Here is a 144179-nt window from a genome sequence, read left to right as displayed (position 1 = left end):
TCGGTCTGGCCATTAGTCTGAGGATGGAAGGCCGAGGAAAAAGATAGGTCAATGCCCATCCTACCACAAAAGGCTCGCCAGAACCTCGAGACAAACTGGGAACCTCTGTCAGAAACAATATTCTCAGGAATGCCATGTAAACGAACCACATGCTGGAAGAACAAAGGCACCAAATCAGAGGAGGAAGGCAATTTAACCAAGGGCACCAGATGGATCATTTTAGAAAAGCGATCACAGACCACCCAAATGACAGACATCTTTTGAGAAACGGGAAGGTCAGAAATGAAATCCATCGAAATATGTGTCCAAGGCCTCTTCGGGACCGGCAAGGGCAAAAGCAACCCACTGGCACGTGAACAGCAGGGCTTAGCCCTAGCACAAATTCCACAGGACTGCACAAAAGCACGCACATCCCGTGACAGAGATGGCCACCAGAAGGATCTAGCAACCAACTCCCTGGTACCAAAGATTCCTGGATGACCGGCCAGCACCGAACAATGAAGTTCAGAGATAACTTTACTAGTCCACCTATCAGGGACGAACAGTTTCTCGGCCGGACAACGATCAGGTTTATTAGCCTGAAATTTCTGCAACACTCTCCGCAAATCAGGGGAGATGGCAGACACAATGACTCCTTCCTTGAGGATACTCGCCGGCTCAGATAACCCCGGAGAGTCGGGCACAAAACTCCTAGACAGAGCATCCGCCTTCACATTTTTAGAGCCCGGAAGGTATGAAATCACAAAATCAAAACGAGCAAAAAATAACGACCAACGGGCCTGTCTAGGATTCAAGCGCTTGGCAGACTCCAGATAAGTAAGGTTCTTATGATCAGTCAAAACCACCACGCGATGCTTAGCACCCTCAAGCCAATGACGCCACTCCTCGAATGCCCACTTCATGGCCAGCAACTCTCGGTTGCCCACATCATAATTACGCTCAGCAGCAGAAAATTTCCTGGAAAAGAAAGCACATGGTTTGAACACTGAGCAACCAGAACCTCTCTGTGACAAAACCGCCCCTGCACCAATCTCAGAAGCATCAACCTCGACCTGGAATGGAAGAGAAACATCAGGTTGACACAACACAGGGGCACAGCAAAAACGACGCTTCAACTCCTGAAAAGCTTCCACGGCAGCAGAAGACCAATTAACCAAATCAGCACCCTTCTTGGTCAAATCGGTCAATGGTCTGGCAATGCTAGAAAAATTACAGATGAAGCGACGATAAAAATTAGCAAAGCCCAGGAATTTCTGCAAACTTTTTAGAGATGTCGGCTGAGTCCAATCCTGGATGGCCTGAACCTTAACCGGATCCATCTCGATAGTAGAAGGGGAAAAGATGAACCCCAAAAATGAAACTTTCTGCACACCGAAGAGACACTTTGATCCCTTCACGAACAAGGAATTAGCACGCAGTACCTGGAAAACCATTCTGACTTGCTTCACATGAGACTCCCAATCATCTGAGAAGATCAAAATGTCATCCAAGTAAACAATCAAGAATTTATCCAGATACTCACGGAAAATGTCATGCATAAAAGACTGAAAAACAGATGGAGCATTGGCAAGTCCAAACGGCATCACCAGATACTCAAAATGACCCTCGGGCGTATTAAATGCCGTTTTCCATTCATCTCCCTGCCTGATTCTCACCAGATTATACGCACCACGAAGATCAATCTTAGTAAACCAACTAGCCCCCTTAATCCGAGCAAACAAGTCAGAAATCAATGGCAAGGGATACTGAAACTTAACAGTGATCTTATTAAGAAGGCGGTAATCAATACACGGTCTTAGCGAACCATCCTTCTTGGCTACAAAAAAGAACCCTGCTCCCAATGGCGACAACGATGGGCGAATATGTCCCTTCTCCAGGGACTCCTTCACATAACTGCGCATAGCGGTGTGTTCAGGTACGGACAAATTAAATAAACGACCCTTAGGGAATTTACTACCAGGAATCAAATCGATAGCACAATCACAATTCCTATGCGGAGGAAGGGCATCAGACTTGGACTCTTCAAATACATCCTGAAAGTCCGACAAGAACTCTGGGATGTCAGAAGGAATGGATGACGAAATAGACAAAAATGGAACATCACCATGTACTCCCTGACAACCCCAGCTGGTTACCGACATAGAGTTCCAATCCAATACTGGATTATGGGTTTGTAGCCATGGCAACCCCAACACGACCACATCATGCAAATTATGCAGTACCAAAAAGCGAATAACTTCCTGATGTGCAGGAGCCATGCACATGGTCAGCTGGGCCCAGTACTGAGGCTTATTCTTGGCCAGAGGTGTAGCATCAATTCCTCTCAACGGAATAGGACACCGCAAAGGCTCCAAGAAAAATCCACAACGTTTAGCATAATCCAAATCCATCAGATTCAGGGCAGCGCCTGAATCCACAAACGCCATGACAGAATATGATGACAAAGAGCACATTAAGGTAATGGACAAAAGGAATTTGGACTGTACAGTACCAATAACGGCAGAGCTATCGAACCGCCTAGTGCGTTTAGGACAATTAGAAATAGCATGAGTAGAATCACCACAATAGAAACACAGTCTGTTCAGACGTCTGTGTTCTTGCCGTTCTACTTTAGTCATAGTCCTGTCGCACTGCATAGGCTCAGGCTTACTCTCAGACAATACCGCCAGATGGTGCACAGATTTACGCTCGCGCAAGCGACGACCGATCTGAATGGCCAAGGACATAGACTCATTCAAACCAGCAAGCATAGGAAATCCCACCATTACATCCTTAAGAGCTTCAGAGAGACCCTTTCTGAACAAAGCCGCTAGTGCAGATTCATTCCACAGAGTGAGTACTGACCATTTTCTAAATTTCTGACAATATACTTCTACATCATCCTGACCCTGGCATAAAGCCAGCAGATTTTTCTCAGCTTGATCCACTGAATTAGGCTCATCGTAAAGCAATCCCAGCGCCTGGAAAAATGCATCAACATTACTCAATGCAGAATCTCCTGGTGCAAGAGAAAACGCCCAGTCCTGTGGGTCGCCGCGCAAAAAAGAAATAATAATCAAAACCTGTTGAATAGGATTACCAGAAGAATGAGGTTTCAAGGCCAAAAATAGCTTACAATTATTTCTGAAGCTCAGGAACTTAGTTCTGTCACCAAAAAACAAATCAGGAATCGGAATTCTTGGTTCTAGCATCGATTTCTGATCAATAGTATCTTGAATCTTTTGTACATTTACAACGAGATTATCCATTGAGGAGCACAGAGCCTGAATATCCATGTCCACAGCTGTGTCCTGAAGCACTCTAATGTCTAGGGGAAAAAAAAGACTGAAGACAGAGCTAAGAAAAAAAAATGATGTCAGGATTTCTTTTTTCCCTCTATTGGAAATCATTGGCCGGCTCCTTGTACTGTTATGGCTGGCAATCAGGCAACACAGCGTGCAGTAATCAGCGCACATACAGAGATCTGGCAATAACCCAAAACAATAGGACGAGCTCTGAGACGTGGAATCTCTGTAGACTGCAGGACCTGATCTATCCTCACACAACTGGAAGCAGCAGTGGATTGCGCCTATCAACTACCTATGCAACTCGGCACTGCCTGAGGAGCTGACTAGCCTGAAGATAGAAATACAAGCCTGACTTACCTCAGAGAAATACCCCAAAGGAATAGGCAGCCCCCACATATAATGACTGTTAGCAAGATGAAAAGACAAACGTAGGAATGAAATAGATTCAGCAAAGTGAGGCCCGATATTCTAGACAGAGCGAGGATAGCAAAGAGAACTATGCAGTCTACAAAAAACCCTAAAACGAAAACCACGCAAAGGGGCAAAAAGACCCACCGTGCCGAACTAACAGCACGGCGGTGCACCCCTTTGCTTCTCAGAGCTTCCAGCAAAAGATAATAACAAGCTGGACAGAAAAAACAGAAAACAAACTAGAAGCACTTATCTAGCAGAGCAGCAGGCCCAAGGAAAGATGCAGTAGCTCAGATCCAACACTGGAACATTGACAAGGAGCAAGGAAGACAGACTCAGGTGGAGCTAAATAGCAAGGCAGCCAACGAGCTCACCAAAACACCTGAGGGAGGAAGCCCAGAGACTGCAATACCACTTGTGACCACAGAAGTGAACTCAGCCACAGAATTCACAACAGAGGAAACTCAGAAGCCGCAGTACCACTTCCCTCCACCAACAGAAGCTCACAGAGAGAACCAGCCGAAGTACCACTTGTGACCACAGGAGGGAGCTCTGCCACAGAATTCACAACAGCCAGGCCCCTTGGCTGAGAAACAGCCCCACAGCATGATGCTGCCACCACCATGCTTGACTGTAGGGATGGTATTCTTGGGGTCGTATGCAGTGCCATCCAGTCTCCAAACGTCACGTGTGTGGTTGGCACCAAAGATCTCGATCTTGGTCTCATCTGACCAGAGAACCTTGAACCAGTCAGTCTGAGTCCTCAAAGTGATCATGAGCAAACTGTAGACGAGCCTTGACATGACGCTTTGAAAGTAAATGTACCTTACGGGCTCGTCTGGAACGGAGACCATTGCGGTGGAGTACGTTACTTATGGTATTGACTGAAACCAATGTCCCCACTGCCATGAGATCTTCCCGGAGCTCCTTCCTTGTTGTCCTTGGGTTAGCCTTGACTCTTCGGACAAGCCTGGCCTCGGCACGGGAGGAAACTTTCAAAGGCTGTCCAGGCCGTGGAAGGCTAACAGTAGTTCCATAAGCCTTCCACTTCCGGGTGATGATGCTCCCAACAGTGGAGACAGGTAGGCCCAACTCCTTGGAAAGGGTTTTGTATCCCTTGCCAGCCTTGTGACCCTCCACGATCTTGTCTCTGATGGCCTTGGAATGCTCTTTTGTCTTTCCCATGTTGACCATGTTTGAGTGCTGTTCACAAGTTTGGGGAGGGTCTTAAATAGTCAGAAAAGGCTGGAAAAAGAGATAATTAATCCAAACATGTGAAGCTCATTGTTCTTTGTGCCTGAACTACTTCTTAATACTTTAGGGGAACCAAACAGAATTCTGGTGGGTTGAGGGGTTGAATAATAAATGACCCTCTGAAAAAACTTTTCCCAATTTTTAAAAAAAATAAACAAAGAAATAACATTCTTTTTTGCTGCAGTGCATTTCACACTTCCAGGCTGATCTACAGTCCAAATGTCACAATGCCAAGTTAATTCCAATTGTGTAAACCTGCTAAATCTGCAGGGGGTTGAATACTACTTGTAGGTACTGTAGTATATACCTGCATGTCATCTTCTATATATAGCATATACCTGTATGTCATCTCCTGTATATAGTATATACCTGTAGGTCATCTGCTCCTGTATATAGTATATACCTGTATGTCATCTGCTCCTGTATATAGTATATACCTGTATGTCATCTCCTCCTCTATATAGTATATACCTGTGTGTCATCTCTCCTGTATATAGTATATACCTGTGTCATCTCCTCCTGTATTAGACCTCGTTCACACGTTATTTGCTCAGTATTTTTACCTCAGTATTTGTAAGCTAAATTGGCAGCCTGATAAATCCCCAGCCAACAGGAAGCCCTCCCCCTGGCAGTATAAATTAGCTCACACATACACATAATAGACAGGTCATGTGACTTATAGCTGCCGCATTTCCTATATGGTACATTTGTTGCTCTTGTAGTTTGTCTGCTTATTAATCAGATTTTTATTTTTGAAGGATAATACCAGACTTGTGTGTGTTTTAGGGCGAGTTTCGTTTGTCAAGTTGTGTGTGTTGAGTTGCGTGTGGCAACATGCGTGTTGCAACTTTTTGTGTGTCGAGTTGCATGTGACAGGTTAGTGTAGCAAGTTGTGTGCAGCAAGTTTTGCGCATGGCAAGTTTTGCGCATGGCGAGTTTTATGTGTGGTGCCTTTTGAGTATGTGCAAGTTTTGTGTGAGGCAACTTTTGCATGTGTTGCAACTTTTGTGCATGTGGCAATTTTTCCGCGTGTGGCGAGTTTTCCATGAGGTGAGTTTTGCACTTGTGGCGAGTTTTGCGTGAGCCTAGTTTTTGCATGTGGCGAGTTTTGCGCGGCGACTTTTGTGTTTCGACTTTTATGTGGCGAGGTTGGTGTATTTGTGGTGAAATGTGTGCTGAGGGTAATATGTGTTCAAGCGCGTGGTAGTGTGTGGCGCATTTTGTGTGTGTGTTCATATCCCCGTGTGTGGTGAGTATCCCATGTCGGGGCCCCACCTTAGCAACTGTACGGTATATACTCTTTGGCGCCATCGCTCTCATTCATTAAATCCCCCTTGTTCACATCTGGCAGCTGTCAATTTGCCTCCTACACTTTTCCTTTCATTTTTTCCCATTATGTAGATAGGGGCAAAATTGTTTGGTAAATTGGAAAGCGCGGGGTTAAAATTTCACCTCACAACATAGCCTATGACGCTCTCAGGGTCCAGACGTGTGACTGTGCAAAATTTTGTGGCTGTAGCTGTGACGCCTCCAACACTTTTCCTTTCACAAATAAACATAAAGAAAAAAAAAAACACAGGAAAAGAAATGTTGTGGGCTCCCGCGCAACTTTCTGCACCAGAGGAGGAAAGCCAATGGCCGGGGGCCAATATTTGTAGCCTGGGAAGGGGGTAATACCCATGACCCCTCCCAGGCTATCAATATCAGCCTGCAGCTGTCTGCGCAGCCTTTACTGGCTATTAAAATAGGGGGACCCCCCAAAAAAAAATGACATGGGGGTCCCCCTTTATTTTATAGCCAGAAAGGCTATGCAGACAGCTGCGGGCTGATATTAATAGCCTAGAGAGGGGCCATGGATATTGGCCCCCCGTCTACAAATACCAGCCCACAGCCGCCCCAGAAACGGCACATCTGTAAGATGCGCCAATTCCGGCACTTAGCCCCTCTTTTCCCACTCCCGAGTAACGGTGGTATATGGGGTAATAAGGGGTTAATGTCACCTTGCTATTGTGAGGTGACATTAAGCCGGGTTAATAATGGAGAGGCGTCAATAAGACGCCTATCCATTATTAATCCTAGAGTAGTGAAAGAGATAAAAACAAAATACACAGCCAGAAAAAAGTATTTTATTATTCTTAATTTAACCATACTTGCCATACTTCAGCGCCTGCAAAAAACGTAAAATAGGAAACCGTATACTCCCTGTCTGACGCAGTCCAATTAATAATGAGTGTCCCACGACGATCTCCCCTAGAATCCAGGAGTAAGATGTCCGTATCATTGGTGGTGCACCACCAATGATACGGACATCTTACTCCTGGATTCTACTTAGAACTGTCCTTGGGGACTCTATGCTCATACCGTCACTTCCTTACCACTCCTCCCATTTAAGTGAGGTTTTGAATAAGACCGTGCCAGGTCGAAACGTTACCATGTTGTCCGCAATCACTTGTTTTTCTCTCTAAAAATTATTTGGTGGTGCCTGTGCACTTGAATAAAAACAAAAAAACTTTCTACGTTGAAACCAAGACTTGAGTGCGGCTGTTTTTTGTATATGTGACGTTGGATGTCCAGCCAGCACCTCTCTCACTGAACTATACAGTGTGCCCATCTTACTCTCTGGATAAACTGGGTTGTGCACAGTTCACATTATACATTTCATCAAACACAATAGGCACCAACTGGTGATATTAACTTGCAGCTTTGTCTTAAACACTTCATTTACGGCTTTGTGTCACAGACACTAAACATGTTGGACCTCTCGCTTCGCCCAGTTACCATGGGTGTCCGTACGCCGTACACTTCACCAATGTCCCAAGTCACATACAGCGCTTATGACACTGGGTCGTGGTCTTTGAACGGATTGAGGTTTGGAGTGTTTAGTCACCGTGGGAGACCACACAGTTCATAGAACATCACAAGCACCAACTGTCTGTATAGGTACCTGACTGGAGCTCCTGCTGACTCCTTGTCAGTCCACTCCTCCAGGAAAGCTGCCTCACAGGGATCACCAACTTGCCTGGGCGGCATATTTTAGTCAGTCCAGACCCACCGAAGGACGGTAGCTTCCCCCACATAGACCATCCAGAATCAGTCTTTCTGTGCGCTATTCAGGGACCGGTCCTACTCCCAGAACCTCCCAACACCCCATCATGTGCTCTTCAGGAAGCCTCCTCCAGGTCTTCCAACACAGGTTGCCCAGTGTGCTAGTCAGGATTCCTACTCCCAGGAAATCCAACACACTGACATCTCCTCCTCACATGAACCGCACATGTGACCTGTCCAGGTGCTATTCAGGACCTCATCCAACACCCCAGGCATATAACCTGTCCAGGTGCTATTCAGGACGTCAGACCAACACCCCAGGCCACTAGCAAGTCCAAAGCCCCACCATGTGCTCTTCAGGACTCCTACTCCCAGGAAATCCAACACACCAGCATGTGACCTGTCCAGGTGCTATTCAGGACCTCTGTCCAACACCCCAGGCCACCAGGTCCAAAGCCCCACCACATGCTCTTCAGGACTCCTACTCCCAAGAAATCCAACACAGGTTGTTCAGTGTGCTATTCAGGGATCTGGTCCTACTCCCAGGACCTCCCAACACTCAGGCTCTCCAGGACCTTCCACTGGAACCACACAGGAACATGTGACCCACACCCTGGCCACATTATATACCCTTAACCACTCCCCTGGGTGGTAGTGTGGATGTGTGGCTAGTTTGTCCCACCCATCTCACACAACTAGCCTAGTAAGTCTCCCTTACAACTACACCATACATATACACACTCTTGAGGGACTACAGGTCCCAGAACAACAACATTGCATCAGACTTACCACGCAGACTCCCTCTGCGACACATATCGGCCATTCACAACACAGCCAGTCACTGTTTCACCACCATTATAACAACAAATATGCCTCCATGCACATCCCAAGGAGCACTCACAGCGCCCCCTAGCTGTCACAGGGGTCACTGCATCACAGTATGTAGCATGTATGTATGTATGTCTTTTTTTTTTTTTACATTCAACACATTAGCCGGATGATGGGACTACTACTGTCCCATCATTGGCTAATGTGTCAATCACTATCATTGTAGCGTCCCATCGGACGATGCCTGCACACATACACAAAGACCCCTGGCAGGCCTGCACGGACCCCCAACGGTCCTGCCCAGCCATGCCATTAGTTAACATGCCTAACAGGATGTGCCCACACTTCTTAGGATCCTCATTGGCTGAATAAAATCAAACTGGCTCATTGCATTATGGGAACTTCCGATTCTGGTATCCGATATTGTAAAATTATCGGAACTCAGTATTGGAACTCCGATACCGCGAATATCGGCCGATATCCGATATTGCAGTATTGGAATGCTCAACACTAGCCATAACGCTAACAGGCTAATTATGGTCTGAAACCTTTGTCAAATTTCTGAGCACACAAATCTATAAAGGTGCTCAAACTGAGCCAATTTTACTTTTTTTTATAATTTTTAAAATGTAAAAAATATTTTTGCTTAACATACAAAGGAAATGTGTCATCTTTAACTTTAGGCCTTTTCGAGATTGTTTCATCTTCAACTTGCTTAACTGTTCACAATAATAGTAATTTTGACCAGGGGTGCTCCAACTTTTACATGTCACTGTATAGATTTCTGTACAGTTTCATCCAGAACTTAAGTTTAGTAAAATCACCAGTCTGGGGCTGCAAACTCTCTTATTAAATAAAAAGAGCAGCCCCGAACTGGTGGTAAGATCTCTTTAAGTTTTGTTTTCATATTACCTCCTGGAAGAAATAAATTCACACTGCACCACAAGTGAATGTGTAAGCCCACAACGACAGTATTAACTTGCATGCACTTTTTTTTTTCTTAATGTCTTTCTACTGAAAAGGGTTGACCACTACTCTGACGACCCCTTCTCAATCCTAGTGTTTGCCCCTTTTAAAAATAACACTTGTGCAGGCGCTCTTCCAGCTGTGTCTGCACTGTCCCTCCCCTTGATCGCGTAAAATTTGACGACACGCTCTTGGAGTGCCCCCAGACACAGGGCCACAGGTTACTCGGTACCGGTCCTCTCTGTCTCAGTTCTGGGGTTGTGACGGTGGCGGGACCCGGTCCGTGACTCTGCTAAGGGGCGTCCAATGAAAGGGTTGATGATAGTTTGTCAAGGGTTTGTTACGCCACCTGTGGTTTTCGGTCAGGGCGTCCGACGCTGCTTCGGGGTCCGCTGGGGTGGTGGAATGGCAGCTAGATGGTATACCTTCCCACAGGTGAAGTGTATCCCCAGGGCTTCCCAGTAGTGTAGGTGGCGATGGTGTGAGGCGCAGTTAATAACGAGGACACAGGGTTGCAGTCTCTTTACAGGATCCTCAATCCGGAGCACTGTTAACAGGGCTGTCTGAGACCGGCCGGTCCGAAGGCACCTCCAGAGTTCCCTTTGCAGGTGGAAATCAGTGCCTACCAACTAGCGCCTGTTTGTAGCAGTCCTTCCCTGCTGAGCATTCGGGATAGTCCTCACAACTGTCGATTCTATTCTGATGTTCTGCTCCGTCCCCCAGTTTATGGCTAGGACGCACCCGTTTGACGGGAAGGCTCGGAGCTATTCTGAGACCCTAGAGACGCCTCTCTCCACGTTTGCCCCCTATGTCTTCTTAGGTGTTGTATGTTAGACAGCCAACCTATAATCAACTGTCCTGCCTCTGTTTGAAGTAATGCTTGGAGTCAGTTACTTCCTTGGCGTTATGGCCACCGGCTACGCGCCTCAGTAGGATGTTGCCGATCTCGGGGCACGGCTACTACTGGTTCTCCTTTGTGCTTTGATCTCGTTTCTCACTTCTCCACAATATACTTCGCTTTGTGTCCTTTCTTTAGATACCGCCGCAAGGTAGTGCAGGCGCGGTTCTGTAACGATCTGTCCTTGTCGCTAAGTCACTGCCAGGTTCCCACGCCTGACAGGGACCCCTCTGAATCTTCCCCGCAACACCCCCTGCCACGGGATGTTGCCTGGACAAAACCCAGCCAGCTTCTAACTAACTTCCTATCCAACCCCCAGTTTTACCAGAGTGTGAGGAGTGGCCTAATAAATAGAACCTTTTTCTCCCCCTAGTGGCCGGAGTGTGAAGTGTAGTGTGTGACTGTGATACCTGGTCAGGTGAACTCCTTTAGAGCCATCAGACGTACCATCACTCCCCTTAGTGGCAGAGCGATATTACTGCAACGACCAGGTCTCTGGGGCGCTGCACTCTCTGCTGCCATCTCTTTTCATCCGGATATAAACTATTTGTCTGAAGGCTGACAGAGAGAAGCGGCCTCTGATTGGCAGCAGGTTTGCATGACATTACACTGTTACGCGATCGCCGTGAGAGACGGTCTGCACCAGAGGTGACTATAAGTGTTATTTTAAGGGCTCATACTCACTTGCACGAGACTCGGATGAGTCCTGCACGGCAATACCCGGCACTGCACCTGGCACAGAGGAGCGGAGTGTGCGGCTGCATGTATTTCTATGCGGCTGCACGCTCTGATCTGAGTGCTGGCAGCAGTGCCCGGTATTGCCATGCGAGACTCATTAGAGTCTCGTGGAAGTGAGTATGAGTCCTAAAAGTGGAAATCGTTGGACTGAGAATGGGTTGTCCGAGTAGTGGACAACCTCTTTAATACTCTATTATGCAAAAGACATACAAAGTGGTGTGTGTGTACAATTGTGTAGTTGGTCTTGGGGTATGTGCACACACTTAGCAGTCTGTAGCAGATTGTTGGCATGAAAACGTTGAGTAAAATACACATGCATTTGCATACACTTTTTATGTGTTTCTACTTGCCCTTTCTGCCCATGATTTCCTTTTGCTGGTTCTGTGAAACTGTGTTGTTTTGTGGTTTTTTTTTTTTTTTTTCGTGTGTGTGGCATCGGCTTACGTGTGGACAAGCCCTTGGCTTTCAAAGTTATTTAGTTGTATCGTGCCTGCTAATCACCACAGCTTCCAGTGTTTAAACAGTTGTTGCAAAATCGGTCATGTCCACAATTTGCTCCAAAAGCCATTTGGCTCCTATAAAAAAGATCCATATAATTGCCTTTTTGGAAGTGCATTTGGACAGCAAGGTGGATTGCTGTTAAGGGAACTAAAGAAAAAAAACAACCTATAAATCTTCAGCATAGCGAGTGTGAGCGAGCTGAGTGTGACCTGAGCGTAAGTGTGAACGGCGGTAAGTGTGACTTGTGATTCAGTGACTTTGGAGTCAGGGAGTTTCCAAGGGAGGAAGTACTGAATTGCTGTGTTTTTCTTTTTTTTTTTTTTATTAATACTTTGTATTTATTTTTATTTAACTTTTCTGTCTGGTGCAATCCCCATTAGGAAATGTGCTCCACTCTTGTTAATGCCATCCAGTGCACATCTTGCCACATGTATGCAGTCCTTGAGCAGCCGATCGAGGGTGCATACTGCTGTGCGAGATGTGAGCACGTTGTGCATTTGGAAAACCAGATTCTGGATCTAAATGTGCAGCTGGCAACACTGAGATCCATAGACAATATGGAGAGGAGTCTTCTGCTCACTGAGCAGACGCTCAATGGGACAGATGAGGTGGGGGATGGTGGGATGGAGCTGCAGGACGATGAAGTAGCAAGCTGGGTGACAGTTAGGAAGCGGGGTAGAGGGAAGAGTGCCAGGGAGGCTAGTCCTGATCTGGAACACCCCAATAAGTTTGCTAAGTTGGCAGATGAGGGGGGTGCCAGTACATGGGTAGCACTGCTGCAGCCAGGCATGTCCTTTGAAAGACGGAGGAGTGACTGCTCCAGTAAGGAGGGAAATAGGAGAGCAGGGCAGGCCAGACAGGTGCTGGTAGTGGGTGACTCAATTATTAGGGGAACAGGGCAATCTGTCACAAAGACAGGGATCGTCGAACGGTGTGCTGCCTTCCTGGCACTCGAGTCCGACACATCGCTGATCGGGTGGACAGATTATTGGGAGGGGCTGGTGAGGACCCAGCGGTCATGGTGCACATTGGCACAAATGACAAAGTTAGAGGTAGGTGGAAGGTCCTTAACCCCTTTACCCCCAAGGGTGGTTTGCACGTTAATGACCGGGCCAATTTTTACAATTCTGACCACTGTCCCTTTATGAGGTTATAACTCTGGAACGCTTTAACGGATCCCAGTGATTCTGACATTGTTTTCTCGTGACATATTGTCCTTCATGACAATGGTAAAAATTCTTTGATAGTACCTGCGTTTATTTGTGAAAAAAATGGAAATTTGGCAAAAATTATGAAAATTTCGCAATTTTCCAACTTTGAATTTTTATGCAATTAAATCACAGAGATATGTCACACAAAATACTTAATAAGTAACATTTCCCACATGTCTACTTTACATCAGCACAATTTTGGAACTAATTTTTTTTTTGTTAGGGAGTTATAAGGGTTAAAAGTTGACCAGCAATTTCTCATTTCTACAACACCATTTTTTTAAGGGACCACATCTCATTTGAAGTCATTTTGAGGGGTCTATATGATAGAAAATACCCAAGTGTGACACCATTCTAAAAACTATACCCCTCAATGTGCTCAAAACCATATTCAAGAAGTTTATTAACCCTTCTGGTGCTTCACAGGAATTTTTTGAATGTTTAAATAAAAATGAACATTTAACTTTTTTTCACAAAAAATGTAATTCAGCTCCAATTTGTTTTATTTTACCAAGGTCAACAGGAGAAAATGGACCCCAAACATTGTTGTACAATTTGTCCTGAGTATGCCAATACCCCACATGTGGGGGTAAACCACTGTTTGGGCGCATGGCAGAGCTCGGAAGGGAAGGAGCGCCGTTTTGACTTTTCAATGCAAAATTGACAGGAATTGAGATGGGACGCCATGTTGCGTTTGGAGAGCCACTGATGTGCCTAAACATTGAAACCCCCCACAAGTAACACCATTTTGGAAAGTAGACCCCCTAAGGAACTTATCTAGAGGTGTGGTGAGCACTTTGACCCACCAAGTGCTTCACAGAAGTTTATAATGCAGAGCCGTAAAAATAAAACAAAATTTTTTTCCCACAAAAATTATTTTTGTAGCCCCCAGTTTCGTATTTTCCCGAGGGTAACAGGAGAAATTGGACCCCAAAATTTGTTGCCCAATTTGTCCTGAGTGCGATGATATACCATATGTGGAGGGAACCACTGTTTGGGCACATGGGAGGGCTCAGAAGGAAAGGAGCTCCATTTGGAATGAGGACTTAGATGGAATGGTCTGCAGGTGTCACATTGCATTTGCAGAGCCCTTAATGTACCTAAACAGTAGAAACCTCCCACAAGTGACACCATTTTGGAAACTAGACCCCCCCAAGGAACTAATCTAGATGTGTTGTGATAGCTTTAAACCCCTAAGTGTTTCACTACAGTTTGTAACGCAGAGCCGTGAAAATTTAAAAAAAAAAATCTTTCCCCCCAAAATTATTTTTTAGCCCCCAGTTTTGTATTTTCCCGAGGGTAAGAGGAGAAATTCGACCCCAAAAGTTGTTGTCCAATTTGTCCTGAGTACGCTGATACCCCATATGTTGGAGGGAACCACCGTTTGAGCGCATGGCAGAGCTCGGAAGGGAAGGAGCGCCATTTGGAATGCAGACTTAGATGGAATGGTCTGCAGGCGTCACATTGCGTTTGCAGAACCCCTAATGTACCTAAACAGTAGAAACCCCCCACAAGTGACCCCATAATGGAAACTAGACCCCCCAGGGAACTAATCTAGATGTGTTGTGAGAACTTTGAACCCCCAACTGTTTCACTACAGTTTATAACGCAGAGCCGTGAAAATAAAAAATCCTTTTTTTTCCCACAAAAAATATGTTTTAGCCCCCAGTTTTGTATTTTCCCAAGGGTAACAGGAGAAATTGGACCCCAAAAGTTGTTGTCCTATTTGTCCTGAGTACGCTAATACCCCATATGTTGGGGTAAACCCCTGTTTGGGCACACGGGAGAGCTCGGAAGGGAAGAAGCACTGTTTTACTTTTTCAACGCAGAATTGGCTGGAATTGAGATCGGACGCCATGTCGCGTTTGGAGAGCCCCTGATGTGCCTAAACAGTGGAAACCCCACAATTATAACTGAAACCCTAATCCAAACACACCCCTAACCCTAATCCCAACAGTAACCCTAACCACACCTCTAACCCTGACACACCCCTAACCCTAATCCCAACCCTATTCCCAACTGTAAATGTAATCTAAACCCTAACCGTAACTTTAGCCCCAACCCTAGCCCTAACCCTAGCCCTAGCCCCAACCCGAACCCTAACTTTAGCTCCAACCCAAACTGTAGCCCTAACCCTAGCCCTAGCCCTAACCCTAGCCCTAACCCTAGCCCTAATGGGAAAATGGAAATAAATACATTTTTTTTAATTTTTCCCTAACTAAGGGAGTGATGAAGGGGGGGTTTGATTTACTTTTATAGCGGGTTATTTAGCGGATTTTTATGATTGGCAGCCGTCACACACTGAAAGACGCTTTTTATTGCAAAAAATATTTTTTGCGTTACCACATTTTGAGAGCTATAATTTTTCCATATTTTGGTCCACAGAGTCATGTGAGGTCTTGTTTTTTGCGGGACGAGTTGACGTTTTTATCGGTAACATTTTCGGGCACAGGACATTTTTTGATCGCTTTTTATTCCGATTTTTGTGATGCAGAATGACCAAAAACCAGCTATTCATGAATTTCTTTTGGGGGAGGCGTTTATACCGTTCCGCGTTTGGTAAAATTGATAAAGCAGTTTTATTCTTTGGGTCAGTACGATTACAGCGACACCTCACTTTTATCATTTTTTTATGTTTTGGCGCTTTTATACAATAAAAACTATTTTATAGAAAAAATAATTATTTTTGCATCGCTTTATTCTCAGGACTATAACTTTTTTATTTTTTTGCTGATGATGCTGTATGGTGGCTCGTTTTTTGCGGGACAAGATGACGTTTTCAGCGGTACCATGGTTATTTATATCTGTTTTTTTGATCGCGTGTTATTCCACTTTTTGTTCGGCGGTATGATATTAAAGCGTTGTTTTTTGCCTCGTTTTTTTTTTTTTTTTCTTTTCTTCTTACGGTGTTTACTGAAGGGGTTAACTAGTGGGCCAGTTTTATAGGTCGGGCCGTTACGGACACGGCGATACTAAATATGTGTACTTTTATTGTTTTTTTTTTTTTTTTTTATTTAGATAAAGAAATGTATTTATGGGAATAATATTTTTTATTTTTTTCATTATTTTGGAATATTTTTTTTTATTTCTTTTTACACATTTGAAAAAATTTTTTTTTACTTTGTCCAAGGGGGGGACATCGCAGATCGGTGATCTGACAGTTTGCACAGCACTCTGTCAGATCACCGATCTGAGAGCAGTGTAGGCTGCTTCACAGTGCCTGCTCTGAGCAGGCTCTGTGAAGCCACCTCCCTCCCTGCAGGACCCGGATCCATGTCTGGAACAGGCAGTGAGGGAGGTAAGACCCTCACAGCAATCACATCGCGTTGCTGCGGGGGGCTCAGGGAGCCCCCTCCCTGCGCGATGCTTCCCTGCACCGCCGGCACATCGCGATCATCTTTGATCGCGGTGTGCCGGGGGTTAATGTGCCGGTGGCGGTCCGTGACCGCTCCTGGCACATAGTGCCGGATGTCAGCTGCGATAGGCAGCTGACACCCGGCCGCGATCGGCGGCGCTCCCCCCGTGAGCGCCGCCGATCGCACTGGACGTACTATCCCGTCCGTGGTCATAGGGGCCCACCCCACCTCGACGGGATAGTACGTCCGATGTCAGAAAGGGGTTAAAGATGATTTCAGGGAATTAGGCCGCAAGCTGAAAGCAAGGACCTCCAACGTGGTATTTTCCGAAATACTGCCTGTACCACGCCAGAGAGGCAACGGGAAATTAGGGAGGTTAATAAGTGGCTCAAGAATTGGTGTAGGAAGGAGCGGTTTGGGTTCCTGCAGAACTGGGCCGACTTCTCAGTTGGCTACAGGCTCTACGCTAGGGACGGGCTGCACCTCAATGGGGAGGGTGCAGCTGTGTTGGGGGAGAAAATGGCTAGAAGGTTGGAGGAGTGTTTAAACTAGGAATTGGGGGGAGGGTATTCATTTTATAGGAGGGGAAGATAGTGCAGATAGAGACCTGGGCACAAATAAGGAAGTTGGGGGTGGCGGTGGCATGGGGGGTGGGGTTAGAACAGTTAATAATTTAAGAAGAATAGAGGTACAGAGAGGAACATCAAGTGCATGTATGCTAATGCCAAAGCCTCGCCAACAAAATGGACGAATTAGAACTAATGTTGTTGGAGCATAATTATGACATGGTGGGGATATCTGAAACATGGCTGGATGAGAGCCATGACTGGGCTGTTAACTTGCAGGGCTGTAGTCTGTTAAGAAATGACTGAATGGATAGGCGAGGGGGAGGGGTGTGTCTATATGTAAAATCGTCCTTAAAACCCATCCTGCGTGATAATATAGGTGAATCTAATGAAAATGTAGAATCCCTGTGGGTGGAGATAAGGGGAGGGGGAAAAAATAATAAATTACTGATAGGGGTTTGTTATAAATCTCCAAAAATAATGGAAGCAATGGAGAATATCCTCGTAAAGCAAATAGATGAAGCTGCGACTCAAGGAGAAGTAATTATTATGGGGGACTTCAACTACCCTGAAATAGATTGGGGAACAGAAACCTGCAGTTCCAGCAAAGGTAATCAGTTTTTGACAACTATGAGAGACAATTACCTTTCACAACTGGTTCAGGACCCAACAAGATGGGGGGCACTGCTAGACCTAATATTAACTAACAAGCCAGACCGCATATCAAATATAAGGGTTGGGGGTCACTTGGGTAATAGCGATCACAAAATAATAAGTTTTCATGTATCCTTTAAAAAGATGTGTAATAGAGGGGTTACAAGGACACTAAACTTCAGGAGGGCAAATTTCCAACGGATGAGAGAGGATCTTGGTGCAATTAACTGGGACGATATCCTGAGACACAAAAATACACAAAGAAAATGGGAGACATTTATTAGCATCCTGGATAGGACCTGTGCACAGTATATACCGTATGGGAATAAACATACTAGAAATAGGAGGAAACCAATATGGCTAAATAGAGCTGTAAGGGGCGCAATAAGTGACAAAAAGAAAGCATTTAGAGAATTAAAGGAATTAGGTAGTGATGAGGCATTAAATAAATACAGAAAATTAAATAAATTCTGTAAAAAGCAAATCAAGGCAGCAAAGATTGCGACAGAGAGACTCATTGCCAGAGAGAGTAAAAATAATCCTAAAATATTCTTTAACTACATAAATAGTAAGAAACTAAAAAATGATAGTGTTGGCCCCCTTAAAAATAGTCTGGGTGAAATGGTGGATGAGGATGAGGAAAAGGTCAATATGCTAAATGACTTGTTTTCATCAGTATTTACACAGGAAAATCCCATGGCAGACAAAATGACTAGTGATAAAAATTCCCCATTAAATGTCACCTGCTTAACCCAGCAGGAATTGCGGCGGCGTCTAAAAATCACTAAAATTGACAAATCTCCGGGCCCGGATGGGATACACCCTCGAGTACTGCAGGAATTAACCCCTTCCCGACCTTTGACGCATACGCTGCGTCATGAAAGTCGGTGCCATTCCGACCCATGACGCAGCGTATGCGTCATGGCGGAATCGCGTTCCTGCAGGCCGGGTGAAAGGGTTAACTGTAATTTCACCCGGCGTGAGGAGGAGTTGTACTTTAGCCCAGGGGGCTTCACCCCCCCGTGGCTACGATCGCTCTGATTGGCTGTTGAAAGTGAAACTGCCAATGAGAGCGATTTGTAATATTTCACCTAAAAAACTGGTGAAATATTACAATCCAGCCATGGCCGATGCTGCAATATCATCGGCCATGGCTGGAAACACTAATGTGCCCCCACCCCACCCACCGATCGCCCCCCCAGCCCTCCGATCTGTGGTCCGCTCCCCTCCGTCCTGTGCTCCGCACCCCCGTCCTCCTGTCCGCTCCCCCGTGCTCCAATCCCACCCCCCGTGCTCCAATCCCACCCCCCTGCACTCCGATCCACCCCCCCGCACTCCGATCCACCCCCCCGCACTCCGATCCACCCCCCCGTGTTACGATCCCTCCCCCATGGTCCGATCCACCCCCCGTGCTCCAACGCCCCCCCCGTGCCCTGATCTCCCCCCCTTATACTTACCTAGCCTCCCGGGGTCCGTCCGTCTTATTTCCTGGGTGCCGCCATCTTCCAAAATGGCGGGCGCATGCGCAGTGCGCCCGCCGAATCTGCCAGCCGGCAGATTCGTTCCAGAGTGAATTTTGATCACTGTGATAAAACCTCACAGTGATCAAAATAAAAAAAACTGTAAATGACCCCCCCCCCTTTGTCATCCTCATAGGTAGGGACAATAATAAAATAAAGAATTTCCCCCCCCCCCCCCCCACTAAGGATGGAGTTAGAACTAGGGTTAGGGTTAGGGGTAGGGTTAGGAATGTGCACACGTATTCTGGTACTCTGCAGATTTTTCCGCAGCGGATTTCATAAATCCGCAGTGCTAAACCGCTGTGGATTTATGGGGGATTTACCGCGGTTTTTCTGCGCATTTCACTGCGGTTTTACAACTGCGATTTTCTATTGGAGCAGTTGTAAAACCGCTGCAGAATCCACAGAAAGAAGTGATATGCTGCGGAATGTAAACCGCTGCATTTCCGTGCAGTTTTTCCGCAGCATGTGTACAGCGATTTTTGTTTCCCATAGGTTTACATTGAACTGTAAACTCATGGGAAACTGCTGCGGATCCGCAGCGTTTTCCGCAGCGTGTGCACATACCTTCAGAATTAGGCTATGTGCACACGGTGCAGATTTGGCTGCGGATCCGCAGCAGTGTTCCATCAGGTTTACAGTACCATGTAAACATATGGAAAACCAAATCCGCTGTGCCCATGGTGCGGAAAATACCACGCGGAAATGCTGCGTTGTATTTTCCGCAGCATGTCAATTCTTTGTGCGGATTCCGCAGCGTTTTACACCTGTTCCTCAATAGGAATCCGCAGGTGAAATCCGCACAAAAAACACTGTCAATCCGCGGTAAATCCGCAGGTAAAACGCAGTGCCTTTTACCCGCGGATTTTTCAAAAATGGTGCTGAAAAATCTCACACGAATCTGCAACGTGGGCACATAGCCTTAGGGTTGGGTTGGAATTAGGGTTGTGGTTAGGGGTGTGTTGGGGTTAGGGTTGTGGTTAGGGGTGTGTTGGGGTTAGGGTTGTGATTAGGGTTACGGCTACAGTTGGGATAAGGGTTAGGGGTGTGTTGGAGTTAGAATTGAGGGGTTTCCACTGTTTAGGCACATCAGGGGGTCTCCAAACGCAACATGGCGCCACCATTGATTCCAGCCAATCTTGTATTCAAAAAGTCAAATGGTGCTCCCTCACTTCCGAGCCCCGACGTGTGCCCAAACAGTGGTTTACCCCCACATATGGGGTACCAGCATACTCAGGACAAACTGCGCAACAATTACTGGGGTCCAATTTCTCCTGTTACCCTTGAGAAAATAAAAAAATTGCTTGCTAAAACATCATTTTTGAGGAAAGAAAAATGATTTTTTATTTTCACGGCTCTGCATTGTAAACGTCTGTGAAGCATTTGGGGGTTCAATGGGCTCACCACATATCTAGATAAGTTCCTTGGGGGGTCTAGTTTCTAAAATGGGGTCTGTTGTGAATTCTGTGGCAGAGCTCCCTCCTGTGGTCACAAGTGGTACTTCGGCTGATTCTCTCTGTGAGCTTCCGTTGGTGGAGGAGAGTGGTACTGCGGCTTCTGAGTTTCCTTCCTCAGGTGATGTGGTGAAGTCGTTAGGTGCTGCTCTATTTAACTCCACCTGGTGCTTTGATCCTGGCCTCCAGTCAATGTTCTAGTATTGGACCTGTTTCCTCCTGGTTCATTCCTGTGGCCTGCTGCTCTGTATAGCTAAGTTCCGCTTTTGCTATTTTGTTTGCTGTTTTTTCTGTCCAGCTTGCTTATTTGTTGTTTCTTGCTTGCTGGAAGCTCTGGGACGCAGAGGGTGTACCTCGGTGCCGTTAGTTCGATACGGAGGGTCTTTTTGCCCCCTTTGCGTGGTTTTTTGTAGGATTTTGTGTTGACCGCAAAGTTACCTTTCCTATCCTCGCTCTGTTCAGAAAGTCGGGCCTCACTTTGCTAAATCTATTTCATCTCTACGTTTGTCTTTTCATCTTAACTCAGTCATTATATGTGGGGGCTGCCTTTTCCATTGGGGTATTTCTCTGAGGCAAGGTAGGCTTATTTTCTATCTTCAGGCTAGCTAGTTTCTCAGGCTGTGCCGAGTTGCATAGGGAGCGTTAGGCGCAATCCACGGCTGCCTCTAGTGTGGTTGGAGAGGATTAGGGATTGCGGTCAGCAGAGTTCCCACGTCTCGGAGCTCGTTCTATGTTTTTGGGTTATTGTCAGATCACTGTATGTGCTCTGACTTCTATGTCCATTGTGGTACTGAATTACCTTATCATAACAGGGGTCACTTGTGGGGGGTTTCTACTGTTTAGGCACACCAGGGGCTCTGCAAACGCAACGTGATGTCCGCAGACCATTCCATCAAAGTCTGCATTTCAAAAGTCACTACTTCCCTTCTGAGCCCCGACGTGTGCCCAAACAGTGGTTTACCCCCACACATGGGGTATCAGCGTACTCAGGAGAAACTGGACAACAACTTTTGGGGTCCAATTTCTCCTGTTACCCTTGGGGAAAATAAAAAATTGCGGGCTAAAAAAATCATTTTTGAGAAAAGAAATTTTTTTTTTTATTTTCATGGCTCTGCGTTATAAACTTCTGTGAAGCACTTGAGGGTTCAAAGTGCTCACCACACATCTAGATTAGTTCCTTTGGGGGTCTAGTTTCCAAAATTGGGTCATTTGTGGGGGATCTCCAATGTTTAGGCACACAGGGGCTCTCCAAACGCGACATGGTGTCCGCTAATAATTGGAACTAATTTTCCATTTAAAAAGCCAAATGGCGTGCCTTCCCTTCTGAGCCCTGCCGTGTGCCCAAACAGTGGTTTACCCCCACATATGGGTTATCTGTGTACTCAGAACAAACTGTACAACAAAATTTGTGGTCCAATTTCTCCTATTACTGTTGGCAAAATAGGAAATTCCAGGCTAAAAAATCATTTTTGAGGAAAGAAAAATTATTTTTTATTTTCATGGCTCTGCGTTATAAACTTCTGTGAAGCACCTGGGGGATTAAAGTGCTCAGTATGTATCTAGATAAGTTCCTTGGGGGGTCTAGTTTCCAAAATGGGGTCACTTGTGGGGGAGCTCCAATGCATAGGCACACAGGGGCTCTCCAAACGCGACATGGTGTCCGCTAACAATTGGAGCTAATTTTCCATTCAAAAAGTCAAAAGGCCATGTGCCCAAACAGTGGTTTACCCCCACATATGAAGTATCGGCGTACTCGGGAGAAATTGCCCAACAAATTTTAGGATCTATTTAATCCTATTGCCCATGTGAAAATGAAAAAATTGAGGCGAAAAGAAATTTTTTGTGAAAAAAAAAAAGTATTTTCATTTTTACGGATCAATTTGTGAAGCACCTGAGGGTTTAAAGTGCTTACTAGGCATCTAGATAAGTTCCTTGGGGGGTCCAGTTTCCAAAATGGGGTCACTTGTGGGGGAGCTCCAATGTTTAGGCACACAGGGTCTCTCCAAACGTGACATGGTGTCCGCTAACGATGGAGATAATTTTTCATTCAAAAAGTCAAATGGCGCTCCTTCCCTCCCGAGCCTTATCATGTGCCCAAACAGTGGTTTACCCCCACATGTGAGGTATTGGTGTACTCAGGAGAAATTGGCCAACAAATTTTAGGATCCATTTTATCCTGTTGCCCATGTGAAAATGAAAAAATTGAGGCTAAAATAATTTTTTTTACGGATCAATTTGTGAAGCACCTGGGGGTTCAAAGTGCTCACTATGCATCTAGATAAGTTCCTTGGGGCGTCTAGTTTCCAAAATGGGGTCACTTGTGGGGGAGCTCCAATTTTTAGGCACACGGGGGCTCTCCAAATGTGACATGGTGTCCGCTAAAGAGTGCAGCCAATTTTTCATTCAAAAAGTCAAATGGCGCTCCTTCCCTTCCAAGCCCTGCCGCGCGCCCAAACAGTGGTTTACCCCCACATATGAGGTATCAGTGTACTCAGGACAAATTGGACAACAACTTTCGTGGTTCAGTTTCTCCTTTTACCATTGGGAAAATAAAAAAATTGTTGCTAAAAGATAATTTTTGTGACTAAAAAGTGAAATGTTCATTTTTTCCTTCCATGTTGCTTCTGCTGCTGTGAAGCACCTGAAGGGTTAATAAACTTCTGGAATATGGTTTTGTGCACCTTGAGGGGTGCATTTTTTAGAATGGTGTAACTTTTGGGTATTTTCAGCCATATAGACCCCTCAAACTGACTTCAAATGTGAGGTGGTCCCTAAAAAAATGGTTTTGTAAATTTCGTTGTAAAAATGAGAAATCGCTGGTCAAATTTTAACCCTTATAACTTCCTAGCAAAAAAAAAATTTTGTTTCCAAAATTGTGCTGATGTAAATTAGATGTGTGGGAAATGTTATTTATTAACTATTTTGTGTCACATAACTCTCTGGTTTAACAGAATAAAAATTCAAAATGTGAAAATTTTCTAAATTTTCACCAAATTTCCGTTTTTATCACAAATAAACACAGAATATATTGACCTAAATTTACCACGAACATGAAGCCCAATATGTCTCGAGAAAACATTCTCAGAATCGCTAGGATCCGTTGAAGCGTTCCCGAGTTATTACCTCATAAAGGGACACTGGTCAGAATTGCAAAAAATGGCAAGGTCTTTAAGGTCAAAATAGGCTGGGTCATGAAGGGGTTAAGTACAGTCATCGATAGACCATTATTTTTAATCTTTAAAGACTCCATAATAACAGGGTCTGTACCACAGGACGGGCGTATAGCAAATGTGGTGCCAATATTCAAAAAGGGGACAAAAACTGAACTCGGAAATTATAGGCCAGTAAGCTTAACCTCTACTGTGGATAAAATCCTGGAGGGCATTCTAAGGGATGCTATACTGGAGTATCTGAAGAGGAATAACCTCATGACCCAGTATCAGCACGGGTTTACTAGGGACCGTTCATGTCAGACTAATTTGATCAGTTTCTATGAAGAGGTAAGTTCTGGATTGGACCAAGGGAACCCAGTGGATGTAGTGTATATGGACTTTTCAAAAGCTTTTGATACGGTGCCACACAAAAGGTTGATACATAAAATGAGAATAATGGGGATAGGGGAAAATATGTGTAAGTGGGTTGAGAGCTGGCTCAGGGATAGGAAACAAAGGGTGTTTATTAATGGAGCACACTCGGACTGGGTAGCGGTTAGCAGTGGGGTACCACAGGGGTCAGTATTGGGCCCTCTTCTTTTTAACATATTTATTAATGACCTTGTAGGGGGCATTCAGAGTAGAATTTCAATATTTGCAGATGACACTAAACTCTGCAGGGTAATCAATACAGAGGAGGACAATATTATATTACAGGATGATTTATGTAAACTAGAAGCTTGGGCTGATAAATGGCAAATGAGCTTTAATGGGGATAAATGTAAGGTCATGCACTTGGGTAGAAGAAATAAGATGTATAATTATGTGCTTAATTCTAAAACTCTGGGCAAAACCGTCAATGAAAAAGACCTGGGTGTATGGGTGGATGACAAACTCATATTCAGTGGCCAGTGTCAGGCAGCTGCTACAAAGGCAAATAAAATAATGGGATGCATTAAAAGAGGCATAGATGCTCATGAGGAGAACATAATTTTACCTCTGTACAAGTCACTAGTTCAACCACACTTAGAATACTGTGCACAGTTCTGGTCTCCGGTGTATAAGAAAGACATAGCTGAACTAGAGCAGGTGCAGAGAAGAGCGACCAAGTTTATTAGAGGTCTGGGGGGTCTGCAATACCAAGATGGGTTATTACACTTGGGGCTATTTAGTTTGGAAAAACGAAAACTAAGGGGTGATCTTATGTTAATGTATAAATATATGAGGGGACAGTACAAATACCTTTCTGATGATCTTTTTAATCATAGACCTGAAAGGGGGCATCCTCTGCGTTTGAAGGAAAAAAGGTTTAAGCATAATAACAGACGTGGATTCTTTACTGTAAGAGCAGTGAGACTATGGAACTCTCTGCCGTATGATGTTGTAATGAGTGATTCATTGCTTAAATTTAAGAGGGGACTGGATACCTTTCTGGAAAAGTATAATGTTACAGGGTATATACACTAGATTCCTTGATAGGGCGTTTATCCAGGGAACTAGTCTGATTGCCGTATGTGGAGTCTGGAAGGAATTTTTTTCCCCAATGTGGAGCTTACTCTTGCCACATGGGTTTTTTTTGCCTTCCTCTGGATCAACATGTTAGGGCATGTTAGGTTAGGCTATGGGTTGAACTAGATGGACTTAGTCTTCCTTCAACCTTAATAACTATGTAACTATGTAAAGATCTGTATTAGTTAGGGGCATTGTTGGGAGACTTTGCATGGTGGCCTACAAGCTTTAAGTTACAACACTGGTCAGTGTGTGAGGTTTTTACCGTCATTGTTTCCCCAGTGGTTTTGTCATGTGCTTAAATAATGGAAAACTACACAAATTACACAATGGTAAACCTTTAGATCACATAGATGGAATCTATTTATTTATTTTTTTAAAAACAACCAACACAAAACATTGGAATGTGAATAGTCCCTTAGCCTAGAATAAGTATTTGCTCTATTGGTGAAAAACATGGAAAGAACTCATGTGAAAAACAAACGAGCCCTACGGTTGATCATTGCAAACCTGAATAGCAAACCGATAAAAAATCCGTGCTTCTGTATGAGGCTTTAGTCTCTCAAGCCCAGATACATTTTGTGCTCCTAACGAGCTATGGTTTTAGTTGCTCCTGTTATATGCTACATCTATTTGTATAACTTGCTGCTGGGATGGAAACTTGGCCTAGCATAGTACATGCCTGGCTAAGGGTAATTTTACATGCTGCAATCACAACATAAATCAGTTATATATGCGTTACAGAATGCCATCAAACAAGTGTGAATCAGTTACAATATACCTCTGCGCCCATTATTTTCCACACAGTACCTATTAATTTTTTTCCCTTTCTCGCCTTTCAAGAGCCGTAACTTTATTTTTCTGCCACAGGTGCGAGCTGTATAACCCTGAGCTTGCCCCTCACATGAAGGGCGCACATCCACTGTTCTGTGGAAGTCGCCAAGTGGTTAAGATCTGCTTTGGAATGTCACTGTCTTAAAATAAATTGTCAGTAGATGAGAACTTGAGCTCTGCCATTTTCCATAATGGCGTTCTTGTTACTATCAGCGTGATAAACCGTACGTAATATGAAAATTTCAATCCATGTTTTGACCGTTCACTTATAAAACCAGATGGGATAATATCACATTCTGAGAGGTATAATAATTATAGGAAAGATTAATATTAAATACGCAGGCCACTACCATTTTATGTCCATAACTACTAAAAACCCTTTATTCTGTAATTATTTTATTTGTGAAAATTGTTTTTAATGTTGGTCCATATTAATGATTACACTTTTTTTTTTGTTATTTAGACCACACGCTTGCATTGCAAAAAAGAAATGCACCTTTTTGACATCTCAGATTAAGAACCCAAGTGCAATAACCAAATTATCAGCTTTTCTTTTAAATATAATGACTGCCTTAAGTTAAATGCACACATAGGGCCTGATTCATTATGACTGGTGTTGTCCATGTTGGTCTTTGAGGGGCCATACTGTGGTCAGACCTTCCTGAGTCATGAAGAGGTGCATGCATGTGGAGCAGCTGATAATTCGCATACACCTCTGTGTGCTACGCCAGAAATCTAACTCCAATCAGCAATTGGAATTAGATTTCTGCTGTATGCAATTTGACAGCTTGTCATGGTTTAGAAGAGCTGTGGTATTGTCAGCAGGTAGCGGGATGCAGTAACGGACAGGAGGCAGGGCAAGAGTTAACAGGTTTATTAACAGGGGTTTACTCCACGCAGGGGGTAAAGGGGGTGTTATTAGCACGATATGAATTTGGGGCGAGGTAACGGAATGAGCAATTGTTCATAGAATGGTTAACTTATCAGTCCGCCGGCTTCCTGGCCGCAGAGTCTTTCAGTTCCAACGGTGGCACCTACGCAACTGGTGATGACTCTGGTTTGGTCCTGTAGAAGCTGGAAGTCCAGTTCACGGTAATGGCGATGAGTCCTTGTTGTTCCTAGTGGGGTCCTGGATCCACGGTTCGTCGTATGGGGTGCAGCACAGTTCGTTACACCACCAGAGCGTGGCTCAGCTCGGCGGAGGAATGCAGGTGAGCAATGACACAGTTCTGGTTGAGTCACCTGGTTTGTCTTAGGCGGGATGCGCACAGTAACCCCCGACCTGGAGCGTCTGTAACTAGCGGTTACAGGGGACAATGGGCACCCGGCTGAAGTCTGCCTGCAGTCAGTGTATCTGGACACAGAAAATCTACATTGCGGGCCTGCACTCACATGCTGCTCAGGGAACAAAGCACCAACCTTCCCCTTCTGCGCGCTCTGACTTCCCGCCAAGTCTCCTCTCTCTTTCCCACGCGCAGAGCCTTTTATAGTCCTCCCCCTGCTGTCAAGTGCAAAGGTCGGTCCAAGTTGGAAAGCTTTCCCCCCCCCGACAACAATGGTGACAGCCCCGACAGTTCCACAACCGGTGCAAGAGAGGTCTGGTCTATCTTCTTTCAGCATCACCCCCCCACCCCCCACTCCCCCCATTTTGGTCTAGTTGGGAGACACTGGAATAGAAACGCCAAAGGTAGCAAAATTTAAACTCCATTCCGAGTTGTGCCTCCATTTTGTGACATTTCAATACTTTTACAATAGGATTCTGGCGTGAGAGCTTTGATAAATTGGGTCCATAGTCTTTTACAGCAGTGTCCTCTCCTAAAACAGCCTGAAACAGCTCTAAAAGAAATGCTCAAATGAACAAATGCACCTTGATGTATAAATGACTTGCTGTTCATATGTTAAAGGGGTATTCCCATCTCCAAGATCCTATCCCAATATGTAGTAGGTGTAGTAGCAATAATAATAATTATTTGTAAATACCTCCAATTAGAAATGTAGTATAGTTTTTCTTATTCGCTACATTTTTCCTTATGTGCAGGCATGGCAGGACCTTGGTTTATCCATGGTTTCGACCACTGATACAGTGACAGTTAGCTAGTTGCTAGAGGTCGTAAATATGGATACCTAGGGCTCTGCACATGCGGAAAGAGACATGGCGAAACAGAAAAACTATACTATATTTCTACTTGGAGGTATTTACTAATATTAATATTATTGCACCTGCTACATATTGGGATAGGATCTTGGGGATAGTAATACTGCTTTTTAAGTTTTTTAACTGCCTCAGGTTTCCAAAGATTACTGGAGTTTAAAAGAAGTGACCTGACCATGCGTTTTCTACTCAGAAGACACCCAGGCGACTTTTAAAGTGTTTTGCAAGTGTTTTTTGCTTCAAAAACCACTACAGGGTCCTTTTCGTTCAATGGAGTTTAAAACAAAAAAAAAACACGCCTTGCACAAAAATTGAGAAACACATATACATAAAAAACCCTGCTGGTGGTCAAAAACGTCAAAAAGCACTCTTGAAATCTACCCTCTCACACAAAAATAAAGAGGCTTTTAGGAAACAGCTAGTATTTCTTGAAGTGTCTTCTGCTTGAAAAACTCAATGGGTTCACGTGCTTGTAAAAAGGATGTAGTATGTACATAGCCTTAGGCGAAAAAAAATAAGTAAGGGCCATTATAACAGAGATCCCTGTTGTCTGTGTCCTTCAAGGGCTCCAGTAATATGTCAGGATGAGAAGTAAAGGACCTGTATGACAATGACAACACTTGCTGGGGTCTATCACCGCCTGTACGTTCTTTGGCAGAAAGTGTCTTCGTGACCGGAGACTGAATAACTTATACAATTTCAAACCTGCAGAAGAAAAGAGGACGCGTGGTAAAGGAGAAGATGACATCTGCTACTTTTCAGTTTCCTAGCTTCAGATTCAGGTTTGTGAGGTCAGCCTGTTTTTACCCATGTAGCTAATGGCATTTGCATTGCCCATTTATAGCTCCCAGTAAACTGAGATGTCTATAGCCTCAGGCATTCCCATACATAGCTACTGAGCTCACTGCCCACTCAGCCATTCCAAGCTTCCTAGAGAACAAGAGGCCCTCTCCGTAAATGGCTGTCCAAGTTTTACCTATCAGATCAGACGGGGCATTTTTCATACTTTTCTCTAATGTCACTTTCAAATCATTCACCAAAAGTTCTGTAAAAACCAGAAATCGTAAACTAAAAATCAATGAAATGTAGGAGTTTTTGCACATTTAGTGTAACCTGCTTATTATACTGTCAGGGCGTCAGCAGCAAGGAACATGTAAGACACTGTTCAAATCTATAAGTTTTATGTACTATCTGGTCATGGGAATGAGTAATAGTGTGTATTGTAGCGTGTGATTATTTTTTTACTCTGGCTTAAGGTACCTTCACACTGAGTGACTTTAGAACGATAACAATAGCGATCCGTGACGTTGCAGCGTCCTGGATAGCGATATCGTTGTGTTTGACACACAGCAGCGATCAGGATCCAGCTGTGAAATCACTGGTCGGAGCTAGAAGGCCAGTACTTTATTTCGTCGCTGGATCACCCGCTGACATTGCTGAATCGGCGTGTGTGACGCCGATTCAGCAATGTCTTCACTTGTAACCAGTGTAAACATCGGGTTACTAAGAGCAGGGCCGCGCTTAGTAACCCGATATTTACCCTGGTTACCATTGTAAATGTAAAAAAAAACACTACATACTTACATTCCGTGAAACCAGAACACATGAGCTGCGCGCACAGTGAACAAGCCCGTAGAGACATGTTCACACCACCAAGAGACTTGAAAACACAAAAAAGCACAGTAAAACCAAAAACACACTGTTGCAAAAAAAAATCACAGTGGACAGCAAGTGCTAGTAAAAAGATGGAAAAAACAGGGTATTTGGTTACATAGTAACATAGTAACATAGTTAGTAAGGCCGAAAAAAGACATTTGTCCATCCAGTTCAGCCTATATTCCATCATAATAAATCCCCAGATCTATGTCCTTCTACAGAACCTAATTGTATGATACGATATTGTTCTGATCCAGGAAGACATCCAGGCCTCTCTTGAACCCCTCGACTGAGTTCGCCATCACAACCTCCTCAGGCATGCAATTCCAGATTCTCACTGCCCTAACAGTAAAGAATCCTATTCTATGTTGGTGGAAAAACCTCTCCTCCAGACGCAAAGAATGCCCCCTTGTGCCCGTCACCTTCCTTGGTATAAACAGATCCTCAGCGAGATATTTGTATTGTCCCCTTTATATACTTATACATGGTTATTAGATCGCCCCTCAGTCATCTTTTTTTCTAGACTAAATAATCCTAATTTCGCTAATCTATCTGGGTATTGTAGTTCTCCCATCCCCTTTATTAATTTTGTTGCCCTCCTTTGTACTCTCTCTAGTTCCATTATATCCTTCCTGAGCACCGGTGCCCAAAACTGGACACAGTACTCCATGTGCGGTCTAACTAGGGATTTGTACAGAGGCAGTATAATGCTCTCATCATGTGTATCCAGACCTCTTTTAATGCACCCCATGATCCTGTTTGCCTTGGCAGCTGCTGCCTGGCACTGGCTGCTCCAGGTAAGTTTATCATTAACTAGGATCCCCAAGTCCTTCTCCCTGTCAGATTTACCCAGTGGTTTCCCGTTCAGTGTGTAATGGTGATATTGATTCCTTCTTCCCATATGTATAACCTTACATTTATCATTGTTAAACCTCATCTGCCACCTTTCAGCCCAAGTTTCCAACTTATCCAGATCCATCTGTAGCAGAATACTATCTTCTCTTGTATTAACTGCTTTACATAGTTTTGTATCATCTGCAAATATCGATATTTTACTGTGTAAACCTTCTACCAGATCATTAATGAATATGTTACATAGTTAATAAGGTTGAAGGAAGACTAAGTCCATCTAGTTCAACCCATAGCCTAACCTAACATGCCCTAACATGTTGATCCAGGGGAAGGCAAAAAAAACCCATGTGGCAAAGAGTAAGCTCCACATTGGGGAAAAAAATTCCTTCCCGACTCCACATACGGCAATCAGACTAGTTCCCTGGATCAACGCCCTATCAAGGAATCTAGTGTATATACCCTGTAACATTATACTTTTCCAGAAAGGTATCCAGTCCCCTCTTAAATTTAAGCAATGAATCACTCATTACAACATCATACGGCAGAGAGTTCCATAGTCTCACTGCTCTTACAGTAAAGAATCCACGTCTGTTATTATGCTTAAACCTTTTTTCCTCCAAACGCAGAGGATGCCCCCTTGCCCCTGTTTCAGGTCTATGATTAAAACGATCATCAGAAAGGTCTTTGTACTGCCTGTTGTGAGGTCTGTTTTTGGGCTCCCTCTGGTGGTTACTGATGGTACTGGGTGACTTGTCTTTCCTGGGTTTCTGGGTTCCACCTGTTCCATCAGCATATGGGAGTTTCCTATTTAACCTGGCTTTGCTGGCATTTCCTCGCCGGTTATCAATGTATCCAGTGTGTCTTGTTACCTCTGCTCCCTGCTCCTAGAACCTTCTGGACAAGCTAAGTTTGGATTTTCCTGTTTTGTGTTTTGCTTAATTTGGTTTTTAGTCCAGCCTGCAGATATGTGATTCTCTGCTGCTGGTTGCTCTAGTGGGCTGAAATTGCTTTTCATGTACCATGAGTTGGCACATGAGTTCAAGTAATTTCAGGATGGTTTTTTGAAGGGTTTTTCGCTGACCGCGCAGTTCACTTTTGTATCCTCTGCTATGAAGCTTTAGCGGGCCTCATTTTGCTGAAACTGTTTTCATACTACGTATGTGCTTTCCTCTCATTTCACCGTCATTATATGTGGGGGGCTGCTATTTGCTGTGGGGTATTTCTCTGGAGGCAAGAGAGGTCTGTGTTTCTTCTGATAGGGGAAGTGAGATCTTCGGCTGGAGCGAGACGTCTAGGATCATCGTAGGCACGTTCCCCGGCTACTTTTATTTGTGTGTTAGGTTCAGGGTCGCGGTCAGCTCAGGTTCCATCGCCCTAGAGCTTGTTTGTATCTGTGCTTGTCCTTTTTGTGATCCCCTGCCATTGGGATCATGACAACTGCCCCCTTATATATTTATACATTAAAATAAGATCACCGCTTAGTCTTCATTTTTCCAAACTAAATAGCCCCAAGTGTAATAATCTATCTTGGTATTGCAGACCCCCCCCAGTCCTCTAATAACCTTGGTCGCTCTTCTCTGCACCCGCTCTAGTTCAGCTATGTCTTTCTTATACACCAGAGACCAGAACTGTGCACAGTATTCTAAGTGTGGTCGAACTAGTGACTTGTATAGAGGTAAAATTATATTCTCCTCATGAGCATCTATGCCTCTTTTAATGCATCCCATTATTTTATTTGCCTTTGTAGCAGCTGCCTGACACTGGCCCCTTAATATGAGTTTGTCATCCACCCATACACCCAGGTCTTTTTCATTGACGGTTTTGCCCAGAGTTTTAGAATTAAGCACATAATTATACATCTTATTACTTCTACCCAAGTGCATGACCTTACATTTATCCACATTAAAGCTCATTTGCCATTTATCAGCCCAAGCTTCTAGTTTACATAAATCATCCTGTAATATAAAATTGTCCTCCTCTGTATTGATTACCCTGCAGTTTAGTGTCATCTGCAAATATTGAAATTCTACTCTGAATGCCCCCTACAAGGTCATTAATATATTAAAAAGAAGAGGGCCCAATACTGACCCCTGTGGTACCCCACTGCTAACCGCTACCCAGTCCGAGTGTACTCCATTAATAACCACCCTTAGTTTCCCATCCCTGAGCCAGCTCTCAACCCACTTGCACATATTTTGCCCTATCCCCATTATTCTCATTTTATGTATCAACCTTTTGTGTGGCACCGTATCAAAAGCTTTTGAAAAGTCCATATACACTACATCCACTGGGTTCCCTTGGTCCAATCCGGAACTTACCTCTTCATAGAAACTGATCAAATTAGTCTGACATGAACGGTCCCTAGTAAACCCGTGCTGATACTGGGTCATGAGGTTATTCCTCTTCAGATACTCCAGCATAGCATCCCTTAGAATGCCCTCCAGGATTTTACCCACAGTAGAGGTTAAGCTTACTGGCCTATAATTTCCGAGTTCAGTTTTTGTCCCCTTTTTGAATATTGGCACCACATTTGCTATACGCCAGTCCTGTGGTACAGACCCAGTTATTATGGAGTCTTTAAAGATTAAAAATAATGGTCTATCAATGACTGTACTTAATTCCTGCAGTACTCGAGGGTGTATCCCATCCGGGCCCGGAGATTTGTCAATTTTAGTGATTTTTTTTTTTTTTAGACGCCGCCGCACTTCCTGCTGTGTTAAGCAGGTGACATTTAATTGGGAATTTTTATCACTAGTCATTTTGTCTGCCATGGGATTTTCTTGTGTAAATACTGATGAAAAAAAGTCATTTAGCATATTGGCTTTTTCCTCATCCTCATCCACCATTTCACCCAGACTATTTTTAAGGGGGCCAACACTATCATTTTTTAGTTTCTTACTATTTATGTAGTTAAAGAATATTTTAGGATTTACTCTCTCTGGCAATGAGTCTCTCTGTCGCAATCTTTGCTGCCTTGATTTGCTTTTTACAGAATTTATTTAATTTTTTGTATTTATTTAATGCCTCCTCACTACCTACTTCCTTTAATTCTCTAAATGCTTTCTTTTTGTCACTTATTGCGCCCCTTACAGCTCTATTTAGCCATATTGGTTTCCTCCTATTTCTAGTACGTTTATTCCCATATGGTATATACTGTGCTCAGGTCCTATCCAGGATGCTAATAAATGTCTCCCATTTTCTTTGTGTATTTTTGTGTCTCAGGATATCGTCCCAGTTAATTGCACCAAGATCCTCTCTCATCCGTTGGAAATTTGCCCTCCTGAAGTTTAGTGTCCTTGTAACCCCTCTATTACACATCTTTTTAAAGGATACATGAAAACTTATTTGATAAGTTTTTTGCAAAAAATGTATATTAAGCCGCTCTACCAAACGTCAAGGTATACCCATATCAGAGCAGTCCTAACTAATGTATGTAATCCCTATCTGATGTATTTAAAACCTGGTCATATGTACAATATCTGTATGAGCAGGATTCAGAAAAAGAATGTCCATGTGGACACGCTGGACAGAACGGCTCCTGTGCGCACAGCTCAAAAAAAGAGGGGTGGAGGCCTTCCCAGTCTTGTGGACACAAGAAAACAATTATGTGAAACCAGAACACATGAGCTGCGTGCACAGTGAACAAGCCCGTGGAGACATGTTTGCAAAAAACGTATCAACCAAATACCTTGTTTTTTTCATCTTTTTACTAGCACTTGCTCTCCTCTGTGATTTTTTTGCAACAGTGTGTTTTTGGTTTTACTGTGCTTTTTTGTGTTTTCATACTTACATTCCGGTGTCTGTCGCGTCCCCCGGCGTCCGCTTCCCCGCACTCCTTCTGCATCCTGTGTCAGCGCCGGCCGGCCGTAAAGCAGAGCACAGCGGTGACGTCACCGCTGTGCTTTACGGCCGGCGCTTACACAGTGCAGGGAAGCTAAAGGCGGGAGACGCGACAGACACCAGAATGTAAGTATGTAGTGTTTTTTTTTTTTTTTTTTTTACACTTACAATGGTAACCAGGGTAAACATCGGGTTACTAAGTGCGGCCCTGCGCTTAGTAACCCGATGTTTACCCTGGTTACCAGGGGACTTCGGCATCGTTGGTCGCTGGAGAGCTGTCTGTGTGACAGCTCTCCAGCGATCACACAGCGGCGCTGCAGCGATCGGCATCGTTGTCTTTATCGCTGCAGCGTCGCTTAATGTGACGGTACCCTTAGTTTGTGCATGACCTTCTGTTATCAGATGGTGATTTTCTGTTTTAAAGTGCAATGTGTACCCAAAAAAATGCCAACAAGGATCCTTAAATGAATATCACTTGAAAGAAAGTTGCATTAGTCAAAGACTTCTCAGTCAAATTTAACAGTGATACAAAAGACTTCAGACCACATTTACTTTTCCATCATCATAGTTGTATGAGGCCTTTTTTTGCCATGTATTGTGGTTAATATAAGATACGATGTACTGAAAAGAGGGTGAAAAGTGGGTAGATTGGAGAAAAAGCAATTTCACAAGTGTGTTTTTTTTTTTTTGTTTTTTTTTTTAGTAATCCTTTGTGCATTAAAAACACGTAAATGTTTGTGGATCAGTACAATTACAGCAACATTGTATGTAAAAAAAAAAAACAAAAAAAACAAAACAACAGTGTATTGTGACTTCTGATGGTCAGCTCGTCCAATGTGGGCAGAGCTGGAGAGGGCTTAATAGTGAACAAGATCTATATCCGTGCCTGAGAGGATGAGTAGGTCTAACAGGAATGAAATGAAGCTTGAAGTGCACTATGGCTCCTTAAAACAGACACATCTGTGTGACATAACTGACTTGAATTTGTGCATGTATTGTATGTTAAGACATGGATGTATTTTGTTGTCATCAGAACTTAAGTTTGATCTTTTTTATTTTTTTATGCTTTGGGCCTGAAATTTCAAAACATTACATCCCCCAAAAATAAGATATTAAAAATGTAAAAACTAACACAATCAATGCCAAAGCACTAAAGGCACTAGCCTGCATCAAATTACCATTGACCAGAATTGGCCAAAGAGTAGCCTGCAGCCCAAATCTGGCTGTTCCAGACCAGCCCACAGACTGAGAAGGCCAAAGAGCTGAAAACTGTGGCCCACAGGCTGAACCGTGTCCCTGCCCACAACCCATCTGCTGCTGCCCACGTCCTGATATCGCCACTATACATTGGTGGAGTACCAAGCCACTGTCTCCTTCTTCCAATAATCTGCATGTCAAACCAAGACCGCAAATGCGTTGACGTCACTTCATTGCTTATGCTGTGTGAAGTCAGTACAATATGTATGGGCGCTCACAATTTGTATAGAAGGGTTCACAATGTATATACGGAGGTGTTGACATAGACTTAGGTCCATTTATATCTGGACAGAGACAACATTTTTCTAATTTTGGTTATAGACATTACCACAATGAATTTTAAACATAACAATTCATATGCAGTTGAAGTTTAGACTTTCAGCTTTCATTTGAGGGTATCCACATTAAAATTGGATGAAGGGTTTAGGAGTTTCAGCTCCTTAACATGTGCCACCCTGTTTTTAAAGGGACCAAAAGTAATTGGACAGATTCAATAATTTTAAATAAAATGTTCATTTCTAGTACTTGGTTGAAAACCCTTTGTTGGCAGTGACTGCCTGAAGTCTTGAACTCATGGACATCACCAGACGCTGTGTTTCCTCCTTTTTTGATGCTCTGCCAGGCCTTCACTGCGGTGGTTTTCAGTTGCTGTTTGTTTGTGGGCCATTCTTTCTGAAGTTTAGTCTTTAACGAGTGAAATGCATGCTCAATTTAGTTGAGATCAGGTGACTGACTTGGCCATTCAAGAATATTCCACTTCTTTGCTTTAATAAACTCCTGGGTTGCTTTGCGTATATCCATGGACCTTCCCAGCCTGAGTATCCCAGCCCTTCAGCTGTCTAATTTACCTTGGATGGTAATGAAAAATAAGGATAACCCCATGCCTTTTTAAAAAAATTGTGTGTGTGTGTATATATATATATATATATATATATATATATATATATATATATATATATATATAATGGAACAGCACAATGCTCACCAATGGTGGGTGCCTAGCCCCCTGGATAAAATGGTCCAAACATTAATCCAACATGTATACCAAATAGCAGAAAGAAGGCAGCACTCCAAAAATTTCAGGTGAAAAAAGGTGAAGTTTTAAATCGACCCACATCACTGCGCGACTATATATTATATAATATATATTATATATATAATATATATTATATATATATATTATATATCTATATTAGTATGGGGGGCCCCTCTATTTTTGATAACCAGTCAAGATAAAGCAGATGATTGAGGGCTGCAACCTGTAGCTGTCTGCTTTACCTGCACTTGTTCTAAAGAAAAAACAGGGACCCCACTTTTTTTTTTTTTTTTTGCTTCTTTCAACATACTGCGCCGGCCAATCACAGCTATGCCAATAACTGACATGGCTGTGAAGGGGCCGGAATTGCCAATGCCCGGAACGTTTGTTGTTTGACTGCACTGCAGCCTTTCAACAAGCTTTATTCAGGCTGCCAAACATGAACAGTAAGGCCGGGGTCACATTTGTGAGTGCAATGCGAGAAACTCACACGAGTCTCTCTCCTCAATACCCGGCACTGCCACCGACACTCAGGACCGGAGCGTTCAGATGCATAGAAATATATGCAATTGAACTCTCTGGTCCCGAGTGGCGGCAGCAGTGCTGGGTATTGAGGCTAGAGACTCGCGCGAGTTTCTCATATCGCACTCGCAAGTATGACCCCGGCCTAACATTGACTTCCAGAAGAAGTCTGCATTTGGGGTCTGTGAACGGATACTAGGTGTCTGGTATTGATTACGAACTTAACCTTTTGGGTTTGCCCATCACTCTTTCCATTGACCCCAAAAACAAATTCCCCCTGATTGCCACAGCTCCAGGGCAATCGGGAAGACTTGATGTTAAATATGATGCGCCACACTTCTGGGGGCGGCTACCGGCTGATATTTGTAGGTTGGGAATGGTCCAAAAACCATGAGCATCCCTACATATTAATATTAGCCTGCAGTGTTCTGCTTTGCCTTTGCTGGTTATTAAAAATTGGTGGACCCCTTAAAAAAAAAAAAAAAAAAAGTGGGTTCCTCCCTATTTTTTAATAACCATTTAAGGCAAAGCAGACAGGGGAGGCTGATATTAATTCAGCTGGGATGGGCCATGGATATTTTCCTCTTCCAGTCTAATGAGACCAACACGCAGACAACCCAGAAATGGCGCATCCATTAAATACACCAATTCTGGAGCTTGGCCTCAGCTCTTCTTGTTTTCCCTTGTGTGTTGGCAAGCTGGGTAATATTTTGAAGTTGACATCAGCTGTGTAATGTCCGCTGACAAAAAGCACAGAGGTTAGTAATTGGATGGCATCTATCAGACACCCCCACTACTAACCCAATAAGTAAAAAAGAAATACATTGGAAAATCTTTATTTGGGGAAAAAAAAACCTCCCCAACAATTTCCCTCTTATGCCCCCATTTATTTAAAAATGAAATACACACCAGTCTGCTGTAGTCCAAATGGAGGTCCCACGACGATCCCAAGTCTTTCTTATCCAGTCTATGGTGCAATGTTCAGAGAATGCCTCTCCATAGACTGGAGCAACAGTTATGCCAAGTCTCACGCTGTTCTCCGCTAGAACCCAGCTGCTGTGAACTAAGGTGACCTCAGTAAAGTTACGTTAGTTCACAGTGGCCGGTTCTCACGACAAGAGCGAGTGCTGGACTAATGAGTGCCAAGTGCTGGACTCAGTCGCTCATTTTTCAAATAAAGATTTGTTTTTTGTCTTTTTATAAACCTTGGGCTTGATGGCAGACTTTACACAGCTGACATCAACCCCAAAATATCTCTAGGCTTACCAACGCACCAGGGCAAGTGGGAAGATATGGGCAAATTACCGGAATTGGCACATCAAATGGATGTGCCTTTTCTGGGGTGGCCGTGAGCTGCTATTTTTAGGCTGAGGGGGGCCAAATATCCATGGATCTTCCCAGCCTGAGAATACCAGCCCCCATTGGTCTGCTTTAGCTTGGCTGGTTATCAAAAATGAAAGGGTTCCCACGCCATTTTTTTTAAAAACTTTTTTTTAGCCTGCTTTATTCGGGCTGGTGCGTGGACCCTGAACTCTACTGTTCCTTTGCCCATCCCTATTGAAGAGAGGAATAATAAATGCAGGAAGGGACAAAAGCTTCCTGTTTCTACATAGAGCAAAAAAAAAGTGAAGAACTAACTGGGTAGAAGGGCAAAATGAGAAACTGAAAGTACACCGTGCCATATAATATAATTGGAATATATTCTGATTACAAAAACTTTGATGGACTGCCTATTTAATAATATAATTAAGGAGAGTTATCAAATCATAGCTGTGGATATAGTGTTTTTATACTGTGCATATGCATTTGCCACTGTCCCATATAGATCTAATGGGTATTTTAAAGCGGTTGGCCACTTCTTTACAAGTCCCTTCCATTTGAACTAACTGCCATTGTTAAGCAATTTACTAAATGCCATACTTTTTCAAATCCTGTGACCTTCGCTACTTTTTTGGTCACGTGAACACATCCACAGATTCCCAGGCAGATAGCATAAGTTAATGTGTATTTACATAGATTTTGAGCAAGCTCCTTTCACGAAAATCTTGCAGTGTAAAAAGGCTGCTGATCACCGGATAAGCCTAGTTTCACACTAGCGTTTTGAGGAGCTGTGGACTTCCTCCGTGAAGCCCCGCCCTCGGCCGCTAGCTCCGCCTACTTATGCATGCGGCCAGCATGTGACCTGCATACCTATCTTTAACATTAGGTATGCAGGTCGTGCCACTATATGCAGATGCTTCCGCATGCGTCGTTTTGATGATGCGGAGAAAAAAAAATTGCTACAAGCTGCGTTATACGCTGGTCGCCGCATCGTCAAAACGATGCATGCGGAAGCATCCGCATACAGTGGCATGACCTGCGTACCCAATGTTAAAGGTAGGTATGCTGGCCGCATGCCAGCCGCATGCAGAAGTAGGCTGAGCTGGCGGCGGAGGTGCAGCCGAGGAAGTCCGCAGCCCTCCGCAACGCTAATGTGAAACCGGCCTAAAATAAGCAAAAGGCATGATCTTTTGTACTGCACAAAAGATCATTGTTCTCGGCAGCACATTGTTCTGTGTAAAGACCTGTGCTGATAGATCGTTCAGTAAGCATAAGTTGCATTGTTCTTTTACAGATCGTTCAGCGTGTATGATAGTGGTCTAACTGTCTAATCAGATTATTAAACAAGCGCTGAATGGTAAATATTTAATAATCTTTATTTTTATATAGCGCTAACATATTCCGCAGCGCTTTACAGTTTGCACACATTATCATCACTGTCCCCGATGGGGCTCACAATCTAAATTCCCTATCAGTATGTCTTTGGAATGTGGGAGGAAACCGGAGTGCCCGGAGGAAACCCACGCAAACACGGAGAGAACATACAAACTCTTTGCAGATGTTGTCCTGAGTGGGATTAGAACCCAGGACTCCAGCGCTGCAAGGCTGCTGTGCTAACCACTGCGCCACCGTGCCGCCCATATATTTACTGATAGGTGGTTGTTTAATGCTGCAAATTGGTAGTTATCCATCTTTACACGCTAAAGCTGGAGTCACACATAACGATATCGTTAATGATATCGTTGCAACGTCACGCTTTTGGTGACATAGCAGTGATCCCGCTAACGATCTCGTTATGTTTGACAGTGACCAACGATCAGGCCCCTGCTGGGAGATCGTTGGTCGTTGGGGACTGATCAGGACCATTTCTTGGTCGCTGATCACCCGCTGTCATCGCTGGATCGGCGTGTGTGACGCCGATCCAGCTATGTGTTCACTTGTAACCAGGGTACGCGCTTAGTAACCCGATATTTACCCTGGTTACCATTGTAAAAGTAAAAAAAAAAACAGTACATAATCACATTCTGATGTCTGTCACGTCTCCCGGCGTCCACAGGGTTAAAACTGCTTTCGGCAGTTTTAACCCTGTGGACGCCGGGGGGGGATATGACAGACATCAGAATGTGAGTATGTAGTGTTTTTTTTTTTTTTTTTTTTTTACTTTTACAATGGTAACCAGGGTAAATATCGGGTTACTAAGCGCGGCCCTGCACTTAGTAACCCGATGTTTACCCGGGTGCTGCATGGGGACTTCGGCATCGTTGAAGACAGTTTCAACGATGCCGAAGTCGTTCCCCTGATCGTTGGTCGCTGGAGAGCTGTCTGTGTGACAGCTCCCCAGCAACCACACGACTTACCAACGATCACGGCCAGGTCGTATCGCTGGTCGTGATCGTTGGTAAGTCGTTTAGTGTAACTATACCTTAACTTGTAAAAACTTCAGTGTTTGTGCATACATTGGTAATGAGATTGTGTGGATAAATGGAAAATTGTACACCTGGGCACAATTGTGCCTGCATCATTTGTACTAGGGGGAGTAAAAATAGGAGTTGCTTGTAGAGAAGGATCTCAATGTACTTGTAGATCACAAACTACTATGTCAATTAGCTGCTTCTAAGGCCAGCTGGATATTGCCATATATTAAAAAAGGCATGAACTTGCGGGATGGGAATGTAATGCTACTACTGTGCAAGGCATTATTGAATCCTCTTCTGGAACTTGCAGTTAAGTTATAACTTCCCCTTCATAGTAATGATGCCTTGGAGTTAAAGAAAACAATCAAACAAACAAAAAATAGAAGTGATTGGCAAAGAGGATTTTAGTTATTGATATTTAGTTTTAGAGCATCATTGATTCCATGATGCTGTACATAGGGGATTACATACTAAATATCAATTATATATTACAAGCCCATGAGTACTTAGTCTACACCAGTGTTCCTCAAGAGCCACCAACAGGTCATGTTTTCAAGATTTCCTTAGTATTTCCCAGGTGATAACTGCATCACCTTCACAGACAATAATTCAGTCACCTGTGAAATACTAAGGAAATCCTGAAAACCTGACCTGTTGGCACTTGAGGACTGGAGTTGGGGAACACTGGTTTACAGGATAATGGGAAAGGACTCCGTGGGTCAGGGGGTTGCATTAGCTCCGGTTGCAGCAAGGGCATTTAAGTCTGTAAGCTTTTTGGAAGAGATGGGTTTTCAAGTTCTCTGTGAAGATTCTGTGGGAGCAGTCATATGTAGTGTTGAACGATACCTTCCGATATCGGAAAGTATCGGTATCGTATTGGATCGGCTGATATTCAAAAAATACTGGATATCGCCGAAACCGATACCCGATACCAATGCAAGTCAATGGGACGAAAATATCGGAATTAAAATAAAACCTTTCTTTCCTTGTAGGTTCATTCTACATGAAGGAAAACAACTAAGAATAATGCAGGATGTATTGGGGAGGTGGTGAAGACATTAAAGGCATAGAGGTTTAGCCCAATCAAATAGAATAGCATGAATTTCATTTTTTTTTTTTAAGACGTTTGGAGTTACAAAGATATTGACTGTTAAGATTTTTTTTATTTTGCCAGATATTGATGTTTCACTACTTCCACGCCCTTCACCTTTTTTGTTACTTTTCCCACACTTTGTTCTTCATCATCATCATCATCAGCATCTTTGACATCAACTTCTTCTTCACCTTATTCATCTTCTTCATCTTCTACCTATTTTTTTTTTTTGTTACATTCTTCATATTCTTTTTATTCAACTATTATTCTTCTTCATATTCTACTTCATCATATTCTTATTTGTGACAGGCATTCCTGTAGTTATCTATAAAATTTTGAAGATTTCACCTTCCGTTCTGCCTGTCACAAAAGAGTTACATTTGTCCGCGTTCAGTTTGGCCTGCAGCATCAGGCTTTATCCAGGGGCACCACGAGGAGGAACGGACTCACCCCCCATACACTGCTTAGTCTTCTTCTGCATATAATTTAGATAATATCTTTTGCTCTGATATTAAGTGTTATGCTTAATGTTCTTCTGCTCTTTGTTCTGCAGCCTCTTGTTCTTCTGCTTCTCGGTCTTCCATGTCGTCGTCTCCAGGGTCGTCGTCTCCGGAGTTGTCGTCGTCATCAGGGTGGTCTTCAGGGTCATCATCTCCAGGGTCGTCGTCATCTCAGTGGTTGTCGTCTCTGGTGTCGTCGTCATCTTAGGGGTGGTCTTCCGGGTCGTCGTTTTTAGGGTCTTGAACTTGGAAATGTAGCAGAAGGTACAAGAAGGCTGAGAAAATGCCGAGAACCAGCTGATGGAACTGGAACTCGGATGGCTACCCGAAGGTCCAAGAGTCAATGGAACTACCGAGGACCAGCTGACGTTACTGGGACCCGGTTACTAAGCAGGAGGTACCCGTGCCTAAAATCACTACCAAGGACCACCTGACGTTGGTGGAACTCTGATACCCAGAAGGAGACACGTAAGCCAAAGGCTCTGCCCGGAACCAGCTGACGGTACTGGAACCAGGATGGGGAGCAGAAGGTACAAGAGCAAAAGACACTGCCGAGAACCAGCTGACGGTACTGGAACCCGGATGCGTTGGCCACGTTTGCAAGAGCCAATGGCACAACCGAGGACCAGCTGACGGTGCTGGAACCCAGTTACTGAGCAGGAGGTACCCGTGCTAAAAAGCACTACCAAGGACCGCCTGACGTTGGCGGAACTCAGATACCCAGAAGGAGGCACCTAAGCCAAAGGCTCTGCCCGAAACCAGCTGATGGTGCTGGAACCAGGATGTGGACCAGAAGGTCCACAGGAGAAGAGAGAACAGCTAGGCTGCGAGGCTGCCGCAGTTACCGAACACCAACAGTCCTACAGGGGGAGCTTGGCCTACTGGCACTACAGAACCAGCCTTGATTGCCACTTCCCGCAGCCCACATAGGAAGCTCCTAAACTGGAGGCACCATGGAGTTGGCTAACCCGACTGCAACACGACGGGACAACATATAGGCGTGTAAGTGACCTTGACACTACCCGAAACCAGCTGACGGTGCTGGAACCAGGCTGGGCAGGAGGGAGTACCCGTGACAAAGACACTGCCGAGAACCAGCTGACGGTGCTGGAACCATGATGTGGACCTATTCAAGATTGTCTTCCTAGAGCCCCAACTAGCGGTGTTGGAGCAAAGGGTAAGTAGGGGGAGCAGAGTGTAGGCCGAAGCCTGCACTGGAGGCAGCTTTGTGTCTGCGTGGCGTTTGCAGGATACGTTGCCGGCTACACAGCAGGGGAACAGCTGGCGTTGCTGAACCCCACTGACACATTGGCGGGTGTTTTGCTCTGTGCAGCCAGCACTTCCGGGCACCAGCTGGCAGTGTTAGAGCCCAGGGTATGCAGGAGGAGCAGAGTGTAGGCCGAAGCCTAAATGAACCAATTTCAAAGGTAACCTTTAACCACCCATCAGGTGTTACAAACTAGAAGAGCCACACCTTGTGCAGCAGTAATGCTGCACAAGTAAAAGGTTGCTCTTTAAATTTTGCTCCTTGCACACGCAGAATGAAACACGTCAAATAATTTAGCCCTTTATACAGTCAAACTGTCTTGGAGGCGTGAGTTGCCTTCTTAATGAGACGCAGCGCAGCTGTCAAAAATCCCACCTTGGTGCTGGGCGCAGCCTCCTGAGCGTCGTTATTTGCTGTACAGGAGTCTGCGCTGCTGTGTTATCCCTTGGCCATGCGCTGTTAGCGCTGCCCATCTTCTGACCTCATTTCATGTTGGCCCGTGCGGCTAGCGATGCCCATGAATCCCAGCCCCGCAGTGTCTTTTCATTAATTCACACAGCGGGGCTGGGATTCATGGCCTTGCGCAGTAAATAGGTTCGCCTCTCACTCATGTCCTTACACCTGCTTCAGACTGGGCGGCCTACGCTGATCCCTTATCACATGACACGGCCATGAGGCCGCACAGTCTGAAGAAGGCGGAAGGAGATGAGTGAAGACAGGTGAAGATATGCACTGCTCATGCCCATCAATCACACCCTCGCAGTCCAAAGAAATAAGACTCCGAGGGGCGTTGTCGGGCAGGGCAGACGCACAGGCGCAGCCAGCCAAACAATGATGTCAGAAGACAGGCAGCGCTACCAAGGGGGTTGCTGCGTGTCATTACAAAGGAAAGTCACACCTCAGGGACGGGGGACACATTTTGTACGTGTTGAGTTCGACGTGTGCAAGGAGAATAACTTAATGAGCCACCTTGTACAAATGCAGCATTACTGCTGTACAAGGTGGCTGTTATATATTCTAACGCCTTGCCGGGGGGACAGGTTCCCTTTAATTTTAGTTCTGGTGTCTGCGTGGCGTTTGCAGGACACGATGCCGGCTACACAGCAGGGGAACAGCTGGCGTTGCTGAACCCAACTGACACATTGGCGGGTGTTTTTCTCTGTGCAGCTAGCACTTCCGGGCAAAAACTGGCGGTGTTAGAGCCCAGGGTCAGCAGGAGGAGGAGAGGAGCAGAGTGTAGGCCGAAGCCTGCACTGGAGCAACTTGAAAGGGAACCATTAACACCCCCCCCCCCAGGCGTTTGTTGCTGAAAGTGCCATCTTGTACAGCACTAATGCTGCAAAAGGAAAAGGTGGCTCTTTTAATTATGCTCCTTGCAAACGCTGAACTAGACACTTATGTAATTTGTCCCCTCACACCGTAAAACCGTCCCGGAGGTGGGACTTTCCTTTGTAATGTGACGCAGCACAGCCGTCATTCCTACCCCTTTGGTGCCGTGCGACGCCTCCTCAGTGTTGTTTTAATCTGTCCCGGAGCCTGCGCTGTAATGTTATCCCTTGGCCATGCACACTTAGCGCTGCCCGTCTTCTGACATCATTTGGTGTCAGGCTGGCTGCGCCTGTGCGTCCACGCTGCCCGAGATCCCACCTCGCAGTGTCATCTAATGTAATCCCACTGTGGGCCTGGGATCCATGGCCATGCGCAGTGCATATCCTCGCTTCTCACTCCCCTCCTTCCGGCTTCTTCAGACTGTGCGGCGTCACGGCCGTGGCCTGCTATTAGGGATCAGCTGATGCCGCACAGTCTGAAGAGGATGGAAGGAAGGGAGTGAGGCGAGGATATGCACTGCGCATGCCCATGGATCCCAGGCCCGCAGTGGGATTACATTAGTTGACACTGCGAGGTGGGATCTCGGGCAGCGTGGACGCACAGGCGCAGCCAGCCCAACACCAAATGATGTCAGAAGACGGGCAACGCAAACTGTGCATGGCCAAGGGATAACATAACAGTGCAGGATCCGTGACAGAATCAAACAACGCTGAGGAGGCGGCACACGGAGCCAAGGGGGTAGGAATGACGGCTGTGCTGCGTCACATAACAAAGGAAAGTCCCACCTCACGGTGTGAGGAGACACATTTCATAAGTGTTAGGTTCAGCGTGTGCAAGGAGAACAATGAAAATAGGCACCTTTTCCTTGTGAAGCATTACTGCTGCACAAGGTGGCTCTTTCAGTAACAAACGCCTGGGGGGGGGAGACAGGTTCCCTTACGTTTTAGTTGTGCCAGCGGGGTGGTCACATGACACGTTGCCGGATACACAGCTGGGAATCAGCTGACGTTACTGAACCCCAATAACAGAGGAGCGACTGTTGACTGTGCGGACAGCACTTCCAGGCACCAACTGGCGGTGTTAGAGCCCAGGGACAGCAGGAGTAGCAGAGAAACAGAGTGTAGGCCGAAGCCTGATTGGAGCAAGTTGAAAGGGAACCTTTAACCCCCCCCAAGGCATTTGTAGCTGAAAGAGCCATCTTGTGCAGCACTAAGGATGCAAAAGGAAAAGGTTGCTCTTTTAATTATGCTCCTTGCAAACACAGAACTAAACACTTATAAAATGTGTCCCCTGATACCGTGAAACCGTCCTGGAGGTGGGAATTTCCTTCGTAATGGGACGCAGCACAGCGGTCATTCCTACCCCCTTGGTACCGTGCGCCGCCTCCTCAGTGTAGTTTGAAACTGTCACGGAGCCTGCGCTGTAATGTTATCCCTTGGCCATGCACACTTAGCGCTTCCTGTCTTCTGACATCATTTAGGTGTCAGGCTGGCAGTGCCTGTGCGTCCACGCTGCCCGAGATCCCACCTCGCAGTGTCGTCTAATGTAATCCCACTGTGGGCCTGGGATCCATGGGCATGCGCAGTGCATATCCTTGCCTCTCATTCCCCTCCTTCCGGCTTCTTCAGACTGTGCGGCGTCACGGCCGTGGCATGCTATTGGGGATCAGCTGACGGCGCACAGTCTGAAGAAGGCGGAAGGAGATGAGCTGCTGAGGTGAAGATTTGCACTGCGCATGCCCATGGATCCCAGGCCCGCAGTGTGATTAAATCAGAAGACACTGCGAGGCGGGATTTCGGGCAGCGCGGCCGCACAGGCGCAGCCAGCCTGACACCAAATTATGTCAGAAGACAGGCAGCGCTAAGTGTGCATGGCCAAGGACTAACAGAACAGCGCAGGCTCCATGACAGCTTAAAACTACGCTGAGGAGGCGGCGCACGGCACCAAGGGGGTATGAATGACGGCTGTGCTGCGTCACATTACGAAGGAAAGTCCCACCTCCGGGACGGTTTAACGGTATCAGTGGACACATTTTATAAGTATTAAGTTCTGCATGTGCAAGGAGCTAAACTAAAAGAGCTACCTTTTCCTTGTGCAGCATTACTGATGCACAAGGTGGCTCTTTCAGTAACAAACGCCTGGGGGGGGTACAGGTTCCCTTACATTTCAGTTGTTGTGTCAGCGTGGCGGTCGCAGGACACATTGCCGGCTACACAGCAGGGGATCAGCTGACGTTACTGAAACCCAATAACACTGGGTCATATGTTTTGACAGTGCAGCCTGCACTTCTGAGCCTCAACTGGCGGTGTTGGAGCCCAGGAATTACAGTTCAGGTGGTAGAAAGATGAACACATCAGGAGACCTAGATGACACCCAATTATTTAATCAGGCAGAGGAGTGGCAAATTCCTGCGAGATCCAGGCCTGGTTCATTTTCAGAAAAGTAAGCCGGTCAACGTTATCGGAGGATAGTCGCATGCGACTGTCTGTTAGTTTACCACCTGCGGCACTAAAGACACGTTCCGATAAGACACTAGCCGCAGGGCAAGCCAGCACCTCCAATGCATACTGGCTTAGCTCTGGCCATGTATCCAGCTTAGAGACCCAAAACTTGAAAGGAGAAGAGCCGTCTGGGAGTACAGTAAGAGGGCAAGACATGTAGTCTGTCACCATATGACGGAACCGTTGCCTCCTGCAGACTGGAGCCGCCGGTGATGGTGTAGACATTTGGGGCGGGCACACAAAACTGTGCCACAGTTGGGCCATACTGATCTTGTGCAGAGCCTCCTCCACTGCCTCGACGCACTGAGCTGCTTTGTAAAGCACTAGCAGCACTCCTCTGAGTTGGACTGGAGAAGATGATGGAATTCACCAGTGTGTCTTGGTACTCCCGCATTTTACGCTCCTGGGTCAACGGTGTGATGAGGTTTTGTACGTTGTCCCAGTAGCGAGGATCGAGGAGGGTGTACACCCAATAATCAGGCATGTTGAGAATGTGGGTGATGCGGCGGTCGTTTCTCAGGCACTGCAGCATGAAATAAACCATATGCTGCAGACTGCCAACTGGCCAAGAAACCCTGTCCCCTGCTTCAGACGTGATCTCTGCCCGCTCTTCATCGCCCCACCCTCGCTGTACACACTGACTACTGGACAATTGTGTAACTCCCTCCTCTGGAAGGAGGTCTTCCTCGTCCATTGACTCCTCATCCTCCTCACAAAGTGTCCCCTGCCTACGACTTGGTGAGGAACCACGTGGCGCTGACTGTCCAGAAGCTGATGGAAGTGGTGACTCCTCATCCTCCACCTCTTCCACAACATCATCCCTTAGAGCTTGCAGTGTTTGTTGAAGCAGGCGATAAGGGGGACAGTCATGCTGACTAGTGCATCATCTGCACTCGCCATCCGCGTGGAATAATCGAAGGGACGCAAAACCTGGCAGACGTCCTTCATAGTGGCCCACTCTGTGGTTGTGAAGTCTGAACGGAGCGGAGTGCGACTTCTTTGCGCCTGATGCAGCTGGTACTCCATTACTGCTTGCTGCTGCTGACACAACCGCTCCAACATATGTAACGTGGAATTCCACCTGGTAGGTAGGTCACATATGATGCGATGTTCCGGAAGGCGGAATCGGCGCTGCAGACCTGCAATGCTCGATCTTGCCGTGCTGGAATGCCACAAGTGAGCACACTCTAGGCGGACCTTGTGCAGCAGTGCATCAAGATCTGGATAGTCCCTCAGAAAACTCTGCACAACCAAATTGAGCACATGTGCCAGACATGGGATGTAAGTGAGGTTGCCAACAGCCAAAGCTGCCACCAGATTTCGACCATTGTCACACACTACCATGCCTGGCTGGAGATTCGCTGGCACAAACCACACATCGCTCTCCTGCTTGATGGCATTCCAGAGCTCCTGCGCTGTGTGGCTTCGATTCCCCAAAAAAACTAATTTCAAGACGGCCTGTTGACATTTGGCCACGGCTGTGCTCATGTCAGTCGTAACAGGTAAACGTTCACGGGTCCATGTGGAGGTGGACTGTGACGGCTCCTGCAGCGATGATTCTGAGGAACTTGTGTATGAGGAGGAGTCAATGCGTACAGACTGGATTCCTGCAATCCTTGGAGTGGGCAGGACACGTCCTGCGCCACTCGCACGATCTGTACCCGGCTCAGCAACATTAACCCAATGGGCAGTGAGGGAAAGGTATCGCCCCTGTCCATGTTGACTGGTCCACGCATCGGTGGTGAGGTGGACCTTGCTACTGACGGCGTTCAGTAGCGCGTGTTTTATGTGTCCCTCCACATGCTTGTGCAGGGCAGGGACAGCTTGCCTGCTGAAATAAAAGCAGCTGGGCACATTGTACTCTGAGACTGCCAATGCCATCAAGTCACGGAAGCTGTCAGTCTCCACCAGCCTGAATGAGAGCATTTCCAGTGACAGAAGTTTGGCAATGCCTGCATTCAGAGCCTGTGCTCGGGGGTGGTTTGCCGAGAATGGCCGCCTTTTCTCCCATACCTGTACTACCGATGGCTGTAGACTGGGCTGGGAGTGTGAGGATGACTGGGAACGTGGTGCTGTGGGTGGAATTACAGTGGGTCTCTGGACAACAGTGCCAGAGGCTCTTCCATGGCGATCCAGGGAGGAAGCCGAATCAGCTGTGTGTGAGCTGGAGGAAGAGGCAACACGAGCTGAAGAGGTGGCAGCTGCCGCTGTTGGTTCGCCTAGGTCTTCAGTGTGTTTTTGTAACTCCACCGCGTGCCTGTTCCGCACATGTTTCCATATATTTGTGGTATTGAGGTTGCTGACACTTTTCCCTGTTTTGACTTTCTGATTACACAGCTTGCATTTGACAAAGCAAATGTCATCTGCAACTGTGTCAAAAAAGGACCAGGCACTGCAAGTCTTGGGAGCGCCCTTTTTGGCTTTTGGAAGAGACAGGCTCCTAACGGGTGCTAAAGTGGAGGCTACAGGCTCCGCAGTCTTCCCCCTCCCTCTCCCTCTTTGGCCCGTTCGGGGAATCTCTTCCTCAGAGCTGCTCCCACCACCTTCCTGTACCTCACGCCACGATGGGTCAAGGACCTCGTCATCTCCACTACCCTCTGCCACCAACTGCTCCTCCTGGGTAGTCTCGGCAGCACAGTACGCACCATAAAGTGCCACCTGAGCCTCATCATCAGATGTATACTGCGCTGTGGTGACCGGAGGCACTGGCCCACCCGCCTCTTCAGAGTCAGAGAGACAAAGCTGTTGGGCATCACTGCACACTGCCTCTTCTTCAGTTTCTCAAATGCTGCTTGGCTGGCCCCCTGTTTCCAAGCCAAGAGATTCAGAGAACAGAAGTAGAGACGGCTCCTGTCCTGGGCTCTTTGACTGCCTGGCCAATTTGGCAGGTGGTGAAGAGACAGATGGCTGCTCTCCAGTGCTCGGTGCCTGAGAGGATGTGGCACTAATTGAAGTCGATGCGTTAGCTGCCATCCATCCGACAACGGCTTCAATTTGATCTTCACGCAGCAGCAGTGTACGGCGCTCTCCTACAAAGCTGCGCACGAAGGACTGTTCCCTGCTGAAACTGAGTGATGATGAGTCACCGGTGCCCGCAGCAGGCACAGAATCACCACGTCCTCTCCCTGCTCCACGCCCACGTGCCTTAATCCCTGCCCTCTTCATCTTGGTTGACAGATAAAGATAAGCAGAAAAGTACTAAAGGCTTAGTGTGCTTATTCCTGAACAGCTCCTCCTAACAGGTATAAGAAACACTAATTTTCTAAAGTGTGGACTAGACTTTATTATGAGCTAATGTGGCCTACACAACTGTGAAGTGGTGTGTTTGGTGAACTTTACTTTTTTTTGGGGGGGGGGCAGATCTGACTACAGAGCGAGTTTCACTCACACGGGGACCGTGCAGACAGCCGTAAACGGCGCTGCAAGGCCCAAAAAACCTCCTCTATGTTATCCTATGTAGTGTTTTTCCACTATTTTGCTAGATACGGGTGGAAAGCCACTAATAGGAAATTTTTGAAAAAAATGTGCAGCAGGCTGCACTATTAGCAAAAAAGGACAATGTATTTTACAGTATGAGACAGTGACGCACCCTGAGCTGAATACAACCGGCTGTGGCTGCACACAGACTACAGGGCGAGCTGCACTCACACGGAGACCGTGCAGACAGCCGTAAACAGTGCTGCAAGGCCCCAAAACCCTCCTCTGTTATCCTATGTAGTGTTTTTCCACAATTTTGCTGGATACGGGTGGAAAGCCACTAATAGGAAATTTTTGAAAAAATGTGCAGCAGGCTGCACTATTAGCAAAAAAGGACAATGGATAGAACAGTATGAGGCAGTGTGAACCCCCTGAGCTGAATACAACCGGCTATGGCTGCACACACACACACACACACACACACACACGCACAGACACACACACACACAGACCTTGCAGAACGCTGTTAAAACAGCGCTGCAAGGCAAGAGCAAGGTAAACAAACAGCGGTTGCTAAATTAGCCTGGGAAAAGCGCAATGAAGCAATTCGCTATCTCAACTGGCCCTCAGTTAGAACACAGCGTCCTGTCCCTAACTGAAATCACAGCAGTGTGAGCGCAAAATGGCGGCAGCGTTTTTTATAGTTCATCATGAAATCATTTCAGCAGCCAATCACAGCCTTGCCAGTAGTTACATGCCCACCATGCTGAACAGGATGTGCCCACACTTGAAATCATTCCTCATTGGCTGAATTCGTGCAGTTTGAATTCTGGGGCCTGGGCACTTCCGATTCCGGTATCCGATATGCGGTAAATATCGGAACTCGGTATCGCAATTCCGATACCGCAAATATCGGCCGGAACCCGATACTTGCGGTATCGGAATGCTCAACACTAGTCATATGTGTTTGGGCACAGCGTTCTTGAGGATGGGTGAAGAGGTCTTGGAGGCGTTAATGGGAAAAATTTATTCAGAGTCCAGGTCGGTGGTAGCTGGACTGAAGGTCCATGAATTTATCTTTTGGTGTCCACGGCACGGTTTTTGATTAACCAACGCTGGCACAACATCATTCGTACATTATGCTCATGTCTAGATGAGACCTAAGGCTTTATTTATTCATCATAAAAACTTCCTCATTTTTATGTAAGCTTCAATATATTAACTCTCACTTTTTGGGGTCCGTAAGGCAATGTTCACACTTTGCATAAATATTATTTTTTGTTTTCTACAGATGTGTGCACCAAACTATTTTTATTTATTTTATTTATTTATTTATTTTTTTTTTTTTGGGGGGGGGGGGATTTTCATTCCTTCCACCACCCTTATTTAATGCATTTTTGGTGCCGATTTCAGCACACTGTATAAATAATGGACACAGTAAATCATTTGACTGTATTGCCTGGGTTGTTACGATTATAGGGGCACTACATATGTCCATGTTATTTGCTGATGTGTGATGTTTATGGTTTTTTAAAAAGCTAATTGTAATTTTTAGTAATTTTATTGGAAACAAAATCTTATACATTACTTCTAGAATACAGGTACATAGAAATACACTACTATATACACATATATCTCTGTATCAGTATAATCTTAAAAATGGTTATAAATTCCCTTATACTTGTTCAATTACTGGGGAGACCAGATAGCAAATTAGAAAAGTAATGTTAACTTAATTGAATACATATGCAGATATACTAGTGCACCTACCCTTGGGTACACACTACCTAAATCTCATTGAGGTTCAGCTTGTAAAAGTACTCCAATATGCTGGTAATCATGTTTCCAGTGAACGCAATAAGAGAAACCAAGCACACACTCTACACAAAGGATGCAGGAAAGTCTGCCAAAATAGATTGTGGACTATCACTATGTTTCAAAGGAAACGTCCTTCATGCTGGTGGCCAGTGTGTGCTAGCACAGGTGGCTGGAGCGCTGCACAGGCACTTTGTACATTTACCAACCACACACTAGGAAATCGACTGGCGAATACATTTACTCCTATTTCTCCATTCATTGGAAAGTGGATTATCGGCATATTGGAGTACATTTAGAAGCTGAACATCAATCAGATTTATGTAGGACATTTATCTGCATTCCTACCTACATTATACATGCCTCAAAGGCTTTATTTTAATTTAATGTATGTATTGTTTTGTATTAATAAAGTTGTAACTTTTTATCCAAAAAATAACAACACACTTTTGATTTAACGTGCAGTTTAAGAATTGCCTGGTTGATCAGTATGTTTAGGTCACTTACAGTAAGCAAACTACCAATTACAGACTGATACAGATGGCCGAGGACCCTGCCCTTGCAGGCATACTTTCTACAGGATGTTGGGGAAGAGACAGTTGGACGAGGGTTGTAGGAGCTCCGGTGTTGGTGAGGCTGTTGCTCTGGTAGTGGTGAGGAGGCAGCGGGGTCAGTGCAGGCAGTAAGCTTTCCTGAAGAGGTGGGTTTTCAGGTTCTGTCTGAAGGATCCGAATGTGGTTGATAGTCGGACGTGTTAGGGCAAAGAATTGCAGAGAATGGGGGATATTCGGGAGAAGTCTTGGAGGCAGTTGGGTAAGGAGCGAATAGGGGGTCTTGGGAGGACCAGAGATTACGTGAGGGAAGATATCTGGAGATTAGTTCAGAGATATATGGATGATACAGTTTATGGATGGCTTTGTACAGTCATGGCCAAAATTTTTGAGAATGACACCAAAATTATATTTTCACATGATCTGCTGCCCTCTGGTTTTTATTAGTGTTTGTCTGATGTTTATATCACATACAGAAATATAATTGCAATCATATTATGAGTACCAGTAGGTTATATTGACAGTTAGAATGAGTTAATGCTGCAAGTCAATATTTGCAGTGTTGACCCTTCTTCTTCAAGACCTCTGCAATTCTCCCTGGCATGCTCTCAATCAACTTCTGGACCAAATCCTGACTGATAGCAGTCCATACTTGCATAATCAATGCTTGCATTTTGCCAGAATTTGTTGGTTTTTGTTTGTCCACCCGTCTCTTGATGATTGACCACAAGTTCTCAATGGGATTAAGATCTGGGGAGTTTCCAGGCCATGGACCCAAAATCCCTGTTTTGTTCCATTGAGCCATTTAGCTATCACCTTTGCTTTATGGCAAGGTGCTCCATCATGCTGGAAAAGGCATTGTTGGAAGCCAAACTGCTCTTGGACGGTTCGGAGAAGTTGCTCTTGGAGGACATTCTGGTACCATTCTTTATTCATGGCTGTGTTTTTAGGCAAGACTGTGAGTGAGCCGATTCCCTTGGCTGAGAAGCAACCCCACACATGAATGGTTTCAGGATGCTTTACAGTTGGCATGAGACAAGATTGGTGGTAGCGCTCACCTCTTCTTCTGCAAATAAGCTGTTTTCCAGATGTCCCAAACAATCGAAAAGGGGATTCATCAGAGAAAATGACTTTGCCCCAGTCCTCAGCAGTCCACTCCCTGTACCTTTTGCAGAATATCTGTCGGTCCCTGATGTTTTTTCTGGAGAGAAGTGGCTTCTTTGCTGCCCTCCTTGAAACCAGGCCTTGCTCAAAAAGTCTTCTGTGTGATCCAAACACCTCAAACTTGGATTCGTCTGTCCATAACACTTTTTAACAATCTTCCTCTGACCAATGTCTGTGTTCTTTTGCCGATATAAATCTTTTCCTTTTATTAGCCAGTCTCAGATATGGCATTTTCTTTGCCACTCTGACCTGAAGGCAAGCATCCCAGAGTCGCCTCTTCACTGTAGACGTTGACACTGGCGTTTTGCGTGTACTATTTAATGAAGCTGCCAGTTGAGGACCTGTGAGGCATCGATTTCTCAATTTACAGACTCTAATGTACTTGTCTTGTTGCTCAGTTTTGTAGCAGAGCCTCCCACTTCTCTTTCTACTCTGGTTAGAGCCTGTTTATGCTCTCCTCTAAAGGGAGTAGTACAAACCATTGTAGAAAATCTTCAGTTTCTTGGCAATTTCTCACATGGAATAGCCCTTATTTGTAAGAACTAGAATAGACTGTCGAGTTTAACATGAAAGTTCTTTTTTTCTGGCCATTTTGAGAGTTTAATGGAACCAACAAATGATCCAGATTCTCAACTAGCTCAAAGGAAGGTCAGGTTTATAGGTTCTTCAATCAGCCAAACTGTTTTCAGCTGTGCTAACATACTTGCACAAGGGCATTCAAGGGTATTCTAACCATCCATTAGCCTTCTTACACAGCAAGCACAAAGTACCATAAGAACACTGGAGTGATGGTTGTTGGAAATGGGCCTCCATACACCTATGAAGATATTGCATTACAAACCAGACTTTTGCAGCTAGAATAGTCATTTAACACATTAACAATGTATAGAGTGTATTTCTGAATCATTTAATGTTGGCTTCATTAGAAAAAAAAACTGTGCTTTTCTTTAAAAAATAAGCACATTTCTAAGTGACCTAAACTATCTATCTATATCTCTATCAGCAATTCATGTGCTGCGTACAGTAACCTCACAGCAGGAGCCAACTGGATAGAAGAGAGATGGGTTACAGACAGAGTGGGTAGATATATAGATGTCAGTGACAAATACAATTAGTACAGTGCGTGTGCAGCTTACTGTACATGTACCGTATTTAATTAATAAAAGAAAAAAAGTGGCGTGGGCTCCCGTGCAATTTTCGTAACCAGCAGAAGGAAAGAGGGAAAAGCAAAGGGATGCAGACAGCTGGGGGCTGATGTTTATAGCCTGGGAAGGAGGTAATACTCACTGGAGCTTCCCAGGCTATTAATATCAGCTCACAGCTGTATAATTTAGCATTTATTGGCTATTAAAATGGGAGATCCTACCCCCCAAAAAAAATGTGAGGTTCCCCTATAATTAATAACCATCAAATGCTATGCAGACAGCTTCCGTCTGATAATAGCCTAGGATGGAGTCATGGACACTGCACCCCCCAGGCTAAAAACACCAGCTCTCAGCAGCCCCAGAAAAGTTAATGGTTTAATGGTTCATTAAACTATACTTAAAACCTCGCCCGTTCCTCGATGCCCTCATCATTTGCAAAAGTGTTTATTTTTGTTTGCTTTTTTTTATAACTAACAACAATATTCCTCACCTTTCCGCAGAGATGCTGCTAATCCATTTGTCACAGGTCCATCTCTACTACATTTAGATGGCAGGCTGCATAGTTGCATGATGCAACCATGCAGCCTGTCATTTAGCAAAGGCACTGAACCCTGTGAACTCTTATTACCTCTCTGAGGGCACTGCGAGCGTGAGAAAGTTCTCCTGCTCGCGGTGCTGTCAGACAGGTCTTTCTAGTTCACAGCCAGTGAACTCCCTTCACCTTTCTGACGTCAGCACAAGCGCCGTATCTATACAGGTTGCAGCACCTGACAGTCAACAATAATATTATAATTTTATAGCGCCAACATAAGGGTAAAAGTACCTTCACACTAAACGATATCGCTAGCAAACCGTGACGTTGCAGCGTCCTCGCTAGCGATATCGTTTAGTTTGACACGCAGCAGCGATCAGAATCCTGCTGTGATGTCGTTGGTCGGGGCTAGAGGGCCAGACCTTTCTTTGGTCGCTGGCTCTCCCGCTGACATCGCTGAATCGGCGTGTGTGACACCGATTCAGCGATGTCTTCGCTGGTAACCAGGGTAAACATCGGGTTACTAAGCGCAGGGCCGCGCTTAGTAACCCGACGTTTACCCTGGTTACCATCCTAAAAGTAAAAAAAACAAACACTGTCTGTCCCCGGCGCTGTGCTTTTCTGCACTGGCTGTGAGCACAGCGGCCGGAAAGCACAGCGGTGACGTCACCGCTCTGCTTTCCGGCTGCCCGGCGCTCACAGTCAGTGCAGAGAAGCACAGCGCCGGGGACAGACAGCGGTAGGTAAGTATGTAGCGTTTGTTTTTTTTACTTTTAGGATGGTAACCAGGGTAAACATCGGGTTACTAAGCGCGGCCCGGCATCGTTGGTCGCTGGAGAGCGGTCTGTGTGACAGCTCTCCAGCGACCAAACAGCGACGCTGCAGCGATCCGGATCGTTGTCTGGATCGCTGCAGCGTCGTTTAGTGTGAAGGTACCTTAATACTTGTAAAGCGCTGCAGACTGTCGGCCCATTGGCCCCCTGTGATGTTAAACTTTTAAGACCTTACAAAGGAACCCTCGATCTGCTGACAGATTAAGACTATTCTCACATGTCAGAGCATTCTCTCATAAGAAAAGCAAAAAACACAAAAACAAAATCAATATTTTAATCCCAAAAGTACTAAAATGTACAAAAAAAAACCTTATTTGACAAAAGGCATATTGATAGGAAAAGGTCTTATTCTAAAAAAAATTATGCAGCAGAAAGACATTAAAACTGCTTGCTGAGATTTAGTTACAGATATAGCAGTTGGTGCCTGATGCTTAACTCAACTCAAATAGGCTTTATATACATTTAGCATTGTCAAAGCAAGGAAAGTAAATGTGACAGGGGAGTAAATCGGGGATTATGGGAATGGGGTGTTGGGGACACAGTTTGGGAAGCAATAGTCAATTTGAGGGTTTTAAGTAGAGATGAGCGGTGTTCGAGTCAAACTGTTCACCAATCTCAAATTCGAGCTGTTTTGGGCGGTGTTCGCATCGTTCGACGAACCCGAACAATTTGCTTAAATTCGTCTGTTTGTTCGATAGCTGTTCGTTCAGCAAAAGCCTCGCTTGATTTGCACATTAAAACTGTTTATCATGGTTAATAGACTGTTTCAGTGTATAGTGGGCGGGGGATAGATCTGTGCTGAAATAACGCTGATCTCCATTTTTTTAAATTTCTTTCCTGCATTTACAATGGGGTGGTGCAGTCTCTCAGCCTATCAGTAGTGCGCACACACAGCAATGTGCATGTGATGCACACAAGCAAGGGCATGTGTCATTGTCTGTGTATGTCACATGTCCTTGCCCTATAAGAACCAGCCATTTGCCCCGTCGCCACCATTTCCTCACTGCTGCAGCTTAGTGTTAGACGGCACCGCTGCTGCTGTGGCGGCTATACAGACAAAGAGTGGTTTTTTTTGGAGCGAATTGTCAGAGAGAGAGGTTTAGGGAGTCGGGACTAGTTGTAATATCAGCCCATTTCAGGGTAGGTTACAGCAGTTCATAGCACTGATTGCCAGGCAGGTCTGTGCCAGTGCTGTGCAAGTGTTTGTCACAGCATTTGGTGTAATCTAGCTCAGCCAATCCTTTTGGGCTAGTAGCATTGTCTGATAGTCATCTCAGTAGCCCACCTGTGAAGCTAGCTACGCTGCCTGTGTATCTCAATTTTTACAGCATCTAACCCAGTTAATAGTTTAGGGCCTAGGAGCAGTGTCTGCACGTCAGCAGAGTAGCCCGCCTGTGAAACAAACTATACTGCCTGTGTATCTCTATTTTCACTGCATCTAATCCAGTTATTAGTTTTTGGCCTAGTACCACAGTTTGGCCACTCAGTTCTGCTCGGTTTTCATCCATTGGTTGTTGTGCCAACAACTACAGATACAGAGTTGCCAATTAGTTAAGCACTAAAATGAGTGGCAAAAGGCCTGCTGCTGGTGGAAAGAGGAATAGGCGTGTTGGAAAGGGGAAAAAAAGGTTGTGTCCATGGGCTAGGTGGTAAAGCAACAGTAACATCTGCAGAAGAAAGACCATCTTCCAGCCAAAGTAAGATGTCTACTTCTTTTTGTGGACAATCTGATATGATCCCTTTTTTACGACCATCGCTACAAGCATAGCCAAAAATTCCAGATGAGGCACAAAAACAGCAGGTGCTTGAACGGATATCAAGTGCTCATTCAAGTGGGCTCTCCTCCATATCAACTTCAACATCACAACTACTCCAGTCCTCAGAGATGTCACCCCAATCGCCCATGCTTCCTCACAGCTCCCAAGTCTCCAGCTGCCCGTCTGATCATGGGGTAACACACATGGTTGAGTCTGTAGAGCTGTTTACGCATACTATAGCCTGGGAATCAGAGGTCAGCTCCAGAGCTTCTGTGAATCCAGACGAGGAAATGATCTGCACTGATGCCCAGAATCTTTGTGAGTTGAATCCAGGCCCAGATGAAGAAGGTTCTGAGCATAATGTAGACTCTCGTTCCCAAACTGTAACTCCTGTTGGTGGAGACAATGAGGAAGATGATGATGAGACTGAGATACCTGATTGGAATGAAAACTTGACTTTTCGGTCGGGGCAGGAAGAGGTTGGCTCTGAGGATGACGGGTGTGAGAACACACAGGATGATGATGAGGTTGTAGATCCCACTTACTGTCATCCCACAGTCTGCCAGTCCATGAGGTCAGCAGAGGAGGTGGAGGAGAATGCTAGTGACGAGTCTGAAGACGAGGTAATGGTGTGCCTTCCTGGACAGACGGAGTACTGGAAGCGTGTCAACAACTGCATCCTAAACCCCAACTGTGCCTCAGACCAGAAGTCGTGGTGGCTCTTCAGGTCGCACGGGCTCTAAGCCTTGCATAGCCTTGGCATTTTTTGACATCGCAAAGGATGACCCAACTCATGTTGTCTGTAAGATTTCTCAACAAAATCTCAGTAGAGGCCAAAAAATCACTAGCTTGAGTACTTCATGCATGAACCGTCACATGGATATGAGGCATAAGTTGCAGTGGGAAGCTCACTGTGCTACAATGCGGCCTAGTGGGCCGGGTCAACCACCGTCTGCCCCATCAAGTGCAGCTGCGTCCTCTTCATCCTCTGTGACTGTGGGGACAGCAGTCGCACATGGTTTTGGATACAGACCTTCCACCTCTTTACCCACAACAGCCAGTGTGATTGGCAGGTTGTCAGGACATTTGCTAGTGGAAACACCTGCTAATGTTGAGTGCTCTCCGACATCGACACCACATTTTGATCAAGACCACATAACCTCTCCGCTTGCACCTTGCTCACAGACCAGCAGTTTGCCAGGGACACCCTACTCAACTCCGTCTAAGCACGGCAGCTAGCCCTCAGTCCCTCAGATGTGGACAAGTAAAAGACCATTTCCTCCTAGCCATGACAAAGCTAGGAGGTTGAATTTCTCCATCTGCAGGCTGTTGGCTGCAGAAATGCTGCCTTTCCGCCTGGTGGACACAGAGGATTTTTGAGACCTTATGTCCGTCCCAGTGCCCCTGTACCAGATGCCCAGTCGCCACTATTACTCAAAGAAAGCTGTGCCCACGCTAGATTAGCATGTCGCACACAACATCACCGCTTCCTTGAGAAACTCTGTGTGTGACAGGGTGCATTTCACCACAGACACTTGGACGAGTAGACATGGACAGGGGCGTTACGTGCCGGTGACTGGGCACTCGGTAACTACGGAAACATCAGGAGAAAGGGCTGCTGTCCAAGTCTTGCCGTCGCCATGAGTTGCTCATCGATCCTCTGTATCTAGAAGTTCCTCCACTGCTTCTGCCTGCTCAACCTCCTATCGGTCCTCTACCTGCACCCAAAGCCTGTCTGATAATGCCACCCACGTTGTAACTGCGCAGAAGGAATCCTGCACACCTCCTCACTATGCTATCACCAGGGCTCAACGGCATCAGGCAGTGTTTACATTGAAATGTCTGGGAAATGTGAGTCACACAGCAGAGGAGTTGTGGTCAGCTCTGGAGACCGAGTTCCATCAATGGTTGTCTCAACTCAACCTGCAGCCAGGGAAGGCTGTGTGCGACAATGCTGCAAACCTGGGTGCGGCCCTTTGCCGGGGCAATGTCACACACATGCCTTGTATGGCTCACATTTTGAACCTGGTTGTCCAGAAATTTTTATCCCACTATCCCGGACTAGATGGGCTTCTGCAGAGGGCACGGTCGCTGGGTGCTCACTTCCGCCGTTTGCATCCCGCAGCTCGACGACTTGCATCTCTACAGAAGTCGTTAGGCCTGCCAGTTCACCGGCTGCAATGCGATGTGCCCACACGGTGGAATTCAACTCTGCATATGTTGCAGCACCGACGAGCCCTGGTGCAATACGTTATGACGTATAGCCTGGGCCAACGAGATCAAGAGGTGGGGTATATCACGCTGCAGGAGTGATCTCCGATTAGGGACCTATGCACCCTTCTGCACAGTTTTGAAATAGCAATGAAGATGTTTAGTGCTGACGATGCCATTATCAGCATGACCATTCCTGTGATTTACATGCTGGAGCACACCTTACACAGTGTTTGGAGTCAGGGGGTGGAACAAGAGGAGGAGGAACAGGAGTCGTCGTATGCGGAAGGGATCATATCTCCAAGGTCAAGCAGGTTGGCTGCACCAAGGCAGCTGGCATTGGAGGCTGGGGGAGAGGGGATACCGAGGGCGCATGGTAGCAGCCAAACTGTTGAGGAAGGTGCAGGAGGCGAGGAAGAAGTGGAGGACGAACTGGCGCTGGGCATGGAAGACTCATCAGATGAGGGAGACCTTGATCAAATTTCTGTTGTGCGAGGTTGGGGGGAGAGGGCAGACGAAGGAAGCATGATTCTCACCTCGCCACCGCCAAGACAACAAGGACTTGGTCCTCCTGGATGCACAAGACACATGAATGCCTTCTTGCTGCACTACCTGCAACATGACCCTCAGATTGTCAGAATCCGAAGTAATGCCGACTACTGGGTTGCCACACTCTTAGATCCCCGGTACAAAAGCAAATTTGGCAAAATAATTCCTGCCATAGAAAGGGATTCACGCATGCAGGAGTATCAGCAGAGACTGTTACAGAATCTAACATCTGCTTTTCCACAAAACACCAATGGAGCACGTAGTCAATCTCTGAGTTGTAACTTGCCAACCATGGGACTATCGAGTCATCATCACTCATACCGTAACAGTAACATCGTATCTGGTGGTAACAGCAATTTTTTCCAATCATTTCAAGATTTTTTAGACCATCCTTTGCAAGGCCACAGGACACAAGAAGTCTGATGCACAGCCAACACCTAGAGAGGATGGTACAAGAGTATCTCCAAGTTAACATCGATGCCATGACTCTGGAACTGGACTCTTGCTCATTTTGGGCTTCCAATCTTGAAAAATTGCCTGAGCTCTCCACTCACGCCTTGGAGATCCTGTCGTGCCCCGCAGTCAGCGTTCTCTCTGAACGTGTGTTCAGCGCTGCTGGTGGTGTGGTGACAGATAAGCGCACGCGGCTGTCCAGTGACAATGTAGACAGACTAACGTTCATCAAGATGAACAAATCCTGGATCCGCAAGGACTTTTCTACCCCTGTGTCATCTTGGGGAGACTAAAAGCTTGATGATTTTTGAAAATCACCTCACCAACTGTTTTAAAAAAACTCTGGCAAAATTGATGCCACTTAAGTGGTGTCTGTGGCCGAATTTTTGGAAAAAATGGAGACACTTTTTTTTTTATTTAGTCCCCTTGCTGAGTTTTACATGACGTTGCCATCGTCAATTCCAGGTGGGTGGGGTTGTCTGCAGAGTTGTTTCCTCATACTATGGCCTGGGATTCAGAGGTCTGCTCCAAAGCTTCAGTGTCTGCTAGTCAGCAGAGTAGCCCAGCCACCCACTGCCTGTTTACCGAAGTACTATTTTTAACGGCATGTAGCCCAGGAAATCCTTTTGGGCCTAATAGAATTTGGTGCTACTTAGCAGGGTACTTCACCCATGAAGCAAGCTACACCGCCTTTTTACCCAACTACTGTTTTGTAACGGCATCTAGCCCAGGAAATCGTTTTGTACGCAAGAGCATTTTGTGCTACTCAGCAGAGTACCCCACCCATGAAGCAAGCTACACCGCCTGTGTACCCAACTACTGTTTTGTAACGGCATCTAGCCCAGGAAATCCGTTTGGGCCTAGTAGAATTTAGTGATACTCAGCAGCGTACCCCACCCATGAAGCAAGCTACACTGCCTGTTTACCTAACTACTATTCTACAGAAAGATATTTCTTTTTTAATTTTTTTTGTCAAGACGTCTGGGTGTTGGTAGAGTGAGTTTAGATTTTTACTCCAGCCTTTCTTGATTTTAGAAGGGCAAGACATGCCTATATCTGTGTCTCCTCCTCCTTTTACTCCTCCACCTCTTTTCTTTTCGCATGACTATATGTAGTTGTGACTTTTCCATGTTTGCTGTGTCTTCTGAGCAGTTTGTCAGCTTTTGGACACCTTTTTAAGGTGTTTTCTATGTGTTTTCCATGTGTTTGTATGTGTTTGTGTTTGCCTGCCATTGGTTTCAATGGGGTTCGATGGTGTTCGACGAACAGTTCGGCGAACACCTCCCTGATCGAACCGAACCCGAACACTAGGGAGGTGGCTCAACACTAGTTTTAAGCTCCTTTCAGCTTATGACATATGGTGACGTATTGGGCAGCGATCTCCACTGTTGTTTCCTCTTTAACATGAGCATTACAGCTTTATCCTTTTGACAATTATTGACAAGATATATCTCATCGAGCATTTCTTTTTTTTTTTTTTTTTTTTCTTTTGTAGGCTTTCCTACTATGTATAGCTTAGGCCTTATTAACTGACCGCTATACCACTGCTTTTACTTTTCTGTTTGTTCTGTGAATGTTGTAAAGTAAAGAAATGAGCTATAGAAACATCTCCTATATAATACCAGACACATAAGGGGATTAACAGGGCAACCACAACTTGTCTCCACACTCAATTTACCTTTCTTATATAATGGATAAAACCCCTTAAAATCACTTTTCCTAGATTGAGTTGTCATTTGTTATTGGCCATACGGTTTGTCAGCCCTTTGTTATTAAGTGTTTTTGCTGAGCTCTACTCTAATGGCTATCGACTAAATGTCACACTAACTATGGATATATTCAACTCTGCAAGCCCAGTGTGTATTAGTTTAAAAAAACAAACAAACTTCATTTAATGGGATCATAACTGTCCCATGAACTTACCTACTCATCTGTACATGGCATTATACAAGATCTTTACCCACAAACTCCATTTTTATATTTAATCTTTTTTTATGGTTCCTTTTTTATGTCTTTTGCATGTATTTATATGTGAATAAAAAGTATATATGGATTTTTTTTTATATTTTATTATTGGTGTGCCTCAGCCTTTTCCCTATTGTTTTTCTGCTTTTGTGCTTTTTGTTATGGGTCCATTGAGATTTGGCAAAACTGTGCGTACAACCTAAATTGTAATAATAGAATCTTATAAAATATTATTATACAGTTACAAGATGAGAAATAATTGCCTGTCTTATATCATTATAGATTTTTAAAGCTCTGAAAAGCTTACAAGTGCTTGATATCTCATTGGATATCTTGGCGGTAAGTATTCAAGCAGAAGTCCATTTATTTTAGAATAGCATATAGTAGAAAATAGAATTTTTTTTGGTGGCTATGAGTTTAACCCCTTCACAACCTTTGGTGTATATTTAAAGGTCGTGTCCCTGACTTTGATGTGGGCTAGCATGCCAAGCACACATCTTTCCCAGCACTTGATGGCTGATTTAATCTCACCCATTGGCACCCCTGTTACATGTTCGGCGGGGTGCTGATGGGTTGTCATGACAGCCAGGGGTCTTCTGATGACCCCTGTGCCTGTCATTTTGAATCTCCTGTGAGCTTCGGCCCATGGCTGGCGTTCATAAGAGATCATCATTTCTGTTATACATAGAAGTAACTGAAACCATATGTATAGCACAGGCATATTCAAGTCTCCTAAAGGGGACTAATGAAGTCAGTAAAAAGTGTGAAAAATGTTTTTTAAAAGAATGAAAAACCCATAAGTTGAAATCACCCCCTTTTTTGCCCCATTGAAAATAAAGTTAGATAATGTTAAAACACCTTAGGACAAAATAAAAACTATAGGATAATTAGAAATTGTTGTATAAATTAATAATGGTAATTACCCTTGGTGTTAAAACAAAGTAAAGAAGTGGAAGCCACTCATGACCAGAAACAACCCAACCACCAAAGCTATGGATGCATCGGGAAGACCAGACTGGATTATGTAAAATAATATCTTTATTAACTAGTAGTAGCGATACAGAAAGGTATAACAATATAAAAAATTATAAGTAAACAAACTGTGTGCGAATCAGGACAGTATATATCATATATTTAAAATGAGAATAAACCCATAACCATAAGCATAGTTGTAAAGAACTCACTAATGAACCTGTGCAAGGTAATTAGTCCCCAAAACGGGGTATAAATAATTCCCTGAAATTATTCTAAAAGTGAAAAATCTAAAAATACGTGCCAAAGTGCAAAAATAAATACAATTAGTATATAAAGCATGTATATGGCAACAAGTGGAAGTCCCACAAGAACTGTGCAAAAAAAATAAAGTGCTTAAGTGCAAAAAATGAATTCAGGGAAGGATCCACTCATACACATAGGAAACTCCCCTGAAAGCAGAGCAATACTGCAAGATAATAAAGTGCTATGTGCAAACAATGTGTGATTCAGAGAAATATACTAAGCATTACCTTTGGGTGCCTCACCGTCCTGAACACGCGCGCACACCCGACGCGCGTTTCAGAAATGAATTCCTTCGTCAGGGGAAAAGTAAAGCAATTTAAAATATTAAATAAAAAATACTGTGTCACTGTGTCCAGAAATTTCTGGTCTATCAAAATATGAAAACAATTTGATTGGTTAACAGCATAATGAGGAAAAAACAAATCAAAACTCCAGAATTACGTTTTTTTTGGCTGCTGCAACATTGCAATATGAAGCAATAAAAAGGCAATCAAAACCTCATATCTGCCTCAAAATGGTATCCATAAAAAGAGTCCGCTCAAACTGCAAAAAATAAGCCCTCACACAGCCCCAGATCCTGAAAAAAAAAAACACTACAAGTCTAGGAAAATGTTGACCTAAGCAGCAAATGTTTTTTTTTCTTATAAATGTCTTTTTTTTTTTGTCCCCAACACTGAAAAACAAACCTATTTAGTATCTGCAAACTTGTACTGACCTCGTGAATCATATTGCCAGGTTAGTTTTACTATATAGGGAACATGGTACATAAAAAAGCACAAGTCCAACTTGTCCTGTAAAAAAACAGGTCTTCATACAGCTATATTGAGTGAAAAATAAAAAAATTATGACTCTTGGAATAAGGGGAGGAAAAAACAAAAGTGCAAAAAATGTGAAATCGCAGGTTCATAAAGGGGTTGAACCAATTTTATTATTTATTCCCTATCAATAGAATAGGAAATAACTTATTGATTGTTGGGGGTCTGATAGTTGGGACCCCACCAATTCAGAGAAGGGAACAATACATGATCATCAGCTCTGTTCCATTCTTTATGGAACTGGTGGAGATCATGCAGAATCTCTGCTCTATTCATACAGGGCTTATAGAGCTTCGTACTTGGGATTGGTTGTCATCTCAGTGGTCCGACCTCTAGAGAGAGAGAGCTTCTAAACGTAGTACAACCCTTACCACCTAATCTCGGCTTTGAAGCCTATGCTTCTTGCCATCCTTTAATTACCTTTTTCATTGTGTAACTTGCATTTATCTCTTTGCTTTCTTTTCTTTTCAACCAAAAAATGCTTATTTTATAGGAAACTGGAGTCGGAAAGACTGTGAACAGTTTCCGCAAACACACTGAAGTGGGAGACATTGCTAAATCTATTGTACTTCAATGGAAGAAATTGGTTCCTGAGGTGCAAGAAATGTAAGTACAGTTTGATTGAACTTATTTGGTTTTTAAAGATTTCCAGGTCTGGGGGAAAAAGTGAACATTTGTCCCCATGTTATAAAAAATCAAAAAGCACAAAATATGAACGGCACTAGGTGTTATCGCAGCAGGCGGTGTAGCCGCAGCCTGAGGATTCCACTGCAAGACTCCTATAGCACGTATATAGTCTGCAATGTTCGGATGGTGCTCAGCATAAAAAGCAGTGAACAAATATCCAAGGAGAAAAAGGAAAATGCGGCACTCACCCAGGTAGATTGCGAATCAAAGTCCTTTATTCATCATAACGTAACAACGGACATAGTAAGGAGAGGCGGCTGGGAGAGATCAGCGGTGCGGGGAGAAAGAACAGGACTACGATCGTTTCGCGCTTGTGCGCTTCCACGGGGACCCGTGGAAGCGCACAATCTACCTGATTTGATTCGCAATCTACCTGGGTGAGTGCCGCATTTTCCTTTTTCTCCTTGGATATTTGTCCCCATGTTGGTTGTCAACTTTTTTTTAACAACTTGCTTTACAACATCATGTAATGTGCCAACAGACTTATCAATATAAAGAAGCTGAAATTGTGAGTTGGTAGTAGTTATAACTTTTGGGATGGCCATAACTGTAAATTGGTAGACAAGGTATCTTTTAATTTCTTATGTGTTCCTATAAACACCTAAAATCAGTGTCTACAGCAAAATTGTCTGCTTTTCATAAGCTTCAGGACCACAATACACTTCTGTAAGGGGGTTCCCTTACACAGTATATGTAATTGTTTAATGCTGGTGTCATTTTATGCTGCAGAAATGTTTCTAGTGTATGCCCTGATCCACTGTTATTATACAGAAGTATAAATATAAAATGCATTGCATGCGCAACAAATTGATGAAACTTGTGATCTAGATCCCAAATGTTTGAGAGATGCCAAAGGCTCTGTTTATATGTGCATGGGGTCTGTTACAAGGGAGGCTGTCTATAGTAAAACCTATAAACTATATTTTATTGGTATGCGCACTTGTTAAGTATTTGCTACTTTATTTTGTTAAATTTTTTCACGCATTTTTTACAGAAACTTGAAGGATTTCCTAATGCCTGCAAAGTGACAGACTCCTGAAATTTCATGCACATGTTACTTATTTTTCCCTGCACATTTGAAGCCATTTTTAATCCGTAGCATGTCAAATTTTTTAGCAAAATTTGCCCATTCCAATGCATAATTTAAAAAAATGCATCAAAATTCCCCGTATTTTATGCTGCATTTTCCTGCAAAGAGACACTTTTTTTTTTTTTTTTTGTTGCAGAAATGTCTGCGGCAAATTCTTAACATTTCTTAACAAATGTCTTTTTTCGGCCTTACTAACTATGTTACTATGTTACTATGTTACTATGTGCATATACTCTTAAGAAGCAATACTTCCCAGGATAAAAACCTACCCAATGTCAGCCGAAAACGCATGCTATTATTGCATTTGTATCAAAGAATAAGAAGGTAGAGCATGACCTCAGTTGAGTACAATGGCTGCCATGGTATGTCTCTGTATAACTGTTATAGAGAGGTGTAACACTTTTTTTGTCCTTTTAAACTGCACTAATTCTTACTTTGTAGTAACAGCATGCCAAATTCTATGGATGAAAGAAAAGAAATCACTGAGAATAAGAAACCCACTAAAAAATCCAAATATGAGCAAAAGGAAATTTTAGAAGAGAAAAAAAAGATTTCAAACTCTAAACTGGAAACGAAAATCGAAGCCAAAGACAAGAAGATGATTTCTAAACCTAAACACGCACAAAATGAAATTTTGGAAGAAGTTAACTTGAATTCTAAAGAGAAGCATTCAAAAAAGGTTAAGATTTCAGGATCTCAAATAGATAACAAACAAAGAGAGTCTAAAGTAGACACAAAGGTCAATGACAAAAAATGTGTGCCCAAAGAAAAGACACCTGACAAGAATATACCATGCAAGGAACAAAAACGTGAAAAAACTATTTTGAGTTCCCCATCAAAGAGTGAAAAGTCAAGCAAGCCGGGGCACCAGGAGAAGCTCAAAAATGTACATTCATTGAGTACTGAAAAGAAGTCTAAGTCCTCTACTAAGGATGACGGCAAGTCTTCTGGGTCCAACAGACTCAAAAGCAAGATTACTGTACATGAGACTGTCATTAGGGAAAGGGACAACATTCAAGCGGAGAACACTTTTTCCGGTGAGGAGTTTGAAACTCCCACAATGTCTTTTGAGTCTTATCTCAATTATGACCAAGCTTCAAACAAAAGAAAAAAGAAATCCTATCCAATAAATGAACCGCCAAGAAAAGTAGAGAAAGTGTGTAAGCAATACTATAATTTGGAAATATCCAAAGCTGAACATCAAAGTCCGATAAAGGAAGAGGAAGAAGTGGAACACATAGAGGCAAGTATATGCAAAGTTGGTTAAAATGTTTTAAAGGAAAAATATAGGCTGCAGTATGGTCAATCACTGAGCTCAGTGACTGCCAATATGGACGGCACAAGCTGCTGAGCTCACTGATTCACTGCACTGCTGTTATCTTTGCACTTAATTTAAAAAGAAAAAAATTAAAGGAGTGCTAATTATTTTGGGCAGTAAAGGTCTTCTTGGTAATTTTGAGGCGTCATTGGTATGATAACCAATGTGGACAAAAGAATGCTAGTAGTTTTTTTTTTTTTTAAAGTGCACATGCATGCCCGCGCTCTTGCGCCCACTCTCTTGCTGTCTTGTGCTCGCTATTTCACACTCTCACTACAGTGGACATGACTGACATACCGATCATAGAAAGTGAGAGCTTTAAATCAATAGGCAAAGTCTTCACAAATTCCTTGTAATCTTTTGGTTTTTAATTGCAGGTGAAAAAGGGCTGTCTTGAGGATTTACTCAATGTCCCGCTTCCCAAGATTTTGGCCGACTACTCAATTTTCTCTTCCCCACCTCACCCAAGTGAATATAAAGGTGAGCACATTGAGGCAAACATTGCCTGAAAATGTTTAATTAAAAGGGATCACTATTTAGGACTATTTTTACAATTTGACGTGAGAAATTTGCTTAGACTTTAGGACAATTAATTTTAACTGTGCATGCATTCTTGCGTTGACCAGCCTTGATATGTAGCACTGAAGCTTCGGCTTAAAAAAAATAGCGTTCCTTAAATAGAAACCTACCAGTTATAACTGCATATTACGGAAATAGATTTGTGCATAAACAAACAAAAATGATCTCGCAACATATTAGTATATCGTGGCTATTTTTATAGTATATTAGTATACCCTTGTAAAATATACTTCATGAGAAACATCTGTTTTACATTGATAAATGTTTTTTATGCTTCTTGTTTTTATGAATATTTTCTTTTTTTATGCAGAGTACATTCCAGAAAGTTTACCTGAAATGAAGCCTGAATCATGTGAATTTACTGGACGGCGTCTTAATTCAAAAATGTTGGTGTACTCTGGTTCCAAAATATTATACCTTCCCAAAATGTTATCGCTCTATGAGCAATGCATACGGATTCTTCAAAATAATATTGATTGTAAGCATTAGCAGTGGCAATTCTTTTACATTAAATCAGTTAACACCTTCACCACCTTTGATGTATATTTATGTCAAAGATCATGTCCCTGACTTTGATCTTTCCACATACTTGATGGCTGATTTAATGAGCCATCAAGTGCCTCTAACAACTGTGGAGCAGTTATCGTGTTATCCTGTTGAATCCCGCTGTCAATCACTGACAGCAGGATTCAACATGCGCCAACTAGAAGCTTGTCATTAATCCTGCCCATTGGCATCCCTGTCACGTGATCATGGGGTGCCGATGGGTTGTCATGACATCAGGGGGTCTGCAGAAGGTCCCTGTGAATGTCATTAAGATAGTCTTGTGAACGCCGGCTCATGGCCGGCGTTCAAAGCAGATTGTGATTTCTGATATGTATAGCACAAGCGAACAGATGATCACAGCTTCAAGTCTCCAAAGAGGCTATTGAAGTAAGGAAAGAAAGTGTGGGAAAAAAAAAAAGTTGAAATCAACCCCCTTCCCCTTTACCCCATTGAAAATATAACAATTAAAATACACATATTTGGTATCGTGGTGTTCATAAATGTCTGATTTATCAAAATATGTAGGCAATTAATCCAATCGGTAAACGGTGTTAAGAGAAAAAAAAAACGAAAACCTCAGAATTATGGTTATTTATCCGCCGCAACATTGCAATAAGAGGTCAAAACATTGTATCAATAAAATATCTGCTCAGGGTGCAAAAAATAAACCATCACCCAGCCCCAGATCACAAAATTGGACACTCTACAGGCCTCATAAAACGACATAAAAAAAAATCTGAAATTTCTGAAAAATTTTTTTGCTTACCACTTAAATGAAAAAATAAAGCTATACATTTTTGGCATCCGCATACTCCTCCTGACCTGGAGAATCATATTGCCAGGTCAGTTTGACCATATAGTGAACATTGAAAATATAAAAAGCACAAAAAACAATTGTGGGATTGCACTTTTTTTTTTGCAATTTCACTGCACTTGGAATTTTGTTCCCCTGTTTTCCAGTACATGATATGGTAAAATCGATAAACCGATAACATCACACAAAAGTACAACTCATCCTACATAAAACAAGCCCTCATACTGCTACATTGACAGAAAAATCAAATAACTTGAAAGAAGGGTAGGAAAAAACAAAGGTGCAAAAAAACTTGGAAAATCGTAAGGTCATGAAGGAGTTCATAAACAACCGTAATGGAATAATTTCTTAACATGTCATGTATTTTGGTGGTTTGTTTAAAAAATTATATAGTAACAATTCTTTTATTGGTAGCAGTGACTTGTAGTAGTATAAAATTTTCATATTGTTCCCACGATGGCACACCAGGAGGCTAACCTTCACCTCTGTAAGGGCAAGCATGTTAGACATGACATATGGCATGAATTAGGCCATCATTATTGTGCACTTATCTTATCAAATCTTCAAACTATTTTTCTATTAGCTTGTCACCATCTTTTAACACCACCACCAATCATACTGCCAGGTCATTTTTTACGAGTTAATGAACAATGTAAAAAACACAACCACCCAAAAGAATGGCAGAATTGCCTTTTTTCCACCATTTTATCTCACTTGTATTTTTATTTGTAAATTTTTTAGTGTATTATGTGGTAAAATAAATGACCTCATTCTAAGCTATAACTCAACCGGCATAAAACCAGTCGTCCTTTGTCTGTGTTGATTGGAAAATTTTAAATTGTGATTCTTGAACAAAGGGGAGAAAAAAAAAAAGTACTAAAATGAATATTTGCTGCAGAGGAAAGGGATAACAAACTTTTACATGAGTAATAAAGTATTTGTTTTACTTTTGTTGGCAGCCATTCAAGAGGTCGGTGGTGTACCATTTGAAATCTTGAAGCCAGTACTTCAACGTTGTACTCCTGAGCAATTAAATCGAATTGAAGAATGCAATCCTGTTTGTATATTTTGTGGTTAATTTTCTGCAAGCCTAACATACTGTACTGTATATCCAAAACTTGCATGATGTTGCGTTTTTTTGCTGTGATTTTATCTAGCAATGCTGTGCCATCTTTTTCTATATACATATAAAATCATACATCCAACCTTTGCAGATGAATTAGGTCAGTTCTGGATTAGTTGAGCTGTGCCGGGAGGTTGGGGTTATGTGTTTGTGTACAGTTCAGTTACCGGATGTTAAAGAAGCAAGTTCGGTGCTTGTGTAGGGTCATCATACCAAGAGGATATCATTGTGTAATGGGGGCAATGTGGTGGCATCCTATTGTGGGAGGGGGGGTTCTGTGGAGGTTTATATTGTGCAGGGAGGTTTTGGGGCATCATATTGTGTGTTGTATCACAATGTGAGGGCATAATATTGTGGGTGGGTGTACGCAGGAGGCATTATAGCATATAGGGTCATCATACTGTATATTGGAGGGGCAATGCGGATATCCATACTGTGTGGGGAAGCTGTGGAGTCATCATTCTGTGTGCTGGGGAGGGTGGGTGCTGTGAGGACATCATGCAGAGTGTTGAAGGCAACATTGGAGCATCATATTGTGTGAGAGCACTGATGGGGCAAAATAGTGTGAGTGCTTTTTACTGTGTGCAGCTCACTCTGAAGGCATCATACTCTGCTGGGGTGCAATGTGGGAGCATTGTACAGTCTATGCATGCATTATACTGGGTGGGGAGCTGAGGGAGCATTATACAATATGGGATGACATGTTAGGCCATGATATGATGTGTTGGGACATTACACTGTGTGAGCACTGTGGGTATATCGTCCTGTGTGTGGTTAGCATTAAGATTACTATTTCTGTATGGGCACAAAGAGTTAATCCAGGTTATGGAAATGGCTTAGCGCACCTCAGCAGTTTTTATTTTACACTGTGTGCCACAATACAGGTCCCTCTTTCCTAATTTTGAATTTGTGAGATATGCTAAAATATTTTAATTTATTACCAAGGTTTTTATAGAAGAGTCTGGGAACTTGTGGAAGAAGCACTGCGAAAGAGACTTTAAAGGTCATCGGCTTTTGCAGTATGAGTCTTGGCGGGAAATGTACTTAAGGCTCTTTACTGAAAGAGAGGATAAGTTGAGGAAGATAACGCAAAATATCAGTTCTGCACATTCGGGAAAACCCAAAGGTTTGTCATCTGGCTATTTTTTCATTTTTAACAAGAAACGTTGTAAAACATTAAGCCAATCTTATAATAATAATAATTATATTTTAAAGGGCGATTAATCAAATTATGTATCTTGTAAGAAAAAAAATAGCTTAACAAACTTGCAATTAGACAGAATAGAAGGTGACGGGGTAGATAGTAGGGATAATATAATGACCTGCTTCAGTAACCTCTAAAATATTTCAAAGTTTGCTGAGCCCAAAAAGTGTCCCAAGGAGACCAGATAACATTAAACCTTTCCACAATGTTGTCATTCAAGGAGCACAATATTCAAAATGTTTAATTTCTTTAATCTGAGCATAAAGATCAAACAAAGAGGGAGAAGTTTGCTTCCAATGAAAGACTATTGGACAACCTGCTGCTGTCAGTATATGCAGGAGCAACCTGGTGACTCTTAGATATGGCCTATGGAAAAATAATGAAACAGAAACTGAGGCTCTAAAGGTACATCTAAACCAAAGACTTGTTTAATGAGAGGTTTCAGCAGTGGTGTGAACTGTAAAAACAAAATAAAAATATGTATATATATGTATGTATGTGTATATATATATATATATATATATATATATATATATATATATATATATATATATTGCTAAGGTGCATCACTATGATAGGGGAGAAAGATGGGTCCAGTTTGTGCAAAAACGTGGGTATATTTTTATATTGGTTCTCTTTATATGATGTGCAGGATACAGTCAAGGATGCTGTTATCTAAATATTTCTCCATTCAGCCTCGGTTGAAGTTTTACCTAGCTAATACTCCCATTTCAGCATATATCAATGCTTAGAGATGTTCTTTGATTTCTCGAGTGCATTTAATTCCCTGCAGCCACCTTTACTACACAAAAAGATGACTGATATGAAGGTGGAGGTGGGGATGAGAAATTGGATAACTGACTACCTATCAGATCGGCCACAGTTTGTACAGATGGGAGCAGTTGTGTCAAGCAGACTATTGAGCAGTGTGGGTGCCCCCCAGGGAACGGTGCTTGCACCCTTTCTATTCACACTGTATACATCAGACTTTCAGTATAAATCTGATCTTTGCCACCTTCAAAAATTTTCGGATGACTCCGTGGTTGTGGGATGCATTAGGGGAGATCAGGGGGATGAGGAATATAGAAGGGTGGTGTCGAATTTCGTGGATTGGTGCAATGGTAACTATCTACAACTAAATGTTAAGAAAACCAAGGAGTTTGTGGCTAACTATAGCAGGATTAAGTTGGAATGCTTACCGTTCACTATTGCTGGTCAGGAGGTAAAGCAGGTGGAGAGTTACAAATATTTGGGGGTCCATTTGGATAGCAAACTGGACTGGAGATGCCACTCAGAGACTGTCTACAAGAAGAGGATGAGCAGATTGTATTTCCTAAGGAAACTGAGGTCTTTTAATGTGTGCAGCAAAATGTTAGAAATGTTCTACCAGTCTGTGGTGGCAAGTGCCATCTTTTTTGCAATCACGTGCTGGGGTAGTAGTGTGCAGGCCTCTGATGCTAATAAGCTGAATAAGCTTATCAAAAAGGCAAGCTCTGCTGTCGGCTGCAATCTGGACTCTCTTGAGGAGGTAGTGGAGAGAAGAACTCTGAGAAAGTGTATGGCAATTATGAACAATAATGCACATCCACAATATGAGCTATTCATGAGACAGAAGAGCACCTTCAGTAACCGACTAATACTTCTGAGGTGTAAGAAGGAAAAATTTAAGAAATTGTTTGTGCCAACTGCTATGGGGATGTACAACAATAACATTAGGGTTAAATCATAAAGGTGATTGTCCACTTTATTTCTTCTACTTCTCAGTTCACCAGCTGTGTATGTCCTATTCTAATGTATAATGTCCTTCTGTCAACAAACTGTCATGTCAATTAAGTAATTCATTTTATGATTTTTATGATTTTGATGATTTAAGTTGTGCTGCTGTGATACCATAATTTCCCACGGGATCAATAAAGTGTATTGTATCGTATCGTATCGTAGTTAAGCAGTTGGACCAAGATTTTGTAAAATATTGTAGGTATCAGAGATGAAACCTCTCATTTGATGGGCCATATCTAGGTAATCTCTCAAAAGATGTGGGTTGAAGACCTGCAAACTAGGGTTGAGCGAAACGGATCGGACAAATAGAAAAATCGCCGACTTTTGGCAAACTCTGGTTTCGTGAAACCCGACCCGATCCTAGTGTGGGATCGGCCATGAGGTCGGTGATCAGCGCGCCAAAGTCGCGCCAAACTGATGTTTTCAGTGCCATTTTTCATCCGATGAAGGAGGGCGCAGAATGTGGGCAGCGTGATGACATAGGTCTCGGTCCCCACCATCTTAGAAAAGGGCATGACAGTGATTGGCTTGCTTTCTGCGGCATCATAGGTGCTATAAAGGGGCGTGCACACCGACCGCCATCTTACTTCTGCCGATCTTAGCATAGGGAGAGGTTGCTGCAGCTGCATCAGAAGAAGGGCTATAGTTAGGAAGGGAAGATTAAGCCCCGAAACTGCTTGTGCTGTAGCGATTTCCACTGTCCAACACCACCTTTTCTTTGCAGGGACAGTGGAGTTTATATTTTTGTGCATCAGCTCTGTAGCTTATTGGGCTGCCTTATAAGGCTCCCTGATAGCTGCATTGCCCTTTGTACGCCGCTGTGCAAACCAACTGCTTTTTTTTAAAGCAAAAATCCTGTTGCTCCTTTCTGCACAGTTCTCTTGTTTATTTGTCCACACTTTTGTGTGCAGCAGTCCTTTTTATTGCTGCCATACTTTTCCTGAGATCATTGTAGGGAGATTGAAATTGTACTACAGTCCTTGTATTTTTTAATATATCTTCCAGCCACGTTCTGCCACTTACATTGTGTAGTGTAATACACTGGGCCTGAGTTTTGTTGCCGTCTCCCCCCCAAAAAAGGAAGATTTAAATTGGCACTAAGTGGATCTACGTCAGTTCTGTTAGTTTGTCGTATATCAGTCAGCCACATTCTGCCACTTACATTGTGTAGTGTAATACAATGGGCCTGAGTTTTGGTGCAGTCCCCCCCCCCAAAAAAAAAAGGGAGATTTAAATTCTCAACAAGTTTATATACACCTTCTACCTTGTTTTACAGTACCATATAATGGGTGTTATTTTGGTTAGATTTTTCCAAAAATGAGGAAGTCTGGTGGAAAAGGCCATGGGCGGTCGTTGCCAGCTGCTACTGATTGTGGTGGTGGTGGTAGAGCATCTGGTGATAGTGGGAAAAGCAAAATAGCACCAAAGGCTCGAGGTGTTGAGCCAGCATCATCGTCTGGCTACACAAGGCCTCGAAGGCTCCCTTATCTGGGAGTAGGGAAACAGCTTTTAAAGCTGGAGCAGCAGGAAGAAGTTTTGGCTTTCCTTGCTGACTAAGCCTCTAGCTCTTTTGCCTCCTCTTCAGAAAGTTTGAAATATAAAAGCAGTGAGTCGTCAGTGGATGCTCCCGGTCAGGAACAAGTCGCTTCCTTGTGTCCTTCACCCAAACCAAAAGTGAAGGATGCGGCAGGCGACACTACAGTTTACTCCATGGAGCTCTTTACACATACCGTGCCTGGGTTAGAGAGGGAAATTGTTAAAAGCCCATTACAAGATGAATTGGACATGGAGTGCACAGATGCACAGTGTTACGGCCGTTACTCACCGCTCCACCCCTGGTTCTCGGCGCGCTGTCTCCGCTTCTTCAGCTGTGGCCGCTGCTCTTGTTCCCCTCGGCCGCTCATCCTCCAGGTCACGGTGCGCTGTTCCATCTTCCCTCATCGCTGCTCGTTCCTGCAGTCCGGCTTCCGGTGGGTGGTCCAATCGTCCTCGGCGGGCCCCTCCTCCACGTCTCAGGGGTTCTGCTTCTGCGCAGAATCTTGCATTAGGTACACCTTCCTGTCCGGCGCCCTCTGGTACCGGATGTGATTGTCCGGTGTGCTGCAATCCAGGTACTGTGCTCACTATTTCAGGCCACCTCCCCTGCTAGGAGGTGCCTGAGTGTCTTTAGCTTTCCGGCTTCTGCCTCCGGTCACCTTTGTTTCTGTGTTCCAGTAGTACGTGCTGGTTTTGCGTCCTTCTCCGTTGGTCACGCTGTTTGTGTTTTCTCTACCTTCACTTATCCTCTCACCCTCTCTCCCTACAGCTCCGTCTCTGGCATTCCTCTGTTCCAGCCCGTCGTCCATTCCCGTGTCCTCTGCTTCTGGTTCCTTCGTCCTCGTTCCTGGTTTTCGTTTTAGTTCCCTTCTTCTGTTTTCTCTTCTTCTGAGCCGTCCCTCTTGGTGTCTGCTACCGTGGATAGGAGACCTCTGAGCCTGCTCCTGACAGCCCCTGTATAGGGGTTGGTTAACATCTGGTCAACTCGCCCAGGGGTAGGTCTACCACGGTCCAGAGGGTCCACTCTCGTTCTTGCCTCAGTAATGTTATACACAGCCACAGCTAGATTATTATGCTGTTCCATTGACTCAGATAACTACATTGCCCTCGCAGTGTACTGAGCCAGAATCTGACCCTGCTGAGACTATGGTGCCCCGTCACGAATGCTATAGCACCTTACACAGTGACACAGAGGAAGGTGCACATGACATTGAAGAGGAGGTGATAGATGACCTAGTTGTTGACCCAGATTGGCAGCCATTGGGGGAAGAGGGTGCCGCTGCCAGTAGCTCAGAATCGGAGGAGGATGATCCGCAGCAGCCATCTACATCGCAACAGCTTTCATCTGGCAGGCCCGTATCTGGCCAAAAATGTTTGTCAAAACCAAAAACAGTTTTAGGACAGCGTGGCCATCCCGTGAAAGTAGCACAGCGTGCAATGCCTAAAAAGGTAATACATAGTAGGAAGAGTGCAGTGTGGGAATTTTTTGACCAAGATCCGAATGATCAGTGCAAAGTTATCTGTAAGAAGTGCTCAAAGACCTTTAGCAGAGGGAAGAATCTCCTAAATTTAAATACAACGTGCATGTGTAGACATTTAACCAGCATGCACTTCCAAGCCTGGACTAACTTCCAAACGTCCCGTACCATTGGTGCACCTGCTCAGAATGAAGGTAGTCAGCAACGCTACATTGCTTCCCTCACTGTAAGCCCACTGGTTAGGACACCACCAGCAGCAAATGTGGAGGTATCGTCGCAAGTCCAAAGCAGTCAGGGAATCAAAAGGTTCTTGGTAGGAAACACTGTAGGTAGGCCAACATCAAGAATACCATCACCAAGCCTCTCTCATTCTGCCATGTCCACCACCACCCCCGCTAGTTCCACCATATGCTGCTCTCCAGTCCAGCTCACCCTGCAAGAGACTCTTGTTAAGAAAAGAAAGTACTCATCCTCTCATACACAGGGTTTGAACGCCCACATTGCTAGACTTATCTTGTTAGAGATGATGCCCTACCGGTTGGTTGAAAGCGAAGCTTTCAAAGCCCTGATGGCATACGCAGTACCACGCTATGACCTACCCAGTCGACACTTCTTTGCGAGAAAAGCCATCCAAGCCCTCCACCAGCATGTCAAAGACAACATTGTCCATGCACTGAGGCAATCAGTCAGTAGAAAGGTGCACCTCACAACAGATGCATGGACCAGTAGGCATGGCCAGGGACGTTGTGTCCATCACGGCGCACTGGGTTAACGTGGTGGATGCAGGGTCCACAGGGGACAGCCATAGTGGGACAGTTCTGCCTAGCCCGCGGTCTAAGAAACAGTTGGCTGTAGGCATTCGCCACCCCTCCTCCTCCTCCTCCTCCTCCAGAAGCGAAAGCTCATCCACAGAGCGCAGTCGCACAACCACTCCATCCGCAGCTGCCAGTGATGCACACGAGGTGTCCCATTATCGAACAGCTAGTGGTAAGCATCAGCAGGCTGTGCTACAAATGAAGTGTTTGGGCGACAACAGACACACCGCGGAAGTACTGGCCGAGTACTTGCAGCAAGAAACTCAGTCATGGCTGGGCAGTGTACATCTTGAGGCAGGCAAGGTAGTCAGTGATAACGGAAGGAATTTTATGGCTGCCATAGCGCTTTCAGAACTGAAACACATACCTTGCCTGGCTCACACCTTGAACCTGGTGGTGCAGTGCTTCCTCAAAAATTATCCGGAGTTACCAGCCCTGCTCCTGAAGTTGCGAAGACTTTGCACATCCGCCGGTCGCCCGTACACTCCAGCCATATGCTGAACCATCAGCGATCGCTGAATCTTCCCCAGCACCGCCCTAATAATCGACGTTGCAACAAGGTGGAACTCCACACTGCACATGCTTCAGAGGCTGTGCGAACAGAGGTGTGCGATCATTTATTTGTGGGAGGATACACATACACGGGCAGGCAGTTGCATGGCAGACATGGAGTTGTCTGGTGTGCAGTGGTCGAAGCTACAAGACCTCTGTCAAGTCCTTCAGTGTTTTGAGGAATGCACACGGCTTTTAAGTGCAGACGACACCATCATAAGCATGAGCATCCCACTAATGCGTCTGCTGATGCAAAGTTTGATGCACATCAAGGAGCAGGCATCTGCAGCCGAGGAGGAGGGAAGCCTTAATGACAGTCAGCCATTGTCTGCTCAGGGAACTCTCCTGGACGAGGTGGCGGACGAAGAGGAGGAGGATGATGGGGATGAATATTTATGGGAGGAGGATGCTTCTCAGGGGGGCAATAGAAACTGGTGGCGTTGCAAGGTCCGGTACAGGGTTTTTGCGGGCCACAAGTGATGTTGATTTGCAAGAAAGTGCTCCTCAACCCAGCACAAGCAGTGAATTGACACCTGGAACATTGGCCCACATGGCTGAGTATGCCTTGTGTATCCTAAAAAGGGACCCCCGTATTATAAAAATGACTGATGAGGACTACTGGTTGGCCTGCCTCCTGGATCCACGATACAAAGGAAAATTACAAAATATCATGCCATATGAGAACCTTGAGCAAATATTTGCTACCAAACAAGCAACTCTTGTAGACCGTTTGGTTCAGGCATTCCCAGCACACAGTGGTGGTGATGGTTCTCACACGAGCTGTAAGGGGGAACATGGCAGAGGTGTTAGAGGTGCACAAATCCGAAGTGGCATTGTACAGAGGGGTTTTATGACCAAGTTGTGGAGTGATTTTGCAATGACCGCAGACACGACAGGTACTGCTGTATCAATTCAAAGTGACAGGAGACAGCATTTGTCCAGTATGGTTACAAACTATTTTTCCTCCCTTATCGATGTTCTTCCTCACAGGTCATTCCCCTTTGATTTCTGGGCATCTAAAATAGACACCTGGCCTGAATTGGCAGAATATGCATTACAGGAGCTCGCTTGCCCAGCTGCTAGTGTGCTATCAGAAAGAGTCTTCAGTGCTGCTGGTTCAATACTGAACGAAAAAAGGACACGTCTGGCTACCAGAAATGTTGATGATCTAACCTTCATTAAAATGAACCAATCATGGATTTCAAATTATTTTGCCCCACCTTCCCCTGTTGACACGTAGCTTGCCTGAAAAATGTCTTGATTTTGGCCTCCTCTTACTGACTGCTCCAATTCCTCCATTTGCAGCTGCTGAATGTCCACCATAGGCCATTTTTATACCTCACTAAATGGGCTGACTCCACCCACAGGGCCGTGGTCACCACTTGGCGCAAGCACCTGTGCGAGTGCCGTTTGCTTGGACAGGTGGGTGTGCCCACTCTTGGGCGACGGCACTGGCACAGGGTCCCTCATAGTACAATGAAGTGTCTCTGATGGTGGTGGTGCACAACCAACGTCAGACACACCATCGTAATATGAAGGGCCCTGTGAGAGTACCGCCGCCCACGAGAGAGTGTCCCCCCCCCCCCCAGCTCGAACAGTGCTCTACCACTTGCAAAGCTTACCTCTCCCTGCTCCACCACTGTGTAGTCTATGCTGTTAAATCCTTCAATGGCACTGCCAATACAAATTTGTTGATATGATAGATGATAGTAAAAATATACAGGGGCCCTGGCCTCCATTTGGACCAGTTAATACTTTGCGCCAACTACCTCTGTCTGCTACTCAGCAGAGGAGCCCACCCCTGTACCTAAATATGCCTCCAGTTTATTTATGAACAATTTTTTGGCAGACATTTAGCCCACTTTATTATTTTGGCCTACTAACTGTCAGCCTCTCATTACAGTTGTCCTCTTCCGCTGAACAAAGCTATGCCACCTGTGTAATCCTCTTACCAATTTTGAACTGCATTTAGCCTACTTTTTTATTTTAGGCCTACTCCGTCTGTCTGAGCCACTTATTACAGTTTTCCTCCACTGAACAAAGCAATGCCGCCTGTGTACTCCTCTTATCAATTTTGAACTGCATTTAGCCTACTTTTCCGTACTATGAGGGTCCCTGTGCCAGTGCCAACTAGTGGGCCCCCCTGCTTGCTCAGGGTCACCGCACTTGCAAAGTTGAAAATCTTGAGCCAGCACTACCCCCCCCCCCACAACTTTAGCCAAATAAGCCCCTGTTTTCAATGCTTAACTATTATTATAACGTAAATTAAGATTGACAAGCTTAAGAAATAAGCATTGATGTTTTAGCATTAAAAAGGGCACTGTAGGTGTTTTCCTGTCCTCCACTCACTGCCGACTTAGATTCCCCATTGACTTGCATTGGGTTTCGTGTTTCAGTCGGTCCCCGACTTTTCGAAATAATCGGCCGATTTCACCCGACCCGACTTTTGATAAAGTCGGGTTTCGCGAAACCCGACTCGATCCCAAAAAAGTAAAAGTCGCTCAACTCTACTGCAAACTATGAAATGGGATGAGACAAAGTGTAATCTTGATTAGGGATGAGTGAACCCAAATTGGCAAGTTCGGCGTGCATACTGGATTCTTAGTATCTGTGCACAGACTCCAAACACGAACTTTTAACCAGAAATCTGGTTTCCTGTTCAGCTTTGCTAGCCAATCAAAGCTTGTTGAAAGGCTGTAGCGCAGCCAATCAATACGTTTTTAGGCTGTGGTCACTTCTGGAGCTATCTCAGCCATGCCAATTACTAGCATGGCTGTGATTGTCCAGCTTCCCATGTAACCCTGACTGTGCCAGATCACATGTTGCGCAGACATTCTGGTTCTCTGTGCCATTTCACCCTCCTGTTGTGTGCCACATAAGCCTTGTGCTTTAAACCCCAAAACACTGTTCCTGTGTTGCATAGCTGTGTTGTGTAGATTGCACTAAAAGCATGGTCTTGTGTGCAATACCATTGTTGTGTAGCCTGGCACTCTGTGCAATAAAGTCTGGCACTGTATCGTTAAAAATCTAGTTGCCTGACAAAACAATCATATTGCTCTGTTGCATAAAAATCTAGTTATCTGACAAAAAAAATCATATTATACTTCTATTTAAAAAAAAAAAAAGAAAAAAAGTTCCCTGCGCTATAAAAATCAGATTCTCTGTATCAAAATAGCCTTGAGTAGAGTCCCCAAATCCATCCTCATACCTATATTGTATTTTTTTAAGGGGGAAAACATGAGGAGAGCAGCATCAGGGGGATGTGGTGATGGTGTAACTGCTGCAGGAAGAGGATATGGTCTATTTGCGCCTGTTGCGTGTCCAACTGCAACACCTTCCTTAAGTGCTCCTAGGCAACAGCGCGTTCGTCATTATTTAGTAGGCCCCAGTATCGCAGAACGAATGTTGAGGCCAGAACACGTGGAAGCCGTGTTAGATTGGATGGCTGAGAGTGCCTCCCAGATTCGATTCCCATTTTCTTCCACCCAGTCCCCTGCAGAAAGCGTTCAGTTGGTGCCTGAGGATCTTCATCATTCTTTCACATCATCCCCTTTCAAAGCATCTAAACCGTGTGAGCCACAAGTTATACAGCAGTTTCTTCTGCTGTTCAATAAGGGGTTCCTGCCACAGAAATAGAAAGGCCTGAGTGCACTGATGCCCAACCACTCGTTCTATCAGCGGATGAGTATGTGGGAGGGCCAGTGCACACTATCAGAGATCCACTACAGCACGTTTCTTGGGCTGATGAAACCCAGTTGCCAACTGCTGTGGCTTTCTGCAGTGTGCCGACCGTCAAGGAGGGCAGAAAGTCGAACTGGGTGGAAGATGATGCTGGGGATTATGAGGTCCTAGACCCCACATTGAGCTAAGGCCATCCAAGTGGCGTGATCAGTTGGGAGGAAGAGGCAGTAGTCACAATGGCCCAGCAGCGCACCAAAAGAGGAAGCAGGATGAAAAAGCACAAGAAATTAAAGGACAATATATCATCCTTACTTCCCTCCTTGGACAGGGATCACAAAATGCGTGATTACAAGCTCACACTGTTAGAGACACTACTTACGGCATTCCCACCTGACAGCGAGGGCTCGGTGGAAGAACAAGGTAGAGGAGGAAGTCTCCAATGCAGCTGGGGCACCATCACCACCTCTGAAGGCAGGATGAGCCTGGCCAAAATGTGGAAACACTTCCTCCACATGCCACAACATCTGGCACCACCGTCTGATAAGGTCCATATCGGCAGCAGGCAGCATTTCCACAACATGATATAAGTCTCCATGTTATAACTGATGGGTCTGTCCCATTTAACTTTTGGCCTCAAAATTGGTCACATGGCCTGAGCTTGCGCTTTACACCTTGGAGGTGCTGGCCTGCCCTGTGGCAAGTGTAAGTGCAGCACCCCAGAGACCTGGTCATTGCAGTAACGTTGCTCTGCCACTAAGGGGAGTGATGGTACGTCTGATGGCACTAAAGGAGTTCATCTGACCAGGTATCACCAGCACACATTACACTTCACACTCCGACCACTAGGGGGAGCAAAAGGTTTTATTTATTAGGCCACTCCTCACACTGGTAAAACTAGGGGTTGGATAGGAAGTTAGTCAGAAGCTGACTGGGTTGGATTCAGGCAACATCCCGTGGCAGGGGGTGTTGCAGGGAGAAGATTCAGGGGGGTCCCTGTCAGGCGTGGGAACCTGGCAGGTACCTAGCGACAAGAACAGAACGTTACGGAACCGCGCCTGCACTACCCGCGGTGGTATCCTAAGAAAGAGACATGAAGCGAAGGATATTGTGGACAGTGAGAAATGAGATCAAGCACAAAGGAGAGCCAGTAGGAGTCGTGCCCGGAGAACAGCAACATCCTACTGAGGCGCGTAGCTGGTGCTCGGAACACCGAGGAAGTGACTGACTTTATGCCTTACTTCAAATACCGCAGGACAGTTAATTATAGGTTGGCTGTCTACCTTACATCACCTAAGCAGACATAGGGGGCAACGCGTGGAGAGGGGCGTCTTTAGGGTCCCGGAAGAGCTCCGAGCCTACCCGTCAAACGGGTGCGTCCTAGCCATAACATACTGGGGGACGGAGAACTAGAAAGAACTGGAACGAATTAGAACGAAAGAGAATAGAAGTTGTGAGGACTATCCCGAATGCTCAGCAGGGAAGCACTACAACACACAGGTGCTAGTGGTAGGCAACGATTTCCACCTGCAAAGGGAACTCTAGATGTGCCTTCGGACCGGCCGGTCTCAGACAGCCCTGTTAACTGTGCTCTGGATTGAGGATCCTGAAGTCTTCAGTAAAGAGGTAAAGAGACTGCAACCCTGTGTCCTTGTTATTGTCTGCACCTCACACTATCACCATCCACCTTACTGGGAAGCCCTGGGGACATACTTCACCTGTGGGAAGGTATACCATCTAGCTGCCATCACATCACCCCAGTGGACCCCAAGCAGCGTCGGTCACCCTGACCGAACACTACAGGTGGTGTCACAAACCCTTGACAGACTCGTATCACCTTTCATTGGGTGCCCCTTAGCAGGGTCATGGACCGGGTCCAGCCACTGTGAAATCCCCAGAACTGAGCCAGCAGAGGACTGGTACCGAGTAACCCACGGCCCTGCGTTTGGGGGCGGTCCATACTGTCGGAACGAGTGCTTAGCATGGCAGGGGGTGTTATCAGATAGGTGCATCTGCCTGTTCACAACCAACGTGGGCAAGCTTACATTTATAAAAATGGCATGGATCACAAACAACTTTTCAGTACCTCTTGGATGAATAGACAGCTATGCTAGTCGCACACAGCCATGGTTACTCTATTTGCCATTTGTTTAATTTTGGGGGATCCCCGACCCAAAAAAGAGTTGGCTACCTCCGCCTCTACCACATCCACCTCCACTTCTTCCTCATCCTCCACTTGGACCTTTTGTCTACTGGTTCAAGATAATAATTTATTTATTTTTTATCTTACGTCAGTGCCCTATGCCCGTTTTTAGAGGGGGGGGGCAAGAACCTTTGTCAAACTCCTCACAACAGAACCATTTTAAGCAATTTCTCTATCCACGTTTCTTTGCAGGGCAATTGTCCTGCTCTTCCTCCCATTTTGCTTCTTGTTGCAGCACCCTACCCCTTACTGCGACAATTTTGCAGCACAAAATTTCAGGCCCCCATTGCCTCTAGGGGGGTGAAATTTGAAGTCTGTAGGGGTATTGTTCCCCATGCTGTGTGGGTAAAACTTTAAGGAGCCCCCCAAAAAAGGTGCATAATTGTCTAATGGAGATAGGTTCTAATAGACCATAATTCAGGCTTGGTTGCTTGTTTTAAATCAGGGTTGGGGAACCTCAGGCCTCAGGACCATTTACGGCCCTCGATGACCTTTTATCAGGCCCCAGAGCAGATTAATCAGGGACCGCATTCTTGGGTAGGGAGGTGTATTTTGATTACAACCAGCTCATTCATTTCTTCTTGCTCTATTGGCACACACATGGAGTGTTAACTAATGAACATTGAAGGGCATACAATGAAAAATGTACGTCCTGAAACTAGTGTCAGAGTAAGGATGCACTTTGTGGGTGGAGTTTGTACGGCCCCCGAAGGATGGTATAAATATCCAAATGGCCCTTGGCATAAAAAAAGATTCCTCACCCCTGCTTTGAACCATAATTTTTTTTCAGGTAAACTCTTCGTCACCTATTATGTTTTCCTTAGATACTTTTGCTGTACATGCTGCTGGAGCATACATTTTACAAATGTGATGGTATTATGCCACATGCTGTCATGCTGAAATTTATTTAAATCTTATGTGGGGTTATTATTCACCATACTTAGTGGGTGACCTTAAAACCCTTTATTCTATGGGGGTATGGTGCCACATGTTCTGTTGGTGAAAATTTTAACTGAACTGGCAGGATCATACCTCCGTCTTTGTGGAGGCACTGTTAAAAAAATTTTGTTCATTTACTATTTTACCATGATTGCTAGAGTGAAAGAGCCATTTTAATAATTTTCCTATCCGCATTTCTTTATCTCTACTGTATTTGGCTTCCTATTGCAGCCTGCTAGCCCTTACTACAAACATTTTATAGCACAGAATTTCGGGTCCCCATTCAGTTGTATAGAATATGGGGTCATGTTCGCTACCCGAACCGGACTGTAAAAAAAAAAAAAAAAAAAAGGCTGCCCGAACCAGCTGAACATGGATATTCACTGGTTCGATCATCACTAATATTGATATGTTGACATAATGGGAGCGAGTGAACAGAAACCTTCATTTCAGCTCATCATAAGAGTATAAGATTCTAGTTTGATGATTATATCGGCAAAATTAAATCGGTCAGATTGAGCCCATGTCCTTGTCAATGAGAAATTCAGGCATTCAGGTAAGTTCGGATGGGATAAGGAAGAGGTAAGAGAGGAATTTGATGCCAAATTGAATTTTTTGTAGCAAACTTTCCATATATCTCTGGTGTGAGCCAATGGACCTAGGAGATCATGCCAAAAATTTTTTAAATATGACAAATTCTTAAAAGGGTTGTCAACTACTTGAACTAACCCTTCTGAATGCCTGCCCCCCTCTTCCTGCCCCAGTGAAATAAACACTTATGCTTGCCTCCAGCGCGATTTCATTGGTATCTGTACTAGCTCTTCCAGGTATCACGTGACTTTGTCATGTTGCGTAATCCCTGTGGCCAATCAGGGCAACTTCACTCTCCTCGCCATCAAACAAATCACATACAGCTGGAGGAAGTCTGAGCTGCTACTCTCTCACTACCTCCGGCTGTATGTGATTTTGTCTGAAGCCATCCCTGATTGACCACAGGGATTGCGTGACATGACCATGTCGCGAGATCCCCGGAGAGCTCTGGTTCCAACACCACTGGAATGGTGCTAAAGGGGAGTTAAAGTGTTATTTTCCTGGGGGGAACCTAGGCATTCAGTAGGGGTTTTTTAAGTAGTCATCAGCCTGTTTTTAAGGTGCAAAATGCATAAAGTAAAAGGACAAATTTATTGACCTCTTAATGAAATCCAATACAGTAGAACAGTATAGTACATTGTATGTATATTGTATGTATTGTTTTTCAAGCATATTATCAAATACTAGCTGAGATCTGTCTGTACTATGGCATGAAAATAAGTTTGACTAATAACCAGTTTAGGAATGCAGGTTTATTAAAATGTAAATTCTATGCAAAACTTTTCAAGCTAATGAGTTACACAAAGATGTGAACACCTTTTTTGTATGTCAGTCAGAAGAGAAATTGAGCAATTATTTTGCTAATACCTGGCCAGTAATTTTACTGCTACAGTTTACAATATCTGCCTATTGACACTGCAGAAAGGCCGCTTAATTCTGATCAGAATTTTCAGGTTTGGCTTAGTAATTTTAATAGCTCACAAGACCTATGTTCCCATGTCTGCAGGACGACAAGTAAAACTGGCTTACATCCATGGTGCAGCCAAACCTCCACGGAATATTCGTCGACAACAGGAAATTTATGGAACTGCAGGGCCTATAGTGCAACCTCATCCACTAGACAAATACAAGTAAGTAAACACCTTCTTAAGCTCTAATTAAACTTCACAATTATGGTGACGGAGCGTCATTTACCTATAATCTTATTCTACCCATGCTGCCGATCACCTGATAAAGCGCTTGTTCATCAGGTGAAATTATACTTTGTGGTGGACAAAAGAGAATTGTTCTCGGGAGCTCATCATCCTGTGTAAACACAACTTGTGCTGCTGTAAAAAGTTGGTATGGGGTGGTAGTCCCAGCCGAGTCAACTAAAGGTACCGTCACACTAAACGATATTGCTAGCGATCCGTGACGTTGCAGCGTCCTGGCTAGCGATATCGTTCAGTTTGACACACAGCAGCGATCAGAATCCTGCTGTGATGTCGTTGGTCGCTGCAGAAAGTCCAGAACTTTATTTAGTCGCTGGACTTCCTGCTGACATTGCTGAATCGGCGTATGTGATGCCGATTCAGCGATGTCTTCGCTGGTAACCAGGGTAAACATCGGGTTACTAAGCGCAGGGTCGCACTTAGTAACCCGATGTTTACCCTGGTTACCAGCGTAAAAGTAAAAAAAAAAACAACACTACATACTTGCCTTCCGCTGTCTGTCCCTCGGCGCTCTGCTTCTCTGCCCTGTGTAAGCACAGCGGCCGGAAAGCAGAGCGGTGACGTCACCGCTGTGCTTTCCGGCCGCTGTGCTTACACAGGGCAGAGAAGCAGAGCGCCGAGGGACAGACAGCGGAAGGTAAGTATGTAGTGTTTTTTTTTTTTTTTTTACTTTTACGCTGGTAACCAGGGTAAACATCGGGTTACTAACGCGGCTCTGCGCTTAGTAACCCGATGTTTACCCTGGTTACCGGCATAGTTGGTCGCTGGAGAGCTGTCTGTGTGACAGCTCTCCAGCGACCAAACAGCGACGCTGCAGCGATCCGGATCGTTGTCGGTATCGCTGCAGCGTCGCTTAGTGTGACGGTACCTTAAGCCACAGTCTGTAGACACCCCGGCACCTTGCACAGAGATAGACCAGACAGACACAATCCTCAGACACAACTTGCAGTCCAACAGGGAATGAAATTTAATAAGAGATGAAATGAAGTACAACACTGGCTTCCTGCCCTTTTCCCTGGCAATGTCTGCGGCAGTACCCACAACAGTCACGGCGGTTGGTAGAAGCAGTAGTCCATATGCCGGAATCTAGATGCTGGCAGTCCCTTCGGTGGGACCCTTACAAAGTCCTGGGCAAAAGATTCTATCCCCTCCGGGGGTCTGGCAATGCCTGAGTCACTGTCTTTTAGTTCGGGGCAACAGGTTCTATCCCCTCCTGGGTTCTGGCAATGCCCCGGCTTAGATTTCCCCCAGCCGGGGTTCTTGCTTCCCGGATGGGGACAGACATCTTGCCTCAGGCAATGCTGCCTGGGATCCGAGCAGGAAGCAGGAGCTTCCTGCTCCCAAGAGGCTGCAAGTCCAGCCCACAAATTTAACCTGTGCTGGCCCTGCCTCTAATCATAGATCAAATACAGGCACAGCATAAGAGTAGAACATTGAAACAAGGCAAACACAGCACATCACATGAACATAACATTAATACACATAGCAAACATTACAGTACATATAAGTAACAGTGCAAAACACAAGGGGAACCGTAGGGTAACCAGTATGAAGGAGAGAGAGCACTGAAGCTCTCCGCCACCTCCTTACACTGCCAACAACAATGGCAGCCTATGTGCACTGTACAATATGAGAACAGTCTGACTGTGTAAGTGGACAATTAAATGACCACTTATCGGCAAAAAAAAAATAGCGGATAGTCGGACATTTAGTGCTGTTGGTTTGTGTAAACTGAGTTTTAGGCTTTAAATCACTCCAGGGAGGGAATGGTTCACTTGCGGCAAATTTTGTATGCATAGCGCTACAGAATTAATAAGTTCTCTATAAAGTAAATAATATCTGCAATGAGTTTGTATGTTCTCCCGTGTTTGGTGGGTTTCCTCCGTGTTCTCAGGTTTTCTATCACACTCCAAATACATACTGATATGGAATTTTAGATTGTGAGACCCAATGAGACAGTGATAATAATGTCTGTAAAACACTGCATAATATTATGGAGCTATATAAGCAATAACAGTAATAAGGCTACTTTCACACATCAGGTTTTCTGCATCAGGCACAATCCGGCGAATGTTGGAAAAAATGAATCAGGCGCAGATTGTGAAAAACTGATGCAATGGATCAGTTTTTTCGACGGATCCGACTAGCATATCCAGATAGTTGGATTAAAAAATCTGGAGCATGCTCAGTTTAAAAAACCCAGAATCCGGCATTTTCTGGATCTGGCACCTTACGGCTTCCATTCTAGCAAACAGCCGGAAGCGCCGGCTTTTTCGCCGGAGACAAGAAAACGTTGCTATGGACATTTTTTACAGAAACCGGAAATGGCAGATTTGCTGGATCCGGCGAAAACCAGGCGAAACGCAATGTCATCCGGCACAATCCCGCTCTAATACAAGTCTAAAGGAAAAAAAAACTGATCCGGCGGCAACATTCACCGGATCCGTTTTTTTTTACAATTTAGCCGGATTAAGCCTGATAGCGAAAGCCTGATGTGTGAAAGTAGCCTAAGTTATAGTTGCCATATAAGCTTTACCCTGAAAAGCTGTGGGTTTTTTAGAGAATGCTTTCTTTTCATAGTCGGTCGGGATGCTACACAAAAGCAGTCCTATAGGAGAAACCTGTCAGTCTAGAGGAGTGAGGTGGGAAAATTAATTTGGGGATTTCTCTTCAGACTAGACATCCCAGAGACATTGTTCTCGGCTGAAGTATTTCTAAGTAAAACATGAATGGTGGCAATTATAGAGTTGGTCTGATTCGTGATGCCCATGGTTTGGGCAGCATGAATCGGCTATCAGGTTCCCATTGAGCTGACAAATCTGCTTTTAATGTTATGGCTAAACGGTGTAAAACTGTTTTAAGAAGGCAATTTCTTTCTTCCATCTTGAGTGATTCTTAAAAAATAGTACGAATGTTTCAGCATTTAGCTATGTAATTTTTTTTTTTTGTTTTACTGAACAGAATCATGACTATTAATTTGTCACAAGTGGAAAGCTGCGACTTGCAATGCTCAATAAAATAGGCAGCAGGTTCTGCATGGTCGACTCGTGTGTAATTGACCCCTCTCCTGACTATTAAGAACGGTTGTCTTCTCACTCCTACATCTCAGATTTTCCCTTGTATTATGCCTCGCTTTCAGTACCTATTCAATTAGCTGCGTTGCTTTTCTTCCTGTGTGGTATACAGTCACAAGTGTAATTCTTGTGTGTGTACCTGACGGCAATAAACTATTTTGGCAGTGTAACCATAGAATGAAATCTGATCTTGGAAATGCTAAGACATTCAGTAGCTGTCTGTTCTTGTCATTCAAGCTTTCCTGCCTGGTGACGCACATCCACATTTTTTTTTTTTCTTTAAAGCCTTTGTAAATATATTGCCCACAAATCGATAATGCCAAAAAATATAGGGCTACCTTTTTGTTAAAAAATTACTATGTTTATGAAGGTAAATTAAAGCATAGCTAGGAAATATTACAGGGTTTGTCTCAAAATGTCAAGAATATACACGGTTATCGATTTTAAAAGGATCCTGTCATGTAAAATAATGCTATTAATCTTTTAAATGTTTAATCGCTATTAAATACGTTTAATAGCGTATTTACATCATGGGGTGCTAGCACCGAGAGCCCCACCACCAAGAGGAAATTAACTTTATTATTTCGGCAGTGTCTGACTTTGTCATGGGGATGGCGCTACCACGCTATCGGGCACCATTTTGTGTAGAGGGTTTGGTTACACCCACCACTCCCTATACACTGACTGACAACCAGCCTTAAAAACAGTCCTTAAATTTGCTAGGCAAAATAATTTAAAATGGTCTTGCCCATTTAGTTTTAAATCTAACTCTCAGGATCTGGCAGAGACCGTCAACCATTAACTGTTTTTTTTTTCGTCTCCAAACACAACAGATAATCTAGCTCAATTGCCTGTAATTAGACAAGCAAACGCAAGGCTGGAGTGTATGGAATTAAAGTTTTTCCACCGAGTCTCTTTTGGTCAATATTAAACCTCGGACCCCAAATCTTGTCTACTAAAAAATCCTCAAAGTAAATGTTGTTGCTGGTGTATTTTCTTCTGGGACTTACATCATTAAGGCTAGCCACCTCGGTGACAAAACGGCCATTCAGGATATAAAATATATCTCAGTAGTGGGACAGGAGGTAAAGTATACACACCATTGCAAGCCTTTTATTTTAAAATCGAAGACCAAAGGCTCGTGATATCTTGAAATATTGCTATTGAATGATATACCCTCTTACAAATGTGCTTATTTTAGAGAGTCGGGCATCACAGGAATGCTTAAGTAAAACGAATCCTCATTTTTTTTTTTTTATTCTCCTACTATAATATTGATGTGGTAACAAATTCTGTTTTTGTTTTCTTTTTTTTTTTCATACTTCTACTGTAGGTTGCAAAAAATAGAAACAAAGGAGAGTAATCCTTCAACTCTAAACTCAAATGCTCACCAGAATACTGCGGTGACTATGTGCAATAACCAGTTTGGCCAAAGTCAAGATCAAAAACGAACTGTCAAGAGTAAGTATAGCTGTTTTTTACAAAAGGCATGACTTCCCCTGTTGCTCAGGCTGGTCCACGTGATGGACTTTCTCTCATACACACTACTCTCCATTCACTCCTGTTACTCTTACCTTCTCTCAAAGACTGTCTTCCATGGTCCACCCTCCCATAGACTCCTTTCTCATACCTTCCACCTTCCCAGTCTGAAGCGGGATGATGAACCCTGATTGTTCTGATTTCATTTTCTTTGTGCTTTGTGTATATGTTTGAGGGTAGTGGATGTTTTAATTTGTATACTGTTGTGCAACTTAACTGCTTTCAGACCACTCATAGACTTTATATGACTGGGCAGTTTACACATTGCTCTACTATGACGTTCTACAACGTAATTACATCATGGCATGAGAGGATGAGCTTGCAGTCACACAGCCAGACTTCCCATAGAAAAATCATGGATGATTTATTATCATTCTTGCCCTCCTCATCCCTGTAGATACTGGAGGGAACAAGCCCTATGTATAAAGATTAGGAGTTAATGATCACTCAGTGCTGTTTACACGTTGAAATACCCCCAGAGGTCTTTCATTACCTTAAGGTGGTGGTGGTGGGGCACAAGGTGTGGAATAAAAAAAAATAAACGCATGGATTTTAAAAAGAAAAAAAAAAGAGCGACCAAAAGACAATGTGTCCTGTCTTGTACTGGTCAAGTTGCAACCATCGCATAATACAGATGAAAGAAGATGAAGAAACTTTGCAATATCTCTTAGAGAAATCTACTCCTTGCTCCTTCTGGATTGATCTCTTTATTTCAATTCATGTGTAGAATGTGTCTTCAGTGACTAAACATATCTACACATTGAGATAAGAGATTCTATGGGGTAATGAGGAGGTGGAAGGAGCTAGAAGAAGACAGACATTCTGCCATAGTTTCTCCTGAATCCACAATTACACATTAATGGAAACTGTTGTGAATGGGAGTCTGTGGGCTTGGTAACAATTGTGATTGCCGCATCTGACGCGCCCGCCAGGGCCGCGGGGTACCCGGAATTGGACCGGACAGTTCTATGGAGGAGGTCACCGGGCCGAGATCTGTTTCCATGGCCCTGGCCGTGTCATAAAATGGAGGATAATTATGTGCTGTTTGGTCGTGACGCCACCTGTGGTGTTCGGCAATGGGTGGCCAACACTGCGGTTTAGGTACACTGGGGCTGATGGTGATGCAGCAAAGATGGTTCAGCTCCCCACGGGTAGAGCGGGGCCCTAGGGCAAATATATTTGATTGGTCAGATGGTGGTGATCGTTGGGGTGCAGAGAATAAGTGAAGGACACAGAGAGGTGCAGTTTTCTTTCTTTTACTTGAAAGTAGATGCAATCTGGGGTATCAATTACAGATGATGGATTGAGTCCGGCTTGCCTGGAGGCTTTCAGGGGATCCACCCTGCAAAGTGGGGTTTTCTTCTGCGCTCTTTTAGGGTCCCTGCTGCTTGTAGCTAAGCTGTGACCCTCTCTTGCATAATGATTTCTATCCTAGGCATGAGCCTATTTCATGGGCACTGTCCTTTTTCACTGTCAGCCCCGGGCTCTTTGTCTGCTGCCGTGCCTTCAGTTGTTCGGTGTAGCCCGGGAACTTGCAGTCCCCTGCCCTCCACATTCGGCGGTCAAGGGCGTAAGTCCCCACCCAGCCAAGGACTTTGGCATCCCTTTTTATCAGCGCTCCGCTCTGGGGTCAGCTATACACAAGCTCCAGCTGGCTCCAGTTTCCATGACCACTCCCCTGTTTACTCTCCCAGCTGACTTTTCTGACTCACTAACACCACCTGCTGGCCAGAATTTATAAGGAAGCTCCCCTTTCTGGCCTAGAGCAGGAATTGACATGTACTCTGTTACCTGGCATAGGGACCTTCCTTCTTGCCTCCAGGCATGACATCACCCCTTAGAGGGAAGCAATGTCACCGTGGCAACTGGACTCTGGGGTGCCACATATCCTCTATACCTACATCACTAATGTCTAGTGGATTGTTGTCATCTATTTATTTTACTTGTACAGTGGGGTAAATATTTATGTGATGCCTTGCTGATTTTGTAAGTTTGCCCACTGACAGACATGAACAGTCTCTATAATTTTAAGGGTAGGTTAATTTTAACATTGAGAGATAGAACATCAACAATAAAACACAGAAAATCACATTGTATAATTTATATACATTTATTTGCACTTTTCAGTGAGAAATATTTGATCCCCTAATAACCATTAAGAGATCTGGCTCCTACAGACCAGTTAGACGCTCCTAATCAACTCGTTACCTGTATTAAAGACAGCTGTCTTACATAGTCACCTTTATAAAAGACTCCTGTCGACAGACTCAATCAATCAGTCAGACTCTAACCTCTACAGCATGGGGCAAGACCAAAGAGCTTTATAAGGATGTCAGGGACAAGATCATAGATCTGCACAAAGCTGGAATGGGCTACAAAACCATGGAAGAAATATAAAATGACTGTCAGTAGACATCGAACTAAAGCACCGTGCAAAATCTCACTTTGTGGGGTATCCTTGATCTTGAGGAAGGTGAGAGATCCGCCTAAAACTACATGGGGGGGGGGGGGACATGTTGGTGATCTCAAGGCAGCTGGGACCACAGTAACCAAGAAAACCATTGGTAACACATTATGCTGTAAAGGTTTAAAGTCCTGCAGTCCCTGCAATGTCCCACTGCTCAAGAAGGCACAAGTGCAGGCCATCTGAAGTTTGCCAATGAACACCTGGATGATTTTGTGAGTGACTGGGAGAAGGTGCTGTGGTCAAATGAGACACAAATTTAGCTCTTTAGCATTAACTCAAATCGTAATGTTTGGAGGAAGAGAAATGCTGCCTATGACACACTGTTTCCACTGTTAAGCATGGAGGTGGAAACATTATGTTTTGGGGGTGTTTCTCTGCTAAGGGCACAGGACTACTTTGCTGCATCAATGGGAGAATGGATGGAGCCATGTACCATAAAATCCTGAGTGACAACCTCTTCCCCGCCAGGACATTTAAAATGGGTCATGGCTGGGTCTTCCAGCAAGACAATGACCCAAAACATACAGCCAAGGCAACAAAGGAGTGGCTCAAAAAGAAGCACACTAAGGCCATGATGTGGCCTAGCCAGCCTCCAGACCTTATGGAGGGAGTTGAGGCTCTGAGTTGCCAAGCGACAACCTCAAAATCTTAATGATTTAGAGATGATCTGTAAAGGAGTGGACCAAAATTACTCCTGACATGTGCGCAAACCTCATCATCAACTACAAAAAACATCTGGCTGCTCTGCTTACCAACAAGGGTTTTGTCACCAAGTATTAAGTCTTGTTTGGTAGAGCGATCAGATACTTATTTCTCACTGCAAAATGCAAATAAAATCAGCAAGGGATCAAATACTTATTTCCCCCACTGTATAGCGCCATCATATTCCGTTGCACTTTGCATAAATTACCTTTCACTTTTCCCATTGGGGATCACAATCTACACTCCCTATTAGTATGTCTTTGGAGTGTGGGAAGAAACCCACAAAAACACGGGGAGCACATATAAACTCTTTACAGATGTTCTCCTTGGTGGCATTTTGAACCTAGGACCGCAACGGTGCTAACCACTGAGCCACCGGACTGCCCAGCTATATAATATTTGTTCTTTTGTACTGGACATGATTATATATCTTGGTATTCATGACTATTGTTGACAATTAACAGTTATGATGATACAAATTTTCCAAAAAAAAATGCAATGTTTTTTGTAGCAATGTTCCCATCCTGGTCACCTTCTTGTAGAAAATGTCATAATCCTGGGCACCTTCAATATCTCTAATGATGCCATTCTTCAAATGCACATAAAAAAAATCCTTCTCACTTGACCTCACTCCCTTTTGCGAACAGCAACCTCTTCCTCCTGCACAGCCTTGGCATTGCTTGGAAGTGATATTACGCCGATGTCTGCCTCCGGCCTCTGATTGGTCAGTGGCTGGAATTGATATTGTGGTGCAGTGAGATGATTTCTGCTCCACAATACATTTAAATTGTATTTATGTCTAAGGACGTATATTCAGCTGAAACTAAGTGCTGGAATCGGCGGCCACTGGATTGGGCTGTAATAATTACAGGGAGCTCCTGTGCCTGTAAGACGCATGATGCAGTCCATGGGTCATCAGTTTAAGACCTCTGTGCTAGAGCATCATTTGTCCAACAGCCATCTAATCCAAAATGGCTGAGTTTAGAGTTCGCCATGTGCTATCTAGTTTGTAGTCTTACAATAATGTACACTGATCTGTTAGTACAACTGCCTGAGGCCAGGAGAGTATTCCGCCCCATGTAACATAGTAACATAGTAACATAGTTAGTAAGGCCGAAAAAAGACATTTGTCCATCCAGTTCAGCCTATATTCCATCATAATAAATCCCCAGATCTACGTCCTTCTACAGAACCTAATTGTATGATACAATATTGTTCTGCTCCAGGAAGACATCCAGGCCTCTCTTGAACCCCTCGACTGAGTTCGCCATCACCACCTCCTCAGGCAAGCAATTCCAGATTCTCACTGCCCTAACAGTAAAGAATCCTCTTCTATGTTGGTGGAAAAACCTTCTCTCCTCCAGACGCAAAGAATGCCCCCTTGTGCCCGTCAACTTCCTTGGTATAAACAGATCCTCAGCGAGATATTTGTATTGTCCCCTTATAAACTTATACATGGTTATTAGATCGCCCCTCAGTCGTCTTTTTTCTAGACTAAATAATCCTAATTTCGCTAATCTATCTGGGTATTGTAGTTCTCCCATCCCCTTTATTAATTTTGTTGCCCTCCTTTGTACTCTCTCTAGTTCCATTATATCCTTCCTGAGCACCGGTGCCCAAAACTGGACACAGTACTCCATGTGCGGTCTAACTAGGGATTTGTACAGAGGCAGTATAATGCTCTCATCATGTGTATCCAGACCTCTTTTAATGCACCCCATGATCCTGTTTGCCTTGGCAGCTGCTGCCTGGCACTGGCTGCTCCAGGTAAGTTTATCATCATGTGTATCCAGACCTCTTTTAATGCACCCCATGATCCTGTTTGCCTTGGCAGCTGCTGCCTGGCACTGGCTGCTCCAGGTAAGTTTATCATTAACTAGGATCCCCAAGTCCTTCTCCCTGTCAGATTTACCCAGTGGTTTCCCATTCAGTGTGTAATGGTGACATTGATTCCTTCTTCCCATGTGTATAACCTTACATTTATCATTGTTAAACCTCATCTGCCACCTTTCAGCCCAAGTTTCCAACATATCCAGATCCATCTGTAGCAGAATGTCAAGTTTAAGTTTAAATGTAGCATGTCAAGTTTAAGTTCACTGAAACAGTTGTTGTTGACAGGTGGAAACAGTCAAGCTTGCCAAATATAAAATGAGACAATAAATACATTGCAATGTGCCATATATCTAAAAATACATCACGGTATGCTCACCAGATTGTTTACAAAGCCCAAATTGTAATGCATTTTATTAATTGCAGCTTATCTGCAATAATAACAAAAAAAAGTATGTATTCACATAAACACAATCATGACCAAAAGTGTTGGCAACCAAGAAATTGTTCCACAAAATGAAGTATTTGCCTCAGAAAATGATTGCAATTACACATGTTTATTTCCTTTTTTTTGTGTGTATTGGAACAACATAACAAAAGACAGAGAAAAAAAGGCAAATTATACATAATTTCACTCACAATCTCAAAAATGGTCCGGAAAAAATTGTTGGCACCTTTCAAAAATTGTGGGTGAATAAGCATGTTCAAACTCATCTGTGGTAAGTAACAGTTGTGGGCAATATGAACATCACACTTCAAACCAGATAAAGAGGACAAGTTGACTCAATTTTTGCATTGCGTATCTGTGTGTACCACATTAAACATGGAGAACAGAAAGAGAAGAGGTGGTTGTCTGAGGACTAAAGAACCAAAATTATATATTTAGGTGAATCTAACAAATATCATAGACAAGCTGTATGAATTATTAAATGTTGAAGTCCTGATATTGCTGGTGTAATTTTTCGAAAATCAATGTCGTAATGGCTATCATTTTGCCATCTGATTCTGATCTTGATATTAAAATTTTACATTTCTTCTGACCTAGATTATTAATGTAAGTATACCATCGTGAACAAGTTTTAAGCTACCTATTTTAAGAATGTATGAAATCTTTTTATTATGAAATCTGTCAGGAGAACAGCCAGAGGATGTCGCAGATATCCCTCCCAATTTGTAATGGGACAGCCATTTGGTACAAATCTCAATTGGTAGAGCAGTGACCCAACAAAGAAAAGACCCCCCCCCCTTTTGAGTTACTACAAGCTGTAAATGTTAAATCACCACTATAGTGTTTTCTTTATTGCAGTACTGGAGTGGTGCTACTGATCTAAGTTCCCTACTCCTAGACTTCTACTTACCAGCCACCACCTAAAGGCCCCTTCACATTAAGCGACGCTGCAGAGATACCGACAACGATCCGGATCGCTGCAGTGTCGCTGTTTGGTCGCTGGAGAGCTGTCACACAGACAGCTCTCCAGCGACCAACGATGCCGGTAACCAGGGTAAACATCGGGTAACTAAGCGCAGGGCCGCGCTTAGTAACCCGATGTTTACCCTGGTTACCATCCTAAAAGTAAAAAAAACAAACAGTACATACTTACCTACAGCCGTCTGTCCTCCAGCGCTGTGCTCTGCACTCCTCCTGTACTGGCTGTGAGCACAGCGGCCGGAAAGCAGAGCGGTGACGTCACCGCTCTGCTTTCCGGCTGACCGACGCTCACAGCCAGTACAGGAGGAGTGCAGAGCACAGCGCCGGGGACAGACAGCAGTAGGTATGTACTGTTTGTTTTTTTTACTTTTAGGATGGTAACCAGGGTAAACATCGGGTTACTAAGCGCGGCCCTGCGCTTAGTTACGCGATGTTTACCCTGGTTACCAGTGAAGAGATCGCTGGATCGGTGTCACACACGCCGATCCAGCGATGTCCACGGGAGATCCAGCGACGAAATAAAGTTCTGGACTTTCTTCAGTGACCAACGATCTCCCAGTAGGGGCCTGATCATTGGTCGCTGTCACACATAACGATTTTATTAACGATATCGTTGCTACGTCACAAAAAGCAACGATATCGTTAACAATATCGTTATGTGTGAAGGTACCTTTAATCTTTTATTGGCACAGCTCCAGTTGTCTTCTGCTGGATGTGACCTCTCGGACCGCTCTAGTGTTTGCTGGGTGATCCAGAATTCACATCTCAATGCAAGTTTGAGAGTCAGAGCGAGTCTTTCAGACTGAAATTCAGAGCTTGTGACCATTACCTCTGACTTCCAGTCAGTCAGAAGTTGGAGGTCACAAGATGGCTGCGTGGGACTGGAGCGGTCCCGGAAACAGCTGAAGGCGAAGCAGGCCAGCATGTGATGAATCTGGTGTCCTCCTGCAGGCGTTGATGATCCGGTTCCTGGCCGTAATGAGGAGTCCTCGACGTCTTGTGCGGGGCCCTGGATTCGGGTTGCAGAGTGAAGAGCAGTCTCCAACACTGCCGGAGCTTAACAAAGCTCGGCAGAAGTATGTGGGTGAGAGAGGAAACTGTTCTCGGTAAGGTACCCGTTATTTCTTAGGCGGCATGCACACGGTCTTTACTGACCCACAGTGTTGGGTACCTTCAGCAGCGGGAGCCAACTGGCAAAAGGCAGTTCTCCAGTCACAATCTTTGTAAGTGGCAGCAGGGATACTATATTGCGGACCTGCGCTGTCACGGTGCTCACAGGACGGAGCACCAAACGTCCCCTGCTGTGCGCTGCGTGCTCCCACCAAGTTTGTCTGCCTTTTCGCTCGCTCTGCCCTTTTCAGCTTAGCTATGCCCCTTGCTGTCAAGTGCAAAGGTCGGTCCAGGTTTCTAAGCTTTCTCTCGGACAACAAAGGTGACAGTCCCGACAGTTCTAGACTCGGCACAAAAAAGGTACCCCCGGTCCCTCTTCTTACATATACTAGGATCAGCAAACTTGAACTAGTAGCATCACTCCAGCGCTGAAATAAAAAAAAAAAAAAAAGCTTGAGTGGATCTTTAACATATTTTTTCCTTTTGGGAGTTTAACCCCTTTCCGACACTGGGCGTAATAGTACGCCGATGTCGAACTCCCTGTCTTTGATGTGGGCTCCGGCGTTGAGCCCACAAATTTTTGGGCACATGTCAACTGTTTTGATTAGCTGACATGTGCCGTTTAAATGCCACTGTCAAACACGCATTTAACACGCGCTTCTGGCAAGCTCGCCAGAAATGCTGCCCATCGGCACCCATGTCACATGATCACGGGTCGCCGATGGGTTGACATGACAACCAGAGGTCTCCTGCAGACCTCTATGGTTGTCACTGCTGCATTGCTATGAGCACCGCCCGGTGGTTGGCGCTCATAGCAAGTTAGCAATTCTGCTACATACAGGCGATCTGAGCATCGCCTGTATGTAGCAGAGTCGATCAGGTTATGGCAACTTCTAGTCTCCCATGGAGACTATTGAGGCATGCCAAAAGTAAAACAAATGTAAAAAATATTAAAAAAATAAAAGTTCACATCGCCCCCTCCTTTAGCCTCATTCAAAATAAAACAATAAAAATATCAAACATACACATATTTGGTATCATCACATTAAGAATCACCAGATCTATCAATATAAAAAAAATTAACCTGATCGCAATACGGCGTAACGAGAAGAAAAGTAAAAACCCCAGAATTAAGTTTTTTTTTTTTTGGTCACTGCAGCATTGCGTTAAAATGCAATAACGGGCGATCAAAAGATCATATCTGCACCAAAATGGTATCACTAAAAATGGCAGCTCATCGCGCAAAAAATAAGCCCTCACCCAACCCAAGATCATGAAAAATAGAGACACAACGGGTATCGGAAAATGGCGCAAAATTTTTTTTTTAACCAAACGTTTGGAATTTTTTTTCACCCCTTACATAAAAGAGAACCTAGACATGTTTGGTGTCTATGAACTCCTAATTACCCGGAGAACCATGTTGGCTGGTCAGTTTTAGCATTTAGGGTGGCAAAAATAAAATGTGGTATTGCACTTTTTTTGCAACTTCACAGCACTTGGAATTTTTTTTTCTGTTTTCCAGTACACGATATTTTAAAACCAATGGTGTCGTTCAAAAATACAACTCGTCCCACAAAAAACGAGCCCACACATGACCATTTTGACTCAAAAATAAAAAAAGTTATGGCTCTGGGAATAAGGGGAGCAAAAAACGAAAACACAAAAACGAAAATGCCTCCGGGGGTCAAGACTGCCTGACTTTCTGGTTTATTAGATGTCAATTTACTAGAGACCATTTTGTAAGATCATGCACATTGTCTATCATTTCAGAAATAGTTTAGCAACTTTTCATATTTAATATCATGATATATTTACTTATATTATACTAGATGAAGGCCCAATGCTATCGCATCAGGAGGGCGGTAATGCAGGGCCGGACTGAGCATCAGGCACTTCTGGCAAATGCCAGAAGGGCTGTTGCCTGTAGTGGGCCGCATTGTCAGCTGCGTTGTTAACAGTGCCAGTGTCATCGGAACGCCCACACTGTGCTAAAGCCTGTAAACCTGCCTTAGTTTTCATATTCTTTTGCCCCACTTCCGTCTTATCTACACTCTTCTCAGTGTGTTATTTTAGTGATTCACTTCCGCCCCTCCCCCTGCCCCACTTCCATCCTGCATGGTGTACTCGCTCTCCACACTTCTGGTCTGCAATCACAGCATGACATCATCTTCTTGGGCATGAGCGGTTTATTCAAACCATGCTTGTTGAGTCTGACACCACCTGCATCTTCAGCAGCAGCAGATGGACGCCTGTCTCCCCTGACCTGTGAGTGCTTGTGACGCCTCCTCCCCTGCTCCTTTACCAGTTATCTGTCATGTAGACACTTTTTTCAAAGTATTGCTATTTATTGCATTGCAGTCCTCATTTCTCCTCACTCCTGGCTCCCTCCTGTTTGCCTTCATTTTCTATCATAATCGCTTGCTGCATTACATATTTTAGCCTGTGCTCTCCATTTTATAGCTGGATTTTTTATTCTTCTCTTGTTTTCATCCTTACCTTTATTTACCCCTCCTGTTATATAATTATATATTTTTTCTCTTTTTCTCCTCACCTTCTATAACTAGTCCCTTCCCTTGACTTTCTCACCTACTTTAATCCTTACACACCTTATAAATTACTCTTCTCCTCACCTTTAACGCTATTCCATGTTCATTTTAGTCCTTATCTTATTTGTTCCCACCTCCAGGTCATATTCCCTTTTTTTTCCCCTTTTCTTTTCCTTGTCTACTATTTTTTTTTTTTTTTACTGCATTTTTTAATTATTCTTTTTCTCTATGGTTTATTTCCATGTATTTACTGATATATATATTATTAATTTGCATTGTTATTGATACCTCTCATGCGTTTATAAACTTTCATATGCAGTATGTATTATTTATATTTTATTTTTTATGTTTATTCAATAATGTTTTCACAATCTGCATGTATCCTGTTTTTTCAGGTGTGTATTTTGTAGGCTGTGAGCAAGGTCTGAGGACCGAAACATTGGCCAAAAATCTTGTACAGACACATTTTTTCTGCATCCTTAATCCCCAGAGCTTTTTTGGGTTATGCGTTTTTGTTTTTCTCTCCCCTTCTTCCCAGAGCCATAACTTTTTATTTTTCCGTCAGTATGGCCATATGAGGGCTTGTTTTTTTCGGGACGAGTTGTAATTTTGAACGACACCATTGGTTTTACCATGTTGTGTACTAGAAAACAGGAAACAAATTCCAAGTGCGGTGAAATTGCAAAAAAAAAAAGTGCAAACCCACACTTGTTTTTTGTTGGCTTGCTTGCTAGGTTCACTAAATGCTGAAACTGACCTGCCAATATGATTCTCCAGGTCATTACGCGTTCATAGACACCAAACATGTCTAGGCTATTTTTTATCTAAGTGGTGAAAAAAAAATTCCAAAGCTTGCCAAAAGAAAAAATTGTGCAATGTTCCGACATCCGTAGCCTCTTCAGTTTTCGGGATCTCGGGTTGGGTGAGGGCTCATTTTTTGCACTCCGAGCTGATGTTTTTAATGATACCATTTCGGTGCAGATACGTTTTTTTGATTTTTTGATCACCCATTATTGCATTTTAATGCAATGTCGTGACGACCAAAAAAAGTAATTCTGGCGTTTTTTTTAATTTTTTTCTCGCTATGCCGTTTAGCGATCAGGCTAATCCTTTTTTCAATGATAGATTGAGCGATTCTGAAGTAAACGGATGGCTCCCCCAACTTAAAGGGGCTGCTAGGCAAGTTAGGGGAGCCATCCGTTTACTTATGGGTAAGCATGTATGAATGACCACTTGATTAGGAGCTAGTATGGGGTACAGCTAATTAGCACCTATATATGTTTTCAGCTTTCCTAAACCATTAGGTCATTATCGTTAAATGACTGTCATTCCTATTTAGCCTACTCAGATGTACTTAGCTTTTCCTTCTTAACCCAGTTTACCTTCATGTCTCCTCCATATTTCCTCTCTGTATGTGCTACATTAGTGTTTTATGAATTGATTTATATGTATTTTTGTCTCAATAAGTCTTAATTGCGTCTATGTTCTGTTGGACTTTTATACTCCGTTTTTTTGTTTTCCAATATTTGGTTATGATTTGTTGGCATTTGTCTGTTATATTGCAATATTATTATTGTGGTATTATTAATATTCAATCTTATATAGCTGTATTATTGCTATTATGAAAGTAGTAAGTAGTAGCAAGGTAATATTATAGATATAAAATAATAGATATCCCCATCTGGTGCTATGGGACAAGAACAGCGTGGGCCTGTGTACTTTCAAATGCCAGCACTGAATTTGAGCCCCAGTCCGTAATGGGGCAGGCTTTGCGGCATTGAGAATCTCTCCCCCCATGTGCTCACCCACCTATCCACTCTCTCTTTCCCCATGTGCTGACTTCTCCCATCTGTGCTCTCTTCTTTGACCTGTCTACCCCATGTGCTATACCCCTTGTCTGCTGTCTTTCTCCTTCCTGTGCTGTGTTCTCCCCTCATGTGCTATCCCATTTGAGCTGTCTCCCCCTGTGACCGGTCTCTCACACCTGTGCGTTTTCTCTCTCCCCCATCTGCTGTCTTCTCTCATGTCATCTCTTCTTTGACCTGTGTACCCCATGTGCTCTCCCTTTTGTGTGCTCTATTTCTCCACCAGTGTGCTGTCTTCTTCCCTCATGTGTCCCCCTGTGTGTCCTCTTTCCTATGTGCACTCACCCCTCCCCGTGTTAAAATGAAAGCAAAGTAGGTAAAGGTATGTGACCGGCTTCCTCTGCCTGCAGACACGTCACGCATCTGCCGCCGGGATCAGCCGAATGATTCTCTGCGCCTGAGTGGAATTCGCGCAGACTCAGTAAATCAGACCGCCACCATCTTTGTGCAGACAGATGGCAACGGTCACATTAAAACTGCGCATGCGCTCCTCCTGTACAAAGATGGCAGCGGTCAGTGAATCATTTGGCTGATCCCAGCGGTGGCATGTTCGCGATGGTGTTCCGCTGGTGATACCGTGCAAGAGGCTGCATACGGCGTACACAGTGTGTGGTGCATATGGCATATACTGTGTGTGTGTGTAAGATATCAAGCAGGAACGCGGGATGCAGTGACGGATAGGAGGCAGAGCAAGGGTTAACAGGTTTATTTACAAGGGAATACTCCATGCAAGAAAGGTAAAGGGTTAAACAGTATTAAAGGCACAGTAAAATACAATGGTTAAAATATTAGCTAACGTATAAGGAAGTCAATATTGCAGCTCCTGCTGCAAACTCAATGGTGCAGGCAACGGCTGATGCAGTGTCCTCATTAATGGGGTCAAGCAGACAACAATACCCCTATCTTCTGGTGACAGTGGTCAGTCTCCAGTACCTTCCACTGCCCCTAGTCCATATTCTGTGGATGCCTACAAGGTTAAGGGCCACGGTACTATCTAAGCCCAACGTGTCTCCTGCACAACTCTCCTGACAGTCTCGGTCAAACGAGCCCAAAGTGGCTGACGGTAATGCGGGTCATGGTCTTGTACGAGCCCAGTGTGGCTCAGCAGGTGTTTACTGGCACAGTCCGGATGCAAAGGTCTGTACTGTCCCGGCTACTCTTATGGGGCACGTGTGTAGTACTCATGGACTCGGAGACCGGACTCGCACCGTATGTCTTTCTCTCTGGACCCCGCTGTTGGTGGCGGGCGACAACAGGCACTGGTTTGCATGCTGCTGGTGCTCTCAGGACAGGGCAGTTCTCTCTCTGCACAGCTGGCTCAGCTCTGCTCTGTGGATTCGGCTCACTTTGCACGGTTCTCCTCTGCTATGCACATCTCTGCAGCGGTCCCTCTCTCCAGATTGCTGCTGGGCACGCTTGGCTCTGCAGGCGATGGGGCCCTGTCTATACGGCCTGCTGCAGGGCTGATACGCTCTAAGGGAAGGGAAGGCAGAGCCCACCACTCACTGCTATGTGCGCTGCTCTGCCCTGGCGCCAAACTGCTCTAGTTTGTGCGCTTTCTCCTTTTATCTCCCTGTTGCCTTTTGCTGCATGCCCTTTTCTGGCTCTCTCCGCCCCCTCCTGTCACCTGGAAACCCCATGTCTCTCATGCTTCCCTAATGCAGGAGGGGAAGATCCACCCCACTCAGGCGCCCCCCAGGAACAGAGGATGCAGCCTTTCTAGTTCCGGACCTGGCTTGCAGGTACTCGAGGTCTGGTCTCTCTCTTTACATGTGTCTGATGCGACGGTGTTCCGCTGGTTGTATCACGCAAGAGGCTGATACCACCATCAGTTTCCATATTGAGACACCCATCACTTGGATGTCCCAATATGGTGGTCAGTAAACTTTAGCCGCTTGGAATTCTGGGATCCGGACACATCTGGACGGAACAGGATGTGAAGACATTAGGGTCTGTTCACACGTTGCGGATTTGGCTGCGGATCCGCAGCAGATTTGACCCTGCAGATTCGCAGCAGTTTTCCATGCGTTGTACAGTACCATGTAAACCTATGGAAAATCAAATCCGCAGTGCACATGGTGCGGAAAATACAGCGCAGAAATGCTGCAGCTTATTTTCCGCAGCATGCCAATTCTTTGTGTGGATTCCATAGCGTTTTACACCTGTTCCATTATTGGAATGCGCAGCTGTGAAAACGCATGTGAAATCCGCACAAAAATTGCGGTTAATCCGCAGGGCGTTTTACCTTCGGGTTTTTCAGAATCTCAGCAGAAAAATCCGCACATGAATCCACAAAGTGTGCACATACCCTAACAAGGTAAATATACCATATATTAGGATAGAGAAGTTTAGGTATAATATTTTTATATTTGTCCAAAGTAAAGTGCTTGAAAGTAAACTTTTTGGAAGCATTTGCTTATTTCAACCTCTTCTCTTTTAGAGATTGCACCAATGATGGCAAAATCCATGAGGGCTTTCAAGAACAGAGTAGGACCAAGATGAATTTTCACACTTTGATCACAAATTCTATGATTTAAGTTTAAAGCAAAAATATTTTTTTTCTTTTCATGACTGACTCCTCAAACATTGCTCTTTGTGTATCTAAATGATGTATACTCTAATAAAGTGATAACAATTAAAAAATGTGTGTTCTGTCCCCAAATGAGGCGAATGGAAATGTAGTTGACTAATAGGTGTTGTGAGAGAATTGTACCTTCAGGTTTCCTCGCTGTAGGGCAGACAGGACCGATGCTGTTCAGCGTCCGGAGAGATGATGCACATCAGGGATTGTGCAATCCAGACTTGTTTATTTGGAAATCTGGACATACAGCATAGAATTGGTATACAGTAACTTCTCCAGAGTTGAGCCAGGTACAGCAAGTGTATTTGTGACAGCGAGTGAGCAGCAAGAGGTCGAAAGACTGATGCCTAAGCCCAGTTCAACCGTGTCCTTTCACAACAGCATGTAAACTGAAAATGAAATGGCTGCCAGAGGAAGAGAAGACTTGACCCCTGAACCGGAAGTGGAAGACGTGCCCACAAGAATAAATTAATAACAAACTGTCATATGGAAAAAGGCCATTGGGTGGCAGCAGAGCAGAAATGTAAGAACATACATAGCATGAAAATACACACAAAACTGAAGAACATAACTTACATGGAACAGCACAGTGTGAAATCATTAAATTACATATTTTTAAATATCAGATTTGGTAAGATCTGTTAGATGGAAAAAAGCATTGACTTTGAAGACTGGTTTTAAAAGACAAAGATAACTTCTGGGGCTTATTTTAAATATAATTTTGTATTCTTGGCTTCACTTAAAATTTTGCAACGTTTGACCTATATAATCTCTATGATGCACTGTTTCGCTGCAGAATCCATTCACTCTCAGTGAAACAGTGCAACATGGAGGTTATATAGGTCAAACTTTGCAAAAAATGAGCGGAATGACGGTTTTGTTTTGTTTTTTTTGTTTTTTTATTTCTGAGCGTTTATCAGTTGATTTATGATAACCTGAAAGATCAGTGTTTCCTTCATATGGCTTGTGGTTATAAGTCAGCTGTGAGTAACCAATAAAAGACACACAATTGCTTCAAACCCTCTGAAAGATCAGGCTGACTGATGGATTCCTAAGGTCTGCCACCCCCAAAATGCTATACTAACTAAACCACTTAGGCTTCTTTCACACTTCAGTTGTTTGGCGTCAGTCTGCTCCGACATAGTGACAGATCGATGGATCCGTCACAATTGTTGAGAAAACGGTTTTAACGGATCCATTTTTTTGACGGATCCGTTACTTAGGGGTTGTCAGGGAAAAGTATCTACCTTTTGGAGCATGCGCAATTGGAAAAGCGGATTGGGGCGACGGATCCGCCGAAATGACGGTCGCGACGGATCAGTCGCCCATAGGCGGCCATTCTATAGAATAGCGGACGTGACGGATCCGTCGCGAACCGCCATTTCGGCGTAGACAAAAAACGTTACAATGTCCGTCAATGTCTAGATGACGTCCGCCAAATCTCGACGGATCCGTCACATGGCGGATGGAACGGAAGACCATCCGCCACAATTCGTCACTAATGTATGTCTATGGGAAAATAGCGGATCCGCCAAAAAAAAAAATGGCAGATCCGCTATTTGAGGAAAATGGCGGTTTTAGACTGACGCCAAAAGACTGAAGTGTGAAAGAGGCCTTATACAGGCATGTAGCGGACCTAGCCCCTGTAAAAAATCATTCCTACAGTAAAGGTTCCTGGCTTGGTTGGCATATAGCAATGAATTATTTTGTATGCAAATGAGGGGGCTTGATTGACAGTTCTGATCCAAGAGGTTTGTCCTGCTACTACTCATGAAAAATACGTTGGTGTTTGATCTGTATCTACATTATCACTTTGTTCACATGTAGAGGTAACTGTACATTTGAACAAGCACACAGCTCATGAGTCATGATTAGGATAACTGTCTTTGGAACCTGTAACGGTGGGGGGTAATAGTGACAGCAAGTAAATTGCAAACATGTTTATTTTCATGCTAATTAACATAAATTTTATTTACATGCGAATACCCCTTTAAGACTGTCCTGTTGAAAGTATAGCTTTAGCAGACTAGTTTGAGCACAATTTTTCAGGCTATGAGCAGTGTTGTTTACTATAGACCTTCCTTCATCTGTACAGAACATTTTTCTTTTTGTACAATATCAGTGAGACCGAAAATATGAACCCTAGAGGCGAGTGATTATCTCCAAATAAAGTTTGCTATTATTTCTCCCCCTCCCCCCCACAACGCCACCATGAAAAGAGAGGGGATCTCCCCTTCTAGGACAGGAAACCTACAGATAAAAAGGGCTGTACCTCTCTTCAGCATCAGTTGGTTTCCTGTCTTTGATGGGGAATCTACAGTCGGCATACCTGTAAAGGCAGATCTGAGTGCCAGAAGAGAAGGAACGTCGTGAGATGTCAGTCCTGGCCAGACTGATTCATGCAACGGTTCCCTGCCTCGGCTGGTGCAATGTCTTGAGGCACCACCACTGGGATAAGTGGGCTTCTAGGGCATGCGAGGAGAGGCAGTAGAGAAGATGAATCATCACTGTGGACGTGCTGCCTCTCCTTGGATCCTTACCGCCTGAAGGTGAGAAGAGCGCAGCCTCCGCAAAATAAAATGCAGGATAATGATACGGGACATCAAGAGGACCCTTCCCATCATCACGAGCGTGGTAACAGTGGGAGTGGATGTTCTAGCAGATCGTGCAGCAAGGACTCCAGTGTGGGGTTGAACCCAAGAGAGAACACATCTACAAGAATGGTTCCTCCTAACCCAGTACCCCTTCTTTAACAAGAAAGGTAAGTGATCTTCGTGAAAATACACCTTATAATTGGTGTCCCCCCCCTTTTTTTTTCCTCTTCTTATTCAGGGAAGGAAAAGTGCAGGCAAGACCAAACACAGGACCTGTGCATTTTGAACTAAGAAGTTACCCACTATGTGGGGAAAAAAGACTCTGCATCTATTGTACAACACAAACAATCTAAGAAGAAATCCCAAAGTTTGCCTCAGAACTTAGGTCCATAATAAAGTTACAGGCAGAGGATACCTTTTAGGTCCCTTCGAGATAAGGTTAAAAATACAGAGAAGGTCCAGGAACAGGTCCCTGGATTCCAGGTCTAGTAGATCAGAGGATGAAGAGAGGGACTTGGATATGCTTGATACATCGTTATCTTCATCCAGACAGAGGCAGTTATAGCTGTATCCCTTTAGAGGAAACAGCCTTGTTAAAGCAGTCAGGGCCACCATGGGGTTGGTAGACCCTCATCCAAAAAGATCAGTTCAGGACATAATGTTCGGTGGACTAGTACAAGAAAAGAAAGATCTTTGCTTCTTAATGAGAAAATCCAATCCCTAATTAGAAAAGAGTGAAAAAAACAGAGAGAAAGGGCTTTTTATCCCTAAAGAGGAAGTATCCGTTTGATGACCCGCCATGTTCATTCTGGGAGAAGGCACCAAAATTAGATGTGACAATTGCTAAGGCTTCCAAAAAGTTTTCCCTTCCCTTTTGATGACATGGGAGTATCAAAGGATCCCATGGACAAATAAGCGGATACCTTCCTGAACGGTTCTTGGGAGGCCGGCGGATATAACCAGCGGTAGCTGCCATTTGCACAGCCAGATCATTGATGGTCTGGCTAGACAAGCTGGAATCACAGCTGAGATAAAAAAAAAAATCTAGGGATGCTATACTAGACTCCATCCCAGAAATGAAAGGGGCAGCTGCTTTCTTGGCTGACAAATCGGCAGACTCGATCAGGCTGGCAGCCTACGCAGCCCGGCAAGCCCTATGGCTTAAATGTTGGCCAGGAAACCTCCAAACAAAGTCAAGATTATGCTCTATTCCCTGTGATGGTGAGTCCTTTTTTGGGCCTATGCATGATGATATTCTGGATAGAGTGGGGGATAATAAAAAAAAAAAAAAAAACCTTCCCTGTCCTCTCCAATATCGCTTATAGGAAATACCGTACTTTCGGAATAGGAAATTTATCTGGAGGAACCCGCACAGGGCCCAAGATAAGTGGATAGAAAGAGAAAAACTAAAGGGTTCTTGTTCAACAGACCCCCCACAATGACAACAGGAAGCCATCCCAATGAGGGTTTTCCCCAGGTGGAGGGGGAGGTTATTTTTTTTCTCCCGGCATGGGAAAAAATATCCAACAGTTCTTAGATCTTAGCCCACATATAGTTATAAAAAGTGCTAAATTTGTAGGAGCCATTCCCATGAAAAATGCTGTTAGAAAATGAGCAAACTAATAAATCACAAAAGGAGCACATTGTATCTACCGTATATACTCGAGTATAAGCCGACCCCCCCTAATTTTGCCACAAAAAACTGGGAAAACCTATTGACTCGAGTATAAGCCTAGGGTGGAAATGCAGCAGCTACCGGTGAATTTCAAAAATAAAAATAGATCATTATTTCCCCATAGCTGTGCCCCATATAGTGCTCTGCACTGTTCATATTCCCCCTTGGCTGTGCCATATAGTGCTCTGCAGCGTTCATATCTCCCCATAGCTGTGCCGCATACAGTGCTCTACAGCGTTCATATCTCCCCATAGCTGTGCCCTATATGCTCTGCAGCGTTCATATATCCCCATAGATGCTCCACATAAATCTGTGCCATGGCCGCAGCTGCTGCAATAAAAAAAAAAAGCCATACTCCCCTCTCTTGCTTGCAGCTCCCAGCGTCCGGTGACCGCTGAAGAGGGGAAGAAGCTGCAGCACAGAAGACCGTGGGACGGCAGGGACAGCGCGAGGATCGCTGGGACTAGGTAAGTATGCCTCAGCGCCCTCACCCCCTCACCCGCCGACCCCACCGCTACCGTGACTCGAGTATAAGCCGAGAGGGGCACTTTCAGCCCAAAAATTTGGGCTGAAAATCTCGGCTTATACTCGAGTATATACGGTAAGTTTCAGTGCATTAAATTGTGATAATGGTAAAAACAGGCATATTACTGACCATTAAACCTCACACATCCATGCCTGACACTCCTTTCACAATTACTTCTTCAAAGGGGCTGATGAAGATGTAAATTGGGGCCAGCTTCACCACTTGGGCAAGTGACGGAGCACTGGACAAACATTGGGCCGACTCATCGTTGGGGACACCAGTACGCTACGTGTCCTGCGAGTTGGGGGAGCCTGGTGCCAGCACTGGCACTTGCCTTCCTCAAATACTCACCTCTCATTCCCAGCAGCTCTGGTAACTTCAACATCTTATGACACTGTGTGGTCTCAGGGCAGAGGACACAATGTCTACAGTGTGCTCCTTCTCTCTGTAGTCACCGGGCACACTCTGCACGTTCCTCTCCCTCTCTGGTCCTCGCTGTTGGCGATGGCGGACGCTGGCCTACACGATGCTGGTGCTCTTAGGACGGAGCACTTCTCTCCCTGGCTGCTTCTGCACACACCTGGCACTGCGCTCTCCACAACGGTCCTTCTACTTGGCACTCCTGTCTCTCCTCAGTGCAGCAGTCCCTCTGCAGACATTGGAGGACCCTGCCAGTGTGGCCTGTCATGGCACCGGTGCTCTGTGGTGAGGGAAGGGGAAGTAGAATGCGGCACTCACTGCGCTCCATGCTGCTCTGCGTTCACGCCCAACTGACCTGTTTCGCTTGATTTTTTTCTTTTATCCCCCCCTGCTGCACGCTTTTCTCCTCTCACTCCCTGCCCACCTGGGACAGAGGGATGGTCCGCCTCGCTAGAGCTTCTCCAGGCAACAGGGGAAGGTCCGGCTCACTCAGGATTCCCCCCAGGAACAGAGGATGCAGCCCTTTCAGTTCCGGACCCGTCACTCAGGTACCCACGGTCTGGTCGTCCCCCTTAAATGTGCATGCTTAAGAAGAATTAAACAGCTGACATCCCAGGCACCGCGGACCCCGGAATCTGTTCTAGGGCCAGAGGAAATTATGTTTACAGTGAGCAGGCTTTGCCCACTCCTGCTTTACAACATAGACCCTGCTTGTGCTGTCCACTCCTTGGCTATGTAACCGGCAACCCAAACTAGGGTTGAGCGAAACGGGTCGAACATTTTCAAAAGTCGCCGACTTTTGGCTAAGTCGGGGTTTCATGAAACCCGATCCGACCCCTGTGCGGGGTCGGCCATGCGGTACGCGACTTTCGCGCCAAAGTCGCGTTTCAATGACGCGAAAAGCGCCATTTCTCAGCCAATGAAGGTAAACGCAGAGTGTGGGCAGCGTGATGACATAGGTCCTGGTCCCCACCATCTTAGAGAAGGGCATTGCAGTGATTGGCTTGCTGTCTGCGACGTCACAGGGGCTATAAAGAGGCGTTCCCGCCGACCGCCATCTTACTGCTGCTGATCTGAGCTTAGGGAGAGGTTGCTGCCGCTTTGTCAGAAGCAGGGATAGCGTTAGGCAGGGTCCATTAACCACAAAACCGCTTGTGCTGCAGCGATTTGCACTGTCCAACACCACCCTCGGTGTGCAGGGACAGTGGAAGTTTTTTTGTTTTTTTTTTTCCCCTCAGCGCTGTAGCTCATTGGGCTGCCCTAGAAGGCTCCCTGATAGCTGCATTGCTGTGTGTACGCCGCTGTGCAAACCAACTGCTTTTTTCAAAGCACAAATCCTCTTGTTCCTTCCTTTCTGCACAGCTATCTTTTTTGTTTGTCCACACTTTTTATTTCATTTGTGCATCAGTCCACTCCTTATTGCTGCCTGCCATACCTGGCTGAGATTACTGCAGGCAGGGAGATAGTAGCTGCCTGCCATACCTGGCTGAGATTACTGCAGGCAGGGAGATAGTAATTGTAGGACATTCCCTGTTTTTTTTTTTTTTTGGTGGGAGATTAAGATTGGCAATTTGGCATTTCTGCTAGAGTGCCATCCCTGTGTGTGCCATCTCTCTCACATAGTGGGCCATAGAAAGCCTTTTCATTTTTCTGTATTTTTTTTTGTGGGGTGTATAAATTCTCCCTGATAAAAATACAGTGGGAGATTAATATTGGCCTTTGGGCTTGTGTGCCAGTCCTGAGTGTGCCATCTCTCTCACAAATAGTGGGCCATAGAAAGCCTATTTATTTTTTTTTTTGGTTTTATAAATTCTCCCTGAAAAAAAGGGAGATTAATATTGGCCTCTGGGCTTCTGTGCCAGTCCTGAGCGTGCCATCTGTGCCAGTCCTGAGCGTCCCATCTCTCTCACAAATAGTGGGCCATAGAAAGCCTATTTTATTTTTTTTTTGGGTTTTAGAAATTCTCCCTGAAAAAAGGGAGATTAATATTGGCCTCTGGGCTTGTGTGCCAGTTGTGAGCGTGCCATCTGTGCCAGTCCTGAGCGTGCCATCTCTCTCACAAATAGTGGGCCATAGAAAGCCTATTTAAATATTTTTTTGGTTTTATAAATTCTCCCAGAAAAAAAGGGAGATTAATATTGGCCTCTGGGCTTCTGTGCCAGTCCTGAGCGTGCCATCTGTGCCAGTCCTGAGCGTCCCATCTCTCTCACAAATAGTGGGCCATAGAAAGCCTATTTTATTTTTTTTTTGGGTTTCAGAAATTCTCCCTGGAAAAAAAAAGGGAGATTAATATTGCCCTTTGGGCTTGTGTGCCAGTACTAAGCGTTCCATCTCTCTCTCTCTCTCAGTCAGTGGGCCATAGAACGCATATTTTTGGTTTTATTTGTTTTCTAAATTCTCCCTGAAAAAATCATTTTATTTTATTTGGTTTCTAAATTCTTCCTGATAAAATCATATTTTTTTTATTATTTTTATTTCTAAAGTCTCCCTGAAAAAAAAAAAAAAAAAACAACCAAAAAAACAGTGGGAGATTAATATTGGCCTTTCTGCTTGTGTGCCAGTCTTGACTCCTGGGTGTGCCATCTCTCTCTCTCTCTCTCTCTCTCTCTCTCTCTCTCTCCAATTGTGGTCCATAGAAAGCCTATATTTTTTTTCCTTGATTTGGGTTCTAAAATCTACCAGAGAAAATAACTACATCAATCATTGGTAGAAAAATATTGGCCTCTGGGTTTGTGTGCCACTCCTGACTCCTGTGTGCGTCATCTCTCAGTCAGTGGGCCATAGAACGCCTATTTTTGTTTTTATTTGTTTTATAAATTCTCCCTGAAAAAATCATTTTATTTTATTTGGTTTCTAAATTCTTCCTGATAAAATCATATTTTTTTTATTATTTTTATTTCTAAAGTCTCCCTGAAAAAAAAAAAAAAAAAACAACCAAAAAAACAGTGGGAGATTAATATTGGCCTTTCTGCTTGTGTGCCAGTCTTGACTCCTGGGTGTGCCATCTCTCTCTCTCTCTCTCTCCAATTGTGGTCCATAGAAAGCCTACATTTTTTTTCCTTGATTTGGGTTCCAAAATCTACCAGAGAAAATAACTCCATCAATCATTGGTAGAAAAATATTGGCCTCTGGGCTTGTGTGCCACTCCTGATTCCTGTGTGCGTCATCTCTCACTCAGTGGCCCATAGAAAGCATATAGTTTGTTACATTTGTTTTCTAAATTCTCCCTGCAAAAATCTATTTTTTTTTTTTTTGGGGGGTTTCTAAAGTGTTCCTGAAAAAAATAAAAATAAAAAAAAAATAATAGTGTGACATTAATATTAACATTTGTGCTTCAGTGACAGTCCTGCGTGTGGGGCATCTCTCTAATTTGCAGCCACCAAAAAAAGAGTGTGTAACATTGGGCCTGATTTTCGCTGTGGTCTCACCAACCTGTAAAGGGGTAGCTAAATCATACTGAAGTTATAGCTCACCGTGTAAGTTGTGTGACTGCAACAAATAACGTTAGTTTGGTTACGTTTTTAAAACAATGAGGAAGTCTAGTGGAAGAGGTCGTGGCCGGGGGCGTTCATTGTCAGCTGGTAATGAGGGTAGTGGTAGTGGTGGAGCATCAGGTGGTCGTGGGGGAAAAAATATTGCACCTAAGTCTGGAGCTGTGGAGCCAGGTTCGTCGTCCGGCTACACAAGGCCTCGAACGCTCCCTTTTCTGGGATTAGGAAAACCGCTTTTAAAGCCGGAGCAGCAAGAGCAAGTTTTGGCTTATCTTGCTGACTCAGCCTCTAGCTCTTTTGCCTCATCTCGTGAAACTGGTAAAAGTAAAAGCAGCGCGTCGTTAGTGGATGTTCACGGTCAGGGACAAGTCACTTCCTTGTCCTCTTCAGCAAAAACAACAACAGAGAAGAATGCAGCAGGCGACACAACGGGTTACTCCATGGAGCTCTTTACACATACCGTCCCTGGCTTAGAAAGTGAAGCAGTTAACAGTCCATGCCCATTACAAATTGAATCTGACATGGAGTGCACTGACGCACAGCCACAGCCAGACTACTATGCTGGTCCTTTGACTCAGACCACAACATTGCCCTCGCAGGGTGCTGATCAAGAATCAGACCCTGATGAGACTATGTTGCCCCATCACGAACGCTATACCACCGAACGACACGGTGACACAGACGAAGTTGCGCAGGAGGTACAAGAAGAGTTATTAGATGACCCAGTTCTTGACCCCGATTGGCAGCCATTGGGGGAACAGGGTGCAGGCGGCAGCAGTTCTGAAGCAGAGGAGGAGGAGGGGCCGCAGCAGGCATCAACATCGCCACAGGTTCCATCTGCCGGGCCCGTATCTTGCCCAAAACGCGTGGCAAAGCCAAAACCTGGTGGAGGACAGCGTGGCCATCCGGTTAAAGCTCAGTCTGCAATGCCTGAAAAGGTATCCGATGCTAGAAAGAGTGCAGTCTGGCATTTTTTTAAACAACATCCAATTGATCAGCGCAAAGTCATCTGTCAAAAATGTTCTACTTCCTTAAGCAGAGGTCAGAATCTGAAAAGTCTCAATACTAGTTGCATGCATAGACATTTAACCACCATGCATTTGAAAGCTTGGACTAACTACCAAACGTCCCTTAAGGTTGTTGCACCCTCGGCCAATGAAGCTAGTCATCAACGCAACATCCCTTCCGGCAGTGTAGGACCACCATTTAGCGCACCACCTGCTGTATCTGTGCAGGTATCTTTGCCAGGCCAAAGCAGTCAGGGTCAGGGAATCACCAGTTTCGTAGTAGGAAACACTGCATCTAGGGCACCGGCGGCAACAATACCATCTCCCACCGTCTCTCAGTCTGCCATGTCCACCGGCACCCCCGCTAGTTCCACGATCTCCAGCTCTCCAGTCCAGCTCACCCTACATGAGACTATGGTTAGAAAAAGGAAATACTTAGCCTCGCATCCGCGTACACAGGGTTTGAACGCCCACATAGCTAGACTAATCTCGTTAGAGATGATGCCCTACCGGTTAGTTGAAAGCGAAGCTTTCAAAGACCTGATGGACTACGCTGTACCACGCTACGAGCTACCCAGTCGACACTTTTTTTCCAGAAAAGCCATCCCAGCCCTCCACCAGCATGTTAAAGAGCGCATCGTCCATGCACTCAGGCAATCTGTGAGCACAAAGGTGCACCTGACAACAGATGCATGGACCAGTAGGCATGGCCAGGGACGTTACGTGTCCATCACGGCACACTGGGTAAATGTGGTGGATTCAGGGTCCACAGGGGACAGCAAGTTTGGGACAGTTCTGCCTAGCCCACGGTCTAGTAAACAGTTGTCTGTAGCCGTTCGCACCCCCTCCTCCTCCTCCTCCTCCTCGTCCTCCTGCAGAAGCAAGAGCTCGTCCACAGACCGCAGTCGCACAAACACTCCATCCGCACCTGCCACTGTTGCACACCAGGTCTCCCATTATGGGGCAGCTACTGGCATACGTCAGCAGGCTGTATTGGCTATGAAGTGTTTGGGCGACAATAGACACACCGCGGAAGTTCTGTCCGAGTTCTTGCAGCAAGAAACGCAGTCGTGGCTGGGCACTGTAGATCTTGAGGCAGGCAAGGTAGTGAGTGATAACGGAAGGAATTTCATGGCTGCCATCTCCCTTTCCCAACTGAAACACATTCCTTGCCTGGCTCACACCTTAAACCTGGTGGTGCAGTGCTTCCTGAAAAGTTATCCGGGGTTATCCGACCTGCTCCTCAAAGTGCGTGGACTTTGCGCACATATCCGCCGTTCGCCTGTACACTCCAGCCGTATGCAGACCTATCAGCGTTCTTTGAACCTTCCCCAGCATCGCCTAATCATAGACGTTGCAACAAGGTGGAACTCAACACTGCACATGCTTCAGAGACTGTGCGAACAGAGGCGGGCTGTTATGTTTTTGTGGGAGGATACACATACACGGGCAGGCAGTAGGATGGCAGACATGGAGTTGTCAGGTGTGCAGTGGTCGAAGATTCAAGACATGTGTCAAGTCCTTCAGTGTTTTGAGGAATGCACACGGCTGGTTAGTGCAGACAACGCCATAATAAGCATGAGCATCCCCCTAATGCGTCTGCTGATGCAAAGTTTGACGCACATAAAGGATCAGGCGTCTGCACCAGAGGAAGAGGAAAGCCTTGATGACAGTCAGCGATTGTCTGGTCAGGGCAGTGTACATGACGAGGTACCGGGCGAAGAGGAGGTGGAGGATGAGGAGGATGATGGGGATGAGTATATTTTTAATGAGGAAGCTTTCCCGGGGGCACGGGAAATTGGTGGCGTGGCAAGGCCGGGTTCTGGTTTTTTGAGGGACACAAGTGACGTAGATTTGCCTGCAACTGCCCCTCAACCAAGCACAACCGCAGATTTGACAACGGGAACTTTGGCCCACATGGCGGATTATGCCTTGCGTATCCTCAAAAGGGACACACGCATTACAAAAATGATGAACGATGACGATTACTGGTTGGCCTGCCTCCTTGATCCTCGCTATAAAGGCAAATTGCAAAATATTATGCCACATGAGAACTTGGAACTAATATTAGCAACAAAACAATCAACTCTTGTTGACCGTTTGCTTCTGGCATTCCCTGCACACAGCGCCCGTGATCGTTCTCACACGAGCTCCAGGGGCCAGCAGACCAGAGGTGTTAGAGGGGCAGAAATCAGAAGTGGCGTTGGACAGAGGGGTTTTCTGACCAGGTTGTGGAGTGATTTTTCTATGACCGCAGACAGGACAGGTACTGCAGCATCAATTCAAAGTGACAGGAGACAACATTTGTCCAGTATGGTTACAAACTATTTTTCATCCCTTATCGACGTTCTCCCTCAACCGTCATTCCCATTTGATTACTGGGCATCCAAATTAGACACCTGGCCAGAATTGGCAGAATATGCATTGCAGGAGCTTGCTTGCCCGGCAGCTAGTGTCCTATCAGAAAGAGTATTCAGTGCTGCAGGTTCAATACTAACAGAAAAAAGGACTCGTCTGGCTACCCAAAATGTAGATGATCTAACCTTCATTAAAATGAACCACAACTGGATTTCAAAATCTTTTGCCCCACCCTGCCCGGCTGACACCTAGCTTTCCTATGAAAAGGTCTTGCCTGTGGACTATTCTGAATGACTTTTCCAATCTCGTAATTTTCTTCACCTGATTGTCCAGCATACGACATGTTTCCACCTCACGAAATGGCCAAACTCCCCACACGGGGCCGTGCTATCGCCACTTTGCGCTTGGACCCTTGAGAGTGCTGTTTGTCTGAAGAGGTGGGTGTGGCCGCTTTTGGTCGACGGCACTGCCACTGGGTCCCTCATAGTACAATAAAGTGTCTCTGGCGGTGGTGGTGCGCACCCAACGTCAGACACACCGTTGTAATATGAGGGGCCCTGTGCCTGTACCGCCGGCCACAAGACAGTTCCCCCCCCCAGCTCAAACAGTGCTCTACCACTAGCAAAATTATCTCTCACAGCTTCACCAATGTGTAGTCTAGCCGCTGACATCCTTCAATGCCTGGCACTGACAATACCATTGTTTTGACATTTTTGTTATGTTAGGCCTTCGAAGCCTGTCTGCGGTCCCTTCTTTCTACAACTACTACACTGACCAGGCCACTGCTGGCCGTGTTACCCTGGAACCAATTTAAAAGTGCCTACAGTCAGCCCAATTTTGTTATGTTAGGCCTTCGAAGACTGTCTGCCGTCACTCCTTCCACTAGACTTCCACTGACCATACACTGCTGCCCATGTACCCCTGGAACCAATTTAAAGTGCCTACAGCCAGCCCAATTTTGTTATGTTAGGCCTTGGAAGCCTGTCTGCGGTCACTCCTTCCACTAGACTTCCACTGACCAGACCACTGCTGCCCGTGTACCCCTGGAACCAATTTAAAAGTGCCTACAGCCAGCCCAAGTTTGTTATGTTAGGCCTTGGAAGCCTGTCTGCGGTCACTCCTTCCACTAGACTTCCACTGACCAGACCACTGCTGCCCGTGTACCCCTGGAACCAATTTAAAAGTGCCTACAGCCAGCCCAAGTTTGTTATGTTAGGCCTTGGAAGCCTGTCTGCGGTCACTCCTTCCACTAGACTTCCACTGACCAGACCACTGCTGCCCGTGTACCCCTGGAACCAATTTAAAAGTGCCTACAGCCAGCCCAAGTTTGTTATGTTAGGCCTTGGAAGCCTGTCTGCGGTCACTCCTTCCACTAGACTTCCACTGACCAGACCACTGCTGCCCGTGTACCCCTGGAACCAATTTAAAAGTGCCTACAGCCAGCCCAAGTTTGTTATGTTAGGCCTTGGAAGCCTGTCTGCGGTCACTCCTTCCACTAGACTTCCACTGACCAGACCACTGCTGCCCGTGTACCCCTGGAACCAATTTAAAAGTGCCTACAGCCAGCCCAAGTTTGTTATGTTAGGCCTTCTAAGCCTGTCTGCGGTCCATTCTTTCAACTACTACTACACTGACCAGGTCACTGCTGCCCGTGTACCCCTGGAACCAATTTAAAATTGCCTACAGCCATGTGTTATTATTTTAGGCCTTCGATGCCTGTCTGCGGTCACTCCTTCCACTAGGCCTCCACTGACCACACCACTGCTGTCCGTGTACCCCTGGAACCAATTTAAAATTGCCTACAGCCAGCCCAATTTTTTTATTTTAGGCCTTCGATGCCTGTCTGCGGTCCATTCTTTCAACTACTACTACACTGACCAGGTCACTGCTGTCCGTGTACCCCTGGAACCAATTTAAAATTGCCTACAGCCATGTGTTATTATTTTAGGCCTTCGATGCCTGTCTGCGGTCACTCCTTCCACTAGGCCTCCACTGACCACACCACTGCTGTCCGTGTACCCCTGGAACCAATTTAAAATTGCCTACAGCCATGTGTTATTATTTTAGGCCTTCGATGCCTGTCTGCGGTCACTCCTTCCACTAGGCCTCCACTGACCACACCACTGCTGCCCGTGTACCCCTGGAACCAATTTAAAATTGCCTACAGCCAGCCCAATTTTTTTATTTTAGGCCTTCGATGCCTGTCTGCGGTCCATTCTTTCAACTACTACTACACTGACCAGGTCACTGCTGCCCGTGTACCCCTGGAACCAATTTAAAAGTGCCTACAGCCAGCCCAAGTTTGTTATGTTAGGCCTTGGAAGCCTGTCTGCGGTCACTCCTTCCACTAGACTTCCACTGACCAGACCACTGCTGCCCGTGTACCCCTGGAACCAATTTAAAAGTGCCTACAGCCAGCCCAAGTTTGTTATGTTAGGCCTTGGAAGCCTGTCTGCGGTCACTCCTTCCACTAGACTTCCACTGACCAGACCACTGCTGCCCGTGTACCCCTGGAACCAATTTAAAAGTGCCTACAGCCAGCCCAAGTTTGTTATGTTAGGCCTTGGAAGCCTGTCTGCGGTCACTCCTTCCACTAGACTTCCACTGACCAGACCACTGCTGCCCGTGTACCCCTGGAACCAATTTAAAAGTGCCTACAGCCAGCCCAAGTTTGTTATGTTAGGCCTTGGAAGCCTGTCTGCGGTCACTCCTTCCACTAGACTTCCACTGACCAGACCACTGCTGCCCGTGTACCCCTGGAACCAATTTAAAAGTGCCTACAGCCAGCCCAAGTTTGTTATGTTAGGCCTTCTAAGCCTGTCTGCGGTCCATTCTTTCAACTACTACTACACTGACCAGGTCACTGCTGCCCGTGTACCCCTGGAACCAATTTAAAATTGCCTACAGCCAGCCCAATTTTTTTATTTTAGGCCTTCGATGCCTGTCTGCGGTCCATTCTTTCAACTACTACTACACTGACCAGGTCACTGCTGTCCGTGTACCCCTGGAACCAATTTAAAATTGCCTACAGCCAGCCCAATTTTTTTATTTTAGGCCTTCGATGCCTGTCTGCGGTCCATTCTTTCAACTACTACTACACTGACCAGGTCACTGCTGCCCGTGTACCCCTGGAACCAATTTAAAATTGCCTACAGCCATGTGTTATTATTTTAGGCCTTCGATGCCTGTCTGCGGTCACTCCTTCCACTAGGCCTCCACTGACCACACCACTGCTGTCCGTGTACCCCTGGAACCAATTTAAAATTGCCTACAGCCATGTGTTATTATTTTAGGCCTTCGATGCCTGTCTGCGGTCCATTCTTTCAACTACTACTACACTGACCAGGGCACTGCTGGCCGTGTACCCCTGGAACCAACATCAGAAAATATAAAAATAAGTATTTTGCTTATAAAAAAGAAAATACTGGTGAGATATCAAATGCAGACATTTTAACATTAAAAACAAACACACAACTCTAATCTGGTACAGTACTAAAAATGGCCACCAGCTACAATTACTTTCTCCTGCAAGTAGTTAACTGAAAGTTTTTTTAAATTGAAAACACACATATGGCATCCACCGAGTGTTGTCCTGTCGCGTCTTCTTTATATTATTGCCGAGAAGATGCAAAATAATGAAAATAATAAAATCATTAATTACCAAAATAATAGAGAAAGTCAACACCACATTGCAAATAAACATTCATTCCAAATAAAGAAGCAGGGCGCGTCCGAGGGTGAGTATATACCTAATAAGAATATAATCACCCTCGGACGCGCAATGCTTATTTCCAACAGCCTTCCTTCCTAAGAATCAGCCCTTCCGTCGTGTAGAGAGACGTTGTGTTACACTCCAAGGTGTTCCCCAGGTTGCCTTTCCTGAGCTTCGATCTTCCGGCTCTCGTTTAGTAGTTCTTGGAAACTACTCTGCATTAGGCCTTCAAATTGGGTATGGGGTGTAGAGAGATGGTGTGTTCCACTCCAAGGTGTTCCCCAGGTTGCCTTTCCTGAGCTTCGATCTTCCGGCTCTCGTTTAGTAGTTGTTGGAAACTACGCTGCATTAGGCCTTCAAATTGGGTATGGGGTGTAGCGAGAGGGTGTGTTACACTCCAAGGTGTTCCCCAGGTTGCCTTTCCTGAGCTTCGATCTTCCGGCTCTCGTTTAGTAGTTCTTGGAAACTACACTGCATTAGGCCTTCAAATTGGGTATGGGGTGTAGAGAGAGGGTGTGTTACACTCCAAGGTGTTCCCCAGGTTGCCTTTCCTGAGCTTCGATATTCCGGCTCTCGTTTAGTAGTTGTCGGAAACTACGCTGCATTAGGCCTACAAATTGGGTATGGGGCGTAGAGAGAGGGTGTGTTACACTCCAAGGTGTTCCCCAGGTTGCCTTTCCTGAGCTTCGATATTCCGGCTCTCGTTTAGTAGTTGTCGGAAACTACGCTGCATTAGGCCTACAAATTGGGTATGGGGTGTAGAGAGAGGGTGTGTTACACTCCAAGGTGTTCCCCAGGTTGCCTTTCCTGAGCTTCGATCTTCATGCTCTCGTTTAGTAGTTGTCGGAAACTACGCTGCATTAGGCCTACAAATTGGGTATGGGGTGTAGAGAGAGGGTTTGTTACACTCCAAGGTGTTCCCCAGGTTGCCTTTCCTGAGCTTCGATCTTCCGGCTCTCGTTTAGTAGTTGTTGGAAACTACGCTGCATTAGGCCTTCAAATTGGGTATGGGGTGTAGCGAGAGGGTGTGTTACACTCCAAGGTGTTCCCCAGGTTTCCTTGCCATTGCTTCGGTCTTCCGACTCTCGTTTAGTAGTTGTAGAAAAGTACACTGCATTAGGCCATACAAAATGGGTATGGGGTGGAGAGAGATGGTGTGTTACACTCCAAGGTGTTCCCCAGGTTGCCTTTCCTGAGCTTCTATCTTCAGGCTCTCATTAAATTGTGGTTAAATGGAACAACTGCATTTGGCGTACTAGTTGGTTTGGGGCCTACTATCGGTGTCTGCCACTCCTTGCTGTTCTCCTCCACTGAACAAAGCTGTGCCGCCTGTTTACTACGGTTGCCAATTTTGAACTGCATTTCGACTACTTACTGATTTGGCCCTACTCTCTGTGTCAGCCTCTCATTCCAGTTGTCCTCCACTGCAATGCCCCCTGGTTATTCCTGTGTTACCAATTTTGAACTGCATTTAGCCCACTTTCTTCTTTGGGCCTATATCTGTGTTTCCACTTCATCGTGCCCATTGCCCAGCCAGTGATAGATGAGTCTGCTGGTACATTGACCCATAACGCAACATTCCCCGTGCACGCTACACAACAACATTGTGACCCTGCTGAAAGTCAGGTTGCTCTTCCCGCATACCATACCACCTTACACGGGGACAAAGAGGAAGGTGCAGATGAAAGTGCAGGTTCCTTCATCAGGTGGGGGGAGGAATACTAGTTGGCGACGTCACTGGCACAGGGCCTCTCATAGTACGCAAAAGTGTTGCTGCCGGTGGGAGGCGCCCCCGCCGTGCAAACACACCGCTGTACTTTGAGGGGCCCTGTGCCAGTGCCAATGCCAACGAGTGGGCCCCCCCTGCTTGCTCAGGTTCACAGCACTTGCAAAGTTGAAATACTTACCTCTCCCTGCTCCACTGCCGTGACGTGGTCCAGATTTCCTGGGCCCACTAATTACTTGAACCAGCCCTACCCCCCACAACTTTAGCCAAATGACCCCCAATTTCAAATGCCTTCCAATTATTATAAGGTAAATTACGCTTGACAAGCTTCATTAAGAAGAATGGATGGTTTTGACATTAAAATGGCCACTCTAGGTGTTTTCCTGGCCCCCACTCACTGCCGACTATGCTGCCCCATTGACTTGCATTGGGTTTCGTGTTTCGGTCGATCCCGACTTTACGTCATAATCGGCCGATTTCACTCGACCCGACTTTGGACATAGTCGGGTTTCGCAAAACCCGGCTCGACTCTAAAAAGGTCAAGGTCGCTCAACTCTAACCCAAACAGCTAGCAGTAAACTATATAATATTAAAAATTCCATACTTCCCAAGAATGGAGAGGTTTTTTTATAGGAGGTAAACTGCAAAGTTGAAACCAGTGAAAGGGTCTCTATACTGTATGTGAAACTGCCATCGTCTGAACAGCCGCACCTGCTCCTGCTCCCTGACCGCATGCTTTTAGAAGGATTTCAATAAAGGAATTTTTTTTTTATATGGCAAGTGCCGCCTTGTCTGCTACTTGAGCTTTGCATTATTCTCCCTGTGATGGGAACTTTTGAGCAGCGCACCGCCATTTTTTCCCTTAGTTTATCAGGCATTGTTATCTCCATATATGTGTATGTAACAGAGCCAGCAGCTACCTCATTAGATATGCACAATGTTCATATTTCGCGTTGCAGATAATGTAACTTAGAATTCAGTACATAGAAGTGGTTTATATATGCATAGTGATGTACTTATTATATTGTGCTATCAAGTGGTTGTAAACAGTTAACAAAGGTGCCCTGCTTTCCATATAAAGACATAAGGGTACATGGTTTGACCATATGACTGGGTCCTGGGCTTAGCACTGAGATAGGAGACATTTTGTGTGCATAAGATGGTTGCCTAGAAAAAATTGAAAGAGCAGGTAGGAAACGGTCAGAAATTCTGTAATAGGAGATCACAGCCTCCGCTCCATATAGCTGTGTCATCAGGATTGCATATGAGCAGAAGTTGAGACTCCGGAATCACTGCACCATTCTTATATCTCCATCACTTTACTGGAAAGGAAATATGATTGCTGCATTGGAATTTAATTTCTGTAAAATCATCGTTTATCTGGAAGTGGCTGTGTATTTGTACAACAAGTAAAGTTTATCAATGGCCTCTCCCTGTTTTCTGGACTATTCGGAATGTACGACATTACATCACACTACCAGGAAGCAGAGTTGAGTGCACCCTGGCATCACAAACTTCATTTTCTTTTATTTTTGTGCCTGCCATAGCGAAGATGAAACATCCGCGCACCACACGCTGTGTGGCCTATGCTGTAACAATGCATCTTGGCATTACATATGCACAACGGATAGTGTCGAGTTTTTCTATTTCTCCTGTGGGACTAAATTGCAACGGTGGGTGCTTTGTTTACCAGAACTTTTCAATATTACCCATTTATGAGTTTGAGGCCACCCCATTAAATACTATATGTATTTCTAAGTTGATGAACCTCCCACATCTAACAGACAGCCTCTGACAGGTTCTTAGGGTACCTTCACACTGAGCAACTTTAGAACGATAGCGATCCGTGACGTTGCAGCGTCCTGGATAGCGATATCGTTGTGTTTGACACGCAGCAGCGATCAGGATCCTGCTGTGACATCGCTGGTCGGAGCTGAAAGTCTGGAACTTTATTTTACTTCGTCGCTGGATCACCCGCTGACATCGCTGGATCGGCGTGTGTGACACCGATCCAGCTATGTGTTCACTTGTAACCAGGGTAAACATCGGGTTACTAAGCGCAGGGCCGCGCTTAGTAACCCGATATTTACCCTGGTCACCATTGTAAATGTACAAAAAAAAACCACTACATACTTACATTCCGGTGTCTGTCGCGTCCCCCGGCGTCAGCTTCCCTGCACTGTGTCAGCGCCGGCCGTAAAGCAGAGCAAAGCGGTGATGTCACCGCTCTGCTTTACGGCCGGCGCTTACACAGTGCAGGGAAGCTGACGCCGGAATGTAAGTATGTAGTGTTTTTTTTTTTTTGTTTTTTTTACATTTACAATGGTAACCATGGTAAACATCAGGTTACTAAGCGCGGCCCTGCGCTTAGTAACCCGATGTTTACCCTGGTTACCCGGGGACTTCGGCATCGTTGGTCGCTGGAGAGCTGTCTGTGTGACAGCTCTCCAGCGACCACACAACGACTAAACAGCGACGCTGCAGCGATCGGCATCGTTGTCTATATCGCTGCAGCGTCGCTTAATGTGACAGTACCTTTAGCTAGGTATGATGTATGCTTGGCCAGTGTAACTGAATAGGGTTCCTTGTAGATGGATACTTAATCTGGAATTCAATGACATTTTTTGTGCAGTAATTGTATTATGTACATTTAAGTTTCACGAGAATTTAATGAAATTTTGCTCGTTAAAATTAGCAATAGTAAATGGATACAGTTCATTAGGCTGAAAACAATCGTGCAGATAATTGTGAATACATTACTGTCAAATCACGCTAGAATGTTAGTTTCTCATAATGAGTACTGCTTAATGACCGTTGACCAGAGCTGATATAATATTTACACTTATATGAACAGTTATTTGCCAATGGGCCAAAGCTTATATATTCACATACGCCTATCATTCATATACATATAGCGGCAAAATGCAGAACACATGATACCTGTAACTGATGCTTTTAGGATATTTTCCATTTAATCTATAGAATCTACTGTACAATACCGCTTTTTTTTTTTTTTTTACATTAACTTTTAAGCCGTGTGGATAGAATATAAGCCCCTATTTGACTAGAAATGTGCGCGGTGACAAAGTGCTTACATGAACACATTTGGTTATGCAGTGAGAAAGATCCAGACTTGCCCGGCCTCTAATCACCTGATGGAAGTCAAAAAGTTACACTTGGGTTATGTTCATATATCGCGTTGCTTGCTGCTTTTTTTTTTCTGTAACAAAACCTGCTCTCTTGACGATAAAGAAGCTGTAGAAGAAAAGCAGGTTTTACTTGGTTTTTTTTGCATTTTGCGTGCATTTTTTTGCTGAGTTTTTGTCATGCTACATTTGTCTTTTGTGCATACTGATAGCTTAGTGACTAAAAAATAATGCTTCATGAGGTTTTGGCACAAAAAACACAGCAAAACCTGATGCCTGCATTTTTTTTTCAGCACTGATTTCACCACCCATTACTTTCAATGTGTGAAAAACGCTGAAAAAAAGTGACGTGCTCTATTCTGCAAAAAACAAACAAAACAAAATACCGAGGCCAAAAAACCAAGCTGTGTCCATGAGATTTCTGAAATCTCATAGACTTCGCTGGTACTGTAAAACGCAGCTTAAAATTAGCATATCAAACACCGTGTGCACATACTCTTATGGCTTCTATATGACTAGTAACCTTTGCCATACTTTACTATTTCTTTAGTATGTACATGATGGGCCAGGGAATAATAATGTGTGAGTGCCTGTTTTTTTTATATACCAAGCTGTAGTTTTTATTGTCTATGTTTTATGAAGTTTTGAGAGGTTTTCTTTATTGTATTTTTAGGGAAGGCTCCGCAACAAAAATGGTAGTTCGCTGCTTTTTGCTTTTGATTAATTTTTTGCTTATCTTATGATACATGAGACTTTTTACACAATCTGAAATACAGACTGTGCGTGTTTAAAATGTTTTTTTTTTAATTGAATAATGTGATGATTCAACCCTTTTTTATTTTAAATATTTTACCACTTTTTCTGGTGCTGAGCAGCAGTTGAAAGGCGCTCCTAAAAGAGCAAGAATTGGTCATTGGAAAAGCACTGCAACATAGTGTTTGGGAGAAAAATAAAAAACCAAGCGCTTAAAGCACTTTATGTAACCATTATGTCTGATCTGCAAAACAGGCATTGACAGTCTAAGGCTAAGTTCACACTTGCGTGTGGCTGGTCTGCGGATGGCTGCGTACGTCCTCCTTAAGCTCCGCCTACTACCGCATGCATCCTGCATACCTATCTTTAACATTGGGTGTGCAGGGACACGCGTTGTATGTGGATGCGGCGTTTGGACATGCCCGCTCACCGCACGGGAACACAAAAAGTTGCGTTCCTGTGCGGTTGGCGGGCACGACAAAACGCTGCATCCGCATACAATGCATGTCTCTGCGTACCCAGTGTTAAAGATAGGTAAGCAGGGAGGATGTACGCAGGGAGGACGTACGCAGCCATCCGCAGAACAGCCACACGCAAGTGTGAACTTGGCCTAAGGGATCTTTCACAGCAGATTTCAGATACCTTGACATTGCTATTGGTCGATCCTTCGAAGGGATGACACCCCTTTTCTATACCTTAACTTTAGGTATTCTAACTCCCCCAAATAACGACAGACTCTGAGCATGGATTATAAATGGCCACAGTGGCCTTTATTATAAACGTACAACAAGAATAATAACGTAGGGAGGAGTCCTTGAAGCTCCAAACTGGTGGTCAACCATAACAGGGAGTGGACAGAAACAAACCATGTATTTACTCCCAGCCGTAACCATCCAGGCTCGGAAGCACCAAAATACCCCGAAGGGTTAACCATGTCCACTTTTAACCTGGGGATCCGGCCCACCGTTGCCAAGATCCCCCCCCCCCCCCGAACCACCAGACCCGAAAACCAAGTTTACACCCACTGAAGGATCCGTACCCCGACGGATCCCCCAGGCCAATTTATCACCAACTCCAAGGACCCCTCCCACCGCCACAACGAGGGTATTTGAAAACCTTAAATACCCGAGACCCCACCACACTTCACCGCTATTGCCCTTTCAATACCGGTCTGTAGACCCAAAGCCCACAAGTCAGTTCCCACAGCGTTCAAGTGAACACCATCACCCAGGAGGAAATCCTCCCCACCCTGTTCCAGCTCCAGATGACGGACAAACAAACCTCCATTCTTCACCACAAACTTGGCGACCGTCCGATTAACCTTAATCCTGGCCTTGTTGACCTTGTCCGCCGATCTGGCGTGCCTCCAACACCTCCTCGGAACAATGTCCGACCATACAACCAACACATTCCCAAAGGACGCCCATAATCTGCGAAGGTCATGCTTTATATCTCGGATCAGTTCCCTACAAGGGCGAATCCCCAAATCGTTCCCTCCAACGTGCAAGACCAGAATGTCCGGGAATTTGTCTAAACGAGCAGTTATGCACTTCCTTCAAAACCCCGTTCCAGCCCAATCCCCGAAAACCCAACCATCTGACCACGGCCACCTCTTTGGAGAACCCGAGCTGCCGACCGTCCCGCCGAACGTCCGCCCGTCTCGCGCCCCAGTACACGTACGAGTGACCGACGATCCAGATCAACAGGGGATTGGAACCTGAAAATACATAACAACTAAAATCCACAACCGTACTACAAATACAAACAACATAACAAAACCACCCCCATCCTCCCTTTCATCCTTACTTAAGGTCTCACGTAACTCCTGTAACGCTTCGACTCCCATCTCCCAATCCGTTGCACCACTTCCGGTGCTAAACCACCCAACGCCGCCTCAGTCGCAGCCCCAATTCGGAAGGAGTGAGAGGCAAACGGGGAAGCATCCAAACCCAACTCCCCCAGGGCTCGTCTAAGCACTGCCACAAACTGAAACTTGGACAAAAAGGACCCATTTTCGTGACACAACAAAGGACCCTCTTTTGGGGGCTGAAAACAACTAAAAGCCTCCCAACAACTAACGGGACACATAAGCGAACCCACAACAGCGCCCAAAACCACACGTTTTCCTCTACCCTCCTGATCAGTCTTTGATCTACGCAACCAAAATTGTAACCCCCTTTCGGTAAGCACCACATCCCTGGCCCAAAGCCCCCCCTGCACATACGTATTAGGCGACACGATCTCACTCACCCGCAGCGCACCAAAAAATGCCAAGGAAAATGCCAGACGAAAAAGAGCCACCTCAAAGTCAGATGTGCAAATCTCACTGAGCTTCACACCTACTCGTTCCAACAAGCTAAAGGAAATCGGGCGCCTAAGATCGCCCTTTCCCGCCCTCCTTCTAAATCCCTTCACCGCCTGCCTTACTAAAAACAACTTTGTTAAATCCCGTAAACCTCTAAGCTGAAAACCAAAAGCCAAGGCCGACCGAATCCTCTCCACTTTAGACGCCGACCATTGTGCTCACTAGATAAGCGCACGAAATGATGGGGGGCCTTCACCCCCGCTGTAGCACCTGCGAGCCTCCGAGAAAACACTCTCCCCATGGGGATAATTCTGCACGCAAAGTTCAACTTGCCAAGAAGAGACTGAACTTCCTGCAGAGGCAACTTCTTCAAGCGACGCGCACGAGCCACCTCGCTTCTCAAACCGACCACCTTCTCCTCGGGTAACCGAAACTCCCATGCGACCGTATCAATGACGATGCCCAAGAATGAAATACACGTACTGGGCCCTTCGGTTTTTCCTGGCGCCAGCGGAACACCGAACCGCCTTGCCACCCAAATCATTGTTTGCAAAACCATTTCGCAACAACCAGATTGAGCAGGCCCGATGCACAAAAAATCATCCAAATAATGGATGATGTAATCCAAACCAGACACATCCCGAACGACCCACTCTAGAAACGAACTGAAAGCCTCAAAATATGCGCAAGACAAAGAACAGCCCATCGGCAAACATCTGTCAACATAAAACCCCTGGTCCCAATAACAACCCAACAATCTAACGCTGTCCGGATGGACAGGCAGTAACCGGAACGCCGACTCAATATCCGTCTTGGCCAATAGTGCTCCCCTGCCGCATCTACGCACCAAACGTGTAGCCTCATCAAAAGACGTATAAACCACGGAGCAAAGCTCCGGATCTATTCAGTCATTCACCGACCGCCCCTTAGGGTAAGACAAATGATGAATTAGCCTAAACTTGTTAGGCTCTTTCTTTGGAACCACACCCAATGGGGAAATAACCAAATCCTCAATGGGCGGACCGGTGAAAGGGCCAGACTTCCTACCCAACGCCACTTCCTTGCTCAACTTTTCCGACACTACCGCCGCGTGTAACACTGCCGACTTCAGATTCCTTACAACCTGCGGAATACTAAAAGTAGGGGCAGGTATCCGAAAACCATCTCGAAAGCCCAAAACAACAACTCCGCTTTCGGCCTATCTGTAAACCTATCTAGAAAGGGGGCCATCTCGTCCAACCTCACCGGCGTCGCCCCCTTTTGAATTACCGTCAGGCTTAGCCTTCTTCTTGAAGCACTTTGCAGCCCCATGGGAGGATCCACTGCAATGCGAGCACGCGTGCTTGAATTTACAGGTGGCCCCAAATTTGCACTGGCCGTCGTTAAACTGCCAGCACAAGCCGTGCTTCTGGCTCGCTTGGCCAGACTGACTTCCCGCTCCTGAACTGCCTTGTGCTGCGGTCTGGCCGGCATTTCCGGCCCCCCCTTGAAAGGAGTGACCAAACTTTGTGGGCGCCATCACTCGCAACCACAAGCCAATGTCCTTCTGATCCCACCGGATCTCCGGACGAACCGCCTTCCGCTGCCTAAACTGCTCATCGTACCGGAGCCAGGCCTGGCCCCCGTACGCTCTGTGCGCCTCCCCTATCGAATCCATATAACAGAAAAGCGCCAAACAATTTTCAGGAGCCTTCTCACCGACTACGCTCGCTAAAATTGCAAACGCTTGCAACCAGTTCACAAACGTCTGCGGAATAAGGCGCCACCTCCTTTTTTCCTCGTCCTCTTTCTTACTTTCCTCTTTTTTGCTCTTATCTAAATTGAACTTTTCTAAAGGCAGAAGCGAAAAAATTTCCACGTATTCATCTTTCCATATCTTCTCCCTTACTTCCTTCTTCAAATGGGCCCCCAAGCGGCCCCTCAAAACAGACGTAAACCTCCCCCCGCGCTTTATCATCTAAACGGATCCCGCCTTCCTTCTCCTTCTCAGTTTGTACCGACACCGGAACACTCGAACCTCTGGGTGCCAATACGCCCTCCCCAGATGCCCCGACGCCCAAATCCGTAGAACCAACCCACGCGGCCAACGGGGACGGCACCGACCTAACCCCACCCAACCTCGCGAGCAACTCACGTACGCTAGACAGTAACTCACCAACCCCTTCGTTCCCTGAACTCCCCGCCTGCTCCCCCATAGCCCCTACCCCACTTGTCTGACTAGCCCCCACCACCGGGGAAAACAATCGTGTTGCTGACAAAACAGACACAGAGTCTTGCTCACCAAGCTGCAGAGGAACTGATGTCCCCCCAGCCGCAGGCGTCGTCCTTGTCCTGTTGTCCTCGGCTCCTGGTCCACTCTGCCCGCGAGGCTGCGTCTCACCGCGGGATGATGAACGAGAGGATGCGGCCCCGTCTCGGCCCGACGCTGAAGATCCTGATGGACTGCCCGGCACTGGCCCACCGTCTGATCCAGGCCCTGGGGACGCCCGGCCACTACTCCATCTGGATCCCACTTGTGATCCGGCTGACGCACCTTGCGACCTGGACGGGCCCGACCGCACAGGGGACGAAGCGGCGCTGCCGGCCGCTGCAGAACCGGCTCTCCCTCGCTGTCTCATTGCAGGAGCAGAGCGCCCAGCAGCGGCTACACTGCGGCGCCCCCCCGTGACGTCACTGACCATCGGCGCTCCAACTCGTGAAGGCCCCACCCCCTGAGTTGAGGAAGCTGGCCTCACCACCGCCGCAGGCCCTGTCGCCGCCTGAGTATTCCTCCCGGACCAGGCCCTGCTGGGACGCTTACCGGCGGGCACCCGGTCCGGAGGGTCCCTGGAGGGGCTCCTTTGCCGTCGCTGAGGCCGAATCGGATCCGGGGACAGCCGTTGAGGAGGCCGCACGCGCCGGGAGCGCCGCTGGCCGCCATCTGGGCTCCGCCGCTACCGCTACCTCCGCCACTGCCACTGCCGGTGCCCAGTATACTGGCGACCTGGGCCTCTAACCAGCCTGGAGGCTGGCTCTCCGCTGCCGCCCGCAGCTGCTGCAGGACACCATCTATCCCGGACATGGCTATCTTCTTGCTGCTCCAGAGCGGGAACTGGTAAGCCCCACCCCACCCTATCCTTATAACCCCTGCCTCATGCATATACTCCCTCCTCCCCAAATTAACCCCTTCCTCTCCTAATTCTCCCTCCCAAACCCCTGTCATGACGGCCTGCACGTACGCCGTCTGCGGGGGGATGGGACGGCTCGCTCCGGCCTGCTCTTTTTCCTTGGTACTGTGTGCATCATGGAAGCATTGTGGTATTGGATTAGTACTTGTTTTGAATTGCTCTGACTACTCATTGGATTGGCACTTGCTTTTGAACTAATAAGTATTTGTACTTTGCTGCTGTGCTGCACATAGCTATAGGATATTGGTCTAATATTTCGGGTTATTACCTTGATGGTGTTTTGACTACAATTGCATTATTACTAATGCTGTTTTGTACAGCTGATATGTGCCCGCAATAGCGGCGTGTGGAATCGTGATTCACCCGCCGCTATTAACTAGTTAAATGCCGCTGTCAAACGCTTCAACTAGCGCTTCCCGCCATCGGGCCGGAAATGAGCGCATCGCTGACCCCGTAACGTGATCGGGGGTCAGTGATGCATCGGCATAACAACCAGAGGTCTCCTGCAAACCTCTATGGTTGTTGATGCCGGATTGCTATGAGCGCCACCCTGTGGTCAGCGCTCATAACAATGCAACAATTCTGCTACATAGGTGCGATCTGATCTTCGCTCCTATGTAACAGAGGTGATCGAGTTGTGCCAACTTCTAGCCTCCCATGGAGGCTATTGAAGCATGGCAAAAGTAAAAAAAAAAAAATAAATAAAGTTTAAATCATCCCCCTTTTGCCCCATTCAAAATAATAATAAAAAAAAAAACTATACATATTTGGTATCGCCGCGTTCAGTGTCGCCCAATCAATAAGATAAAGGATTAAACTGATCGCTAAATGGCATAGCGAGAAAAAAAAATTAAAAACGCCAGAATTCCGTTTTTTTGGTTGCGCGACATTGCATTAAAATGCAATAACGGGCAATCAAAAGAACATATCTGCACCAGAATGGTATACTTAAAAATGTCAGCTCAGCACACAAAAAATAAGCCCTCACCCAACCCCAGGTCACGAAAAAATGGAGACGCTGCGTGTATCGGAAAATGGCACACCTTTTTTTTTTTTTACCAAAGTTTGGAATTTTTTTTCACCATTTTAGATAAAAAAGAACCTAGACATGTTTGGTGTCTATGAACTCGTAATAACCTGGAGAATCATAGTGGCAGGTCAATTTTAGCATTTAGTGAACCTAACAAAAAAGCCAAGCAAAAAAACAAGTGTGAGATTTAACTTTTATTGCAATTTTACCGCACTTGGAATTTTTTCCCCCTTTTCCAGTACATGACATGGTAAAACCTATGATGTTGTTCAAAAGTACAGCTTGTCCCGCAAAAAATAAGCCCTCACATGGCCATATTGATGGAAAAATAAAGTTATGGCTCTCGGAAGGAGGGGAGCGAAAAAGAAAAAGCAAAAATACCACGGGTCATGAAGGGGTTAAGGAGTTGTTCACTACTGGATAACCTCTTATTAAAAGCTCCACTGTGCAGCACAAAATATATATAATATATAAAGTATACTTTTTGGACTGGCACGCTTTTTCTCCAAGCTGTGTCTATTATTGGAGAACTCCAAGTGTAAAAAAGTGTATTTACTCATAATAATAATAATAATAATAATAATTAACCCCTTAGTGAACAATTATGGAAACAGGAACACATGGGCTACTTGCACAGTGAACAAGTCTGTAGGAACATGCTCACACACCACCAAGAAACTTGAAGACACAAAAGAGAATAGTAGAACCAAAAACACTCAGTTTCAAAAAATCACAGTAATCCGCAAGTGCTAGTAAAAAGATGTAAAAAAACAGGGTATTTGGTTGATACGGTTTTTGCAAAAAACGTATCAACCAAATACCCTGTTTTTACATTTTTTTACTAGCACTTGCGGATTACTGTGATTTTTTGAAACTGAGTGTTTTTGGTTCTACTATGCTCTTTTGTGTCCCTTAGTGACCAAGCCAATTTTTACAATTCTGACCATGGTCACTTTATGAAGTTATAGCTCTGGAACACTTCAATATATCCCACTGATTCTGAGATTTTTTTGTGACATATTGTACTTCACGTTAGAGGTAAAATGTATTCGATATAACTATGAATAACAGAAATTTGGCAAATTATGAAAAATATTTAGCATTGAGTCCTCAGTGGTTGATACCTTTTTAATGGCTAACTGAAAAGATGGTAACAAATTTCAAGCTTTCGAGACTACACAGGTCTCTTCATCAGGCATAGACTCCTTTGTCCTGATGAAGAGACCTGTGTAGTCTCAAAAGCTTGAAATTTACCATCTTTTCAGTTAGCCATTAAAATGTATCAACCACTGAGGACTCTCAATTCTAAATATTTTTCTATCTACTGACTAACACGGTACCAAGATATATTTCTTTCCTGTAGCAAACATTCTGAAAATTTTGCAATTTTCAAACTTTTAACTTTTGTACCCTTAAATCAGAGAGTGGTGTCACACAAAATAGTTAATGAATAACATTTCCCACTTGTCTACTTTACATCAGCACAATTTTGGAAGCTTTTTTTTTTGTTAGGACGGTTTAAAGTTGACCAACGATTTCTCATTTTTCCAACACAATGTATAAATCAATTTTTTTCAGGGACCACCTCACGTTTGAAGTGAGTTTAGGGGGTCGATATAACAGGAAATACACAAAAGTGACACCATTCTAAAAACTGCACCCCTCAGGGTGCTCACACCCACAATCAAGAATTTTATTAACCCTTCAGGTGCTTCACGAGAGCAAAAGCAATGTGGAAGGAAAAAAATTGAACATTTGCCTTTTTTCACAAAAAAATTACTGAAATCAATTTTTTAATTTTCACAAGGGCATCAGGAGACAATGGACCACGAAATTTGTTGTGCAATTTCTCCTGAGTACACCAATACCCCGTATGTGGTGGGAAGCCGTTATTTGGGCGCATGGCAGGGCTCAGAATGGAGAGCGCACCGTATGATTTTTTTTTTTTTCAACTCAAAATTGTCAGGAATCAATGGTGGCGCCATGTCGCGTTTGGAGACCCCCTGATGTACCTAAACAGTGGAACACTCCCAATTCTATCTCCAACACCAACACTAATCCCAACCCTAACCATAACTCTAACCTCAACCCTAATCCCAATTCATCCCTAACCCTAATCCCAACCTTGACCCCAATACACTCCCAACCCTAATCTCAACTCTAATCCTAATCAAAATCCCAACCATAACCACAACCATAACCCTATCTTTAGCCCAACTGTAATGGAAAAATGGAAATAAATACATTTTTTTATTGTATTATTTTTACTTAACTAAGGGGGTGATAAAGGGGATTTTGATTTACTATCACAGTGATCAAAATGAACCAATAGGAAAAACTTCCTATTGTTGCCGGGTGCCAGCCGGCAGATCTCGGAGGGCGCACTGCACATGCACCCACCATTTTCTTCTTAGAAGACATCACTGGCTGGGGACCTCATGGGGAGATGCAGGGACACCCAGGGGGATCCGGGGACCCCATTTCTCTCTCCTCTGATGTGCGATCACATCAGAGAGAAATTAAATGGAAAATCTAACTTTTTTTGGGGGCGGTCACCGTTATTCCATTATCACTAGGGACGGTAAAAAACAACCCGAATCATGGTCTCTGGGGTCTCATCTACCCCCCTGTAGCTGAGAACCTGGAGAAATTCCGATGTAGGGGGGCCCTATACACTTTTATTTCTCAGCGCCATTATAAAGGCGCCGAGGAATAAGTACCCTTTACTCCCGCCGGTAAAAGGCATATTGGCAGTTGTTACGGGGTTAATCACAGCCTTCAGCTTGATCTCGAGCCATGGTGATGTGATGGATGAACGCTCTGTAGGACGTTTGATCTTGTGCATGCCTTATTCTACTCTTTATAATAACGTGTAAAATGTTAGGTCAGTAATTAACACTATTAAGTAATGGAAAGTTTCTGTTCACATTTTGTCTGCAAAACAGATAAATCTACCATAGCAAAAAAGTAGTGTGCTGAAGACAGTGGGGCTGCTACTCATACAGATACGCTGTATACATGCAAGAGCAAATCTGTGGCAACGTATTGGGCTGGCTGTTCTGATGAATGGATGTCTGGTCCAGCACAGAACCAAGTTTCTTGAAATTCCCGTGTGTCAAACTCAACAGAAATGTTTTTGTTTTAAATGCATTTCTTTAAAGCATGCACTAGATGGCAGTATTAATCAAAGAAGCTTCACAGTCTTAACCTGTATGCCTTATATTTACAAATAAAATGTATTCTAATGCTGAGCTCTGTGTTATTCATAGGTGAGTGTCTGGGATTAGAAATGTCTTCAGAATTGAAATGACCTCCTGAGAATAAGTAATTTTAGCTTTTTTTTCTAGAGATAAAAAGCATACTATTGTTCGGTAAAATCACAGCATCAAATGTGGAAAATTTCGTATTTTATGGTAGAAAGAAACTGTACAAGCAAAATGTAAAATGAGTTCTTAATTGCACTACATGTTTGTCGGAGTTTTGCTCGTTATTGGTCTGCAGTAAATTTCATGTTCTTATGAAGGTCTAAGAAGTAAGAACCATTGAAGTAAGCTTGTCTGAGTATATTCTGTCTGTGCATATAATTGCAAATTTCTGATAAAATAATCCATGTATTCTGTCCAGTTTTTGCACATCACCAAACAATAATAATAAAAAAAACCTTCTTACTGATATTGTTAGGTCTTTAAATGAACTCTGATAACAGACTCATTCCAAATAGATGCTTGCACCTTCCAACCCATGTTCTGAGACTTAAGTCAAAATTTAGGTTTGCATACAAGATAGAAATAGAAGCAGCCACATTTTGATTCTATGTAGTGTTGAAATGCTTGAATCAAGCATGTCGGACTCCTCTCCCCGAGTCCGGCTGGCAGAAGAGTCCCTGCGCTTCAAACAGGGGCATACCCCGCTTCAGTGTGGCATGCGACTCATAAATGCTTCTCGAGAACCCCGATGCTCGAGTACTGAGCAGTAAAGAGCATGCTCACCCATCTCTTGATTCTAGGTCCTCTCTAACAGATGCCATAATTGGCTCTAGTCCTGTCGCTAGGTGTGGACTTTGGTCAGGAGTGAACACAGACAGAAGAGGGCTTCCATGCAGAAACAATTTATGGGCACTTTGCAGTCAAATAGTTAATCATAATGTGTAATTATGCAAGTTTTGGAGGTCCCTCTGTGGTTGCAGCAAAGTTAAGTTCACCCCTGCTCTAATTTCTCTGCTTTAGAAACCTCGAGAGAAAGTGGGGCGCTTCCATAGCTTCTGGTGCCTTATAATGTCGGTAGGGTATTCCCATGGAACAGGTGGGACGAAACTTGTCACCGCAACCACCTACCATTTATGTAACATAGTAACATAGTTAGTAAGGCCGAAAAAAGACATTTGTCCATCCAGTTCAGCCTATATTCCATCATAATAAATACCCAGATCTACGTCCTTCTACAGAACCTAATAATTGTATGATACAATATTGTTCTGCTTCAGGAAGACATCCAGGCCTCTCTTGAACCCCTCGACTGAGTTTGCCATCACCACCTCTTCAGGCAAGCAATTCCAGATTCTCACTGCCCTAACAGTAAAGAATCCTCTTCTATGTTGGTGGAAAAACCTTCTCTCCTCCAGACGCAAAGAATGCCCCCTTGTGCCCGTCACCTTCCTTGGTATAAACAGATCCTCAGCGAGATATTTGTATTGTCCCCTTATATACTTATACATGGTTATTAGATCGCCCCTCAGTCGTCTTTTTTCTAGACTAAATAATCCTAATTTTGCTAATCTATCTGGGTATTGTAGTTCTCCCATCCCCTTTATTAATTTTGTTGCCCTCCTTTGTACTCTCTCTAGTTCCATTATATCCTTCCTGAGCACCGGTGCCCAAAACTGGACACAGTACTCCATGTGCGGTCTAACTAGGGATTTGTACAGAGGCAGTATAATGCTCTCATCATGTGTATCCAGACCTCTTTTAATGCACCCCATGATCCTGTTTGCCTTGGCAGCTGCTGCCTGGCACTGGCTGCTCCAGGTAAGTTTATCATTAACTAGGATCCCCAAGTCCTTCTCCCTGTCAGATTTACCCAGTGGTTTCCCATTCAGTGTGTAATGGTGATATTGATTCCTTCTTCCCATGTGTATAACCTTACATTTATCATTGTTAAACCTCATCTGCCACCTTTCAGCCCAAGTTTCCAACTTATCCAGATCCATCTGTAGCAGAATACTATCTTCTCTTGTATTAACTGCTTTACATAGTTTTGCATCATCTGCAAATATCGATATTTTACTGTGTAAACCTTCTACCAGATCATTAATGAATATGTTGAAGAGAACAGGTCCCAATACTGACCCCTGCGGTACCCCATGTAGCTCTAGCAATAGTAGTGTAGGTAGCGTAGAAGCTTGGACTTCAAGGTAGCCCAAAGGAGGCATAGGTATGTTGCAACATAACATGCAAATGTAATAATGTCATTAAAATTCAAATAAAGTACTTTTGTTATATCTGTGCGTATATTTTGACCAATGACCATATTATTAGTTGTGAAAAATTTAATTCATTCATCTTTAAACCTATTTTTAGGCCAATTCTTTTTCTTAGAAGTGGGTAAAAGGAGAATAATTGACCGGAAAGCTTTATTTCTCTTTTTGGTGTTCCCGCTTCATTTTTGTTAGAGCTTTTCTATCCACTAGTCCTTCTGGGATCTACACCTAATGAATTACCCTTTATCAGGTGTAGAGTCCTAGAGAATCGTTTGACTTGGATGAAGAGAATAGAGCAACCATTTGGGACTTTACGTAGGAAATGTGAAAATGTACAGCACAAGACTGAAAGACCGAGAAATGTGAAAGGATAAAAATCTAGAGGATGGCAGAGGAGAAACTAAAGCTGGAATGGTTTTTGGATCCCAGACTGGGAATATAATGCAGACGGCACGTAATATTGACAGACATAAAAGATTATTAGTCCAATATGCAAACTTTTACACATATGGAAACAGGAACACATGGGCTACTTGCACAGTGAACAAGTCTGTATGATCATGTTCACACACCACCAAGAAACCTGAAGACACAAAAGAGAATAGTAAAACCAAAAACACTCAGTTTGAAAAAATGTTGCAGTAATCCGCAAGTGCTAGTAAAAGATGTAAAAAACAGGGTATTTGGTTGATACGTTTTTTGCAAAAAATGTATACTAAGCTGCTCTACCAATCTTCACGGTATACCCTTATCAGAGCAGTCCTAACTAATGTATGCAATCCCTATCTGATGTATTTAAAAACCTGATCATCTGTATATAACCTGTGTGAACAGGGTTCAGAGAGGAAAAATCCATGTGTGCATACAGGGTAGAACAGCTTTTGTGCAGATAGCCCAAGAGGAGTGGTGGAACTCCCCAGTCTTGTAGACACAAGAGAACAATTATGGAAACAGGAACACATGGGCTACTTGCACAGTGAACAAGTCTGTATGATCATGTTCACACACCACCAAGTCCCATAGTCCCGTCTCCGGACGATATCACACACTCATGAATAGACACCATATTCCGCTTTAACAATGTAACTTTACCTGATAACAAACAATCCATGGCGGTTTCAGTACAGCACAAGTTCAAGTTTTCAGCCTGAGCTTTCGCTCTCAATGTTGGCTCCTCTAGCCTCTAAGATGCTATTGCTGACTCTGGGATCCCCATATTCTTGTGCCCACTTCCCTGTACTGGTTCCCACTCTGGCTCCCCTTCTCTTGGAGATGAAAAAGGTTCCTCTGTCCTTATTCAAGCCATAGGCGCTGGATTTTCTATAGGATACCTTCGTACCAAGTGGCGTCCGACTGCATTCTGTTTTCCCAAGCGTTCTGTGCCTTTCCATACTGTGTGGACCTCTGGCCAGTTCTGCCTTCTCCTGAGTCACTCTCCAGCACTTTCTTAATGTTATTACTATAATACCTACTATTCACTGCTCCCACTAACTGACTGAGAATCAGAAAGTGTCTCACTGACAAACTCGCTCACTCACTCTCAGGGTATGTGCACACGTCAGGATTTCTTGCAGAAATTTTCCTGACAAAAACCGGATATTTCTGCTAGAAATCCGCATGCGTTTTTTTCGCGATTTTTGACGCGTTTTTTCCCAAATGCATAGAATTGCGGGAAAAACGCAGAAAATCCGCAAAAATAATGAACATGCTCACTTTTTTACCGCGGAAAAAAACGCATCCATGTGCACAAAACATGCAGAATGCATTCTAAGCCTTACCCCTCCCAACTTGGAAATCCACTATTTTAACTGTTCCTATATTGGCACCCCAGTTTCCTGACCGTATTGTGCCCCACTATACTAAACCCAATCCTATCTATTTTATCGCTACCCTCTAATCTTATCCTTTACATCTTTCCCTAATCAATATACATAAATTACATGTAATCACTATATAATTGCATTAAGCGAATACAGTAATGTTCATAAAATTCTATGAAGCGGCACATAGTATAGCAATGACTATCAGCACACATTTAATACCTACCCTGTTTAGAGAAGGAGAGGCACATGACTGTCTCTGTCACACCATTACACATAATATTGGTGATGGTGGTTGCTGGTGTACTTAGCGGAAATTATATTGGTATATATTTTTTTAAAGTGACAGAAGTACTGCAAAAACCTGTGACTGAAAATGTTAAATTAATTTTAATTAGGTTGTTTTAGAAGCAATCCCAAGACTGCCTGCATATCCTTAGATTTCATATGTCATTTACTCCAGTGCACACAGCCAGGATTCACAGGAAGCTCTCTAGTGCATGTGTTAGTCATATCCAGAACTTTAGTGGGATCCACTAAACTTTCCGCAACTATGTTCTTGAGTCCAGGTTGAAAAAATGTTCTTGTTGGCCAACTTTTTGGATTCCACTGATACGTCCTATCCAGGCAGTCCCATGCACACAAAAACCATGCATACTTTGTCTATCCTTCTTGCTGCCAGAGGAGCAAAGAGAGAACTTTTAGATAATCACATTTTGACCAACCTTGATCCGCATGCTTAAGTTTCTTTAGAATGAAGTCTAAATTCTCTTAGCTTTCCATCAGGTGCACAGAATGCCACAGGCACTGAACCATACTTGCTGTCATTGTGCAGTAGCACAGCTTTCAGAATTTCTTTTTAATGAATCAATAAAAGGTCTCCACTTGCTCACCTTGTACTCAGTGTTGGCTTTTTCCATCAGCCCAGGATGTTTGTCGGAAAGCTGTACATGATGGAATTTTTTCAATATGTTTTGATTATTTTTAGTTAAGCAATCGAAAGTTTATAAAAATCAACTCTTACTTTTAAAAATTTTTAGCCTTGCAGACCTATTATTTTATCAAAGAAAAATGAGTGGTCCTAGAGCCTAATATTATACCTTTGTGATATATTTTAAGATTTCTATAGCGACGGCAATGATTCATATTTAAATTTCTTTTTTCCTTCCTGTGAAAGATATTGGTAGATATTCTACTGTATTGTTTAGAACTTGCGTAGAGGAAGGATCAATGGTCATTAGGACTTTGTAATCCTTGTTACATTATGTTCTCTATCGGA

At 44.7% G+C, this 144179-nt stretch overlaps 1 protein-coding gene across 1 annotated transcript; it reads left to right on the top strand.

Annotated features, from left to right (window-relative positions):
* Nucleotides 1–27112: 27112 nt before the first annotated feature.
* LOC138637766 (elongin-A-like) lies at nucleotides 27113–107688 on the top strand. The gene is made up of 13 exons (XM_069726684.1): nucleotides 27113–27128; nucleotides 27256–27395; nucleotides 59611–59760; nucleotides 64598–64654; nucleotides 66902–67014; nucleotides 68627–69443; nucleotides 69881–69983; nucleotides 70393–70560; nucleotides 72402–72499; nucleotides 73511–73691; nucleotides 88347–88470; nucleotides 92959–93086; nucleotides 107554–107688. The coding sequence occupies exons 1-13, from the start codon at nucleotides 27113–27115 to the stop codon at nucleotides 107613–107615; spliced, it is 2157 nt and encodes a 718-aa protein (XP_069582785.1). The 3' UTR covers nucleotides 107616–107688.
* Nucleotides 107689–144179: the final 36491 nt, after the last annotated feature.

Source organism: Ranitomeya imitator, chromosome 5 (genome assembly GCF_032444005.1).
Source record: "Ranitomeya imitator isolate aRanImi1 chromosome 5, aRanImi1.pri, whole genome shotgun sequence".
In the NCBI taxonomy this organism is placed as follows: Eukaryota; Metazoa; Chordata; class Amphibia; order Anura; family Dendrobatidae; genus Ranitomeya; species Ranitomeya imitator.
Note: the sequence above shows the minus strand (reverse complement) of the source record. Positions and strands in the feature narration are given on the sequence as shown.

What these genes read in the sequence shown, in the direction of transcription:
- LOC138637766 (XM_069726684.1), top strand. An exon ending in AGCTCGGCGGAGGAATGCAG is followed by an intron (nt 27,396 to 59,610) that starts GTGAGCAATGAC and finishes CGGTCGGGGCAG; the next exon opens with GAAGAGGTTGGCTCTGAGGA. An exon ending in GTGACGAGTCTGAAGACGAG is followed by an intron (nt 59,761 to 64,597) that starts GTAATGGTGTGC and finishes ATATCATTATAG; the next exon opens with ATTTTTAAAGCTCTGAAAAG.